At 38.2% G+C, this 115,224-nt stretch overlaps 4 protein-coding genes across 5 annotated transcripts; 2 read left to right on the plus strand and 2 right to left on the minus strand.

Annotated features, from left to right (window-relative positions):
* Positions 1-767: 767 nt before the first annotated feature.
* LOC119890041 (CD151 antigen-like) lies at positions 768-22,964 on the minus strand. Its single transcript, XM_038701052.1, has 8 exons — positions 22,783-22,964; positions 18,692-18,776; positions 13,593-13,784; positions 6,414-6,488; positions 3,953-4,057; positions 2,643-2,801; positions 2,314-2,400; positions 768-2,187 (listed from the first exon to the last, which is right to left on the minus strand). The coding sequence occupies exons 2-8, from the start codon at positions 18,773-18,775 to the stop codon at positions 2,128-2,130; spliced, it is 762 nt and encodes a 253-aa protein (XP_038556980.1). The 5' UTR covers position 18,776; positions 22,783-22,964; the 3' UTR covers positions 768-2,127.
* A 4,737-nt stretch (positions 22,965-27,701) lies between these two features.
* Positions 27,702-31,069, plus strand: LOC119890615 (transmembrane protein 138-like). The gene is made up of 5 exons (XM_038701955.1): positions 27,702-27,717; positions 28,580-28,850; positions 29,077-29,248; positions 29,580-29,655; positions 30,934-31,069. The coding sequence occupies exons 1-5, from the start codon at positions 27,702-27,704 to the stop codon at positions 31,044-31,046; spliced, it is 648 nt and encodes a 215-aa protein (XP_038557883.1). The 3' UTR covers positions 31,047-31,069.
* A 454-nt stretch (positions 31,070-31,523) lies between these two features.
* Positions 31,524-50,593, minus strand: cfap70 (cilia and flagella associated protein 70). Of its 2 annotated transcripts, XM_038701050.1 has the most exons (27): positions 50,430-50,593; positions 48,668-48,854; positions 47,882-47,977; positions 47,649-47,725; positions 46,923-47,003; positions 45,113-45,298; positions 44,707-44,889; positions 44,203-44,297; positions 43,083-43,167; positions 42,625-42,762; positions 42,123-42,275; positions 41,875-41,967; positions 41,542-41,633; positions 41,164-41,224; positions 40,868-41,050; positions 40,539-40,670; positions 40,323-40,451; positions 39,140-39,273; positions 37,882-37,997; positions 37,140-37,358; positions 36,392-36,534; positions 36,003-36,155; positions 34,036-34,197; positions 33,454-33,543; positions 32,935-33,036; positions 32,462-32,509; positions 31,524-31,949 (listed from the first exon to the last, which is right to left on the minus strand). In XM_038701050.1, exons 1-27 carry the CDS (start codon positions 50,499-50,501, stop codon positions 31,839-31,841), a joined length of 3,321 nt encoding a protein of 1,106 aa, XP_038556978.1. In that variant the 5' UTR covers positions 50,502-50,593; the 3' UTR covers positions 31,524-31,838. The 2 variants fall into 2 exon arrangements, with proteins under 2 accessions (XP_038556978.1, XP_038556979.1); XM_038701051.1 differs by lacking the exon at positions 46,923-47,003.
* Positions 50,594-51,520: 927 nt separating this feature from the next.
* Positions 51,521-97,735, plus strand: ddb1 (damage-specific DNA binding protein 1). Its single transcript, XM_038701119.1, has 27 exons — positions 51,521-51,676; positions 53,398-53,546; positions 54,255-54,371; positions 54,851-55,072; positions 56,422-56,536; positions 57,105-57,202; positions 61,261-61,419; positions 62,778-62,861; positions 63,066-63,182; positions 65,858-65,960; positions 66,616-66,691; positions 66,780-66,888; positions 69,950-70,128; positions 73,094-73,257; positions 75,558-75,665; positions 77,669-77,876; positions 78,135-78,230; positions 78,636-78,747; positions 79,871-79,994; positions 82,056-82,220; positions 82,742-82,836; positions 87,783-87,953; positions 89,467-89,576; positions 90,322-90,491; positions 94,080-94,182; positions 94,736-94,859; positions 97,084-97,735. Exons 1-27 carry the CDS (start codon positions 51,616-51,618, stop codon positions 97,165-97,167), a joined length of 3,423 nt encoding a protein of 1,140 aa, XP_038557047.1. The 5' UTR covers positions 51,521-51,615; the 3' UTR covers positions 97,168-97,735.
* Positions 97,736-115,224: the final 17,489 nt, after the last annotated feature.

Below are 115,224 nucleotides of genomic sequence, written 5' to 3' on the forward strand. Positions count from 1 at the left end.
GCCATTGTGCGCACATTTCACCCCCCCCCCCCCCCGAACACTTTGGGAAAGCATATTAAAGCTTTTCTGCCATTCTGAATTAGGAAAGAGTGTGAATGTGTTTGGGGAGGGGGTAATCCTCAACAGCCTCTGGGTGTTATGCACACACTCACCAGCTGTTTTCATCTATGTGGTGTTGTGGTGGTGAAAGCCTGGCAGGTGCTGCCTCCCTGTGTTTTCACACAGCAACTGCTGCGCTTCGTGGTAATGACACTGATGATGCACAGTCACTCAACAATACAAGAGGTCAAATAAGCTGGCTTTACACCGAACAGCAGAATAACTCGCATTACAGGCCATATAGCAGTCACTGTAAAGGTAATGCACTCCAGCAGCAGCTGTCAGAAATATGGCTCACATCCCAAATCTACATGACCACAGTACAGTAACATTAGGTGAATTGACTTTGGGTTAATACACTAATGCACCTATAAGCTGGTGCCAATTGTTTAAGGGCCACTGGTTACATGCATGTGGGTTGGGGTGCTTTTCTGTTTGTTTTTTTTCCACAATAAATCTTTTTTAGCAGTTTTTGGAATGACATGACCTGGGAACTGTGAGGTAAAGGACATTGTTCAGCATTTGTGCAGTACTGCTGTTTATAGTTATTCAAACATTTGTTTTGTCAGTTGGTGTTTTTACAAATCATAATCTTCAACACTGAATACAAAATGCTCCTTATCATAGCTATCTGACCTTTGATTAGACATCAAATAAATAAAAAAGTGTTTCTGTTGGTCAATGTTTATTCAAACTAAATAAATTCCTGGATTATCACAAAGACAGAAATACAGCAGATTCATTTAATATTGTCTTTGGAGGCACACAGGAAAAGATCATTGCTAACACTGAGTGAATATATATATATTTATGGTCAATAGAAAAGTAAACAAAATCTTCATTTATGAAAACAATCTAAGAAGAGAAACATCAGTAGATAAGTGAATAAGGCTGGAAGAGATACAATAGGTCCTTACAGAAAGTTACAGTTACAGACAACTTTGGCTTCAGTGGATCAATCCCTTGTATAAAAAAAGGAGACAGTAAAATCGCACTTATGAGCACTATTAGCGGCGCTGCTTGTATGTTTTAACACAAAACAAAACCATTTCTTTAATGTCACACTTTAGAGAAGTCTTAACAGGTTAAAATGCTGGCATTGCTGTGTCAAATGACAGTTATGCTGTTGAGCAAGGCACTAACTTGTGCACCTTCTCTCTGGCATATGCTGTGTCTTACCGTTTTTCCTCAATGGAGTCTGGTGGGCCGTGGCGTAGGCTTGATTTGGTCAGAGATGCGACATTTAGTGGCAATGAATGTTGCTTACAACTCGTTTAAAAACACGATCCAACATGTCACTAAGAAGACACATCTGGCAAATAAAGGCTCATAGCGCAAAAGAAAAAGCCCCTCTAGTGTTACAGAAAATAATCATTTACAAAATATGAAAACTAACAGCCCAAAAGTTTAAAAGGCCACAATTGAACAATATTTAAAATGCATGACTGGCTAGTTAGCGTGGAAACAAAATTGCAAAGTTGTAGTTGATAAGGGCCCCAGAGGTTGGCTTGTTAAACCATGCTGCTGGGAAAGGGAAGCTGCTGGGAAAGGGAAGCTGCTGCAACCAGGATTAACATTTTCTGCAAAGTGCCAGTTTTACTCCACTGATCTTTACACCACTCTTGGGTGTAGCACCTGGTCGGCAAACATAAATGTACATCGAGGGAATCATCGAGGGAATCAAAGTGGAAAAAAACTACAATATTTTAGTCCCGAGGAGACTGTCTCACACTAATTTACACAATCTGTGTTAAAATTCCCATCAGTTGCTCTCAGAGGCTTTTTCTCACAGCGCTGTGATCTTGAAGATGTTGCTGAGACTGCAATTTGAGTGCCTAATTACTTCAAGATACCTTGTAGTGTTTTTCCACCCTTTGTTTACCAAAATGAGATGCTCAGATGTGCAATTTGATCCCTTGCCAACATTTCCTTCCCCTATGTGCAAGGCAAAGAAAAGAACCTATGGGCTATTTGAGTATGGCATGTGATGATGAAGTTCATCCCCACACTTTTCTTCCTCTGCTTCTCTTAGTACGGCTCTGCCTTTAGACTTCGATATAGGCAGCACGTAAACACCATCCCTATGATCTGGGGATTGGATGGAGGGGAAAGTAAACATAATTTCAGCAAAACTGCAACCTCCATGGATATACATTTATTTAATCTCTGTTCATGTGGAAGCAAATTGTTGAAAAAGTAGAGCTCTTTGCTCACCTGTACACAGGCAATCCCAACTCCCACCGCTCCAATGATCTTCAGATGTTCCAGGATGAATCTCTCTAGTTTGGTGATACAGCCACCCTAAATGAAAAACAAAGAAGTGTGTCTTTATGTTGCATCAGCTGATGTGGGAGTATTGCTGTAGTCTCAGTGCAAACAAACGTTATGTATACGGTTCGGATGTGACAGCTCTTCTTTCTCTGCTATTCTTACAGCAGACAATCTCAACATTCACATACTGAGACATGACAGAAATACTGATCTAGCCACCCGTACTGAAAAGTCAACTCCACTGCCACCCCCAGCACCCTTCATCCTCTCACCTCCACCTTGTAGATGTTGGATGGGTGGTCCCTGCGGCCGCAGAGGTCAGTGATAGTCTTACAGCAGCTGTCAGGCACCATTCTACTATTTCCTTCTCTGGAGCGAATCCAAACGCTCTCAGCCCAGTCGGATGAACTGTTGCTGCCACAGCACTTGAACTGACAAGAGACAGAGGAAAACACATCATAAGGCAAAGAAGTATATAAAAAAACTGAAATATGAAAGAAGTTGTTCACTAAAGCAAAAACGAGCACAACTCAAAATAATTTGCTGAAGGAATAGTTCAACTTTTTAAGGCAGAGGCTTATTTGTTTCTTATCAATAGTTATATGAGAAGATCGACACTACTCTGATAACTGTATGGTAAATATGAAGCTATAGTGAATGGCCAGTTAGCTTAGCATAAAGTCTAGAAACAGTGGGAAACAGTTAGCCTGGCTTTGTCCAAAGGTAACAAAGTATGGTCTTGGGCACAAGCAGTAAACTTCCAGGAGTCTCCATTGGCTGTTGTTTACAAACTTGTGAGCTTCAGAGATGCTGGTAGGTGGATGTTGCTACTTTTGGACAGAGCCAGGCTAGTTATTTCCCCCTGGTTCCAGTCTTTATGCTAAGATGAGCTAAGCGGTTGCTGGCTGTAGCATCATATGTAACAGAAATGAGAGTGTTAGAAGTCTTCTCATCTAAGTCTTTCTAAGAAAGCGAATAAGGTGTATATCCAAGAATGTGAAAATGCACAGAGCCCAAACAAATGATTGGAAAAGATACAAAATAAAAAGTTTAGAATAAAGAACAAAAAATAAATGTTGACACCTGACAGCACAGCAACTCATACTTAAAAAACTGAGCATAAAAAAATGAACCAACTGCTGAACTGCTGCTCAGATTTATCCATTCCTTCATGTGCTGTCAACTGGTATAAGCAAAAGAGAGGGTAAATTACAGCAGAGAGTGCAGACAAGTCCATCATCCTTAGCTGAAGTCAGAGGGACTGGAATCGGATTTGTTTTGACTCGCCCTCATCACCAAAATCTCTAGTCTGATGGGATGATGGGTTACCAAACACTGTCCAATCAACATGTGAGTCCATGTGACTTTTGCATAGAAGGCCCTACTTCACTTCTAATATGGTGTGACTGCAAACAACTACCTAAATACATCCAGTTTTCTAGTGTATTTTTGTTCAAAGAAAAACTGAGTGTACTTAAAAGTAAATATGAGTCGTCACTTCAATGTTTGAGTTAAAAAGGGAGAAAGAGGTCAATAACCTTCATCTTGTAAAATTGGTAGTTGTATCCATTGTGTCCCTTACCTCCTGCTGCAGCTTGTTCACAGCACTAGTGATGTGTTCATAGCTGCTCTGTTCATACTTTTGGGTCATGGTCTCCCTCAGGTTCTGCTTCAGCTCCTCATTTAACTGTTCAGACACAAAGAGAGAAGACATATGAACTAGCAGTCACACAAAACACTTTCAGACCAACACAGAGCATGGCCAAGTGATAAACTAGTTGCAATTGTTGACTCTGCTACTGATGAGATTTATAGCACACTGGATTTAACCGCTCTCTTGATGATACATGTCATGGACAGCAGTTGTAACAACAGAGGAGCAGACGAAGACAGGTCGAAGGCAGAGGAAGTCGGTGTTGTTTTTGTTCTCTAGACCAGTGGCAGAAAATGCACACCGGAGGAGCGGGAGGTCTTTGGGGCTCAGTTTCTATGGCAACAAGCCAGCTGGGAAACCACTGTAAATCAAAGCGTGAAGGAGATATCAAGGGAATGAATGATGAAGAGAGGAAGGGAGGATGGAAAGAGATGAGAGACGGGAGGTGAAGACAAAGAGAAAGAGGAAGAGGAAAGGGGAGGGATGTGGGGAGGGGTTTAGCTTTTCATTTCACCTGTTGACAGTTTGGGAAATGCTGCGTGAGGTGAAGTTAAAACAGCACTTTAAACAATAATAATATATTCAGGGGATGACTGTGAAACCAGGCCAAACCAATATCATTCACCTGCAGAGAAACCTGTCTGAAGTTCCAGTCCAGCGTTGTTGACGTGGAAATATGCACCATCTACAAGCAAGGAAGCTAAAGCATCTGCTGTTTGACAACGGTGTCACCTGAAGGCAATATTTTTCTTTTTCATGGCTGGTGTTTGACATCTTTTACATTTTAAACAATTACACAATTAGTTTTGTTAATGAGCAAGTTTTGTGCTGAATGCTGTAAGAGCATGGAGTTCACATTGTTCAGAGCGTCTTCAGTTCATCACAACTGTCCTTTTCATTACATTAGAGAGGGAAAGACTTTAAACCCCCCCCAAAAAAGTCATGTAATATGAAGTTCCTCGTTTATTATTCAGATATTTAGCAATAAACAAAGATCTAATTTAAAGCATTCACATTTCTGCTGTTAACCAGTAGAATAGCTTGCTTTGGATAAGTGACTATTTGTATAGAAACATTTAGCTTCACAGTTAATGGAAACGCACCTAATTCGCAGTTCGTTTTCTTTTTTGCGACATTTCAAAAGTCTGCTTAAAATTCGCTTGACATTTAAATGGAAACATGGCTAATGACTGAAATTGTTTGCCTCCTATGGAGAATCTGCAGCTAGCTAAATGTGAATAAACATGTTACAAGCAAGTTCCATGTGGTGTTTTGCATGAAATAAAAAGCAAATGTTCAGTTCTCACAACTAATTTAGCAGAGAGAAAAGAAAAGGAGGAAAACCAGAGGGAGAGAAGGATGGCTTTAGAGATTTAGGCAAAACTTAATTCATACAAGAATCTTTTGAAGCAAGTAAAGAGCTTTAGGAAGCAGGAGAGAGCTACTGAGCTCAGTGACTGCTCATGTTCAGAGAAGTTGTGTATTATGAATGAGGCTGTTATAATGATAGCAGTGCACCTCTAGACTGAGAAAAGTCCTGTTGCTGAGCTACAAGCCACCAGGCTTAAAGACTAGGGTGGGACTGATTCTGGTGGAGAGCAATGTCATGTTAACATTACACGAGGAAAAAAAAAAAAGTGTACTGGTTGCAGTACTGTCAGTATTATTCTACACAGAGCTGAAATGTGCCGAAGCAGGCAGTCAGTTTTAGTTTATTTTACTATAACTACAGCGCAAGATGAGAAAATAACCACTTGGAAGCAGAACTGTGCACATTTAATACACATTTTGTATTTCTTCTCTCTTTAGTCATTAACCTGTGTCAGTAGAGCTCTTCACTTTCAAAGCACAGCTCTGTTTGAATTTCTCTCAGTTCAAAATCATAACAAAATGCTCTTAAATGATTCTGACACAGTGCATTCAGCCTTGTTATGTTTACTACTGGAGGCATTTTTCATTCCATTTTGACTAAATGTACCATGAGAAATATGGTCAGTCTGATATTTGTATTTTTTAATGGGCCATCTTATATTTCCTCACTGCAATTTCATTTATCATACTGGTTTAAAATTAGTTAAAATTACAGCACAGTGCATGCCTTGTGGCAACAGAAAGATTTCCCTGTTTTTTTTAAGCTTTTGACTAGGTGCTCTGATCTACAGACTGTCTAAAGATTCTTCATTCATATGCGGATATCTCTATTTAGAGATCAGTAATCGTAACATCTGTGGCTAACTTTAAATCTCTTTCGTCAGTTGAACTTAATATCTAGTTTCCCATATCTGTCAGCAGGTCCTCTGTCATTTCACACATACTACCTAACATTCAAATCCTAGGGTGCATTGTAAAATGTAATTGAAAGGACTTTTTTGGCCCAAGCGGGGATTACCTGCTGGTAGTAGATATAAGCCAGGATGCCTGCCAGGATCTCCAACAGGAAGATACACAGCAACAGGACAAAGTACTGGGGAGGAGGAGAAGAAAATACAGTTAGTGGATGGTAATGTGATGAAGTGACAGGTTGCATAAATATCTGATGTGGGAGCATTTAAAGACATATAGCACTGAAAGAAAGGTAGTTTAAACAAAATAGAAACACATAGTGGTTAAAGTCTGCTCACATTCTGCGGAGCTGTTAATTAGAAACAAAAATATTGGGAAAGTCTGTCTACTGCAGGTTTGTTCAGTCAGTCGATAAAAGAACAACTGAGAACAAACATTGCTCATAAATACATTCTGACTGCCTTGAAATACGAGCAGCAGGTTTCCTGCTGATGGCAGGAGTGTGACACTGTCCCAAATCTATGCTACAAACTAATTCTAAGTAGGTTTGAGTATATAGTTTAACATAGAAAAGTGACATGAAAGTGAGATAAAGTATCCTTAACAGTGTTTCCTCTATATGCATTCAGGAGCAGCGGTGCTGTTTGTCCTGCCCACGCTGCTGAAAAAGATCCTACAGGAAGCACTGCTTAAAACAGATGATATGCATGAAAAATGCTTCATTTTATTGTAAATATGTAAGCTACTATCCCAAGATGCAATGCAAAGATGAAATGGTTCCAGCTGCTCACCGCTGGAACAAATTTCAGCTAACACTGGATGGTTGTGAAACAGCTCCAGGAACATCTCAAAACATTTTGCTGTCTCTTTATTAAGTTTCATTAGGAGTCTCAGTACTGACTGTACTGCTTTTCATTCCAAGTTTCATGTCAGCATTAATAAGAAGAGATATTATCAGACTAAAACTGTGACCCACATTCCTTAGGCCTGCTACTATCAGAGAGAAAGTCCACCCGGTAAAGTGGACTTTGGTCTTAGATTTGATAGTTTAGGCTGATTAAGTCTATGAGTGGCTCTGAGCCTGAATGCTGTGCAGACTCTAAGCTGCATTTTGATGTCGTGTTGATGGTTTCACGACGAACATATAGATACTGAAGAGTTTAACAGAGATTAAAAAATTAAGCCTATGACTGTCAACAAGGTGTGTGATGACTTGATCCAACAGCAATTTAATATCAGATGCTTTTCGATCTGTTATTGGGTGCATTAGAAAAATCTCACGCTTATCCTATGATTTGATTAAATATTAATTAATAGATATCAATAAATAAACTTTATCGCATGTCTATAATTATTGTTAATTAAAGACATGCGATAACCTCACATTAAGCACTGCCTCTGCCCCAAATGAAGTGCTCCATACTGGCTAATCTCAGATATACTGTGTATTTATGGCAAGCACATACATTTGCTGACATATAAACATTTTTGTCTGTTTTTATCTATAATTATTCATAATTACATTTCCAGTAAATGAAATTGTATGTTTTCTTCATTTTATTCATTATTCTGCTTTTTCATGTTAATAATTTAACTGCAAAATATTCTGTCACAGGAAATGTCTTTATCACAACTTTTTGGTAACAATATTTAAAGTATACTCAGCAGAATCAGTATCAGTTCACTATCAGTTAATATGGTTATCAGATGTTTACTTTTTTCCTCCAAAATTGGTATCTATAGCCTTAATTGTTCGAATGTGTCAGGCAAAAAAATGATAGTGATTTTATTTCAGTCTCAACATTCAAAATGACTGAAATTAACACATTTATCTTTTAATAATTTATTTTTAACACCCATACAAAGTGAGATAACAACTCTTTTAACTGAGCTAATGTCTTGGAAATCTCTGCAGTTGTAGCTGAAAACAAGCACAACTGACTTAGTGGAAGGAGAGTATTTCTGACTCTGCCATTCTTGTGGTTTGTGTCGTTGCCTACGCTTTCCCTTTCACACACAAAAAAGCATGCTTCTCAGACTGATCCCACACGGACAGTGATGTGTACAGGGTGTGACAGAGAACCTGTTATTGGATGCAGAGACTGGCGTGGCTGAATTACTGACTGCAGTGACTCCAGAGGTCTCCTTGTGATCTCAGGCACTGTCTCTCACTGACTCATTTTACGTCTGAGTTGGCATTCTTCTCCCGCGCGACTTAAGGGCACGGTGTAATTACTGCCAAAATGACTCTCAGCAGGTTCATATGCACAAAACCGTTTTTAAAGCTCTGCATTGGCTTCAGACACAACGGCATGCTGCGTGTAGGCTTCCTGGCTTCTAACTACAAAATATCTCAACATCTCATGGTAAACTCAGACTCATCTGGCTAGAGTTATAATAACATATTATAACAGTTTCTTTGCTCTTTTGTGTCCCTTCTTTTTCATGCACCTCCACCTGTACTTAAAGGAACAACATGTAACAGCAGCGAGGAACATCTGTATGCAGCTCTGTGTCTGACTGTGGTTCTGTTTCAGACTTCATTAGATGTGTACCGCTGCCTTTACTGAGGGAGTAGGTGTTCAGAGTCACACTGAAGGTGACTTTAATCACACTGATATGTTTTTTGAAACAACTTGATGCAAACTCTTTTAAACAGTGTTCAGCAGCTGTTGATTATCAAACTAACTTCAGCCTGGTGTCTGACTGGCAGTGAAGCGTGTTCCCACCCCCTCACAGTGCTCTGTACTTCAGGCGAGGAGCTTTCTATTTATTATGAATAATTCTGCAGATTATTTTCTTGAATAATCAATTAATTAATCGGTCTATAGAACGTCACAAAGTCAAAGGCGTAGACTTCAAATTGTTTAGTCCAAACCCAAATTATTTTCAATATACATACACAAGCAGGAAATCCTTACAGTGGAACAAATCACTTTTGGCATTTTTACTTGAATAATCACAAATTATTATCAAACAATCTATTGATTCATTTTCTGTACATCTACTAATCGATTAATTTCAGCTCTACATCAATTCCTATAAACAGGAGCTGAAGACACACATCAGTTAGATTCATTATAGAATAAAAGCAGGAGATGTCAGCTGCAGTTATACGGACGATTTGTAAATCATAAATAAAAGATCTTCGATGAAGATGAAGCATTGGAAGAGTTCTAACAAGTTAAAAATGCAAATGCTTCCAAGATGTAGTGACAAGATGTCATTCCATGAATTAGCTTCTTTTGATGCACGACATAATCAGCAGAGCACACAGGCGAGCGCCTGCGCACACGCACACACACACTTTCATTATGTTCTCCATCTTTGGCAATCTCTTGCGATCCCCCCTCCCTCCTGACAAGTTCATTCCTTCTCTGTGATTCATGGCTGTGATCTCAACTCCTCAAGATGCACCGTGCATTCAAAAAACACACAAAGACAGTGTGCACAGATTTCAAACTAAGCATGAACACTTTGTTGTAGACCACATAACCTAGACCACCTTTTAAAACAAGGATGCACTATTTTCTTCACACACTTATTTACACATTCAAAGACAACAAACCCACACACAGTCTGGCTATATTTATGTTATTCAACACCACATTGAAATTAATTTAAATTAGCAGGAATTTGTTTTATTATCCATTTTCAACACAACATTGTATCCAGGACTTTTCATCTAGCTCTTCTGCCCTTGTTGAAACCCAAACCACTGTCCCATACCACTGAATAAATGCTTGCCGTTCATGAGTGATCATAACTAAGTCATGAAAGACTCAGATTCCAGAATAGCCTGACTGCGAGCCAAGCAGCCAGACTGAAATGAACTATGAAGAAGCGATCTCTTTAACCTTTGCTTCTGCTTGCAGCTCTGCCAGCCTGTTGCCTCATAAACATAAAATCCAATAAAAAAACAAATAGTTAGATAAGAAAAATAAAATACAAAGTGAAATGGGGGAGAAAATAGAGAAGCTGAGAGACACAGAAAGACAGACAGTAAGACAGAAAGTGGGCCAAGTGCTCCAGTTTAACATTTGTTGTTCAATAGCCCTGATCAATAATAAAACTGGAGTCATAATTTAATAATTTCCATTTTTCTAATTTTGACACCAAAATCCTTCAAACTATTATCATTCATGTGTCCCTGCCAACTCATTTAAACCCTGTTTTTGACAATACTGTGTAGTATAAATAAAGTCCTAAAACTGAAACGATTACTTGATAGATAGAAAATTAAAAACCCCAGATATTGATGCTTTTCTATTTATATATAAATTTACAATTAATACTAATACTTTCTGGTTTGGACTGCTGGTCTGACAAAACAAGCAACTGAACACGTCACCTTGGGCTCGGGGAAATTAATTTTTTTTTGACATTTCACAGACTAAATGATTAATCAATTAAATGAGCAGCCATACTCCACATAAAAAGCAAAAGTAAATATATTTAATCTTTAATGTTAATGCAGATAAATCTTTTTTTGATAAAATGGGAGAGACAGACACACAAAGAGAGAGACGAGCATAGAGAAAAGACAAAAAGAGAAGATAAAGACAGAAAAGAAACAGATAAAGGGAGAGAAATATGTGGAGAAAGAGAGAGAGAATGAAACAGAACTAAAGAGAAAAGGCAGAGAGGAGTAATATGTCCAGTCAAACTGCATGAAGTCAGTTTCTCCACAGGTGGATCCAGCCTCCGTTAGGACTGCTTTCCATTTGGCTCAGTCACTTGGAAGGAAAAAGTTTCTCCCTCCTCCCCCACGAGCCATTACACTGTTATGTCGCTTTTTTCCAACAAAACAATGAAGCTGTGTGTTTGCAGACACACCGCACCCTCTTCCCGTGGGACAGTTTTCCTCTTTTTCTCTTAATCTTACTGACCTCCCTCATACTTTGCAAAAACATTACTAACAACCTTAAAGAAAGCCTGATATGGCCTTCCCTTTAATCAAAAGGCAACTGCAGCAAGATGATTTAAGCCTTACAGCTGCAGTATCCTGGTGATGCTATGACTGGATCAGCTTTTTTGTGGTAAGAACTTTAACCGACCTTTAGATTACAGGACAGCGTAGCCAATCACTGTTGCTCTTGTGTACTCTCAACAGGTACCAGGCACTCTCCACATACAGGAAAACAATTACTTTACCTCTCTCCTCACCACCACTTCGCCCTTACGTTCGCCCTCTTTAACAATCTCGATAGCATCTGTCCTTGCCGACAAGTTCATTTCTTTCCTTTGATTCATCGCCCTAATCTCAACTCTTCAGGATGCACCAAGCATTTCAAAACTACACACAGGATTAGAGGTGGTGCACACGTCTCGATTTACGCACAACTGCAGAGTTATAAATCAAATAATTTGGACATAGTAGGGACTTCATTTATTGTGTGCATATCTATAGACTTTTCAATTATGTTTTAAAGACTAAAAAAAACCAAATAAAACCTCCCCACAATGGCTGCCCTCGGAACCTGCTGTCAACACTGAAATCTCAAGGGTTGAATATTCCTTCAATATTCAATGTGGGGACAATTCTTTAAAAAAATTCTATCAAACACAAAATAAATCAATTACGCGAAATGCAATCACAAGTATGTCTTTTTTTGTTAGATGTTTCAGTTGTTGCAAGTAATGAAATGGGTAGTGACCCATGAGACAGTTGTTGCATAACTTAAATGAAAATTACAAATAAAAAAACAAAAACAAAAAAAGCATTGTTATGTGAAAAGGTAATTAGTTACATGTGCCATAACTTGTAGATGCTATCCTTGCCCTCTACTTGCTACTTCATGAATGCTACATATAAATATACCTGGAGGGAACTGGCTCTAATATCTGTGCGGAGTTCTTGACTCGTCTCCAGTGAAAAGTGGATAATGCCAAAGATGACGCATGTTCCTGCAAAGCTTATACGACACAAACATTTGCGCTGTGCCCACAGCGGTGTGCGTGCATAAATTCACCATGTTGAAATGTGTGGAGGGCCTGAGCAGTGTGTGAATAGTACAGTGTTTCTGTGTGTTTGTATTTTGAGCAGGTTCTAGTGCCACGCAGGTGTCTCTGTTGGCAAAAACATGGCGCTGTGTAGAGAGCCAAATCAAATATGGGCACACACACCCCTCTGTATGAAATTTGGTTTTGTTTGAAGTGAATACAAATCAATGATGACACCCTGGCATTGGTTGTTTCTCAGCACATGTGTGGCACCAGAATGTCCTTCTAACTAACTATTACATCTGAAAGTTGTTTACGGTGTCCACATTTACTTTTTGGCTTATTCTAGCAGCGTCTCTATGAGTATGTCATTTACATCTACAATGGATGTTCATTTGGAAATCTTTTGTGGCTTCACAGCTGCTTAGTATCAACACATGTAAAAAAAGTTTTTGTTTCTTTCAACAATGCACAAGTTAGCCATCTGGCTGGAAACCGGACAGGAGGTTCGTCAGTCTACACGTTACTGCTTCATCTCGAACAAAACCACAGGCCGCAAGTACAATAGGAAGCCTGTGTGATAGAGAACAATCAGTCTTTTCCTTTGGTTTGTACCTTGAGCAGGTGGTGGCCAGCAGGAACAGTTTGAGAAAAGCACATTCCCACTTGTAAATATTTGCCACTGTATTATATTATACTATATTTTGTTTCCAGTTTAACTTGGTATTTGGTGTTTTTAAATGCCTTATTAATATAAGGATATTAGCAGTATGAGGTCTTGAATGTTGTCCTCCCTGTCTGCTCATCATGGCAAGTTCCTGGCCATATTTGTTGTAATGGGAAAAAAAATGAATTCAAAAACTAAAGACAGGCATTCATTTTAAAAGAGATAAGAAAAACCTTTATTTGTCCCACAGTGGGGAAATTGCAGTTTGCAACAGCAAAGACAAGAGCAGAGATAGATGGTTGGGCTTGATATATCTTCTTTTTTATCTTATGAGAAATATGTGCAGAATTTGAGTTGATTTCCAAATCACTGACAAACCATTTCTTGCTCTCCCCATTTTTGGTGTTTTTTCCCCTTCACGTCTCCAAGGGCATTTAGAGAAACTACTGATCATGAAAATAAAGTTGTCCTCTAATGATGGGGGTGGAGGTAGGAAAGAAAATCACTAACTGGTTGTGTGTGCATATATAGAAAATACTTACAATCCTACTGTTTGGTTATGCTTTGTTTAGGTACGGTATGAGTGATTTCTGTCTCATACACGTTAATATTTTGTGCACATAAGTGTGCTGTGTGCAGCTTCTATTATCCCTTTACCGTGACATGATCTCTTACCACTCGAAGTAGCCTCCTCTGCTCCTTGAAGGTGGCACAGCAGCCGAGCACGCCTGTTACCATGACAATGGCTCCCGCCAGGACCAGTATGTAGGCGGAGGCAGCGTAGGTCTTGGAGGAGAGAAGGCTTATGTAGTCGCTCTTCTTAACCAAGGTCCAAACACCCACCGCCATCACAACACCTCCTGCCAACTGGGAGAAGAGCACATGATAAGAGTCCGATCTAGCAACACTGAGACAAAAAACTGAGAGTGACAAAAAGGTTTAAATTATTTATCACCAAAGTCGGCTTCAGAAGGAGCCTGAAATTAATGTCTGTCAATGTGAACAACCCAGCCCTGCCACACAAAATAATCTTATCAAATCAGTTTATGCTGCAAGATATTTGTGATCTGCTCAGGTCAAGTAATCCAGGGATGTCACTGCTGCTGTGACAGGTTTGATAAAAATATAAACTTAGTTACTGCCAATCGATAATTAATCTGCAACAATTTTGATAACTGATTAATTGTTTCAGTTATTTTTCATGCAAAAAAAATGCCAAACATTCTTTGTTTTCCGCTTTGCTGCTTTTCCTTGTCATACGACAGAAGATTTTATATCTTGAGACAGTTGGTCGGACAAAACAAGCAAATTGAAGACATCAGTGTGGGCTTTGAGACATTGTGAATAGCATTTTCTTGCAGTTTTTTCCAAACTTAAAAAAAAAACACCTTAGTATAATCTGTAGTTTGTGTTGGTAATGCAGGTCTGGGTGTTGGTTTGTTGTTGGTCTGATCAATGAATTTCCAAAAGGACTAATAAATATCTATGATTAATCGAGAAAATAACTTCAGATTAATCAATAAATAAAATAATCTAAATATCTAAACTCTTTTTCTCACGATTTTTGGTTGGGAAATATGCATTTTACGAGGATTTGAGATGCAGGACTTAAACTCTACAGAGCAATCATACGGTTTAAAGTCTGAGGAATTAAGAGCATCACTTGAGTGCTTAAGACCACAGGACAGACCATCTGTAATCACATACCAGCAATAACATCAGTGCTTCAATCCAGCATATAAATGTCATAGTCCGACATCTCCAGCATTATCTAAGTTAACAGTTAAAGAGGATATGAGGAAAATTAAATTAATAAAGACAGCACAATGAAGAGTCAGCAGATGGTGCAGCACTGCAACAGAAATCTGTCATCATGCCAAAGCCATCAATCTAACAGCCTGCCTAATTTAGATTTAATTTAAAAGGGAAGATAATGGCTACAGAAGCTCGACATTGAGTCAGACTGTACCACACCCAGAGACAGTGTGGCAGGAAAACACACAGAACAACAGTGTTGAGGTAAATATTTCAACCTTGTTTACTGACTATTGCTATTTTAAAGAGTAACCAAGTGCTTTACTAATTACTCAACAGGAGCAACAATTGGCAACATTACCTTCTGTTGCAATACTGTACACATTCATTATTTAGCAAATTCATAGAAGCAGTTCAGAACACAACCTGATAACTCAGATGTCCACACATGCCGAATAACTCAATGTTTTTTCTCATGACACCTAAATCAATAGCTATATGTTGTAAAGGGCAATCTTGTGAGCTAGTCAACTCTTATTGATGAAAGTTTCAGGAAACTCGGGATGTCTTTAGCAGCAAGATTTATTGAAGCTCGGGCCGGGGAGACTGGCAGAAGCAGTACAGAGTAAGAACACAATGAAATGCCAAACCAAATCTGGCAGGGAGTATTTATCCTTCCTAGACCTACAGAGATTCACTAAGTGTCCAAATAAGGTTATTCTTCACCCATCTTTACACGTGTGAAGATTCTATTGGTTCAAAACAAGACGCTATGCTTACCAAAGTTAACCTAAGTCACATGTGTCATTAAAGTCACATGCAACACTTTCTAAGGAGAGACAGTCAGTATGTCTGTAATGAAACAAAATAAAGATAATACTGACCTTGGGTTACCTAGGAAATCCACCACAGAATTTGGTCTTATCAAGGCAGCTGCTTTAGACAGTCAACCCAACAGACCAACAGTTAAGAGTCTGACTTATTGTTTGAGAGTCACAGGCTGTCAACTAAATGATCCTCCTGTGACTATCATTTTACACAACATATAAAAGTGACAATATTTAACATTTTTTGTCACAATAAATTGTTTTTCCTTTACACTACAGATGTAAAATAGTCTTTGGGCTATCTCTGGCATATTTACAAAAGCTAAGATGTCCATATGCACTCTCCCTTTTAAATAAATTTGAAAGAAGTACACAAAGCTTCTCATAAGTTTCCTACCCACAGAGTGATCACAGCCCTGACAATAACAGAATTAAGAAGCAGAATGTGGTTCAGTCTTTGCAGTAATTACTCCTTGTGGTGAACATGATGCTTGATGTATCTGCTGTTAAAACTCAAATGAACCACAGGAATTAGTTAATCTTTTTTCCAAGAATAATTGAAAGCTGCAGAGAGGGACTTTGGCGACCTCCAGTGGCTGCAAGAAGAACAACCTGGAGCTGGAACAAAAAGTCTAAAGTCAGTGCATTTGCGTATTCATAGAGACCTACAGGTGTATTTTGTGTATATATCTGATTACTGAAATAAATTAAAGGCATGTACATTCAATATGTCACGTGTTTGCTGGAAGACACTATTTTCGTCAGTGCCTTCATGCACTAATGCATTTTATTTTCATCAGTGTCAGTGCAAGTTATTACTGGTGCCACAATAAAATCCAATATTAAGCTGCCACAGTAAACACTTTGTTTAAATGGCACTTCACTGTTAACTCAAAGTCATCCCCTTGGCCTTCAAGATTAAAAGATGTGTTTAATGTTCACTAGCACAGCAAATACATTATGTATTTGAAGGTCTGATAGCCATTTTAAGGTCAAACCTATCTAAAATGTTTCATATATGCCAACATTGAAAATGAATCAATCTATAATCTTAAAAGAGGAACATGTCATAACCTGTTTCAAATGAAAACACCTAAACTAAATTTTACAGTCCCAAAGTCAACATGAACAAATTGACTGTACCTTTAAATACTTCAGCAGGTCTACTAATATTATTTATCAAATGACCAGAAGTTTCCTCTGAATTTAATAAACACACACTTTTACTCAATTTGGGGTTGAATCCTCCTCAAAAGAAACCCACAGCACATCAATAGAAAACACAACATTATGACCACATGTTACTCCTGAGGTAAATGGACGGCTGCCATTCAGAAAAATATTTTAGTGTTGCAGTGTGTTCATGTTGTTTTCTGAAGCTCAGTCCAGAAATACTTCATACTTGCAACAGCTGTGATGCATGTAGTTAAACTAAGTATTTGAAAAATAAAACTAATTTATAGGGGTGTGACGATTCACTCAATAGACAATATTGAAATCAATGACGAAATATATGACTGGAAAAACAGTCTTTTCTTCGACTGAATGTCACAAAATGCAAAACAATGCCGTTGCATTTTGAAATCTTGCTTATATATTGTTTGTGTCTTGTCTATCATTGTGTTGCCGTTTCCACCAGGTAACCAAAAGGCTGCCACACACCTCACCCTCACACTCAGTCATGCTGAAATCACGAGAAAGCTTTTCACCTCGACAAGAGATCTCGTCATGTTTTAATATTGAGAGATCTCGTCACACCCGTACTAATTTAGTCAAAAGATTTGGTCTTGGAATATCCATATGGTTGTGAACTCTGGCATCTGGCAGTGAAAATAAATAGTTTGACTGTTAATTTAAGAAAGATCTGTTTCTTTGGCAAATATGATTATCACATATGGGGCAGAGCTGTAAGTGTGATTTCACACTGAGAACGAGTGAGACAGATACCCTTCTTTCGCTGACAGAGAGGCTACTGCACTGATGTTTGACACTTATTCTACACAACACATCCAAATTATGAAATCAGTTATTTGCAATCCGTTCCTCCTGGAACACCACATGTTCTTGACACTGGAAAGTTTTGTGAAATTAGGCTGTAAATGCATCTTTTGTCTGTAAAAGAATTTGGCTGATTCCATCAACTGGAGAAGCAGCCAGCATTTATCTGATGTCTGAATAAAAAGGCTTTGTTGAAGGAGTTTTTCAGCTAATTCTTTCTATTTATGTCATGTAAAAAGCAAATTATTCATGTCAATAGGATAGCATAGTATGTGACTGTGTATTACTGTCCTTGTGAAAACACTGTATATTATAGCTTTTATTTGTTGAAACTTGAAATGATGGATGTGTTTTGAAATTGTTTCTAATTCAATCAATATCACAACTTGGGCTTTTTAGGGCTCTGAGAAATGATCAAGAGTTAGACCGATTTGTTTTCATTGGATTTAACTCAGTGTCAGGGCTCAAGTGTGAACCATTCACATGAATGAAATATGACTGATTGTGTGTTCATTATTTTAAACCAATCAAATAAGGGGCTTATTACATTTTCATTGGTTTATAAATAAGGGCCTTGTTCTCCCCTGTACCAATGTCAATGGTTGAAAGCTTAAAGGAAAATTCTGTTTTATTGCCAAAACAATCTGGGAAGACAACAAAATAACTATGATGAAGTATTAGCAGTCAGACTATCAGACAGGTTGTGAACAAGAATTAAACACAGTTTTTGTAAACTATTTTGCTTGATTATCTAAACCACTTCATTTAGAGGTAAAACTTGAAGCCAGTGCAGCCGAACTGTTTCAGGAAATCTGTGTGAGCGCGAAACTACAGCAACTACAGAAGGTCATATTTGAACCAGGTATGTTAACTGTGATGCTTGCTTACAATGGAGAGTTTGGTAAATTATTTTACCGTTGGACCTTTACTTTCTCTTCAAAGTACAGAACGTTTGGCTAACCTAGGGGTTTGTTTAAAAACTTGGACTGCCTGTGTTTCTTGCTTCTTTTTGTGTTCCAAAATTTCAGCAATTATCTTGGTAAGAGAAAAAATTTATTATAACTAATAAATATGATGGCCAAACAAACAGACAAAATAGATTGTATTATAAAAAGTATATAAATATCCAGACTATTTATGTCTACATTTTTTTAAAAGTTGTGCAGGCTCAAGAATGGCAGAATGGAAACTTACCCAAAAGAGAAAGTTGAAAGTAAACAGGAGGTATTTCAGGCAGACGGTTCCACACTTTTCCTTTTTCTCTTCATTGACCCCCATGCTGCAAAACACCGCAGATTTTAGGTCAGATATGACGATATCAAACAGTGGAAGTCATTTTTAGTTCCTTATAAACAGTCAATACACTAAACTTGTGACCAAGAACAAAAATCTTGAGCTTTCACATGAGGAAAAGTGCTGGTAAAAAAATAAATATGACAAACATGACTCTTCCGGTACTTTGTTTGTTCAGCATATAAAATCTTCTTTCTGTCAGCATTAGGTTTAAAATTTATTTGATCCTAGTAGTGCCAATATGATGCCCAGGTTTTGGTGTCAGTACAGAAATGAACATTTCTTGTAATACCTTTGATAAGATTTTAAATAGTTTTCAAAACAGAATCCTTTTTTTGTTCAACACAAGGAGTCAAAAGTATTGACTAAACACAACCAGCTACATTTTCCATTCAGTGTCTATGTACAGATGAACTACGAACTACAGATGAAAGTAAACACCACGGATTTAAGAGATAAGAGGGTTTTCTTAAAGTTACTAGTTGGTTTAAGGCTGTCACTGCTGATTAATCTGCTGATTATTTTCTCAACTAATCCGACTATTAAAAAAAAAAAAAAAAAAAAAAAAAAAAACTGCATTCACAATTTCTCAGAGCCCAACTATGATTTCTTCAATTTGCTTTATTTGTCCGGCCAACAATCTAAAACAAAAATATATTCACTTTGCTGTTATATATGACAATGGTAAGCAGCAAAACCTCAAATGAGAGAAGCTGAAACCAGATAATATTCAGCATTTTTGCACTAAAAAAATAACAAAATAATTAATCAACTACCAAAGCGGTTGCAGATTAATTTTCTGTTTATCAACTAATCGTTGCAGCTCTGAATTAAATGAAGCCCCAATGACTTTATGGCCATATAAAACAACTCTTGACACAAATAATCCAGAACATAGTCAATTCATTATTTACAACCCATTATGTACCGTGTGCCTAGTTAGCTCAGTGATTAGTGTACAGGACTCCCATTTGTGGGGTTGTGTGTTCAGTCCCAGCATGCTACTGGTATTTTTTTCTACTTTTTCAACAAATTGATTATGAAGAGGTCGTATCATATCTAGCACAATTAAGCATGTGCCTCCCGGCGATTGGTCCACATCAACCTATAGAGCTTATTTTTATTTCCCCAGTATCTATGGGCAGAGGAAATTCCTGGTTTTCTCATTCAGGGGAATCCGATCTCACGTTTGCTGAGGGCTTTTTCAGAAGTGTGTCAAGCACGTCAGAGACTCTTTTGAATTTCCTTCAGAACTTTTCAAAGCAAAATCTCTCAATTAAACAGGACATAAAGTACTGCTGCAAAAACAATCCTGCGCTTTTATTTTGTAGGTGCAATCACTTAAAAGGATGAAGAAGTGATTATGTGAGTAACTTTTGCTGTAATTCTGAAATATGTTCCAGTACCAGCCACTACCTTTATTTTATTTTTTTTGCCGCTATCAAAGTAATCTGGCCACAGGCCAGATATTATTGCTGGCGGACCAGCTTTGGCCCGCGGGCCGCCTATTGCCAACCACTGGCATAGAGGACACAGAATGAGCTTGAAATAAAAGCTAACATTCCTTCCACTGTGAGGTGCCTTTAACAAATGAGATGTTACAGGGCTAATGCAGAGCATGGGGGAGTAAGCATCAGATCAGCAGTGTAGGCAGAATCAGTGAGCTGAGTTATTACATGTGTATCCAGAGAGATCCATGACTAAGCACTGAGTAGGAGCTGAGAGGTGGCCAAAGGCTGGAAATTATAACTAGTGCCTGGTGCCAACATTCAACGCTTCTAGAAGCAAAATCTTCTTCTTTTAACAGCAAGTTTGCATTTTCAGAAGGTTTTATAAATCAAGTGAATGACAGCTTAAGTTAAAAACAATTACTTGTACTTACACCTAGTTAAAATGTCACTCATAAAATATATACAGTAATGAAAACCGACGATGAAGCTTATTCTAACAATCTCTGTATTTAAACTGCAGTAAATTACACTGTATTAAAAATTGGCAGTGTTTTAACCATAACAATGCAAGATTTATGGAACCCATCACTGAACAACACTTGCTACTCGCTGCCTTCATGTAACTTTTCTTCCCCAAGTCTCACGTCCTATTTGTTTTTTACCTCACAATTTTCTTGGCTCACTTGCCAGTCAAGCCCAGACTCGCCTTCCTCCGACTGCCTGCTCCCAAACCCCCACATACACTGCTGTCAATTTAGATGGGAGCACTGCATGAATGGGTGAGTGTGTCTGGGCCTCTGTCTGTTGACCATCTGTTCTGGTGGGTCCTCTTAGCATGATCTTGTTAATTAAATTCAAACAAGACTTAACTGACAGCTCCTTAATTTACTTTTCAGAGCTGGATAGGAAACACAGTTGAGTAAAGAAAGGTGGTTAACTGTTTAAGTTTTCTTTTAAGAAGGAGAGGGCGAGGTTCTCCAGAAGAAATCCCTTCTGCATGGATGCAATTATGAATCTTATTTGATTTAGTTTATTACAGATCGTGATGTCTTTACTCAAGGGTAAATTAAACAAGATGTTAAATAAAGCCAAGATGTCTGACACACTCATCTCAGATTGCATTTAGTGAGCTAATGGCTGTCTCATCGACCCTGGAGATTAAAGTGCTGAAATACTGGAACAGGTCCCAAAAAGTTTTTAGAATCTGCATAAGCAAACTCACTTATTTACATGTTATAGACTTCCACATTAGTGAAGGTAGATGAGGTGTTTTCGGGCACGTTTGAACAAAAAAAAAAAACCAAGCCAAGTTTTAGGCTACTATATTATCAAACATACCTTTAAACAAAACTACAAGTTGTTATTGTTAGTTTTACAAGTTATTATGTGATCATCAAAGGGTAATAACTTTGATATTCTTTTCTCTGTGAACCAGTAACTACAATATCAACTACTGTGCAATGCCATACCTTAGATTTATCAATACTTCAATAAAGAAGAAACAAATGTTGCACTTTGCAATAAATTCTTTTCAGGGTTTCCCCAAGGAAATTGTTTAGTTTGATGGTAGGTGGTGAGCCACAGAGATCCAGATTCAAATCTCCTTCTTATCAATTTAGTTAGTAGGAAAAGGCCTAAACAAAAGTCACATTAATAAATTAACAACATTTTCTGTGTGAAATAGTTATTCTCTTTTTTTTTTAAAAGGTCGTTGTCGTTTTTTTTACAACATTGCTGGTGGTTGGACTTTATTTCAGGCGAGGTGACCCACCTCTGCTGTAAAATCCTACTTTTGTTAGTCCAGACAAGTCATCTGATCAGGATGTGAGTAAATTATGTGCTGCCAGTCTGAACACAACCCTTCATCTGGCATGATTAACCAAGCTCTGATGCAGGTGAGTCACGTCTGAAGTCATATGCATCACACCTTTGACCTCTCTCTGACTGGATAAACACCAGTGGCATGGAAACAAGGTTGTTTGATTGGCTGTAATGTAAAAACTATGCTAAAATATAATACAATTTGGTAATTATTAGCGAGGGTGTTACCTAGCTACAAGGGAAAGTTATGCTAGCTAAACATTTCCATTAACGTTATAAATCACAGCGACCCCTTTTTCAACAAATAAAAAAAACATTGTAAAGTAACACCTAGGGTTTGAGTTCACAATAACCATCCACACAGTGTAACCACATCTTGTATACATTTACAGGACTAGCCATCCAGATAAAAATCACAGTTTTCTATTTCTTCGATGATTTACCACTAACGTTACAGCGCATCTCTTCGCTGTAAGCTAACGCTAAAGTTGTCTTCGTGTGCCCTCTCTGTGCTGCCGCTGAGACAACTATGGAGAAAACGACCTATTTTATCAAAACCACCTACTTTTAGAGAGGACGATAACATGATTAAAACTTATATGGCAACCGAACTTTCATAGAAAGCTATAAAATGAGTCGGCTGTATCGCAGAAGACGACAATGCTGCCGCAGTATGAGCTAACACAGATAACTCAAAGACCACTTCCTGCTTTCACTCACCTGCCGTTTGTTTTATCTTCTGTCGATATAAAGCGATGAAATGTGTTTAAAAATCCTACTGGTCGTCTGTTTTCATTCCACTTTCCCTGGATAAAGGCCTCTCCGATAGCCAAGTGTAGCTGGAGGCTACAAAATCAAACTGCCGAGGCCACGTACTGACTGAGTGAGGCTGAGCTGACTCCACCCCGGGCCACCTTGCTTCTTTCTTGGGTTTTTTTTCTCTGTCCTGGGGCAATGCTTATGTGATGCTAGCAGATAAGGATGTTTTATGTGTATATTTAGAATATTTAAATCCAACAGTTTACATTAATACTTATTGGCAATCCAGTAGTTGAATACGTAGATTTACTCGAGGACTGTACTTAAATACAATTTATAGGTATTTCCATTTTATGCTATTTTATAATTTCACTTTTTACTCCACTACTACAATAATTTGACACATTTAGTTAATAGCTTCAGATCATCAATACAAAATGTGTTAAACAAAATTATTGTGTGGTGTATAATTTTAGATTAGGCCATCCGGCAGTATATAAAGTAGTTTTTATGCTGCATTCACGTGCTCCTCGGGTTGGTCCCATCTGCAGAGTTGTGGAGTCTGACTGTGGTGTGTTCATGTGCTTTTAAATCGGAATGTTGAAACAATATGGACGTTACGACAAAGGTGTGTTGAACTGTCATTGTCATCCAAGTATACCAAACAGTTTGAAGCTTTTTTTTACAAATTGATCATTTGTCCCAGAGCTGTTGCTGCGCCACTAAAATGTTGGTTTTACTGCAAATACTGCTAATAAATAAGTTTCCTAATGGACAGCAAACTAACAGTTATACCACATGAATGTACAGTTAGTCCCATATTTACCAGCTGCAACATTAAAATGATGACTACACACTAATGCATCAATTATTATAATGAAATTATATAATATATATTATTTTGACTGGGGTTATTCAGCAGGATGAGTAGTTTCACTTCTTGTACTTTTGATACGTGTATTTTTTTATTTTGCTAAATAGTTATTTGCTAGCTTAACTAATAAATGATAAATGTATCTGAAAATTTGAAAAACATCCCCAGAGCAGGGTATTATTGATTTAAGACACATTGTTGTTTGGCTCAACCAACTAATTAGAAATATATTCTCTCACTTGTTATCATTCACACCTAGCAGTCCAGGTAGTTTTTGTTTTATTTGTCCATGTTTTGAGATACCTGAGAGGACAAGAGAGGAGAGGACATTGTGGTACTGCTAGTTTTATATCTGAGTGCTTCGTCCACCTCTAGGATAATCGGATCAAGAGTACTTTGACATCAGAACATTTACAGGTTTTTTATTTAGTCCCTAACATTTTCAAAAGGTTGAGAAATGGATCATCCCTCTTTTATGGTTGCTGCTGGAATAGGCTTTTTCATTTTGGTTAATACTCAGTTTTCCCCCGAGGAAGCAAACAGAAGACTCAACAATGGGCTTATAATTGTTATATAGACTTAAAGGAGAACAGTTATGGTCCATTGTAATCTCTATATTGCAGATGACTGGTCAGAATTGTACTTTGAGAAATTAATGCAGAGCCAGTGGTTAGGACATTGCAGAATCCTGTGATTTTTCTGTCATAGGCAGTAGTATAGTAGTTTATATTTCATTATTCTTATTACTTGTGGTGTGACTTTACCCCTCTAAAATGTCACTCTTTATTTAACATTATTTGTTGTGTGTAAAAATCTTTGTAACACTGGATTTGTAAAATGCTATACAAATACTCGTTATTATATTAATGAATTATACATATGTCCAGGCAGAGAGCTCCAACTGCATAACCAAACACTGTCCTTTAGGCTTTCATAAATCAATTTGACACAAGCTTGAAGTCAATGAAAGTGGATCGTATGTTCAATATTCTGCATATCATTGATAATAAATTAATTTACGTCAGCAAGTGAAATTGCAAAAGCAGCACCCAGCAACACATTTAATCATAGAGTGGAAATGGTAGACTACTCAATTCTTAAAACTGATTATTATTAATTATTATTTATTATTCCAATAAAGGTACATATGTAACATTCAACAATTTAAAAGTGTTATATGTACTAAAGTATCAAAAGTTAGATTCATGCTGGTTCCAGAACCCTTAATAGCTGTCCAAATGTAATGTTTTTAACAGCAATTAAAAACCTTTACATTACAACAGAAGTAATAAAATAATTAAGTAGGTAATTACTAATAAAAGCCATATAAAATAAAGGCAACAGATGAAGTTAGATAATTGATGAAATTAAACAAAGTGGTATTAAGTGTGATTATCAGGATAATTCTCTATAATGTAAAAAGCAAAACATCTCTGTCATCTCTGTTTTATCCTGTAAAGGTAAGTATGTGTTGGTTAACTTGTTACTTCTTTCAGCTAAATCAAACTATAACAATACCCAAAGTAAGTAAGTGCTTTCTTTTTATACTAATTATGCAAATATTTCATTAAACACTTGGAACACACTAAATAAAAGAACCATTAAATGATACTATATTACTACTACACATGGCTAGCTTAACCTAGTGACCCCCATTGTGGACCCTTATAGACTGACCCAGAAGCCGCTGAGGGGCTTTTTCAATTGACATGGCAATTACACCATATATAGCAAACAACATTAGATTTAATCTAATTCCCCAAAACCACTGACTATTCTGGCCCCCGATGGTCCCAGGGCAGTTGTTCATTTTACCCAGTTGTTAATACAGCCTTGTGAGTACTTGACTAGTCAGTAGTTGAGGAAATGTTTCTTTTTTGTTTTTGTTGTTTAAAAGTTAAACAGATTTTCCTGCAAATGTAAATGGAGCAGCATTGGTTTGTGTGTAATAATTCAGATTCACCACTAGATGACAGTGGTTTTCTTTTGGCCCGACTCCAGAAATCCTTCCTGGAAGCATTAACTTAATCTTGAATGGAAATGTGTGAAAAAGCTCAGACAGCATCTTTTTATAACCCAGCATCATTTGTTCATACGTAGTATGTACTACATAGTAGTATGTACAGTTTTAACCTGTTAAATAAAAACTGGACAAAACCCAAATAAATGGATTTTACATAATCATTTTTTGCCATTGAGTTTTATTGTTTTGTTTTGTTTTTAAGATAAAGAAAGGGTTGGTACATGGCAGCAAGAGAATCTTCATATCACCTCAGGGTTATGGTAGTAGACACTATTACAAGATATGGCGTAGGAAATAATAAACAAGTTACATATATAAAAAGAAAAAGAAAATGAAAAGAAAACATGTCACAGCAAATGTTTGGCTATGCTTGAAATTTAAACAGACACTCCATCAATCTCTATACAGGTACAAACAGGTCCCAGTAGGATGTCCCACAGTCCAAACTACCTTTTAATCAATTAAGGATGGGATCTCTACTATTGCATCTTTTTAAATCAGGAGCGTACAACATTATTTTCTAATACTACATTCAGTCAGAGCAGGACAGAAAGAAAAAAATTTATGCCTGTCTATTAGAGAGTTGGGGGGATAAAACCTGTTACCTAGGGGCTGCTGTGGCTCAGGAAGTAGATCGGGTTAATCGGAAGGTCGGCGGTTCAATCCCTGGCTCCTCCAGGCTGCATGTCGGGCATGATGCTGAACCCCGAATTTCCCCTGGTGGCTGTTCTACCGGTGTATGAATGTTAATATACTCAGAATGCGATGTATTGTAAAAGCGCTTTGAGTGGTCGAACAGCTGTCAATCTGCATCATTCGGACAGGTACATGCTACTTCAGCCTCTGACATCAACCTTCATTTACAGGTACTGTCAGTTTGATGGTAACAGTTGAAATTGTAAAATAGTGAAACGGGGGAGATATAAACAAACAGGTGGGGCATTTCCTGAGAAGATTAAATGGTGCAGTACTAAGAACTACAAGTTGAATTCACCTTAACAACAACAATATTCTTGTCAAAGGAAAACTAAATTTCTGACAAACTGATTTATTTGTGATTACATCTGATCATAAGAGAGAGTGGAAATTGCCGACTCATTGTCCCTTATGTGTATTCACAACCCTGGAAAACCTTGAACAAGATGTTTTGCCTTCAACTATTATGTCTTATATTATTTTCTCTTTGTTTATTTACACTGGTTATCCCATTTTTGCCCAGGAGCCAGTAGGGCTGCTAACCCAGAATCTCAGTGGGACAGCTTTCAAGAATAAGCAGTCTTCTTGTCGACGCTCCACTGTTTAGAAGTAGTCCTAATCTTCATCACACCTGCCACGGCAGTGCCAAGCTATAAATACAGGGTTCATAAGAGGATCCACCTGGTGTCAGTGCGAAGGAGTCTGTTTCATAGTGATCCTGACTCACAAGAGGGTGGAGGAGCCAAGGCAAAGATTTACAATACCGACTTAACTAATACTGCCAGTGGCAGAACAGTAGTGAAAGGAGGACCTGTTTTGTCAATCCACACCAATCGATTACAGAAATAGTCTGATTTAACGTGATGGATGAGAAGTAACCTGAAAGAATACCTGAGGACCTTTTTTTGTATTTCTGGGATGCCATTAAATATCATCAGGAAAGGACGCCCTTTTCAGAGAGAAGCTGCTTGTCTACTTAACGGTAACCTGTAATTTAATATCCTGGGGTAACCTGGAGGTTTGGCAAGCTATATTTGGAAATTTGCAACAAATCCCCAATGTATTATTGATTTAAGGTACATTTTTGTTTGGCTCACCCGACGGATTGCAAATATATTCTCTCACTTGCCATAGTTTTGGTTTTATTTGTCCAGGCCAAGATCCATGCCAGTACAATGGGGTAAAGGGAATTTCATTACTCGTGCTCGTTCAGAGGGACCATTTCTTTTGGTAGAAAGTAGGTCCAACAAAAACTAATGACTAATGAGAGCGAGGCAGAAATCTCAGATGGCTATCTGTGAAGGTAAAAAAAACAAACTATCTGCATGGATAGATACTACTGAGCCTAAAATAATCAAACAGACCAGTCCTAATCATCTGGCAGGCACAACCTCTCCTAAGTAGTTTATAGACTTATTTTGACACTGTTTAAACTGTTGCTCTGAGGCAGGCCAGGTTACTCATACTTCAGTCACTGTTGCACGAGTTGCTGGCAGAAGCATGGGGTCCCTCCCTTTCAAACTTTAAAAAGATTGACTCACCAGGTGAAGGTTTATTTGGTTCCTCTTAATTCTTTAGCTGGTGATCAAATATTTGATGCCTTTCAGCATTAAAAAAAAAAGCTCCTGTGTGTTAATAAGGTCAAAAAGGTTGAAAGTTTACTAATAAATGAGGACTAGCCCTCTTAGAGATGTATCATTAAGTAACATTAGGCAGTCCAATAGACACGCCATTGACAATTTGTTTAATGTGTCTGGTTACTTTTGGTAGGAAAATACCAAACTTTGCACCTAAATATGCAACAGAATGAGAGTTGCAATGTACAGTAAATACAGGTTTTCAGTGTCATGTGTCTCTCCTGTCTCCTTTCACAGAGTCTACTGGATTTACTTTTGTGCTGATGTTTCACCAGTTTTGAGATGAACGTTCAAGAAAACAGCTTGCCAGTTCTGGAGGCTTTTACTACACCATAGACTGGCTGCAAACATCAACAGTTGTGACATGTTGACATCTGTGATTTCCAGGCAGCTCATCCCAAAACTGGACTGTGTTTCCCATTTTGAAAGGACTTCAGTTTTTCTCAAGTAAACAGGACTCATTTTGACAACAGAAAATGGAGCCATCATGTTCTATCGATCACACTTAACCTGTATTTGGGCAATCAGAGTGGAGCCTCACTAAGTCCTCCAAACAGTCACGACTGTTGTGTGTGGATTCATGTTTCTATGTAGTGTGCGTGCGTTGCAGTGCAGCCTTGGATCCATCGTGGAACCATAGTCCGCCCGGGCGCCTAGCCTTCGGGCCGGAGACACTACAAACCAGCAACTACTCTCTGGTTTTACTGATTCAGCTCAGCCTGCTCTCCTTCGACCTGTTCGTCAACTCCTTCAGTGAGCTGCTGAGGGCTGAACCGGCTGTCCAGCTGATCCTTTTCATGTAAGTAAGAGTTCATCATGGTTTCAGCAGCCAAGCATTATCTTTAGCTTAAAAGGATAACAATTCAGACCTAAAAATAGGACGCTTTAGTAGTCTATCCTAAGTCACTGGGGATGCTGGAATGATATGAATTGGCACTGTACAAAGACAGTAACCTTTCTGTTCCTGTCCATTTTGTTTCTGCTGATCACACATCTTCTTCTCTTCTTCTGTTTTTCTTCAACAGTATCCAGGATATTGCCATCCTGTTTAACCTGATCATCATTCTGTTGATGCTATTTAACACATTTGTGTTCCGGGTTGGCCTGGTCGCCATATTGCTGGAGCGATTTAGAGCTCTGCTAATGCTCTCTGCTCTCTATTTGACCTTCAGTATCATACTGCATTCCTGGCTTATGGTACGTGCTGTGCGTGCAGCAATGGGCAGAGATATATTTAAATTTAAGTCCTTATGAGTGTTACTTATCAGTGTATGACCAAAATAAACTGCACATGTTTTTTGTATGTATGTATTTATGTTACATTTATATAATGTCATTATATTGTTGAAAAATAGACTTTGTGAGGGGGCAAAATCCTACAATTTCATTTGCACGCCCTGAAATGTTTGTTTAAAAAAAAGTTTACTGCATCAGTACACCCAGCCTTGTCCAATTTTTACATAGTCTATTTTTTATAAATGTTTATTAAAAGCTGTGACATCAAGGTTTTTCTGTATAATCATTTCAGAATCTGCGTTGGCTAAATACCAACAGATTTATTTGGACAGATGGCCTGCAGGTGTTGTTTCTGTTCCAAAGAGCAGGTAAGATGATATGTTAATACATTATTTTTAATGCCAACAAAAATGCATTTATTCTGAATATTTTTATCTTGTCCAAACACACAGACAAAAATTAAACATAATTATCATTTAAAGAAGTAAACTGTACCATCACTCTCCCCACCTTCTGAGTTTTCCCTTTACTTCCTACCCATCGGTTGTTGTAACTATGCCATGGAGCTGTTTTTATGTAGCCTGTTTCAGACCTGAGCTGTTGAGAACAGATATAATTTTGTCAACGATTCAAATAGAACATGATTATCAATTTAGTTTTAATGCTCTTTTATGCTTCTGTCACTGACAGAAAGTGTATAGTTCTCAGAGTTTCTTGTAAGTGTTAGTCCCTCCTCTCTTCCAACAGGCTCCAGGCAGTGATCTCACATCGCCTTGTGGGTGTGATTTTCATACACATATAAGCTCATAAGTGGATAAGAGGATTTATTGTCTAGTTGTTGTTGTTCTCTGCAAGTGATTAAGTATGAGAACGTACTGTCGCCATGTTTTATTTATCTCTCTGTTTTGTCTGCTACTTAAGACCCACCCAGACAGTTACTCACTGTGTGATGTTTCACCAGTTCACAAAATGTCTTTCATTATAATTCCACCTTAAGACGCTATAAACTTTGCTGGTTGTACTTTTATGATCCCACTCATACAGTTTTTGTAAATGTTTGTGGGTACTTTTCCATTTCTCTGTCTGTTTTTTTAAATGCTAACATACAGCAACGTACAATCACACATTACATCTCAAGTAACCTTGTGCAAAGTTATAACATAGGAGCTAATCACTTGGAAATGACTAATGCTTTATGCAAACTATAAAATGCTATTAAAGTATTTATTTAGCAATCATCAATAACATTTGTCATGTTTCTATGCATTTATCTTTAAAAAGTTGTAAGGGTTATAATTGGTGTGCTAATATAGATTAGTTTCAAAAAAGTGTGCACTTCATTACCACTCAACAGTAAGTGAAGTGAGTCAAAGTGACTGATTTACTAACTCTAGCAAGTCTCAAGTTTTTGCAAGTTAATGCCCAGTTGCATGAATTCCTCATTCTTCATTAGCAGTCATGTAAGCAAGGTGTGATTTGTAATAGTTGGGCTAGACAGATAAAACATTGGCATGGTCTCTTAATTGAAATTTTAAAATCTTGATTTCACAACAGAACAATTGAACTGACCTTCTAGAGACTGAAAAAACAGTTTCTGTATGTTTGGTGTTTTTGTATGTTAAAAGTTCCTCATTTCCCGTTCACAGCGTCTGTGTTGTACTACTACTTGTACAAGAGGACCTCAGAGTATCTGGGTGACCCTCGCCTTTATGAGGATTCACCGTGGCTGCGAGAAGTCTTTGCTCAGGTCAGACATTGATCAGTTTGTGCCACAAACCAGTGTAAAAATGGCACAATAAAAATGGTCATATGGAAAGCAAATATGTTCCAATACAATGGGAAATCACTGACCACTTCAAAACAGTGTATTTTAAAGGTATAGGAAATGTATATGAAATGCATATCCAGCCTCAATACGGATGACATTTTGGGGCACGAATTTTCAAATTTAATATAAGAAATACCTTCAGACCTAAAATGCATCTCTTCCAACACATGCATTACAAATCTGTTTGGCAGGAATTGTAGCCAAAAAAAATATATATTCGACATAACATTTCCTTCCAACGCAGGAAGGATTGTGCCAAAATCTGGTACGGCGTTTTAGAATAACACGGACAGAACTCGGGCTTGTTTTGTTGTTCAAATGGAAAAATAACATGAAAAGGGAGATAATGATTTTTTAAAACATTAATATCTTAATATTTAATATCACCACATGCCCTTTTTCATTTCTTTTGTTAATGCTGTACATTTTTTAAAAGACTATATTGCAGTTGTTTTATATACATTTGAGACTATTTGTGTTGCTTTGAGTTTGTTTGTAATGTTGATATTGAACAGGGTTTAACTTTTATGTTATGGCTTGGTCAATTACTGATAGCCACTGCCTGTAAAATTGGATCCATCATGTGCAGCTGAGCTGGGTGTGTTTCATTTTTACAAAAGGTGTTAATACATGTATGCTTACAATACAATAAAACATCTTTAAAAATGTTGGTCATTTAGATACTGCATGTGTATTTGTATGAAATGTACTTGGTCATATGATTTAAACCCCTGCTTCAGAGCTTGTTCCAAAGCAAGACTCCAGATGACTGATGCAGAGCTGATCCTTCAGCTCACTGAACTCTTTGATGAGTGACTCCTTCTGCAGGTTGAACTGTATACCAAGAAAAAAGAAAAGGTTTTCGTTAGATGTGAGTTTCTTTATGTAAAATAAAAACAGAGATATAACTTTTAAATAGGTCTTGGATGACAGGGACATAAGTAGTCAAATAAAAACATTTGGCAAAATGAATGATAAATACAGAGGCCTAGATGTGTTTGTGTGACAACAAAAGAAACTAGGAGATCTGTTTGAAACTATCTATTATATAGCACAATATCACAAATCATAAATATGCTTCAAAAGGCTTTACAATCTTTATAGTATACAACACCCTCCTCAGTAAAAAAATATCTACAGGAAAAAGTCCTGTATTTTACTGACTTTTGGAGAAATCAAAAAGCCTTGGTTTGCTGTGTTTTATGTTGAACATAGAAACAAATGAACTTGTAGATTTATTTGTTTTTAATGTAAAGTTTGCAGCGTTATCAATAATTAACAATAAATCCATAACTGGTCCCAGTCCTACTTTAAAATCACTATGACTGAACACCAGTCTAACTCACCTTTGTTGCATATTTATAAAACTGCTCTGCTTCCTCCTGTCTGCCAGACTGAAAACAAAAGGTTGGTGACATGGTTAGTTCAGGTATCTTCAGACTGCGTCGAAAAATATCCAGTTGCAGACAGTGAAAAAGGGAATGTGTGATTAACGGTGTCCCAAAGCAGGGGCTGCATTCCTTAAGGGACGTAGACCACAAAGGTGTATTCTTCACTGGACCTGCATTTCCTCTCTAAAACGGAGTGGTCAAATCTCACTGAAGAATATGACAGGGTCATGTGAGTTGTGGGACCAAAGGACTGTGTGATACTAAAGAGCAAATGATACATCAGCTGTTTGGGTGAAGAAAGGCTACATTTCTTGGGATCCTTATCGGGGAAAGTTTCGGCCCATTGTGTCATGTCCTGTATTAATAAAATATAGACTAAAAGGGAGGCAGAGAGGCTTGTGTGTTTTCAGAGCATCATCATCACCCACCCTGAGGCAGATCAGAGACAGGTAAGCCCACACCTCTGCATTCTGGTTGTTTAAATGGTTGGCCTCAGTCAAAGCTTCCTCGGCTACACACAGCTCCTCCAGCTACACAGACACACAAACATGACCAAGGCTCACTTCCTTCCAAAGTACATGATCACATATGGCTCCCAACAACTCCACAGCTGTCTTGTTTACATTTACACTTGTTTACTTTTACATATACACTTTTTGGCTAACTATGCAGTACATCCAAGAGTAAAATAGGCTTTTTTCACAGTAGAATTAGGGTACTACTTAAAACTTGCAACCCCACTGTGAGAAGAGGATTTTTTAGATGCTGAGTGAAATCACTAAGCCTAGGTTCTCGTGAAGAAATAATCCCAATACTAACAGCCTCAAACATCATAATTTCACAAGATACCACATGTAAATAAGACTGCTGCTTTTGGAGTCTTTCAAAACCAGAATTAAACTGGATTTGCAAATGTTTCCATCATTATTCTGGAGGTGGAGTTTTACCCGGTAACAAGCGGCGCCCAGGCCCAGCCAGGTCAGGCAGGACGGAGACTGCTCACAAGCCTGCACGTAGACAACTTTGGCTTGCTCAAACTGAAAGTTTAAAACACAAAAATGACTGATTTAGTTTCACTGTAGTTAGTGACTTTGTACAAGGTGTTTTACAATCATTTGCTTTAACTTAAATTAAATGAAACTAACTGTGATTTCTGCCTACTTTCTACAGCATAATGGTCTTTTTAGGACACACTCACACAGTTACATTTACAGTACACATTCACATAGAGCAATAGCCAATTTGTCATAATCGTGCTGTAAAATTAAAAAACAATTGTTCTTCGTGACTTTTTAGCCAAGAGTGCCAATTTAGAAATACGTATCATGACTAAAATGGGCAGGTTCATTTTAGTATTTCAGAGTCTCTACTTTTTCCTGTGGCTACTAGGTTTGAACAATGATTGAAATAATAGTCTTTCCTGGAAATGCACCAGGTAATCTCCTCCACTGACTCATCAGCAGACAAAGTACACATGAGTAAACGGTCTGACTGATCAGACAGCAGTGAAGCTTGTCTAAATTTCTGACCTTCCCCTGCTGGAGGTAGATGGATCCCAGGCGAAGGAGGACAAGGTGAAAGTCTGATGGCTGCTGCAGGGAGTTCAGGCTCCGCTCATAGCTCTCCTGGGCTTCATTGAATGCCCCCCACAAGTAGTGACAGTGACCATTCAGAGCCCACACATCTGCATCCTGCTCACAGGGTGGACAACACTTGTCAAGTCAGGGTTCAGTAGAGATGCTGGTTTAATCAGGCTTATTGGTGCTCACCTTGCCACTGCTGTGTGGTTACATCATATTAATATTTGTTGAGAATATTTCTTAGGTGTCTTAATTGATGTAACAGGGAAAGGTAAGACAGGTCTAGCTTAGAGTAATATAGCTGACCCCATAACTGTTAGCTTTAGGTATTTCTCACACGTATTTGTCCTCGTCAAGAAGACAACAATAGACTGATTAGCTAGAGACAGTAGCTCAGACATCAGGCTAGCAGATATCAGTGTTCTCTGGGAATCTTACAAGGTTGAGCCATCAAGAATGTTTACAAGAACCAACTGGCTCCACAGATTAGAGTACAACTCTTGGATAGTGAGAGATTCCAATATGATGAAGCATTGGAATCTAAACATCAGATAGATTAGGTGTTCTAGGTGAAGGTGACCTAATAGAGAAACCTACAGGCACGAGGGGGAAGACAGAAACATAAAAGGGACCACAAGATGTTCTCCTTCAGATTTGGTGTTGGCATTTGACGTGTTCACATGTTGTATGCTAGCACTGTATCTCCTCGGCCGGGCTCAATAAACCATGCTATGTTAAGTCTTCATCAGTCTCCGAAACTTCTTCACACCTGACAGCGGGCTTACAATAATTCTCAACAATATTAACAGACAAAAAAAGATTGTAAATTTAAAAAACCGGTTCCCTACATCCACTGAAGATAATTATTCAAAAAGAGTTGTTCATTCATGAACATACTACTACCAATAAAGACAACATTTCTGACTTCACCAACAGGCATTTCAGAAGGACACAGTGACACAGGTAAACTCGCGTTTGCTGTCATTGTTGATGGTTTCAACAAATCTTATTCAGCCTGTCTTCTGACTGGGGTTTAACATTGCTCTGACACACAAGTTTCTCTAAAAATTATATAATGCCTACTGAGCTCAGTGGAACTTTGTAAAACTTCTGTATTGTATTTATAATTATAATAATTCATTTGCTTTTGAATTGTGGATTAATTTGAAAGACTTTACCAACTACATGCTTTGCTCCTGATTTTACCAACAAAGTGTTCTAAATATGTAAGAACTCTCATTCATGGCTTTGGTTGGGATCAAATCAGCAGGAACTGAGGCTCTTGGTTGCTATAGTATTTAGTGCTTTTCCACAAACTAAACTGTGGGACAAAAAATATTTGTCATTTGCCAGTGAAGGTGTAACATTTATGTGCAATGACAATAACTTTGTCCTATAATATTATTGAAAACCTTCCAGTTTTTTTTCTTTGAAGAACACGAGGACACTTTACAATGGAAGTTTACAGCTGCAAAAAAAATGCTTCCTGGACCAGCTTCACCACATTGCCTTGTGAAACATCGTCCCTTACATCTTACATCTCAGTTGCCACCTCTCCAGCTGATGGGACATCCTTGTAAAAGAGATTAAAAATCTCAATGGATTTTTTTTTTCTTTCCTGGTAAAATAAAGGTAAAATAAAAATAAAATGATGATGCCAATGCTGATTAACTTAATAATTTCAGTAGATACCATATTCAAAGTCATGTTATCTGGTGAGTCAATTATATTTTTGCTGATCACAAACATCGTTTAGGTGAAAGAAACCAAACCAAAACTAAATGTTAATCTTTTCTGCTTTTTAAATGTGATGGATTAGACAGCTCCAACAGAGCAGTACAGAAGCAGCGAACCAACATGTCACATTTTCCACCCAGTCCTTACTCAGTGTTGCTGTCAGTAGTCAGAGTGAGTACCTGGTTGCTGTGAAGTAGTGCCTCCTTGAGGTTGGCGGCAGCACTGCAGTAGTCAGCTCTGAGCAGCTGCAACTCAGCCAGATGAAGAAGATATGAGACACAGCGACCACTGCCTGACCACAGCAGCTCCTGGGACAGAGCATGCTCTGCCATCTGACAACAGGAAAACAGTGTTGTTGTTGTTATGGTTGTTTTTTGTTGAAACTTAACTGCTGACAATTTCAGTTTCTAGATTTAGACATTCATCGTAGCCATTGTTTGACAAACCAAACCAAATGACATTTTCCATATGATGGAACATCAATAATAATAAATCATTTTTGTCCCATAACACACAAAATGACTCTGAGTCCAACTGGCAAACCTCCAGCCAATATGTGTGCTTTTACCTGCAGGGCAGTGTTCTGCAGCAGAAACTGAACCGTCTCTGTGTAAATAGTGGAGGAGAGTTTAACTGGAGCTGATATGGATCTGACACTCTGTGCTGGAGGCTCTCCTTGTGCCTCTGAGTCCTGGTCTCCACGCTCTGGGTCTAGAATAAAATTACCGTAAAACTGTCAAGTAACATTGGCTGCTCCAGGAACCCACAGTCACTGCCACAGGCCTTCAGGCTGAAGTGCACTGAAAGCGTCAATGAGCGTATGACAGACAGAGGAGATAAGACAAGTCTTATATTTAGGTGATTTGTGCTAACAGAGAGCATCTAAACTGTATTTAGATGGATAGATGGACATTACAGGTGTTTCGTCCTAATAGATTAAAGTAAAGGCAGGATGAATAGACATTAAACAAAAACTATAAACCATTTCTAATTAAGAATTCTCCTTCTCACATTGGAAATGCACCATTTCAACATTTGAGATTGTATATATCAATAATAAAAAAAATTTTTGGATGTGAATGCCACAGTGTGTTTCACCATTTACTCTACATAGTGTTGAAGACACAAGCAGAGTTTCACATTGCAGATCTATTAGAACAAATTAGAGCTGGAAGTGGGTAGAAACCGAAACCCAAATTACCCTTTCTCAGTCACCACTGGCACAGATATAACACCAGAGTCACAACACAGCATTACATTCAGATGAAACAGTGCACTCCTCTTCGCAGGCTGCATTCACTCTCACTGTACCTCACCTTGCTTAACAGTGGGAGACTGACATGCAGGTGTGACCATTTCGCCGTCCTCCTGCTGATCTTTCTCCTTCTCATTTTTCTCCTCGTCTTTCTCACCATGTATCCTCTCCTCCTCCCCCTGCGTTTGCTTCTTTGCTTCATTTTCCCTCAGCTGCCTTCTGGCCTCCAGAAAAGCCCTCTCAGCCAGGAAGGATTTGTTCTGGCTCTCATGGAGCAAACCTGGACAGCAGACCCAGAAACGTGAAATGAGACTAGACAATTCTCAGCATGCACCTTTCTAGCATTACTGCTCAATGTCATTTAGGATACGAGTTTGTGAGGGCTGATATGAATGTCAGTCAAGGTTTCTAGATGTTGATGATCTTTGATATTTACATTTTTAGTGTATTTCCCTCTTTTAGCTTAAACAAAGCTTAAGAATTGTATACTGAAACCAGACTAATGAATTTAAAGTTATCAGCGTTTAAAGATATTTTACCCACCTTACTGTCTTTAAAGTAAGAATAAAAGAAAAAGTGGATCAAATAATTCAACTAATAGAAGATACACATAGACCACAAAGTGTCTTGTGTAGCTGTAGCCTCACAGGAGCCTAGTCATATTCGGGGTAGACAACACTTGCTGATATCTGATATTTGACAAAAGAGTGTCAGTAGTAGCAGTCTGTATGTGTTCTGAGTTGGCAGCAGGTTCGCAGGTTAAACAGCAGTGAGTAGGAACATGGACAGGACTTTCGTCTCACCCAGCAGGGTCCAGGCCACCACGCTAGGTGGATCTAAGCTTGTTGCTTGCTCCAGGAAGGTCTGAGCCTCCTCATAATGCTCAAACATTGCTGCCAAAACTCCACACATCATCAAGCTGGGGAAATAAGAGGATACAGACAACAGGTCTTGACTCCCCAGTTCAAATGTTTTGCTTACATCATATTATTTGGCTGCATGTTTAAACAGAGGCACTAAGGCACCTTCCAGTAAAAAGGTATGGTGGGCTGCCCCCAATTCTACCTGTTCCTTTCGTATTGATTGTGAAGCAAAGCTTTATTGTCATACAGTTTCAAATGTGCAAAATGAAAAGTGATTTTACATCTCTAGTTTTAGACTATAAGTGATGAGGTGGAGGTGAAGAACAGTGAAGTTTATGAGTATTTATCCATAAAGGCCTTTGCACACAAAGTCCATATTTTTCGTCCAAAATTGTTTGAAAATAAATATGGCCTCACGTTGTGTCAATCACAATTACACAATGAGTCAGAGCTCTGAACAATGACTCACAAGTTTTCAAAACAGTTTAGATTTTCTTTGCTTTTTTGCATCCGTCAAAAGCACAGTATCATTTGATAACTCAGACAGCCTACCTTCAACAGGTCAGATGCTAATGCTCAGGTGGATGATGATGTAGAGGAGTAGGATGAAATAGAGGATGAGAACAGCACACAGACAGAAAGGGAGAGCGACAGTGTGGAGACCGACAGGGAAGACAGCTCAGCCCCTTCAGGTAGCTGCAGTCAGGACTAACAGACAGGCGAAGTGTCCACAAAATTACCCTCACTGCTTGATGAGTCCATTTAGTCTCATGTTGAGAATAGAATAATAAAACACATCAGACTCACTGTACAAGGTTTCTGTGCATAATGATTTTTATTGGATGACAGATAAAAAAACTCAAACACAAAATACAGACTTTGTGTGCAAAGCCCTTTAATCCAAGGAAAACCAACTTGTTTACTGGTTAGGAGTAGAGAACTGGAGAACTGGAACTATGTTTACGATGTCCTGTTACACAATGCCAATAGACACATGATAACTGTTTTATTCTCAATTTTGGATAAATAATCCAATAATGGATTTCAGTGTAGAACTGGTTTAGATCCCTCCCTTGAGACATAAGCATAATCAGAAATCCCTTGTTTCTCTTCTCTAATAAATCAATGATTTGTTTGATGTAATGTTTGATATTCTGTAGCTACTTCATGTTTTTAACATAACTGGAACATTTCTAACCTGGGTTGGTGTGCCTGCTGGATGGACACGGCGTCATGGAAACACTCTTTAGCCTTCATGTAGTCTCCGGTCAGCATGTAGAGGCTTCCCCACTCAAATTTGTAAGAGGGCTCACCAGGATGCCTTACCACCAGCTGCGCGAAAACAAATACCTAATTCAAGGGCCATTTAAGTTTTTTTCCTAACCACTGTCATTATCTGCATAGTGATCATTTGAAATATAGCTTGCAGTTAAATAACAAATGAAAATACCTTTAGAAAGGTTTATTTGCACATTAAGAAAACATGCAATGCAAATAAAATATAGAAGAAACAAATGTGTTTTTTCCCCCAAAAAAAACTTAAGCTAAAAAAAAACAAGCTTCTGATTATGAAATGACCCAAACACGTGCATGCAGCAATCTGTAACTTTAGCAACTTCTTGACACTTTTTGGCCAAGTTTTCCATGCTCTCCCTGTGACCACAACAAAAGAGGAGGGAAGACTAAATAATTTTTGCGTTGCCTCAGCAGTGATGATATTACATGAAAAAAGTTGATCTACAGGAGAAACAGACCTGAAAGCAACACAGAATGTCTGTGATTATATTTATATATTTTGAAATGCCACATGTTACCTAAAATTTGTATTTCCTTTTACATAAATAAAAATATTCCACCATAAATTGGTGCAGAAACTTTCACCAGAATGCAGGAAATTAAGTTATTAATTATCAAAATTTCCTGGGGGAGGTCCCCACAGACCCCCCACTCGTATATCTCAGCATTCAGGACATCTTTAAAACACTGTTTAAGGATCTTTTCGTCTCATTCTCATGAACATAATATTACGTACTGTGATGTCTCGCGAGCTAAGTGTCTCTTCACACTCCTATTCTGAGCCCCTATGTCCCCACCACTTTTCACACAAAGTGACGCCCTTAATAGTGATTATCACTTGACTTATGGACACCTGATGCAAAAACACAGAAAACAATGATCTGCTCCATGGATAATAGATAAAAAGAACCCAGTATGTCCATTAAGTTGTTTTTGTGACAGCAAATCAATAGGCATATGTATGCATTTGAATGAATAAATGGGTGTCTGTGATTGGCTGTCTACCCTACTCCGTTTCATTTATATAAATCTATAAATCTTAGTGAAGAGAAAAAGTATTAGGGAAGGTGAGCATGTTATTGTACCTCTTGGTAGTACTGAACAGCCTGCTGATAATCCCCAGTAAGCTGAGCCTCTCTGGCAAAATGTCTGAGCTGAGAAGAATTCAACTGGATCTCATTTGGGGGGTCATCATCGACGTCAGCTGAATAAATCTGGTGAAGAGGAGATAAAAATTAACATAAACATACAGAACATAAATATACTGTATATATTTATATGCATGTGTGTGCGGCCATTGCCTTGTTGAGAGCTATGTGCATCTCGTCCACCAGGTAGACATAGAGCTTGCTGACAAAAGCCTTTAGCTCCTGAGGGTCAGTCAATGGCTCTGTATGCTGCATCTTGTCACGTACGATCCTCACCACTGCATGCTAGATGCCAGAAACAAACATACACACACACACACACACACATATATATATTCACTTATGTGGTGAAATAGTGACTTGTGTCAGAAGAGCCACCACCCCCAGGAAAAAAAATACTGCTACACATCAACTCTAAAAAATAGTTTCAGGGTTCCTGTGAGTTTTATCCATCCACCAGGGATGTGTGTGGTTGTTCTGACCTTCATCTGTTCCTTGAAGGTGAGGTATCGCGCAGAGATATTGAGCATTCCCATTAGCTGAATCTTCATTTGCTCCCGGCTGCAGTCCTCTGACGGCTTGCATCTTGCTTCAAACAATTCCTCATACTGGTCTGAAACATGGGTCACCACATTTCCTACCTGCCTATGGAAGTCCAGTACTGCCTGCAGAAGCACAAATCCATGGGAGAATTCAGCAAGTAAGCAACTCTCCACTGGTGTGTGTTTATCACAGTGTCTATGTATGCATATACTGCATAACTGTGAATGTGTTTTACTCTTTCTGCTCTGCTCGGACCGGCTGGAAGTGGAAGTCTGGGTGGGATCAACACCTTCACCCTGCAGTAAATAGAGACGCATCTCAGCACCTTCTCACTCCTTCTGTTCCACAGTCAGTCAGACACAAGGGGCAACAACCAGATATAATAGACCAGAGTGACATTGGCTGTAAATCTGTCACAATTCGAACCGGTGCCTTTAAATTAGTTAATTTTAATAACAAGTTGACTTCAGAGGTGAACATTTTCTGATAGCTCTCAAGTTCTGATAGCTCAGGGTCACAGTCTAGCAAGACAGTATAAACAACAGAACCAGGTCAAACTCAGTTACCACAGAACACTTTGAGGATTAATATAATCCTCAGGTTTAGGATTTACCTTCTGTCCAGCTCCTCTGGAGATGTTTTGGGTACCAGTGGTTTCTCCAAGGCTATCTCAATGATTATATAAGTTCTGGCCTCCACATACATCTGTCATTAACAGGAATGAGGTGTTAATATGCTGAAGGCTTTCCAAAACATTGCATAACAGCAAACATGGTAATAGGTATAATGATAATGGTATAGGTTCATAGTGTATTACAGTATTATGAACAATAGGAGTTCAAACGTATATGGCTGCTACAACCACAGTTTCCAGTAAATGATGCCTACTGTGTTTGTGACTGCACTGATATGTACACAGTAGTGTTGCTGTTTATTGGAAGCTTACGTTTCCCTCTGTATTGACTTGTGGCTCAGTTTCAGTGGTCAGGCTGTCGGCCGTGTTGTCGGCTGCTGCCATCCTGCTATGATTTCCAGAATGCTGACATAATGAAAACAGGTTACATTAGGGTCAAACCTTCACAAACCCAATTGGATTTACAGTATATGTCATTATGTATGATTTTCCAAGCCCTGTGAATTCTGTTAATTAAACTTTCATGTAAATTACTCTGTTCAGACCATCATCTTGCTGACCTTTTTAGCTGGCTCCTTGGCTCCCTTGTTGCTTCCATCCAAGTGCTTCCCTGACTTAGCCTTGTAAGAGCCTGCAGCTGAGCCAGCACGAGCTTTGACCAGGTTGGCTGCCGCTATGGCCTGCTCCTTTAACACACTGACTCTCTGCTTGCCCTTTGAGTACAAGTACAAACTCACTTTAACAAAGGCTAACAGTTCACACACCATGGAAACAGTACTAGGCTTATTTAGTAGACTATTTTAAGTCTTTATTTATGTAACACACAGTATACATCCTATGACCTACCTCTGCACTGGACACACATGATCATTTCATCAGACTCTGGTTAAGAAAGTCAATAAGCATCCAAAAAGCGTTCATTTCAAATTCAGATGGAATACCATTTGTGTATAGGTCATTCCTGGTAGACATTATAGGATGCTTGATCCAGTAAACACAGACCCAAATCTAGAACTATAAATAAACATTAAAGCAAACAAATTATACGTGAACTTGTGTGACCTTGTTCAGCAACTCGTCCGCAGAGAAGGGCTGAATACTGTATGCACCTCGGATGCGGCTGACACCAGGATACAGCAGACGCCCCATGTCCACAAACGCCACACCATGGAAGGGGATCTCTGGGTTCTCCTCAGCTAGCTACACACACACACACACACACACACACACACACACACACAGGATGAACTTGTTGGTCTGGCATTAATCTTTTCAGGTTTTCAAACCACAAAACATGGTAAGTGTTAGTATAAGTGAAAGTGTAAGTGGTAAGTTTGAAACTATCCACTAGAGATGCTACTAAAGCATTACATTACAATAGCTTTTGTTAAACCTAAAAGCAATTTTCTGAAACAATTGTGGATGTTGTCTCCCATTTGGTTACGTAAAGGTCAATACAGTACAGAGAGAAGGCTTGAAAATATTTCTGAACCTATCTTTTGAAAACAAAGCCGTCTCACCAGCTTCGTTTCGGCTGCCTTCCCCAGTGAAGACCTCATAATCTCCACGGGCCACAGTCTGCTCTCAGTGATCCTCTGCTGCAGCCTGAAGTAACAGTCAACACTGATACACATATTTTCATATCTTTTAACTTTGTTTCTGTATACATTATGTTACGACCCAGCTCGTTAAGGTAGGGCAGCAACAAGTGATTGGGATTGAAATTTGGTGGTTAGCACAAGAGAAATATTCCGGTTAAAGTCAAGGGTTTAATTAACGTGCTTGCACAAGAAAATACAACAAAAAGAGGCTATACAGGTGCTGACAAATACACAAAACGAAACAAAAGATGGTGTTGTTCAAAGACAGTTACTTAGCTCAAAAAACACACACTGAAGAACAAAACCTATATGCTTACAGAAACACAAAGTAAACGAACAAGCAATTATTCTGCAACTTAAAATTCTCAAACAAAAGAGTGCACAACGCTTGGTGCACTATATCACACTATGTGATTTACAACGATTCAAAACTACTGACTGAAGCCACTCAGACAGGCAACAGACAGACAATATCAAGAAATACAAACAAAGAAATACTCTCTAAACTAACAGGGTATGCAATCAACAGCCAGGCGAACTTGCTCCAGAGGAACCAATCCTCGACAGGGAATCACACAGCTGGGTTTGCATAACATCAGAATCTCACATTAGGAACACAACAATTATACATTAAGGCAGCGAGCAGCGGCCATAACAATTAGTAGAAGAGTTTCTTGTACATGTTTATTGTACTTTTATTCTAAGCAAAAACCTGATAAATTCAGAGTTACACATATCACAGAGGCCCAGGTTCATTGTGTGGCTCTGAGATAAAATCAGTAAAAAGATCAAATGACTGTTCCATGAGTTCCTGATTTCCTTTCCATTTGGCCTGAAATGCACTGAACAAGGGTACCAAGTTTTCAAGTACACTCTGCTATAATCCTGAAATATGTTTATTTTGTAGAAATTCTTAAAAGTCCAGACATATCTCCCAAAAACATATAACTGACTCCCCCTTTCTAGAATAATTTCTTAAAAGTCAGGTGGCATGATAGCCAGACAGGAAGAGGAGGAGTGAGTTGTGTGTGTAGCTGACCTGGTAGTTCCTCCTGCATCCAGGAAGCAGCACATCTCTGTGTCCCAGCTCACCCTGGGTTTTGTGGTCTCTGCCTCATTGCGAAACTCCCGGTCCTGTAGGAACATTTAGAGCCCTGTTACTGTACGGGTAACTGAGCCTGCCTCCATAGTACTTTTTAAAAACATATTCCAATCTTCTACACTGTAGAAGATACTGTAAAATCAATAGTATTAGAAAATGCTACTAAGGGCAATGTGCTTTTCCTTTTTAATGTTTTAAGGCACTTTTCATAGTCACTAGCTAAGCTTGTGTGTCAAATTGCTTGGTGTGTTGGTAAATAAAACTGCTGTTTATCTTGAAGTCTTGCCATGTCTATCAAATGAAAAACATTCATATGACATCTTGCAATTCCATATATTGACAGTTGGTGACAGTAATGTGCCATACTGCAAAATCCATCAATGCACCAAGGCATTTCAGCCAACACAGTTTGCAATATGTGTTGGCTGCATTGGCAGTTACCTCTAAGCCAGTCAGTTCGCCGTCCTCCTGTTCGATGGGCTCTGCCTGGAAAAAGGTAGCAGGCAGGAAGTGGTTCCCCGGGACCAGCAGGGCCTGATGGGGCCTCTTCCTCTGTCTGCCCGTTTCCTCCCTCTGACCCCCCACCTTCAGCTGCCCTTCACAGAAAACCAGCACCTGTTCTTTCTGGGAGTCGGAGGAATGGTACAGCCACAGTGTTAAAACCCTTCACCCTGAAAAAGATTCAGATCTGAAGTTGGTCTGATTTAGGCAGCATGGATTTTTTGTTTTATTTTGATTTAACACGGCTAGTACCATTGTGCAGCACGACTATCTAAGGTTAAAATTGCCCTTAATTTTTTTCTTAGAGGGCAACACTTGCCTACATGAAAGGCGGTGTAACACTCACCTCTGCAGTAAGTGGAACCTCCAGGGCAGCAGTGTATGTGCAAGGGGCAGGGCCAGACTGCAGCATCCATGACACAGGGATGGAGTAGGCTGTCTCCAGGGTTACCCTTAGCAGGTTGGAGGCTGAGAGTTCCGCCTCAGACAGCACTGGATCCGACACACTGACACATACATCCAGGGTCGGCTGCTAAAGGGGGTGACATGAGGCACATTCACGTTTTATATATAAACTGTTAAAGGCTGTAAAATGTGTCAGGTGTTTCCTACCTGAGGTGCTAAGTGCCTTTCTAAACACTGGTGGGAAAATATTGAGTCACTAAATTTTTTGGCTTAAATACTGGCTGTATTTAAAGACACTGGCCTCTAGATTGAGTGAAACAAATGTTCATTTTTAGCAGCAGCGTGAAAAGTTGAATTGCAGATTTGATACACAGTGGTGAAACATTTAGCATGAACAGTATAAATGACTAAAGTTCACCATAGTCTCTTCGTAAGTGTTTTGTTTCTAAAATGGCCCATTTAACAAGTAAAGTTTTCTTGTACACAAATTCTGTGAAACTGAGATTATAATGATTCTCATCTGCCTGTCTTGTGAAGGCAGCACAACATACTTGTAGTGTTCATTTGAACAAAGGCTGATGAGATGAGATGCAACTGATTTTAGCAAACAAAAACTGTGAGGACGTCTTTTCATAATATGGTTGAATAAAAAAGACGAGACAAAAACAGGGTTTGATTGATAGAACAACTCACAAAATCATATATTATTGTCTATTAGAAAAAATATACACCTCACTAATTAAACATTTTTTGTGAACAATCATGTTCATCCACACATTGTCATGCGATACTGGCTGCATTTTTCTCTTCCTGCTTTGGATTCAAATCCTCCTCTATGTAGCACTTGTGCTAGAGCAGTGTACACTATGCAGTTCTGGATAACATGAGAGGATGACGGATTAAATGAGTGCTGTGTAAAAAGCTGAAGCCTGCTTCACTATGTTGAACCAGTGATTTTTCTGGACAAAGCAGGGATTTTTGTTGATTAATTGATCTTGATTCTTTCACTACAGACACATGTCAGATATCACTTTGGTTAGCTACTCTTGCTTTCATTCACTATGCAGTGCCCGTGTTGTTGAGTTAGGAATGACCCATGGTGTTATGCACACATACTGTGGGGCTCCTATTTGTGCTTGAAATATTATCGATAGATTAGTACTTCTAATTATAAAAAAAATGTAACAGTCTTTGATTTTATCACAAAAACATCTGAGGTACCAAGAGTCACTGCCGTACTATGAATTGACATCAGTTAATCTGTACCTCCTGTTTCAGGAATGCCACACCTACAGTAACACCTCAAAGTCAAGGTGCAGTGACTTATGCTACTATCAAGCTCAACCTAGTGTCCAATAAGCATAAAAATACGGCAACCAGTTTTCAAAACCCCACACAGTGTATTTGTATAACAGAGATTCAGGACTGACAGACTGGCTGTTTTCTCTCACCACAGTGACAGAACAGTGCATCCCAATGGTCAACCATGATTTAAGTTCTGTAAATATTATTTTCCAACTCATCACATACACTGAGTGAATACTAAAACTGAGTGACTCTATTTTTTACTATTACTATTGGTAGTTTTTAACAATTTATTTCATAATGTGCACCCCTTACATGCCAAATGTCCATATGATTGAGATGCCTATACTGTGAGCAACTGTGATTAGAGACGCAGGAATGAGAATGTTCCAATATGATACTTTAACTGTAGTCTTTCGAGCCCTAGTGAGTTCAGATGGGATTACCTTCCTCTTCAATTTTAACATGGCCTGGTTGGTCACCAACTTCTGTCCTTCCCTAACTGCTGTCTCTGCATTCCGGCTGCTCTGTGATTGTAAAACATTCACTGATAGAGGAATATGGAATAAACAACTACCATCTATTTAAGGTCTAATCCACTAGCTCTCTGGATGAACTGTACCTATGCTAGGGGTTGGCAATATGTATAAAAACCTAAATCGCAGTATATGTAAGTATTATTTTTCTATAATAATACATATTGTGAAATAATATACTGTACATAATGTAAATGTCCTGGAAATTTAATAGAGAAAACATTTATAGATAAAATAACCAACCAACATAACCCGGCTTCACTAACTGCCTACCTGCGCACTGATTAAGTATGAAAATGTGTTTTGGGGAAAAGGCAACTCATCTCCCACCAACAACTCAGCAAACATGTTGGTGGGGAAACTAGGAACAAAGATTATTATATTTTAATTCAGAACAGATAACTAAAATTAATGTGGAATCCATTTCACTTTGTAAGAGCGGCATGAAAGCCATCAAAAATCTAGTACCAGCACATCTCATTAGTGAGTAATTTAGTACAATGATCTTTTGTCAACACATAGATGGAAATGTAAAGTAAGTATATGACATTGCTGTTACTCACTAATTACAGTAGGTTTGACCCTAGCCCCAACAATAACTGGGTGATATTAGTGTGTAGTCATTAACCAACCAACCTTTTCCTGTGAGGACTCTTTAGCTAGAGAGCTGGTAGCTGGATTCAGAGGGACAGTGGACAAGAAGCTGCACTGACCTGGAGACAGAAGAGAAAATGAAAGTCCTGCCCTGTAAGGAAAGCTCTTTGAAGTAAACTTATGCTGTTTGGAGCTCAATATCAAGCAACATTTGGGGAGATACACCAGCTCTGTTTTATTGCAAAGTAAAAACATATAATTTCTAACAGATATACCTTGCAGCAGCGGAAGCAGGTCAACCACAGCTTGGCCCAGCACAGCTGTCTTTGCCTCACCTTTCTTCTCCTCAGGCAGGACCTCTGTCACTGTCACTGACGGCAACAAAACAATTTACATTAACAATTACATTACATTGCTGTGAAAAGTGAGGGCTGTACAGACAGGTGCAAAACTCCAGGCCTTCCTGTGTTGACCAGTGAGCAAATTACCACCAGTATTATTACAATGATTAGTGATAATTACACTGCAGTGGACTTGTCACTCAGGTATTAGCAGTGATTCGTAGGGACTGACTGTAAAGGCAGGATATATCTTTAGAGAATAAGTCTTGGATGGTTGACAAACCTACCAATTGTGCCATCAACAGTCAGTATCGCCATCAACTGACAACAAAATCGCAGCAAGTGAAATCTGGTGATTTTAGAGGTTGAAGGCTATTTTTTGCAGTTAAGCCAACAATAAATGAAAATAGTTGGTCAATGTAACAATCACTTACAATAAGGTCACACATTGGAATTTACTTATAGCTTGCTTGTTTGTCAGTTGGCTATCAGTGTGCAAGTTACATCTACTGCTGGTATAAATATCAATTAACCACACTCCATGAACTAGTTTGTGTAGTCTACATCTGAACTTTCAAACTGGCTGGAATAGGTTGCAAGCCAGCAACAACAAGAATCTAAAAAATTAAAAGACACAGAGTAAAATTTAGGTTAAAAACCTCAGTGTCAGACGCTGGTTATCTCAACTGTCAGTTATGTCAGATGTCAAACTCAACTTACATATGATCGGTTTATGGGCGAAGTTACTGAAAGCCTCAGCATCACTGGGGCAGTGGAAGCTGCAGGTAAAGTCATAATCAACACGCTGCTCCACAGAGTCAGACTGCTTCTTGTCCGACTCTCCCAGAACTATCCCGTCCATTTCAACCTGCAGAAAACTCTGGAAGCTGTCTGACTTTTTTCCTAGCTGAAAAAACAAGAAACAAAACATGTAACATTAGATTAAAACTGCGAGCCAAACACCTTCTCAGCCTCAGCCAATCTTCCGTTGTCAGGGTTTTTGTTTATTTGCCCCTGATCCAGATACCAGTCATTTCATTTCTGATCCGATGTTCATATCTAACTACACAATAAAGTGTCTATTACATGAAAGTGAGTAAAACCACACTAAAGTTTAGATGGTTAGTAAGACCAACTAAAACAGATCTCCCACCTCTACTTGACATTATGTAAAAATCCTATCCCATGAGTCTCAGCCATTGGTGTGCTGGCAAACCCTCCTGAGAGCCCCCAGCAAAAAGGGGAATCATTTATATAGAATTTCATCCATAAGTAGCACAATGACTGTGCGACTAGAATGTTTGACTATTTTGGTCATGGTTTTTATATATTTTCTGTAATAAAACATCTAAAAGCAAAAGTCCTATCAGATGGGGGAACCCTCTGACAAATTCTTATCAAAAGGGGATCCATGATCTAATTTGTGTCAGTTTGGGGGTCCTTGACATGAAAAGGTTTGACAACCATCGATTTACATGACCCTTCCCTCACTGGATAATTGAGACACATTAATTAACAACAAACCCAAAACACAAGCAGCCTACTAAGTATCCCTCTCACATACATAAAAACAAATCAAAGCCTAACACACATGTATGCCCCACTGCATGTCAGTTCAGTTCATGAATGAATAATATCTATAATCCATTTAGGAGAAATTATAAGGAGGGCATTTATTTTAAAAGAAGTACTAGGGCTGGGTGATCTGGCCAAAAATGTTATCACGATAAAAAAAAAAATCTCACATCATTCCATGTCATTATTTATCAGATAAATGTCTAATCTTTATTTCTTTCAAGTTTAAAGGCTGACTTTTGCTAATGAGGGAAAGTTGAAGACATCAGATGGTTAATTGTTATTTCAAACAATTCTTTATGGTGAGAATATGACAAACACTTGCCAAACAGTGAATCACTTAAAATATCTGAGGTAGAACTTTCAAAACAACAATGATTAAATCTTTTTTCAACAAATGTGTCTAAGTAAAATGAAGTTGTTTGAGATTTATTTTTCAGTCCCTTTTACTCAACAAAATAAATATCTTAATAGAAAAATTAAGCACTGATTCGTTCCTGATTCAAATGAATTAAATCAAACATTTATTGAACATTTGTTATCTTGCTATATTATTATTATTATTAATGATTATTATTATCATTTTTACAGCTCTAATCATAAGTGACGTTAACTAAATTACCTAGATTAATGTTACTTTATAATCAATAGCTCAAAACTACCATGATATCAAGTTAAGCTAACTGTTCATTTTAATTGTGGATCAACAATATTTGCTAACCAAAGCTAAACAGAGCGAATTTTTCGTTAATTTAGCTAACAACAATGTAAGACACACATTCATAAACACACCTCTGTTGCTTTAACCGTTGGTTAGTTACAGTCATTTAAGGTAATGCTAAGTCACTTAGCTAGTTAGCATGTGTAAAGTTAATTCGTTACACTAACTGACGTTGAACTATCTTACCAGGTTATTTCCACTGATGACATTTATTTGTATTGTCAGGTTTGTTCCTGCCGTGTTTTCAGGTGTCTCCATTGTGTAGAGCCGACAAATGATAGACTAATATTAGCTAGGTTTGCTACCGATGGATCCGCGTCCCGTTTCCACGGTAATAATGATACACTTGGTGGTGAGTTCAAGACAGTCTGACATATCAGAGGTTGGACTGACGGGCCAGCAATAACTGTAAAACAATTTACAAAAGGCTTTTCAGGACACACAAAAAAAAAAAGTTAAAACAAACAATAAGAACACCAGACTCCTAGGAATAAAACACAACAATAACAACAAACAAAATAACATGATATATCATTTCTGCTTTGATTGTTGTTGAACGTATATAACATGACATAGTCTAACAGAGATTGATGTGGGGACCCTTTATAGATTCTAGTTTTAGTTTTATTTAAAATGTATTCAACAGTAAAAGCTATTCACAAACAACTAAACATTACAGCAGGGAAATATAATTCTTGCTTTTAATGTTGGATCAAAATAAGAAACAGAGGTCTGTCTGACTAGTTTCACTTTTTCCCCCAAAATGCACAGCAGCATTTGTCCTGCTGTATTCAGGAAAATTACAGGTGCACATAAAAAAAATTATATTGTGAAAAAGTCTATTCTTTCTCGTAATTTAAGTCAAAAAGTGATACTTTAATATATTCTAGATTCATTACTTATAAAGTAATATATTTCAGGCGTTTAGTTGTTTTAATCTTGATGTCAAGTCAGAAGTCTTCTACATGATTGTGGTTGTGTGTCCTGACAGAGAGATTAAAGGCTCTTCTGAGGTCAACATTTAATTCTTTATTCTAATATATTGAGATATGGATTTTTGATTACCGTGAGCTGTAAGCTGTAATCATCAAGATGAAAACAAAAAAAAGGCCTTAAAAATTTCACTTTTTGGCTTGAATCTAATTTTTTGAGATGTACCTATGCTTACTTTCTGCCACAGCCTCTTCCAAGCATCGAGAGCAACAGGCCTCCGCGACACGCGGGGGCGCTCCTCCCGCCGCCGCCGTTACCTTGCTATGCTCCATACCTAAACGGCTCAGCTAACTACTTCCGGGAGTTTTATTATCAATGATTTTGGCACTTTTGGGAGATTAAAACACTACTCTGGTGTTTGTCTTTTGTTGTTGTCAAAATGTCGTACAACTACGTGGTAACAGCCCAGAAACCTACGGCAGTCAACGCCTGCATCACAGGTTTGTTGTGTGTGTTATTTTTTGCAGTTGTGCGTTTGTCACCTGCGTGCTAGCCGAGCTCCCGCGCTGCGAGGAAAGTGCTCCAGACGGGCCTGTAGTAGCTGCTAGCTTTTGTTTTGCTAAGTCAAATGTTTACATGCTACACCAGTAATACTTATATGTATGCGAGTCACGGCACACACGTCTCTTATGTGTTTATGTCATACATCTGTTCTAACGCAGATATGATCCGGTGAACCTTTTCGTCGGTCCTTCTTTCGGATCTAACGTTAGCTGTTGTCGTGCTTAGTTTGGTTAAGGTTACCCCTGATCTTAATGCATTTCCTCATGCTGACAAACATTATAAATCATGTCACCCCTATTGCAAATTGCCTGAAACATGCTGAGCATATTGGCAATTTACGTTTTCTGACAAGTAGTCCCTCTGGGCCCCCCTTGTTAAAATGATCAGGAAACGGTTGTCGTCGTTTGATCTAACGTACATTGGCCACAAAATATGGAATCATCTCATAGCCCATGGATTATGTGCAACTCAGGATTTGACATACATGCACATATGAAATGTCTTGTCTTAACATCAGTGTCTACCATCCTTCTCCTTTTAACAATAACGTTATTACGTTTAAAAGTAGGAACACAATTGTAAAAGAGTCCATGGGTTGCGTTCTCAAGATATCTCACATCAGATTCTCATATCTCTGTATGAAAATATACTGCTATAAACATAGTGTAGTGATGTTGATTTAAAAATGAAATGCTTGGAGATCGTGTTGCAGTACTCGAGTACTCTTAAAATTATTACTATAACTATAACTTTTTATCAATAAATTGCTTTTGCATAGTCTGATTTATTTGTGTAACTTTGATTGGGTGTAAAACGTACTGCTTCAAATGCAACCAGTAACTCTAATTAAAAATGTGTTGTTACCATTAACGACTGTCCCCCCTCCCCGAGATGGTAAGCATGGAAAAGGAGTGTTGAATAAAGATGCTTGCGTTGATTTCAGCTCTTAGTGTTTGTATGTGGGGTTTTTTACGGGAATGTGGATCTTTCAGATCAATTTAAGAAGAAGTAAATGTTTTAGTAGTTTGTGTAATTTACTCATTAGCTGGAAAGTCAATAAAATTATAAGTATGCATTAGTCAAAGCCCAAAGTCTTAAATTAACTTTTTTGTTTCTAAAGTTAAGTTTCTAAACTTTTCTGATTGTTGTGGGTGAGTGAAATGAGTCTGCTTGGCAATGATTGTTTTGGGTATTTATGAACCCCAAAAAATTGCTGGTTAGTTTCAAGTGTGAATATTTTCTTGCTTTTCTCTGTTTCACATTATTATAGAATATTATAGAAAATTGAATACTTTTGTTGATGTTTTTCTGCCAATAAACATTATTTTAATACTTTACAAGTAGAGCTCAAGTGATTTGTGATAGGAATTTATCTTTATATTATTTTATACTTTTGACTGTTCATAGACCTAACGAGTAAATAATTGTTAGTTGCCACCCTAGTCTAAATATCTTTTAGAAGCACCAATAATCATGCCTCAGATATCACCACACTATCGGTACAAATATTTGGTCAAGAAAACAGGGATTTTGGAAGATGTCAGACTTGCTTTTCATCCCTATAGCTGATGTTTGTCCACCTTTCTCAGTCATCTTTTCCTCTGTTACTCTCATGTACAGTGTAGTTGACATGTTACAAATGTTGGTGTGTCTACAGGTCACTTCACCTCTGCGGAAGACCTCAATCTGCTCATAGCAAAAAACACACGGTTAGAGATCTATGTGGTCACAGCAGAGGGGCTGAGGCCCGTCAAGGAAGTGGGAATGTATGGAAAGATTGCTGTCATGGAGCTCTTCAGGCCAAAGGTAAGTGTTGTGTGTGTGTGCGCGCGCGCGCGTGTGTGTGTGTGTGCCATTGGTAGCAGTGTGTTAAAGTTTATTAAAATGAAGTAGTTGGTGGGCTGTTGGAACAACTGGTCAACAAACTAGTTGGGCTCAGTGAAGATCTATATGTTTCTTGGCTTACCCTTTTATAAACATAGTTATTCTAGACAGAATACATGGAAACAAGCCAACGAAGTGTAAAATGTAATAATTATTTATATTATCTAGTTTGTTATCAGTCATCTAATCATCTATGTTTTATTTATTCAAGTCGAAATTTAACATGTTAGAAAATTCAAAACTTTGTTGATTCTCCTCAAAAGAAGTGAATCCACACAAATTCTGTGTTGAACCCTGAACCTGGCAGATGTATGTGCCACATAGCAGTGTTTCCCACAGAATGACGGACAACTTGGGCAGCAGCGAATTTACTTGGTCCGTGCTTATAAAATATCCACTGTGTCCACATCTTGTAACGTAATACATAAAAACTCTCTCTGCGTTTCTTTGCCAAATATACTTGGGTGGCCACTAATATACCTGGGCAGCTCAATCAAGACGCATCCCAAATATTAGGCGTTATTATAAATCTGAAAAAAAGACAGATAATTCTTGCACAATAGTTGCTTTTGGATGCTTCTGCATGTTTGATCTGTGATGGCTTTGATGACTTTGTCTGTTTTTTTTCAGGGTGAGAGCAAAGACCTGCTGTTCATTCTCACATCCAAGTACAATGCCTGCATCCTAGAATACAAACAGAATGGGGAGAGCATTGACATCATCACCCGTGCCCATGGCAATGTCCAGGTGGGTGAGACAGCAGTACGATTATGATTCTCAAAATTCACTGTATAGTAATATTTATTTATGGTTTGTTAAAATGAAGAGCAGTTTGTATTTTGACCTTCTCTCATTAACCTTGGTTAAATGCATCATTTCACTCTTAATATTTATACTGAGCCCTCATTAATGAAACTTCAGTTAGACTTTGTAAATTCAGCCAAATGTCGTGCACAATTGCAATGTGCACAAATATTAATAACATTTGCTGTAATTTAAAATGGCAAGAATATATGAACACATAATATTTATCTAACATTTCATTATTTTCTTTAGGCTTTATATCAGCAATGCTGTGAATTTTTAGGTCTCATTTTAAAGTATAAAAGCTGACAAAGTTTCACTAGCTATACTGATATCAACAGCGGTCTGAGTACACAAAATGTGATATTTGTCTGTATGTACTGTGGGCCTTAAACCTTTCCAAAACAAATGCTCTTTCGCAGGATCGTATTGGACGTCCATCAGAGACGGGTATTATCGGAATTGTTGATCCAGAATGCCGTATGATTGGCCTACGGCTGTATGACGGGTTGTTCAAGGTAATCCCATTGGACCGGGACAACCGTGAGCTCAAGGCCTTCAACATCAGACTGGAGGAGCTGCAGGTCATCGATGTTCACTTCCTGTATGGCTGCCAGGCTCCAACTGTCTGCTTCATCTATCAGGTACTGTAGGAGTTGTGTTTAAGGGAATAGGAAAGACTATGTAGGTAAAAGGACGTGATGTTTTTATCCTTCAGATCTAACAAATGTGTCAAGTGCATTTTGTTCCCCATAAAGCATTTGCCAAGCTGATTTTTAAAATATTTTAATGGGAAAAATTCTGCACCTTTTATGTGGCTGTCCCAGTCAGTGTTGATTGTAAGTGTAGTCAATTGAAATAATTTCTTCAGTTCATGCTATATAGACCGAGAAAGATGCCAGCAGTGCCTACATGTACTAGGATACATGCAAGCTTTGATGCCCATACCAGCCCAGCAGGCTTCTGTATAAAAGAAAAGCTGTATAAAAGATATCCTAGCTAGCGCTGCAGTATTGCCCCCGCCTTTGGGAGTGACATTACCACTATAGCCTAAAGTTTTTCTTTTCTGGCCAAAACACAGCCTAAGGTGACAAGAATACTCACTCAATGGTCATCTGGTATCTGTCCTGCTGGTCGTGGATGTTTTTTCCAATTTATCTTCAAGTTTGGTTTAAAACTTGCATTCACAATAACGCACATTCAGGCTCTCTCGTGGTTGGCATCAGTGACAGCATCTAACAAACACTATGCAGAAAGATTCAGTTTCTCTTGGCATCGGAGGGCAATTAGTAAATGCGCCATTAGTGTTCGCTCTCAGTAATTCAAGTTGTGCTGGTCCCCGCCAACCATATCCTTTTGTACTGCTAATGTAGCCACGGCCTCTCCTTGCAGAATTTCTTCAGCTGCATACTTTGGCTCGAATAAACACGACTGAATACGATAATATCCTCTATCTCTTGCCCCCATGTTTTGAGATGCCGTTGTACGCTGTTGTAACCGTAGCTAGTTTGCATTACAGACTCCAACTATGTCACTGTCATGTCAAACTCCGCTTTCTTGGTCTAAATAACACGCACTAAGGATTTATTCCCTCAATCGACCGCATTTACATTAACACTGATTAAACATCTGCACAAAAGGTGCCAAAATTATTGGATTTAAATCCAGCAATGTTTACATTCAGTCTGCTTCTTCCCTGTCTTTGCTGGGCATTTTTGTATATTTTGGCTACCACGACCTGTTGATCAGTGGCATAGTGTGACACATTGGTAGGACTGTATTGTGTCTGTGCATGTGTGTCCTCATGAGCGTGCACAGGATAAACAAAACAGGGGACTCACTAATAGAAAAACAGCTCCACAGCACTACTAGTGTTCAAAAGATTCACAGAGGGAACCTTTTAGTTTGTTTATTCTTCTGACTTAATGTCGTATTGTCATCATTCAAGACATGTTTTTGAAAATGTAACATGGTGTCCTGTTGTGTATCATAGGACCCGCAGGGACGCCATGTGAAAACCTATGAGGTTTCTCTGAGGGAGAAGGAGTTCAACAAGGGTCCTTGGAAACAGGAGAATGTTGAGGCTGAGGCATCTATGGTCATCCCAGGTAATCAGAGCTAATACTGTATACATTACTGAAAGTCAATAATCAATTAGTAAATCAACATAAAATAAAGCACTGCAAATTATATTTTTATAATCTGATTTTTACCTGGAATTTAGTACGATACTTGTGTTATATTCAAACATTATCAATTAAAAAAACTTGCATGAAGACCTGACAATAATAAGTCCTACCTGTTTGTCAAATTAGTCAAAAATGAACACTGAGAAATAGATTCTGTTATTAAAAACATTTTAAAGCGCAGCAGTCATCCACAATAGAAAACCTCTTGAAGGTATATGTGATCTTTGATTCTCCTCTCCGAACCCTCTGTATTTTTGAACTATTCGACATATATAATCGTGGGTCAATAGTAAAAAGATGCCTGAGGGAGACAATTTAATGATTGAATTGATGAACTGAAAAAGAATGGTAATTGATAATGAGCATAGTATTAGTTACAGTCCTACTTAAATGTATACCTGTTTGGAACATACAAATTGTATCTTATGTCTGAAATTGTACAAATTTAGCACCGACTCTCTTGACTATGTGCTTTCATGTGTTATAGTGCCTGAGCCATTTGGTGGAGCTATAATCATAGGACAAGAGTCCATCACCTACCACAATGGAGACAAATACTTGGCCATTGCACCACCTACCATCAAGGTAAAGGCATAAATTAATAGTATTGATTGCATTTTTGTTATGTCTCATTAAAAAGCAGAATTATTTCTAAAGCCTTAAACTTTAGAAATTTTCTTTCATCTTGTGTCCAAAGGAAGGATAATTTAACATTTCATTTCAATATATTCCAGTGTTAATTTACTCTAAGAATGTTATTGTTACAATATAATAAAATTATGTCAGCAATGATTATTTTCCTTTTGTAATTTGGAGGTATACCAAATGGCAGATGCATCATAATAGTCATTAAGATCGGACTGTTTAATGTAAAGCAAAGTTCAGTTAATATTTAGAGGGTAGGAGAGAATCCAACAACACTGTGTGAAGTTAAATGGAGGTTTTGTGGGAAATTAAGTCCCAGATGAGTAGCTCTTTGATAGGACTGGACAATTAAACAATAATTATCACAATATATATTTTTTCAATAACAATATTAGAAATATTCAATACATATTGAATAACTTATTCACGAATTAGAACTTGATTTTTTTTATTAAGATGTTTATTTTGTTGAGGAAAAAGGACTGAAAAAACTTTACTTTAAATTTTATTGATAAAGATTTTAATTGTTTTGAATTTTCTACCTCATATTTGTGAAGTGATCCGCTGTTTGGCCTCAAGTGTTGACCATAAAGAAGAGTTTAAACCACAATTAACAAAATCAGGTTTCTTCAACTTTCCCTCAGAAGAAAAAAATCAGCCTTTAAACTCAATTAAGCTTTTTATTGTTATAACATTGTTAGCCATATTGTCCAGCCCTACTCTTTGATATGATATGAAAGTAACACAAAATGGTATTAATAAAACTGTCAAGCATTAGAGTTAAGTTTTTGAATCTTGTGATCGATGTTGAAGTTGCATTTAAAGGCAGGTTGGTAACGCCTGTGATGACAACTTTAGCTCCCTGTACACCATTGCTTTTAGTGTGATCTTATCGAGATTAAGTTGCAGTCTGTGCTGCTCTGCTCATATTTAACACAGCTCAAGGCCCAAAGGAGCTCCTCAACAGCATCTTGCTTCTATAATTAGAGAATGTTCTCTCACTGTCTCGCTGCTGTTTTGGTACCGTGGCCTCACACATTATGGAAAGAACATTTCTTTCAAGTATAGCCATATAGTAGCTCCTAATTCAGAGTCGTGTTGTCCTTTGTTTTTCAAAATTCATTGAACATAGTAATTTCTGATGAACTTGGGGCTGGAAGCAATGTCAATTCTTTAAATTTAAAGCTATTGAGGTTTTTGAATGATGCCTCAAATATCTGTTGTTGTATGAAATGACGTCCTCACCCAAAAAAATAAAAATCCTCAGTTTGAATAAAGGGGTTCTACAGTTCAAGTGAGGTAGTAATTTTTTGTTAAATCAATTTTCTTGAATGAATATAGCTTGTCAGTTCTGTCAACACAAATACATGTTGGCAAGAGTCCGGTGCAGAAGTTCGGAGTGACCAGCACTCACTCGTACCTCGCGCAAAGGGAGGTAACAATGTCACAAACTATTGGAGCTGAAATAGATTTTTTGTGTGGTTATATAAATGTAATTTATGGTACGAATAGTATAATATTAATCTTCAACTGTACAGGAATACTGGGTTTAAACAGAATGACATGCAAAAAAAAATGCTGCCCAGCATTCGAATGTTGATTTTAGAATTTGCATGTCGATGTTATGAATGAAGCTTTTATATTATTTGGTACAGCCCTATTTGAAATGCTATATCAAAGTTTCTTTGTATTTAACCTGTTTGATATTTAAAAAAACTACTTTTCCATTGTAATTTTATTGTTTTTATTTGTTGGTCCAAAACCCAAATATTTATCACAGATGGGGCAAGTTTTTAATTAACAAAAAATGTCTTGAATGTAGAGGGCTGGAACAGGACATTCTAGTTTTGGATAGTTTTAAGTAACAGGATCTCATAGAGTATTGTTTTTTTATTGCCATACAGGTAATCTCCACTAGTGAAAACTAGATGCTCTGTTGTCTTTCTATAATAAAAAAAAAAAGGAATGTATCATTACCACTTCAGAATAATTAGAATTAATATTGATGCAAGTTAGTAGGAAAGTAAGCATCCATACAAGTTCCATTATTTGTGGCTGTGTGTTGTTTAGCTGCACCACAAAGTTGTTCTTACTGTGACACTATCATATCAAATAAAAATGCAACACATCGCTTCAAATGGTTCCAAGCTCTCTGTTGTCTCACTGATGTCTCATCATGGGCTGCCGTTCATATCTGTGTCCTGCTGATTGGTTTTATCTTTAAAAGCCTCAAACATCTCAAGCTGTCATATTCTGTTAGAACTCTGGTTCCGCAGTAGTATTGCCCAACACCGCTCAGCAGATGTTTGAGGGAAGAGGTAGTTGAGTGTCTGTTGTTGCTGTAATGAAATCTCATTCTAAATGAAGCTGAAGTTTTTACTCTGGACTTTTTTCACACCGAATGCAACATTAGTGTTCAGCTAATACACACGCTCCTTTCAGTAGTGTCAAGAAAACACAGAAGCATAACCTTTGATGAATAACAACACCTTTGGCAGCTAATTAATAAATTGTCACTCTTGAGCATAGAAGTGAAAAAATAATGTGAGACACCAGAGGTTCTGCCATCACGGAGATCTGCTGAATGTGTCAGCTCATAAAACATTTTTTGTAGACTAGTCTATGTCGGGCCATCAGACTGGTTTCACTGGTAGAATCTAACAAGCTAATTACCTTCCTACCTTCAGTCAAGATGGATGCAAGAGGATCCATGGTTTGACAGAAGATTTAAGCAATATGAGGACTGTGAAAACACGTTTTCTAAAGGTTTGATCAAGTGAGAAATTAACTCAGCCTGTACAGTAGACAACGACAATAGCAATACCCTCTGATGAAGGAAAGATCAGTCACACTATGTCATTTTAATGGCGGTTCCAATCGTGACTACTTTTCTAGCCAGCTTACCCTGTAATTATAGTGGAGACAGGATACTCTTTCCTGCAACTCCAGTTCAAAGCTCCTAAGATGTTTTTTTTGCACGTTGCGTGAATCAGCCCAAGTCTAACTAGGACTGAAAGCTGAGAGTGACTCCGACAATATCCAAAGGGAGTTTTGTTCAAGTGCAAAGTAAAAGAAGACATGTGATGTGTTACTCCTGTTCTAGTTTGCATCAGTAGAGGTTTCTAACTTCCCATAGCTTCATTCTGTTTAAAGTGGCTCTGCAGTTTTATTTGGGGAATAAATTTTTCATAATATTGTATAGTATGTCAAGATGCATTGATCCGACCACAAAAGTCTAAAATCTTAATTACAAGCAGACCTCGTAAATCCCAGGCAAATTGATCAGCCAAAGCAGATATCAGCCAATATTAGCTGGTCTTAGATGTATTGTTATCGGCGTATATGTCAGTTGATCATTGATAAGTCACAATATATTGCAGGACAGCAATACTAAAGATGTTTCAGGTCATTTAGAAGCAGTGTTACAGCTTAGTTTGTTCTCCAGATTGGACTGATATTTTGTTTTTCTGGTAATTTAAGGATCCATATCAAAATAATTGTTTGTAATATGCTTATGGAAAACAATAGACATATGCTAATGTATCATCTGAGTTTTTAAAACTCAAATATCAAAATAGGTATCGGCCAGGTCAGGCACTAATTGTTTGTATTCACAGTTCTTTAATAATAATACCCCAGTGAGTCACATTATATTTGTAATGCACTTTTAAAAAAAAAAAATATTTCTCAAACATTGACAGCATGGAATCCTTTTTCTCTTGGATGAACCTTTGTATTATTCCTGTTCTAGTTTGCACAGGTTCCTGGCAGGCAGGCTTGTTTAATATGTACTTTTTTTGAAGACAGTTCTCTGTGGTTGTACTTGAAATGTGCAAATATAAATTGTACAACTATCTATCTATCCATCCATCCATCCATCCATCCATCTATCCATCCAGACTTTTTTGTACTGGTGAAATTCAAGGTGCTCTTTCAGGCTTTACCTCTGCTGTCAGTGTTATTTTAATGATTTGTTTGTGTTCCACTCTCATTTGTAGCAAAGCACCATCGTCTGCCACAATCGGGTGGACCCCAATGGCTCGCGCTACCTGCTGGGGGACATGGAGGGACGTCTGTTTATGCTGCTGTTGGAGAAGGAGGAGCTAATGGACGGCACGGTGGCGCTCAAAGACCTGCATGTGGAGCTGCTCGGAGAGGTACTTCATTTACCTTATTTGCTATGTTTCGTTATCTCTGTCTGTTTTCACTGTGTTTATCCACCGCCTTTCTTCTGGCATGTCTCCCGTCTCTTTCTCTCTACCTTGCTCGACCATTTCCTTTCAGTACCCCCTTTGTTACAATTGACTATTTAATGGTTTACGGCCATGACTGGAGCTAATGGATCAGTCGACACTTGTCAGAAGATGAGAAAAAATGATCGTACGGCTTTGTTGCTTGCTTGCCAGGGTGTCACTTATTGTGTTTTAAGTTGATTTAGACAATGACTGTGTCAATACTGTGCTCAAAGCTAAATCTCATTTTAAAGACACAGCTTTTGGCTTGTGGCACCTTTCTCTAATATCTTGCCAAAGAGTTTGGAAAGGTAAAATCAATTCATCTGTTCAATCGACAGGCAGCCACAGTTCTACATTAAGAATCTCAGACAGAAAAACCTCTTTGTGTTACAATAATAAGTCAGTGTAAGACCATGTTCACAGCAACGAGGGAAGATTTATTTGTCAGATTTCTGTCTGTTTTTAGATCACTTTAAAAAAAGTGAACTGCCTAGAAGTACAATTGTTAAGCAATAGGAAACTTACATTTGTTCATCTTCCTTCTCTTCCATTTAGCAAACAACCAGCTTGTGCATTAATGCAATGTGCCGTCGTTGTTATGACTATATTTGTGTTTCCATATAGGTGAAAAAAGTTGTTCTCAATGGCATTTCTGTCAGATGATGGCACAATTTGGGCTCTAAATACTCATTATTTTCTCAAGTATTCTGCCAATTATTTTTTTCAACTAATGGTTTATTTAGTGTGTAAAAGGTCAGAAATAATAATGAGTTGACATCTGAAATTACCAGAACCTAAAGTGATGCCTCATAATTGCTCATTTTATTTGGCTAACAATAAAAACTAAAGAATTCAGTGAACAATTTTATGACATGTCATTGATTAATTTTTTTGTCGATTCATTGAGTACAATGCATAAGTATAAACTTGTGGCTCATAAATGCTACTTGTTGTTTTGGGATCACTGTTTTATGCTTGTGTGTGTTCAGCCACGTTAACTTCAGAGAGTTCTAGCCAAACACTGTGTAAATGTTGATTTAATGTGAAGGTCATAGTGGAGAGAAAATACGTATTTCCAGCTATTTGGAGCATTTTTTTTCCCAAGCAAAAATACTGAATATTTGGGCTTTAAAGTGGTGGACCGTCTGACAGATCGACATTGTCATCCCACGCAGCTAGTATTGCCAAAAATTGCTAATAATTAAGTAATCGTTAGTTAAAACCCTAGTGTGGATGTGCCCTCCGAGACTGACGTGTTTTGTCTCTCTCTCCAATGACAGACATCCATTGCTGAGTGTTTGACCTACTTGGATAACGGTGTGGTCTTTGTGGGCTCCAGACTTGGCGACTCCCAGCTGGTGAAGGTAAGCAACAAGAAACATTTTTTATTTTGTCTTTAGTTTGTTTGTGTGTGCATGTTTCCTTTTTTTTTTTTTTAACATACTGTCTGAAAACTTTGTAAGTGTTCCATAAACCTGCTATGTCATGAAATAAGTGTTAACTCTTCACAATGTAGACTGATACTTTCCCATTGATTTGTGAAGAGGGTTCTGTTTGTTTCTCTGCAGCTCAATGTGGACAGCAACGACCAGGGCTCATATGTGGGGGTGATGGAGACGTTCACCAATCTGGGGCCCATTGTGGACATGTGTGTGGTAGACCTGGAGAGGCAAGGCCAGGGCCAGGTAATGACCAAAAGCTGATTCCTTTTTATATTTTTGCAACTCGCAAAAACAGGAAGACACGACACATTTTACATTACAGTTATGTATTGTAAGCAGATCATTCCGAATGAAAGTTTTCCATGGGCATCCGCCAGAGGATGTAGACATGACATGTTGATTACCGAAACCCTCTAAATAGTCACTGGATACACTTTATACCTTATGGCGAGTTGCCATCTGCGTTTTCCTCTTTATCATCTTTTTTTGTCACAGCCTTCGGGGAGTCTGGGCTTATGCGGCTGATGCAGCCTGGGCTCTTGAGTCGTGTTAACTGTGTTTTTGTCAGCAGAATTAAGCATGCAACATACTACGGTACAAACCTGCCACTGGCCAGACTAGCTAGGTACAATGTGTTAAGGAGATTCTTGCTGAAATTAAATACACGGCTTCCTGCGTCCTTTAACAGGCAGTCTGGATGTTCTTCTTTTGTCTTGTCTATTTTTTTTGTTGTTGCCTGTGGTCCCTATGCCTGGAATTAACATGCGCCTGGTATCCTAGTTGTGTCTAGATATGATTTAACTGGACTGAAGTTACATTGATGTTAAAATGCATCTCTGGTACACAAACTTAAATTGGCTTTCTTGTTACACTGCAAAATGCAGATTGCTGAACATATAATTTTCTCTAATAATATTTACACCATTTAAAAGTGACAGCAAAGACCTCGTCTCGTCGTTCCCTGTCTGGATGTATCCTAACAATCCATCATCTAAAGTTCCAAAAGTTAGTTTAACGGTCAAACCATTTGTGTTCAGAATATAATGTAAATTACGTAATATTACCCATATCGCATGTTTGTCAAGTTTTAAAGGCAACAATTTCATGTTTCTACTTCCTGTATTTTTTAAAAATATATATTTCTTTATGTTAAATGAAATCAGACGCTAAATGAATCTGTCTAAGACATATTACTGCATAAAATATAATAGTTTGGCAAAAACATTTTTTTTAGTTGAACATTTGTCTTCCTTCATTAGTAAAGCAGAGGGAGATGAAACAATGAAGTAATGAGAGAAATCCAGTACAGAAGGGTTTTTTTGGCAAGATTTGACACCAGGCCTCAGGATACTTGATATGGTTCCAAAGGCAGCGGTCCACTAGAGCAGTGAGCCACTCTCTGGGTACAGACCAGCACACAATCAGCCACTGACTGTATTCATTCACACACTGGAGCTCATTTTAGTCTGTTGAGGCCCAGAAGTAAATCCAATCACAATTGTTTAATTTGCCATTTGCTGTAAATCCACAGAGCATTTGACCTGGTTAATTGGTGCGTACACATTCCAAGACAGTTAAGACAGTAGAGGATTGATGCACAAGCTGCGGGACAAAATATAACCGGACTTCTCTCAGAAAAAGCTGAAAAATTATTGTATTGACAGATGTACAAACAACATTGGAGTTTATAAATGCTAGAAATAATAAATACACAACTGACATAAGTGCAGATTATCAGGATTCAGTCAGTACCATGAAAGTGTGACTGAGTGTGTGAGGGCATTTAAGAACATGCTCTGGGGAGTTAGGTGGGTTTCCAGGTTCACAATAGTTATTTCTATTAGGATGAAGCCGTTTGGTGACAGGTGGTAGGGCCTGAGATTAAATGGGCTCTGGTGTTAATCCTGTTAGTGTACCATGACTAAATAACATTATGATTCTCTCCCATCAGACTGTACACGCACCAGAATTATTTACCTCCAGGATGTTGCCATGTTTGAACCTGCAATCTCAGAGAAGCTCAGCTATAAAGTGATTTACAAATCCTTCCCTACTTCACTGTTGGTGGTACTGCTTTGCTATTGACTTTTGTCACTAATTCTACCATAACTTGTACTTTGGATGACATTTACAATTACAAGAACTGGGAACAGTGAGAACTGTGAGCATTAGGTGCCAGTACAATGATTTATCCTCAGAGCTGAAACTATTATGCCCTCAATAGAAAATCAAAGTCAACCAAGTCCAATTGCCCTTGACTTTAACCTTCGTTGGATAACCATGACCTGGGTGACAGAGAATCTTCACAGACAGAAAATCAAAGGCAACTATTTTGATAATCGATTAATCGATGTCCTTTTTTAAGACAAAATTCCAAACATTCCCCTTTTTCTGGTGTCTGAAATGTATTTCTATGTCATATAGGATAGTTAACTGGATATCTGTGGATTTTAGACTGTCAGACTTAACAAGACTTTCTAAGAAGTCACCTCAGTCTTTTTTTTTTTTAATAGATCAGTAATGGAGAAACAAATCGCCACATGAATTGATAATGAAAATTAAGTTGCAGTTTGGCTAACCTGGGAGTGTATTTTAATCGTCAGGTACTGTATGACTGTTCAAATCTAAGCAATCAATACTCGCTAATTAGTAATTAGTGAGTACAGTGTACCATGTTATTATTTTTAATGATGTTTAAAAATACAAAATAAGACCAAGGTTGTATAAGACTACAGTCACCTGTTAAGCAAACATGATAGTCAGGAAGTAGAAATGAAAGGGTATCACAAGATTACAAAGATATTTAAGTGAAAATAGTAAAAATAACAGGATTAACTTCATAACGACCCTATAACAAAGGAAATAAAAATCACACCTCATATCTCAGTCCCTGTCTTTGTCATTTTTGCTGCTTTCAGCTGGTAACATGCTCAGGTGCATTCAAGGAAGGCTCTCTCCGGATTATTCGCAATGGCATTGGGATTCATGAGCATGCCAGCATTGACCTCCCAGGAATCAAAGGTTTGTGTGTTCTTTGTCTGTATCTATCTCATACTGACTTGACAGCAGAGCCACTTCAACCAGCACATCTGTTTACTCAGTCTTGCCAAGACGCCAGCTGTTGCTCGTCTAAGCTCAGGATGTGAGTGTCAGCAGATGGCACAGATGTCATAGGTCTTGGCTCTGTACTTTCAAAAAAACAGGAACATTTCCAAGCTTAGGTTTGGAACCATTTGTTTTCATTTAGTAAGCCAACAAGCACTGCGATGTCTGCAACAGTAAACTGTCAAGATGAAGAATCCCATCAAGTTTAATAGTGGCTGACACCTCTTAATCCCAGAACATTAAGTTCCTCTCCCAAGACTGTTCTCTGATGCTTAAACGAGACACACAGGCCAGGTGAGGTCTGCTTGCACTTGTTAGGCTTCAGCTGTTTATTGACTATCTCTGCCCTGCTGGCTCTTGCCCCTGGCCTCTTGATGGGAGACAATGATTCACTTAGCCAATCAATGGCTCTCTGAGAGGGATCTGCAGCCTGTACATCTCCCAAAATTTGACAGATGTGATTGTTAAAGATCGGCTTGGATACTGGCTAGATACTGTATTTCTCCTGCTCTGCAGAATGGTGCAGACCGTAACCTTTCCTTCTAACACCCTCTTTTGAATTCCCTTCAAGGTTTGTGGCCGCTCCGCTCTGAGGCAGGCAGAGAGACAGATGACATGCTGGTTCTGTCTTTTGTGGGTCAAACACGGTGAGTGCTTGCCGTGCAGCATGCCAGATAAGTGTCGAATCAATTGTAAATGCCCTTATCTTTATCTTAAGAGTGTGTTTTCTCCCAGAGTTTTGATGCTGAGTGGTGAGGAAGTTGAGGAGACTGAACTTCCAGGCTTTGTGGACAACCAGCAGACATTTTACTGTGGCAACGTGGCACACCAACAACTCATTCAAGTTCGTATAAACACACTTGCACACACTGTTATATGTATAAAGAACATGTGCTGTAAGTGTGCTTCGCCAGAACATGCTTCTTCTTTTGATATTGACACTTGTTTTGATGTCTGAGTGTGCACTCCTAGAATTAGCTGACTTGCAGTTTTTGTACATCCCAGTTCAAAGAAGGCATAGCATCTAACTACAAATTCAAAATTAATTATACGAAATTAATTATTCAACTATGGCCTTTCTCCATTTAATAAGATACACTTTGCTGGAGCTGAATCACACATGATTGAAAGGAGCATTTGTGAAAATGAAGAGTGCATAAGGATTTCATGTATTTTACACTTGGTTGAGATGAATATTGCACTTCATTTAAATTCAAGTTTTAGCCTGCCATTTGAAAACGAGGATGAAACCTGCTGGGAATTGCCAACTGTTAGACCTTCAACCATAAATCTTTAGGTTGTTATGACAACACTGCTTTTGTTTTAAAGGCTGAAAGATATTGCTTCCTCTCATAGTTGGTATATGTACACCGAATGCATTGAAAAATTATAATTTTAATAATTTATTTGCACAGAAAAAACAAAGCAAGACAATAAACATGAAACAACATTCACTAAATACATTTTTACATTTTTGCTAATTTAACCCTAACCCTGTTGTTAAATAACTCTTGCTTTCTGGCCTGAGACAAAGTCACTTCAGATAAGAAAAGCAGATAGTTTTGCTTAAACTTAAACTCAGGGCACTAGAAATAATGGAGTGAAAGCAAAACAGAGACTGCGCAAAGTTTCAGCAACATTGTCCCATTGTTATGGTTTTTTATCATTTTAAATGTAAAAAAAACACATGCAAATTGTAAATGCAGCAATATTTTTGATACTGAATCTATGTAACATGAAAGTGTTGCTTAAAGTGCTAAACCCAATAAGAATGAATGCCTGACTCTGCAGCTCTTTGCAGCTTTGAGCCTTGTTTTACCTCATTATTTTGGTCCTCCGTCCCGCAACATAGACTGTGTGCTTGAGCTTTGCTGTTCTAATTAACTGCAATAAAAACAAAACTGTAGGCAGCAGTTTCCAGCGAAGAAACTCAGACAAGCCGACTGTGCACTACCTGCCCAGCACGACATTGCAGTAATCTAAAAAAGCGCCTGGTAAACACAGCTGAACATCTTGAAAAGACCCACATATTATTCTCAAGGGGAGTTATGGACTTAACAGTTGGCCATAAACACAACTCTTAAGCAATGCTTATGTTGCCAATGCGCCGAGATTATCTTACCACAATTTAGCCATTTGGTCACAAATTACTTAAAGCACCTTGTTGGTTGGTTGGTTCACTGCTTTGATCCAGAAACGTCCACAACTCTTGGAGGGATTGCCATAAAATTTTATACAGACATCCCTGGTCCACAGAGGTTGAATCCTAACAACTTAAATCCCCTGGCTTTTCCTCTAGAGTCACCATGAGGGTTGTAGTTTATTTTTATTATTGAAATGTCTTGACAACTGTTACATGCATTGCCGTGGAATGTGGTTCAGACATTCAGTATCGCCACAGAGTAAACTGTTATTACTTTGGTGATCCTTGCACTCGTTTTCTAGCACCAGCATCAGGTCAAAATTTCAAAATGTCCTATTGTTTGTCTCGCCAAATACCTGCAAAAAATATATAATAATAAAAATAATATGAAGACTTTCCCATTAACCTCAGCTGTACTTTGTGTTTGGTGCTAATTAGCAAATGTGAACCTTCTAACATGATAAACTAACTATGTAGTAACATTAAAAACTATAACACTACGTGGTATACATTGTAACAGGGTGTGAGCTTTTTCATTGAAAGCATGTCAGCACACTGATGTTTGCATTCAGCTCAAAGCACCGCTGAGTGCAGCCTCTGGACACCACCTTTGTGCTGTGATTTGCACTACCCTGCAAAAGAAACTGACTGCATAAACTCGACAATATAATTTTCAGTTACTTCTAAGGACTCAATTAAGGATCCTATATTGAATATATGCACTGTTGACTGTTGTTTGTACCTTCTGCACCTGCTGCAGTCATTTAATGAGGCGTCGTTAGCTATTTCTGATCTTTGTCTTCCCTCTTCAATGCTGTATGGCTCTCCCCATCACATGAATAAATTTTCAATATTAAATTTGTATTTCTCCATATCCTGAGGGCTTTCACCAGGTATGTACAAGCCCCTTTGGTACATGGAATGCAAATTCACTGTTATAACAGTATTAATTGGTATTTAAAACATAAGTACCTTGTTTTGATGTTTTATGGAAGGGATTTCTGGGATCAAATTAATGCTGGGCATTTATCCTTAATTTTTTCAATCAAGGACTCAACTTTTATTCCATAATTTAAGAGGTTCTTTTGCTTGGCAAACTAAATTATAGAAATAATTTCTATCAAATTACTCTTTTATTCTTAATTTTTAGAGTAACTGTAACAGCACAAAATGACAATTGAATAAAATTTGGCCTTCCAAAAATATTTAGTGGCCAATATAGCCAGCCTTCTTTTCTTTAACTGCCATGAGCCTTTCATAAAGGCTCCATGCGCTTTTTTGCACTCCAGTTGACTATTCACAACAAAATGTTGATTGTGAAATGATTGTGTGGTCATGCCTCAAAAGTTTGTTGCATCTGTCTAAAAGGCATTTTACCATTTTTGACTTTTCGGTGTCAGTTTTTTTTGGGGGGGGACCATTTTACTTGAAGTAATGAAGCTGCCAAACGATCTGGTACCTGCACTAAATGTGAAATAACTGGAGTGGATTAAATCGAAAGTAATTCATCTTCTTTCCACCATCAAAAACATAGTCTCATCACATTTTTATTTACAAAAATACAAATTTTTGCTTTGTAATTAATCATAATTTCTTTTCAGTCATTCAAAAAAGTGCAACAACAACCCTGGCACAGCACCGCATATAAACAAATATTTGCCTTAAAATGGCTTTATATTTGAGCTCCCAGTATCCGCATCATCCTTTCTATCACTTCCCCTGTGCAAAATAGTATTTTAAAAAGGACAAACTCTGCCTCCAGATCACATCGGGCTCTGTGCGCCTGGTGCTCCAAGAGAGCAAAGCCTTAGTGAGTGAATGGAAGGAGCCACAGGGCAGGAACATCAGTGTGGCTGCCTGCAACCACACTCAGGTGGTGCTTGCCGTGGGACGTGCCCTCTACTACCTGCAGATCCTGGCTGGAGAGCTGAAACAGATCAGGTAGGACATAGAGACAGACATACACACAGGTATAGATCTATTGTTATCTTACAAATTGTTTTAGGCAATATTTGACCAGCACAAATTACTTGGGGATTTACCTGCAGTTTACCTCAAATATACTTGTACTTTCTTGGTGAGAGTTGGGTAAGAAGATTGAGACCACTCACGTTCGTTCGTGTGGTAAATATGAAGCTGCCACCAGCAGGCGGTTTGCTTAGATTAGCATTAAGACTGGAAACCGGAAGAAACTGCTAGCCTATATCTGTCTAGATTTAACAAACAAGATGTAATTTGTTAATTAGTGATCTTCAGGTGTGCTGTAGGCAGATTTTGTTACCTCTGGACAGAGCCATGCTATCTGTTTCCCCCTGTTTTCCTGTCTTTATGCTAAGCTGTTAGGTGGTAGCTACATATTTACTATACAGACATGAGTGGAGTTAACCTTTGTTTCTAGCTCTCAGGAAGAAAGTGATTTCCCAAGCCTATTTCCTAAAATGCCAAAAAATTGCTTTAACGTCCCCCATGTTTGTCTGGGTTTGATGGCGAGACTACAAACTGGGGCAGCTTGCAAGGTCAGAGAAGCTTAAGAGTAAAAAAATGTCTGATCTCATCCCTTCAGTTTTCCCCTGGCTGTGATCTGTATAAAGATTTCCTTTAGCATGAAAGCTACATAGCTATTGCAGTAATTGCAGACTGGCTCATGTCTTCATGCCTAGTAAGGAAACAAAAACAATCAAGATATTTTACATTTGTTAAATCATTAGTCTAACTATTGGCATTTCAGCTTAATTTAATAGTTTATGATAAAACAGCAGGGACCAATCAAAAAGAACAGTTGTAATAAAGTTTAATTAATCAAACATTAATTTAATGTATTCCCAATAGTTCAACAACGTTGTCTCTGACTCACAGTTATGTGTTATTATTGCACTACTTACTGCAGTAGTTTAAAAAAAAGTTGAGGATACACAAAAATGTTTGAGGTTTTTTTTTTTGAGAAAGACACACAGCTTATAAAAATGGCCACCAGGGCCACTTGAAGAACAGAGTGTTTGTTTGCAGCCCTAAAAGTATATGTAGATAATAAAACAACGAAGCGGACAGAGTGTCTCAGCAGAGCTGTGAAATAATGTTTGGCCTGTATCAATAAGATGCCAGTTTGCTGTGTGAGTCAAATAATTCTGTAAATATTGGATAATTATGGTTGGATTAAAGATGTTTACATGGCTGAAATACTCTTCTGTTATGCAATTAAAGTTTAAGCACGCCATACATTGATTATCTGAGTGGCTTTGTTCTATTACAATGCAGGAGTTCTGGCTTTTATTTAAATTAACAAGTAAGATTGTCTTTTTCCTTTCTTTTCCTTTTTCAACTTCATTTTAATTATAAAATCTTTATCAAATTCAAGATATGGTCAATATGGATGAAATCGCTTATTACAGTATATGTAATTTTATATTGCGATACGGATATGTCATGATTTTGTAGAAATTCAATCCACAACCTGTTTGTGAATACAATAAACAGACACGAATGTCTGCTTTCAATTAAATACCTGACAAATCAAGATACATAATCATTGTAATATTGTAAATAAATTATTCCTAGTTCATCATTTGCAACATTGTCCATGATGGCCTTATACTACTAGATAGGGCTGCAGCTAATGATGATTTTAGTATTCAAAGCTTTTAGAGAGTATTCCATCATTTAAGAGGTTCTTTTGCTTGGCAAACTAAATTATAGAAATAATTTCTATCAAATTACTCTTTTATTCTTAATTTTTAGAGTAACTGTAACAACACAAAATGACAATTGAATAAAATTTGGCCTTCCAAAAATATTTAGTGGCCAATATAGCCAGCCTTCTTTTCTTTAACTGCCATGAGCCTTTCATAAAGGCTCCATGCGCTTTTTTGCACCCCAGTTGACTATTCACAACAAAATGTTGATTGTGAAATGATTGTGTGGTCATGCCTCAAAGGTTTGTTGCATCTGTCTAAAAGGCATTTTACCATTTTTGACTTTTCGGTGTCAGTTAAACCTCTTTTTTTGGGGGGGGGTCCATTTTACTTGAAGTAATGAAGCTGCCAAATAATCATGCACACCTTGATATAAGGTGTGATTCACTTTCCCCACACCCTCCCTCATTACACAAATACATATCACCTGATAATTATTAGCTCCAAAGAGCATTCAAGTTTTTATGGTTTGGAGTTGGAAATTGTGCATAGAAATAATCAATCAATATCTTTTGTGACATTGTCAACAGAATTCATATTGATCTATCCCAAACAGGCATATGTGTTTGATTCATATGTTAACACATTTGGAAAAATGCTTTTGCTGATTTTTGTGCTGCAGACAAATGGCCAGAATGTTCAAAATACGATTGCTATGATCAAAATTTCACAGAATACCACTGACCTATTGATTGATGCAAACAAGTTATTCCTAAGACTTAAAATTCCTGCAGCGCTAGAATACTGGTATTGGGGAATTGACTGATCAACTGCTAATCATTGTAGCATTTGTCAAGTAGAGCTGTGAATTTATATGTTAAGGAAATAAATTCACAACAGAGCTTAAACAAGGAAGAGAAAAAATCTGATTGGTTGTTAATAGATAATAACCAAAAAGTCCAGCTGTGGCCATCTTATTTTAGAGACAAAAATCGTATTGCCTGTCTACAGATTGGTTGAGCTCCCACTGCAGTTTTATAGGAAATGAATGGTCGTCTTACAACTTAAGCCAGTGGAAACTTACATCTTAGCTCACCAAAGGCCTCTGCAACATTTTTCAATTTGTATTTCACATGAGAAAAGAAATCATTCAGAACTCTGTGTCACTAACACATTTATGCCAGGACCTACTATGCCTTTGAAGTATACAGTCCACATTCACACAATTTGCAAGGTAGAGTGCTACTTTTTTCTCACGTCCTCTGTATCTTCCTTAGTACCACTGAGATGGAGCATGAGGTGGCCTGCCTGGACATCACACCTCTGGGGGAGGGTGGCGGTGAGTCTCCCCTCTGCGCTGTGGGACTCTGGACCGACATCTCAGCCCGTGTGCTCAAACTACCTTGCTTCACAACCCTGCACAAGGAAATGCTGGGCGGAGGTGAGAGAAAAGAAAGAAAGGCTGTTACTGGCTTGTGGAAGAGATAGTGTCAAGATAATGTAATGTCAACTTTATTTCTATAACCCAGTAGCACATGCAGTGTCTCTATGGACTTCTCCATTCCACAAAAGTGATTCCTAACCGAACCTAGGCTCTGTCAGAAAGCAAGAATAAACTCCTCCAAAATCTTCACACATAAAGTGGGAAAATGGAAGAAGAAAACAATCTAGGAAGGATAAATGTTTTTGTCATTCAAAGCTTACATAAGCCACAGGCCAGGAGAGAGGTTTGTTACCTTATTTGAGTGTGCAGTTAACTCCTTGTTCAGTCTTGACAAACTATATGTTGTTTGAAAGCAATGCTGTCTGCATTGTCACAACTCCATCTATGTAAATAATTTTAATATCAGTGTCACTGTGACAAGGTGCTTATCTGATAATAGTAGTGCAAAAATAACAGTAAAATTTCAAAATGGTACAAAAAAGGCCATTAAAAAAACAAATCTTTTTGGTATGTTTTTGCCTCTGCATTTTTTTCAATATCCCCTACACAAATTTTGTTAATTAATTCCTAAGAACTATCTCTTAAACCAGAGGTGAGGTGTGAGGCGATCAAAAGGAGATCACATAGAATAGCCTACATGTGTGAGAGGTCAGAGATACAGTAGTTTTTGGGAACTGCCCCCTCATCAGAGTCAGAAACTAATAAATGCCTTAGGACAGATCTTTTTTAAAACTATATGGTGTAGTCAGAAATTATATTATGCTATTTTGGCTCAGATGTTGAGTGTCTATGGGATCAAATAATATAATCACGGTCCCATAGGCATCCAGTAATTGAGCAAAAGTTACCAAGTAAACTAACACGGTGGTGCGGTAGTTAGCACTGTCGCCTCACAGCAAGAAGGTCGTGGGTTCAAACCCCGGTTGCCCCGGCCTTTCTGTGTGGAGCTTGCATGTTCTCCCCGTGTCTGCGTGGGTTCTCTCCGGGTGCTCCTGCTTCCTCCCACCATTCAAAGACATGCAGGCTTGGTTAACCTAAATTGTCCTTAGGTGTGAGTGGTTGTTTGTCTGTGTGGCCCTGTATAGTATAATAGTCCTGCACATAACCCCTGTAAAATAGTGAATTATTGTTGAAACAAGGTTGTTGTTTAACATGCAACATGTTAATTAATGAGCTTTAGAGGTGTTGATAGGTGGATTTTGCAGCCTGCTTGAGGACATGTTAGGATTTTTTACCTTTTGAATCCAATAATAAAGTCGAAGGAGTGTGTCGAAGGAGTGTGTCTATAATAGCATATTAGTAGCTAAAATGGATAGCATCTCCAGTTTTATTAACAGATGTAAATGACATCTCCCATTAATTACTGTGTTTTTTTTGTATGTTCTTAATGAGTACTTGGACATTAAGTATGCTTGCCAACCCAAATACATTTAGTAAACCATTTAGATACTTGAAAAGTTTTTAAACTTAGAATGTTAAAATATACAAGGAAGAGTTTTTGGTTTGGTTACTTATGAAAAAGTCAGCAGTCACTGGAGACGAAGTTTTATAACATGGTGACCCAGCTCAGGCAGGACTCTTACTTTCCAATTAGAAGGCTTCATCCATGAAGAATATTCCCACACTCTTCCCCACAGTGTCACACATTATTTTCCAAGTGCATTTGATTGACACCTGCTAAAACTCTGCAAACTTTACCTTCTTGCACACTCCTCTAACTCCTTCAAATTAAAGGCTAATATGCTGTTTTAATTGTTTATATGTTGAGCTCCGTCATTGGAAGCAGATACTTTTGACACTGCAACATTGCCCAGTTGCACTTAAGCTGTGTTAGTTTTGTTGACATATTTAATTAAATGATCTTCTGTATGTATTTTTCAATAGACCAGAGTCCCATGTTCATGTTTTAACATTAAACAACTTAAAATAATTAATGTATATTCCATGGAACATGCAACCTTTCAAGTAGCCACATTTTGCAGACTTTTTTAATGCTGCTGCTTTATGGAGAGTCAGCCAGCAAGCACTTAATTAGTGCCAATGTTGTTTTGATTTAATTGGCCAGGAGTCAGAGAAACTGTGGTTTGGGAAACGGAAAAGACAGAAGACTTTATATTTATCCTGCAGCATTCAAATGTTTTTTTTCCAAAAGTTACCAGGCAGTCTGGCTGATGACCCTTATTGATTTTTCTGATAGAGACATTTTTTGCCGACATTTATCACTTTGGTGTTTATACATGAATCTGTGGCTCCAGTACAGTAAAAAATAAATAATTGTACTGTGTGTGTCTCCTCAGAGATCATCCCTCGCTCAATCCTGATGACCACCTTTGAAGGCAGCTACTACCTGCTGTGTGCGCTGGGAGATGGAGCACTCTTCTACTTTGGTTTGGACCTGCAGACTGGTAGGTCCCTCACACCGCCATCACAGCAGTATTTAGTTGAGAGCTTCTTGAAGCAGGAGGGGAAGGGGGCAAGGCCACAGGCAGCTGTCTGAGAGCATTTTCAGAATATTATTTCATGGGGAGTTGCATAACTGCCAGCACTATATTTGAATGTAATGGTGGAGAAACTTTGCAGCCTGAAGAATCTAATGTTAATGTTTATTGCGCTTTTGTATGTGTTTTTAATTTGCCAATTAACTTAGGTAGTGCTGGTGCGTTTGTTTATGTTTTTCTTTTTGGTGGATCTAAACATGCAGTGTGCCACCACATAGAAGTGATTAAGTTTCAACTAACAGAGGATTCTGTAACAATTTAAACATCTGAGAAACAGGATTTGAAGATGCAGCTTCACAACAGACAAGTTACAGTTATAAAGCAACATTATCATTCATTTGGAGTTGTATTTCTGGCTGCCTGGCAAACCAAAGTCCAATAGTCACTTTCTTTTTTAGCTCAGTTGTTGGTCACTACCAGCTCCTGAGGGAAATATGTGGCTCTTCAGCTGTTAAATTCTCTACTTTGTTCACCAGCTAGTCTCTAACTGTGTTTGTCTGCAGTTTGGTGCTGAGCAGGTAGTGCACAGAGGGTTTTGAGGGTTTTTTCTCTGAAAGCAACTGCCTGCTACAGGTGAAAACCATTCTACGAGTGGTGTGAGAGTGAACCAATAACCTCCACTTCCTTCAGGTTGCTGTATATAAAATTCTCAGCAGATTGAATATATTCATTGGAGTACAGCGGTTTAGAATTGCTTGCCGAAATGTAGTGTTTTTAGTATTGTTGGTAAAAATGGAAGCTGCAGAGGCTGATGTATCCATACATTTAATACTGTAAAAAAAAAAAAGTATGGATCAAGCTCCAAAAACCCTTGATCCGATGCTTTCTGTAATATAGCTTTCTGTAATATAATATAGCCTTTTGTTAGATGCTCGCTGGCTGCTGAATGCTGACAAGTGTTTTAATCTTATTTGTGATGAGGGTTTAATAATGTATAGTCTGCAAGCCCAAGACTCGGTGATATCACTGAACTGACGCCATCTGGTCAAGATACCCTGGTGATGTAATTTCAAGCAATAAATAAGTAGGTTAAGAGCCACAGGCTGTATAGTACTCCCTGTGGAGAGCAAATTTACTTAGACATGTAAAAGCTTTAGCCCTTTAGTTACTGCTTTATTGACTGTCTGTTCCAGCAATCTCTGCATTTCTGAATTCTTATTTTTCTATTACTTGTGTGTTTTGAAGAATAAAAAGGAAATTAGACTCTAGTAGGATTATCTCATACTGGGTTCATTATCCATGGAATTCCCTCTCATTACTCAACAGGACAGCTAACACCATTAACATTTTAAATTAAGACTAAAGAAGCACCATTTTTGCCCTGAACTATGGTCTCACCTTTACATAATAAAAGATAAAAATTCATTTTTTCTTGAGTAACTTTCTGGTCTTTAAAATGTCAGAAAATTGCCAGAAAATGCTCATCACAATTCTCTAATTTGCAGGCGGATGTATTCGGAATTCATGTTTTGTCTGACCAACTGCCACAAACTCCAAAATAATTAAGTCACTATCAATAACAAAAGGAAAAGCAGCATATTCTCATTTTTGGGAAGCTGGATCCTAGAACGTTTTCCATTTGTGCTTAAAATAAAAGCAATACAATAAATTGATTTTCAAAATTGTATCACCTCTAGAGTCTAGGCAGTCAAAGAAACTCCTGCACAATGATCAGAAACCTGGATGTTATAATGATGTACACAGGGATCTGAATATAATCCGGTTATGCCATGTTTCCTGTAAACATCTTGTTCTGAATTGACTCAAAAACAGGGCTCACAACCAGGATATCGTGTGCATTTAAATGTAAAGGCGTTTAAGAAGTGGTTCTTTTGACCCAAACAATGATTGGTACCCACTCTTCAAACTGTTAAACTTGTTTGTGTTTCACTCTTGTTTCCTTCCCCCAGGTGCCCTGAGCGAGCGTAAGAAAGTCACACTTGGCACCCAGCCCACTGTGCTGAGGACCTTCAGATCCCTGTCCACTTCCAACGTCTTCGCCTGCTCCGACCGACCCACCGTCATTTATTCCTCCAACCACAAGCTGGTCTTCTCCAACGTCAACCTCAAGGAGGTCAATTACATGTGCCCACTGAACTCTGAGGGCTACCCCGACAGGTTGGCAGTAGAACATTTACCACTCGTGCATTTTATCAGTGTGCCGCTTCATTTGAAGCTGCTGTTGTTTTCTTCCTTTGTGCTTTGAAGAGTTCATAAACATGTAAACTTCACTTTCTTTTGTTTTGATCCTTGGATCTGACACCGTTTGCTCAGATGTGTTCTCTCACAGATCAATCAAACTTTGTTTTGTTTTGGAGGAAGTGGGTGTATTTCTTATTTTCCCCCTCCCTAATGCTGCATCTTGTATTCTTACAGTCTGGCTCTGGCAAACAACAGCACTCTGACCATCGGTACCATCGACGAGATACAGAAACTCCACATTCGCACTGTTCCCCTCTATGAGTCTCCCAGGTCAGTCCCCTTGCAAAAAATTGAATTAGAATTGACCTTCAAATGAACATTTCAGACCTGTCATCTGTACAAACATGCTGTATGTTCTTCATGTTTGCAGTGACTTTGCCTGTTTGCTCTGATTCAAGTGACTTTCTCCTGTTGATTTTGTTTATTCATCAGCTGAATATGCTTTTGTTCCCTCTTTTTGTCCCCAAAAGTGACAAGTAAGACTCAGCTTTGTTAAATAAGTTATTAAAAGGTTGACTGCTGTGTTATCCAGTCAGAAAATAGAAAGCAGTCTCCCAGGGCACCTTGTTTTGTTCAGCTTACCCCTGTTTGCTCTTTTCATGTTTACCAACGTCTTCTCTTTGCTTTTTCTCACTTCCCTTGTCTCTCTCTCTCTCTCTGTTAACACCCTACCAGGCGGATCTGTTACCAGGAGGTTTCCCAGTGTTTTGGGGTTTTGTCCAGCAGGGTGGAGATTCAGGATGTGAGTGGCACCACATCTGCCGTACGCCCCAGCGCGAGCACTCAGGTAATGTAGCTCCATGTTGTGTTTGGATAATGGATACCCAGGGGCTTGTTTGTTTTGCACCTTATCTAACAGGCGTGCTGACTAAGAACATTATTTATAACATTAACTGGGAGCTTGTGACTACAACAAATGTCTTGTCCTGTTAGGCCCTCAGCAGATGTACTGGAACTAGATTTCCAAAACCAGGATTTAAATTTTGATGCTGTTATGTTCAGTTTGATCATTTACTTATATAGTCTGAGAATTGTAATCTTAGCATAACTGAAGTTACCAGATGTGTTTTTCTATTTTTACTTGATAATTGACCTCCACAAAATATGATAAAATCAGGGTGCGATTTCCCGGGGGGGATTCGTAGGATTTCACCCTTTTGGTTTATTTATCCATGCCTCTGCTGAATAATTTTTATCCCCCTCCCCCTCAGAGTGATTAATGCTTCTTCGCTAGTGATGCAACTGATCACAAAACTCACAGTTTGCGTTGATATGTAGTTTTGTTGGGGTTCATTTTCAAGGAGGGAGAAAAAAATCTTCCCCTGTTTTTTACACAAATCCACCCTGGATATAATTAATTATAATCAAAATTCTGCAATATAGTTTCTTGTTTCCTCAGTTTCAGAGCTAGTGTAGACATGTAGTTAGTAAGAGTGCAACTTCAGCTAAATTTAGCTGCTGCGAGAGCTCAAATCAAGTTCAAATTACATTTAACATAATCATCTTTTGTTTGATTTGTTGTCAATGAATAATGACAATGTTTCGGCTGCCAAGAAAGGATACAAAAGGGATTTGTACTTGGAGAGCTAATCAGAACGTCCTTTCAGCCAGATTTACAGTGACAGCATGTGTTGTGTCCCCTCAGCTCGGCTCTATAGCTTCCCCAAGGTGTGTGCTTTATTTGTGTTTGTATTTATTGCTGCAGAGCACATCTTTTTGGAACCGAGGCAGAGCCTCTCCCACATTATGACCAGAAAGATGTTTACCTGACTTTTAATTGCTGCACATCTGGTGCTACAGATGGGGCTGACTGTGCTGTTGAGCTCACACAGAAATAGAGATTTGAAATACTCTTTCTCTTTGTCTCGACCTCTCTTCCTCTTCTGTCTCATGATTCTGCATCCTTCCAGGCTCTGTCCAGCAGCGTGAGCTCCAGCAAGCTCTTCCCCAGCAGCACTTCTCCCCACGAGACGTCCTTCGGTGAAGAGGTGGAGGTTCACAGTCTACTAGTTGTGGATCAGCACACCTTTGAAGGTGAGACAGCCGGATCTACATTTCTATTTCATCTCACAGATCTGGAGCTTTCTTATGGAGCTGGTAGTAAGATATTGTGTTCAGCTTGCAGAGTAACCAGGGCAGTATAGAAAACTCCTTTCCACAGCTTGGTACCAACACCCATTCATCAAACTGTTGTTTTCTCATATCTGAATGATTGAACACGTTGGGCGTCATGCAGGACATTTCCGTGACGAAGCTCACTGAATGTGGCAGGTTTTTGCACCTCTCTGTTTTGCAATGCAGATTTCACTGCGCCAAGCCTTCCTTTTAAGAAACCAAGAGTTACCAAACCCGCATAAATTAGGGTATGTTATGTTAATAATATGGTAATAAAGGACGGGTTCAGGACGGTGTCCACAGCTGACTCCAATTTATCAATGTGCGATCAGAAAACTGCTCATTTAGTTTGTCATCAATCAGACCTGGAGACATTCTCATGCAGTAGTGTAGATCCTTTGTTTTTCAGTAAATATTGAGTTCATTACTGCATATAACTTCATTGGTACCTTGTTTCTAAGAGGAAAGTAGGTTTCTATACAAACAGAAATATAAGCAGTTATTCAGTTACTTAAACCATCTGAAATCTGCAGTTTGTTCTAATAATAATGTTTGTCTAAAATGAGAGCTACTGTTTCAGTCACACACCACTGTATAGTCAACATCAGCTTTGTCAATTATGTTTAAATGTATGCATAATTTTCTGCAAGTATCTATGTTATGAAACGCGATTGCACATCCTTGGTTAAGCCCAGGTGGGATAAAAAGTGAGCAAAACCAATGATAGAAATGAAAGGTTTCCTCGACAGGAGGGTGGAGGGAGGTAAGTAAGTGATGACTCTGTGCAGACCTAATTAGGCAAAATACAGTAACTGAAAACACCTGTGTCAATGTAACATGGATGTGGTACATGGATAATAACTGATAGTTTATTACATAATCTTCATGATCTTGAAATCCTTGATTTCGAAAAAAGGTTTTTACACTCGCTTGAGGTGGTTTTTGCCTTCGTCGAAAAACAGTTAATGCACTAAATGGAAGATGGAAACACTCTTGCCAAATAGGTTCTGACATAGCGAACTTGTAACTCACGTCTGATCAGCTGTTTCTGCTGTTGGCGTCTTGCTGGATATTCCCATAACGTGCGGAGACATGGCTGGTAGCAACTTGCCCGCTTGAAACACATTCCTGAGGACCTCTCAACATTTTTTTAAGATCAGTGGCCCTCAGGTCCATGCTAGGGTTGGGAATCACCAGAGTCCCCACGATACGATATTATCACGATACTTATGTTAAGAAAACTCTTTTTCTCGTGGGCTGAAAAAGCTATTTATTTATTATTATAGTACCAAAAAGTAAAATTCTCATTAGATTAAGATTGATACTTGACCTCCATGTATCGATACAATATTGCCACAGAAAATATTGCAATACCATGCTGTATCGATTTCCCCACCCCACCCCACCCCTAGTACATGCGACAGGTTTTGTTTCTGGTTTGGAACACACAAGTCTTGTTTATTACAGCCATGTGTAACGTCAACTACTGACATAACTACTCTTGCCTGGTTTATTCGCTCCAAACAAGCTGATAGAAATGCACTTACTGTTTTATTTTTTATTTCTTTTTTGCAACATTACAAAAATCCGCTTAATATCTGCATGACAATTAGATGGAATCATGGCTATTGTCAAATTATTTCCCAATTAAGCTATTGTAAATGAGTTCCTAACACTAATTCAACTTTCACATGCCATACTTGACAGAGTTGTGAATGCACAGTTTTCCTTTGTTACAGACATTTCAAGTGTGCTTGGGTTTTACCTCCCAAATAAAGTGGTTTAGATAATCTGCCTAAACTGTTGTATTCTTTAAAAAACTGTCTGTGTTTCAGACCAGTCATGAAAATGAGGCTCAATTTATAACAAACCTTTAAAATGTCCATGAAACTGAACACAAGACAGTAATGTAAAATCTTAATATCAGAGATGCATTGTGCTACTCTCACCTTATTTATTATTTTTTTTTATCTCTGTCAGTCCTGCATGCCCATCAGTTCCTCCCCAGTGAGTACGCCCTCAGCATGGTGTCATGTCGTCTGGGAAAAGACCCGTCAGTGTATTTTATTGTCGGCACTGCCATGGTGTACCCAGAGGAGGCTGAGCCCAAGCAGGGACGCATCGTGGTCTTCCACTACACCGACGGTCAGTAGCCAGGCTTTTCTTTAGCCATATCTGTTTTTAACAAACACAAACTTGAATGCACTTCCTTGTCTTGTTCCTCAACCTTATCCTGTTTGTTTTCTCATCCAGCTCATTTTGCTTTGCTTTCTTTATCCTTCACCCTGTTTCATTTTCTCCTCCCCAGCTTCTGTCCTGTTTTTTTTTAATTTTGTCGGACATTTTGTCCTACCATGCTCTTGCTTCACTCCTCACTTCATAATTTTCTTTTCACTCCCTATCAGATTTTTCTCTTCTCACCTGTACTGGTTCCCGTCACTTTCCTTCATACTCTGTCACTGTGCATTTACTTCATCCTCTTCAGCTTTTCATTCCTTTTTCTGAATGCCTCATCTTCTTTTTTTCAATTTTTCCCAGATCATTCTCCAGTAGTCGAGCAGTATACCTCGCTAAGATCTTGTGTGTGGTTGTTTAGGTTGACATTGAGTGGATAACACTTTGAATGTTAACAGACAGTCTGACAGACACTATGCTCTTTCCTGCAGGTAAGCTGCAAACCGTGGCTGAGAAGGAGGTTAAAGGAGCTGTCTATTCTATGGTGGAGTTCAATGGCAAACTGCTGGCCAGCATCAATAGCACAGTAAGTGGTGCTTGATGGTGTAGAGCTTTCAGCTTTCATACATACAAAGTACTTGACTCTTTCCTTGCCGAACTGCAGTTATGTTGTACAATATGTTTAAAGGCTTGTAGAAAAATGTTGCTTGAATGTTAAATTTACTTAAAGGTACATTTTGAACCATGTTAATTTGTCAGATTTCTTTTACCTCAGACTCACTGTCAAAAAGTCTTCAGACTTGTTAGTACAATACAAATCTTCATGGTTACTCCCAGCACTTGGGAAGGTGCCAACCAAGTGCCTCTTTCAAGTGCACACCCTATAGTCATTGCTTATTTACTTTCCACACTCATCATAATTCACCATCTGGTGCTGAGATTAAAAACAGCATCTCTCAGTTCAGCTTCTGTTTTCAGAACCGTCAGTTGTCATATGATTGTGTTTACACTGGAGGTTGATGCAAATAACTAGGGAGACTTTACAGTTGCTAAATTCCAGTTTCTCTATTGGAAAACTATCACGTTCCTTTTTTAACGCTGACATATTCCCTCATGTACAATGTGAGAATATGTTAATGCTACATGTAATCACTAGGACTGGGTAACCTTTAAATAACTGTTGACCAATACAGTACCTAAGTTTGGTACTATATATTTACAAAGTTTTTATTTAATGAAATACACCAAACTCAAATTCATCAGTGTTTTTCACATAGTTTTGACTCAATCAGCCGTACAAGAACTTAGCAAAAATAGAAGTATGAAGGTTATGATGAAAATACAAATATAACTAGAACTGCAAGCAGCTGGCACGGCGGAGGTCGCGCGAGTCGGCCCGGGCGCCCCGCCGTCGTGCCGGATAAGGTCCTGAAGTTTGATCTTGATCGGCCATTCGAAACCGTGGCAAAATGTCCTGCGTTTGAAAATGCCATTGGAATGAATGGGATTTAATGAGAGATTTCAGCTTCGATTTTAGCGCCACCTGTAAGCGGAATTGCACCAATTTTTTAAGGTGTCATCAGGCGCCCGTGGGGAAGAATTGACCCAAATTTGGTATGAATCGGACTTGTGGTTATGGAAATATAAAATGAATGTATGTGAATGGGAGTGTTTTTTGATAATAGTGGCACCTTTTGGCCGATTGACACCAAATTTCACACAGCCCCTCAGGAGGGCGGGCCAGCCAGCTAAGATCCCCGAGTTTGGAGTAGATCGGCCATTGCAAATGTAAGATCTTAGATGACATCCTAGTTTTTGGGGTTTGCGCAAAAACGTGTTATAATTGGGCGTTTTTTTTGTCTGATCAAAATTCCCTCTACAAAGTCTTCTTCAGACTTGCGGCTTCGGAAGAGTTAATTAAAAAAGGTTTTCCAGTTTTTGCGATTTCGCGAAATGAAAATGTCATCGCACAGAGGCGTGTCCTATACCATAGGAATCGGCAGCATCCCCCAAACACGTAGACCTAAGGTTTAAGAATGCGCGATGTAGTGGGCCGTAGTTACGAGGCAAAATGTCCTTTGTTTGAAAATCCCATTGAAATGAATGGGATTGTGCGACGGTATTTGAGCTTCGATCATCACGCCACCTTTTGGCCGAATTGCGAGTCAGTACAATTGCAAGTGGCCCAAATTTGGTATCAATCGGAGTTGAGGTTTTGGAGATATAAAATGCATGTAAGTCAATGGGATTTTTTTGGGCGTCTTTAATCTGCAATAACAGCGCCACCTATGGGTATATTTGGGTGAACGTTGGTGCCTGTAGTAAGGGGACCATGCTGAATAATTGGGCACTGGTTTCATGTCAAAGTGACTTGTGGTTATAGAGGAAGAATTATTTCGGCTTAAATAGTGCCACCTAGGGGCCAAATTTTGCACAGGCCCTCAGGAGGGCGTTCCACATTAATGCTCCAAATTTGGTGTCGATCGGCCATTCCAAACCGAAGATATGACATCATTTCCTGTTTATAGCGTTTTTTGCGACATTTTTAGTCGGATAAAAATTTCCTCTACAAACTTTCATCAGCTTGGTCCAGAGATTATCCATGCCAAGTTTGAAAAAATAAAAATCTGAGTGAAAACAATAGGGCCTTGCATTTGCGGGTTCCCAGCCCACTCGGGCTTGGTCCCCTAACTAAACAAGACCAAGAGTCTGACCAAGCATTTGATTCCATGTTTTGACTGAAGTAATGAGGTTTAACACCTAGCCATAATAGTCAGACCCTCTGACAACAAACTGTTCAGATTACTTAATTGTTACCAGAATACAGAAGGTTTATTTTTATTTTCTGACATTTATAGCATCTTCTATATTAGGAAACCTTTTGGTCCAGAAGACCTTCACTGTGTTCAGTTGAATACCTCAATACTTAATTGACTCAAATGTTTCACCAGTAAGTCAACCTCTGGATGACTTGTGCAGTTTGACTTTACTTTCTTTGATTGTTTAAGAAGCATGTGATCTATTCAGGAAGAAAAGTGCCCCCTTTGTCATTTTAAAGTCCAATGTGTAAATAGATTTATCCCATATGGATTTCTCTGTGAAATCACTCGACAAACAGTAGGAAAGAAACGGCTACCCTCCTACTGTCCTGTAATGCCACGCTCATCCACACTGAGCTATAGATAGATTAAAAGGATTAAAAGCTTGAAAAGGCAGCTTCATCTTAAGATATCCAGAATCAAATTGTCATGGGTAGCAGATATCTGGAACTTGTTACACAGTTCAAGGACAAACTTCCTACCACTTTCTTTCTTTAACATTTTCTTCACTGAATTACTCATTTCACTCTAATATAACTGGAGTGACACTTCAAAATGACTGATTTAACCCTGAGTTTAATCTGCTACATGCATACATATCTGAAAACATCAGAAACCAAACAGGTGAAATTTTATGAAGGCTTCACAATTTACTTGTTTGGTGTGACTTGGATGTTATACGGCAGTACAGGTAATGTTACTGTTCACGTCAGTGTTTAGCTTTACGCTCTGGACTGTGGAGTGTTCGCTGTGCACAAGCTCTGGCATCCAAGCTCTACACGTGTCAGTCAGTTGTTAGGAACGGGAAAAAAGCGTCTCTGAAGTGCTACTAACAAGCTAACGTTAGCTGGTTGAATCAGAATGGGCAAGTGTCTGAAGTTCAGACGGCCAGAGATTTGGAAAAGTTGGGGCGTAAAGAGCAGTGCGCTGCCGTTTGCCCAACAAGCGGATAGGAGTGCACTATGGAGAGCACTAATGAATAAGCAGAGCAGGAAGACCCAGTGAATGCAACGGAGAGACATTTGTGTATAAGACGAGGACCGTGTTTCTCACCGTCTGTGTGTCGGAGTTGCGTCACCGTTGTAGGGTAACGTTATGTGAATGGAAGTATCCAACATGCTAACGCACATTGAACTTACATCACCCAGATGCGCCGATCACCCTGATGAGAAAAAAAACTAACCGGAGCCCAACTTTTTATCCCTGCTGCTTTCAAGACAGTTCTGTAACTATTTCAACCAGATTTTATTTGCAAAAACAGAACAACATGAATAATCACTGAAGCAACTGGCATTTTATATTACATTACTTTATCTAGCTAAGGTGTAACAACTTAAACTTCACAATTTATTTTGTATTTTTGGTTTCACACCGTAAGAGTTCTCAAATATTGTATTCATTTCATAGGTATCATTTACACTGAGGACATGTTTCCATCACTGTTTTTTTTTTTAAAGCATTTGTTAAATATGTTCTGAAAAATGGCTTGCAACAAGAAATGTTAAAAAAGAAAATGCTTTAGAAAGGTTTATTTACACAATGAGAAACCATGCAATGTAACTATAGAAGAAACAAATGTGCATTGTCCAAAAAAGTAACTTAAGCTAAAAAACAAGCTGCTGATTACTGCATTATATTCTGTTTGAATTGAAATCTGAATTTTCTGTTTCACTTTATTTAAATAAAGACAATTCTACCACAAATTGGTGCACAATGCACGCAATTAAGTGTTTAATGCTCTAAATTTTCTAGGGGACGACCCCCAGACCTCCCATTTATATATTTCAGAATTGAATATTTTATCAAAATACTTCTAAAATATTGTGAACCCAATATTGTGAATCGTACATGTGTGCTAAATATATCGTCACACCCCTATTGTGAACCCCTGTGTCCTCACCACTCATTCAACACAAAGTGACATCCTTGATTCATTTTATGTTATCAGAGTATAAACGCACCCCAAAGAGCTTTCGTGTATTAAATATGAATGTGAGTATTATAATAAAATGTTTTACAATATTCAGGTAACTTTGTAAATAGTAATTTTCTCAGGCTTAAAATTCATACAGATTTCCATTATACAGCAGTGAAGTCACTGCATTAAATTTCATCCTAGGTGGTATTAAAAAGGTCTTTAAAAAATCTTTTCTTTAAAAATCTTTAATTTTGAAAATCCAGGGGTACCCTGCTTTACTATATCCGTCCAGGTAAATGTTAGACCCACTTTATGCAGATAAATGAAGAGGAACACTTGTGGCATTTCAACAAAGACCTCTTTTCTTCCGTTTTAATAACACAATCCTAATTACAGTACAATTAAAAAATCATTGACCTCAATTTTGAATACAAAAAAAACATGCCACAGTTTTTTTTGACATCTCATTGGCATCATGTGAAAGGCAGTTATATCCAGAGACAAATCTCTACCAATCACTCAACCCAAAACCATTTTTAAACATTGTTAGAAAGGTGGCGACAGTGTGAAACGGTGAGTGTAATTAGCCGTTCATGTAATGTGGCGGCTGATAGCTCAGACTTTTAATCAACACTTCATCCTCTCACTCACTGAGGCACATCTTATCCAAAGTGATGGCAATGTGGAACAAAGTGTCAGCCAGTTCAGCAAATACTGCTGGAGCTAATTGCTGATCCTCTACCTTTTGGCAGCCTGTGACAACAAACGATTACTCACCTTGACTGTTTGTTTCAGGTCCGTCTGTACGAGTGGACAGCTGAGAAGGAGCTGAGGACAGAGTGTAACCACTACAACAACATTATGGCCCTTTACCTGAAGACCAAAGGAGATTTCATCCTGGTGGGAGACCTGATGAGGTCCGTCCTCCTGCTGGCATACAAACCCATGGAGGGCAACTTTGAAGAGGTGAGATGTGAAGAGAGTTTGCTTTTTAACAGTGCGTAGGCGTAGACAGGCATTGGCGACGCAAACAGCATTGTTCACATACTTGCCTGCATACTTTGCGTAGTGGAGGATTAAACGTGAATCCACTAGGGGGCAGAACGGGGCCGGATCATCCCTCGCCGACACCGGATCATCTTCCTTGACAACCTCCGAATTTGCATAATGTAAACAAACCAAACATAGCAAACCTCGAGGTGGTTATGATTTTAATGAGACATCATAACAATCTCGGTAATTGTGGAATAGCTCCAGGAGTTTTATTGTAAACATCCCACCATAAATCTACTTTTTTAAGTCTGCTGCCCACCACCTTCTTCTTCTTCTTTTGTGTTTAATGGCGGTTAGCAAACCAGCTGCATACCGCCACCACTTGGGCTGGTGTGTGCTGACTTGCCTGTCAGGTCGAAATACCGCCGCCACGTTCATGTGCTGAATTGCATCTCACGGACACGTAGCATTAATTTCTAGAGACGTGCACAACCTATGCTCCAAAGGAACACAGGATATGCATGACAGCCATCTTAACATATGCGAATGTGGAGTTAAAAGCGAATCTATCCAGGGCTTAAAGGGCAAACCCGTTTGTATGAGGTTGCTTTATACCAAAGATGTCTATGAAAACACAAATCAGGGTCATTTTCAGCCAAGGCTGCTGGTTTTGAAAGTAGGTGGTAGCTTTTATTTTTTTACTATGACACATCAATCTAATATTTGGTTGCTGTCTGTTTATCCAGACTTGCTTGTTTTAACTTCTCTTTGGTGTATACAGTTTCTTTTTTCTATCAAGCCTTGTAGCTGACATAAAACTCCCAGCCTTTTGAGAAGCAATGTTGAAACTGATTTGTGGTAGAAAGATGAAGAGATTTGACACCGAGTCACGCACACTGTTAAACGCATGCTGTGGTGCTGGGCTCAGTGTATTAAGTGTGAGAGACTTGGGAAAAGGAAACAGAACATACCTGAGAATGCCTCAGCATTTTAGATTACAAGTAGGACTTTGTAACTATTAAACATGTTACAAATGTTACTTTATGCTAAGATTATTATCCTCTGGCTCCAGCTCCATAGATAACGCTCAGATATGAGAGTGGTATCGATCCTAAAAGCAAAAATGTGGATATTGTGTACATCCAACCTCAGCTAGGTACAGGTGCCAGGTTCCCGTAAGGTCTCCGTCGGGCAAACATCCATGTAAACAAAATCAGGCTATGTGTACAGACAATATATACAGTATACAGCTGGAGCTGTGATTATCTGTTTACATGGATGTTATGTCTGACGAAGACCTTGCAAATCAAAATGTTGCAATAATAAAAACTCAGCACTGAATTTCAGCACTTGTTTGGAGTCAACACTTCCCTGCTCATAGATAATACAGTATTTACTTGGAGAGTTTTGACACAACAGCTCTTTTATGCAGTGCATCTCATGTTTTTTTTTTTTTGTTGTTGTTGTTGTTTTTTTTTCTGGTCAGATTGCACGTGACTTCAATCCTAACTGGATGAGTGCAGTGGAAATCCTGGACGACGACAACTTCCTGGGGGCAGAAAACGCCTTTAATCTGTTTGTCTGCCAGAAGGACAGGTGAGGGAAACATAAAATCGTATTGTAAATAAATGGTGAAGTGCAGTGAGATTTTATGCATATGAATTTCAGCCTTTTCCTGAAATCATTGAGCTGCTCCTCTGTAGCCCAACTGCCAACAAGTATCTAAATCACCTCTAATATTCATCCTCTAAAGTCAATGTTATGTCATTAGCAGGCTGCTCTTTCAACATGAGTCTCATGATACTTTTTACTGCAGCATCATCGCTACAAATGTCAGCTAACAGCATTGTCCTTGCATTTGTTTCGGGAATTATGAGTCGCCACTGAGCTTTTAGCCGCTCGGCTGCATTTCCCACTTTAGTCATTTTATATTAGACAAGTGTGGATTTCATGGGAAAGGAAGAAAGATGTGGTCTGAAATAGAGTGTGTTACATTTATGCCACCACTTATTATCCATCTAATACATCAGGTCGGACCATTTAATGCTTTTCACCTTTATTTTTATATCACATCTCTCTTTATTGTTGGTTTCTTCACTTTTCCTCACCCTTTTTATTTTTAATTCATTACCTCTCCATCACTCTGACCTTTTCCAATGCTTCTGATGTCTCTGCCCCTCTTGTTTTCCTTTTGCTTAATCTATCACTCTGGCCCCCCAAAATTTCGTTTTATTTTAATATCTCCTCTTTGTATTTGCTCCTGTCTTGACCCCTCTACACCCCAAATGTTCCCCAATGTTTGTAATCCACCCCCCCTTTTGTATTTCTCTCCCACCGTCAGTGCGGCCACCACAGACGAGGAGAGGCAGCACCTGCAGGAGGTGGGGGTCTTCCACCTCGGCGAGTTTGTCAATGTCTTCTGCCACGGCTCACTGGTGCTGCAGAACTTGGGCGAGAGCTCCACGCCTACTCAGGGCTCTGTGCTCTTTGGCACCGTTAACGGCATGATTGGTAAGCACACGGACAATTACACACTCACAGAAGCATTCATACACACGCACACACACACACAAATATTGCTGTAGGAAAAACCCCTGCTGTATTAAATATTTAATTTATTTTTACCATGCCTTTTTAAGTTTTGAAATTGTTTATTTTTTAACCATTAACCATAAGTTTCAAATTAACCTCCTAAAGAAATATTTTTTAACATTTTGCAAATACAATTGTATGCTTTGTTAGAGGAGAAGATCATTTACCTCACAATACATTTACATTTATTCATTTAGCTGTAGCGTTCATCCAAAGCGACTTACAATTGCTATATATGTCGGGTCGCATGCCTAGGGGTTAAGTGTCTTGCTCAGGGACACATTGGTGGATGTGTCACAATGGGGAGTTGAACCCAGGTCTCTCACACCAAAGGCAGGTGTCGTATCCACTGTCCCATCACCATCCCACAATACTCTCATGTCTGTACAATAAATATTCAGTAAGGCTACTGCAGGTTAGGTTAGCTTAGTTTAGTACAAAGACTGGAGCAGATGGTGCAGCTAGCCTGGGTTTGTCCAAAGGTAATAAATTCAACATCTAAAGCTCACTGATATGTTATTTCTTGCTTGTTTAAAATATACAAAACCAAAGGTGTAAAAATGAGAATTCTGGGTTTTTCTTGGCTAGAAGCAATAACATCTTCTGGTTGCCTGGTAACTAACTTAAATAAAACAGCAAACTGATGTTTTTTACTTCTGTTTTTGTACAGGTTACACCAACATGTAATGTGTTTATTAGTGAGCTTTAGAGGTGTTGGTAGGCTTTTGTACATTCTGCCAGGCTAGCTGTCTCCCCCTGTTTACAGCCTTTGTGCTAAGCTAAGCTAACTGAGAAATGAAGAAGCTTCAATCTTCTGATCAGTCAGCAAGACAGTGAAAGCATATTTCTCAAAATGTCAAACTATGAAATGCTTTATTTTTTTTCACCCTTGAATTTTCCCCTGAAGTGTTTGTTCACTAAAACATTTTCACCACTTATCTCTAGTGTCCAACCACACTGACAGTTGTGGATTTATTTTATAAAATTGTGCGATATTCATTGCTCAGATTTCTGCCTCCATCTTGATTCACTGGAAAGGAAAAGATAAACGGCCATATAGGTCAATTGCCATGCAGCATATTACGACCCATATTTACGTTTATATTCATGAAGCCTCTAGGGGCTTGATTGGAGCTGAGAAGGAGGTCAGGTGACATAGTATAAAGAGCGAGAACCCCGATGGGGTGGCGTTATATTTATAATAAAACCCTGTGAAATCTCTCAGTAAAGTAAACAATAAGCATGAGCATTAGGTTTTAATCCACTAACTGACAAATCAGTAAATAGTTCACCACCAGTTGTCCGTTTGAGGCTGTACCATTGCACACAGAGATCGTTCTCATTTCCAGTATTTCCACTAATCAGCCAACTGCAGTAAGGAGAACAAATTAGGGAGTAGCCTACACCAACTTTTGTCAAAACCATTTATTCACAACTAATGTTTCCCTTTCAGAATGGGAGAGAAATCATAGTTTTACACGTCATTACTCAGATTTAAACTAGTAACTTTCAACATGGCAATTATGATGGCAGAGATGAAAAATAGGGAGTGCACATCATTTGGACACAGCAGTAATTTACACCATGCACTCCACCGCACCAACAACACACAGCACTTTATTTCACCTTCTGTGATTCCTCTAAAAAGACTCTGTGGAAAGTTTAGCAGGAAATAAGAACCATTGTACAGTCCAGTAAAAACACATTGGCCTTTAAACCAAAAGGCCCTCCGTGTGTAATGAAGAAAAATGCCCCTGCTAGTCTTATCGCTCCTCGAGATGGTGTGATATAGATCTTTCTGGCGAGAAGCTGCAGGCCACAAGCTTATTCTACCCAAACACCAACCAACAAGTAGATAAACTTCTAATGCACTTGTTTTGGTCACATTCTCGAAAACCCAGACATGTTGTGATTGAAAGATTATCACACCGATATTGTAGGTGAAGGGGACGAAGACAAATGTCATTTAATGTCAAAGGATTTTATCCAAACTCAAAGCTTTATTAAAAATGTATTGCTGCTCATAAATGATGGTCAGTTTTGTTCTCAAGACTTTATAGGTGTACATTCACATTTCTCTGTGAAATCCAAAACAAAAAAGCAAAAATGACAAGTATTCTTTGGTTTCTGTTTTATATCACTTTTTGAATACCTTCGAATTGATAATCTCTCTGCGTTGGTCAGACAACAAGTATTTATTTAAAATGTTATAAAAAAAATCTCTTTATTTGGATAAATAAGTCAGTATACAAATATTGCAGTAATTAGTCAGGTTTCCATCAAAATTTAAACCAATTTTCAGAGAGGCAGCAAAAGAAAATGCAAATGAATGTGTGTTTCCATCCGCTACTGAGGAAGAGTGCATGACGAGGTGGCATCATTAAGAGCTCCAGTCCAAACTCATGAAAGAAAACATGTTGGAATTTATTTTTCTGTTTCATATATTGATTTGATGAAGGTTACAGTCTTTATCGTTCCACAGAGATCTGATGTTTCTGCAAATCAGCAAAATGCAACAATGCAATGTTTCCATTCCATTTAGTCTAATTTTGCTTTAATAGATACACTAACTTATCTACACTTTTTTGTTCATTTATTTTGAGGTTTTCCACTGACACAGGCTAGTTTATTTATTTTCAGATTAAAAATGCACATAGAAACACTTGGATGGAGAAACACTTTTTGTAATAAGACTAAATAATAAAATTAGTACAAAGAAATTAATAAAATAAAATAAAAATAGTTATAAAAATGTAAGAGCACAATAAAAGTGTGTAAAAGAGTGTACCTTGATGGCATTCCCTTAAAAATAAACAAAGGAATTCATATAAAACAACACATGGAATGGAAAAGTGCAATTAAATACATGAATCAAGAAAACTGTCTGCTGATTAATTGATAATGAAAATCATTAGATGTATCCTCCTGTTGTCCTCTAAACTGTTCCTGGCAGCTTGTCCCAGAACTCTTTCATGGCTTCACATGCAGAGAAACGGGCTCTGCATTAAAATCAATGAAGCCCTTTGTTCTTTTTTGTGTGTACTGTCAATTTCAGTGCAGATTATTTCCCCAGAGCATTACAATAACGCACCCACTGTCACAGAATGTTTTAGGGTAGAGGAAAGCATGCTACTCCCTCAAAGCTCAGTGATTTACACGGAAATCACTCTCGAAGTAAAACACTTAGGAATGGTCTTGAATTATTGAAATAGTGAAATCATACTACTTTACTCCTAACATATTCCCAGCATACAAGCACAAAACTTGCATTAGGAGGATTGCAGTCACACTAGTGAGCTTTTAATTTATTTATTTTAAAGCTTTTATGAGTTTTATTATGAATCCAGCCCTAAAATGTCTTCCTTCCGTCTTGCTGATGAGAAATGAAAAGTAATTGCCATCTGCTGCAGTGAGGTGCAAATCTGTTAGAATATTACATCTTCAACAAAAAAAATGTTGTGTTTGTTGACTGACATACGCGTGTGTCTGTGTGTGTGTGTGTGTTAGGTCTTGTGACATCCCTGTCTGAGGGCTGGTACAGCCTCCTCCTGGACCTGCAGAACCGCCTCAACAAGGTCATCAAGAGCGTGGGCAAGATCGAGCACAGCTTATATCCTTCTTATATTCAAATTTGCACTCACCATCTGTCACTGGGACAGAGACAACCTGCACTGACAGGTGTGTTTGTCTTGGCGGTTAATCTAGAGAGCGACAAAATGATTATAGTAACTTTAATTGGCTTCGTTGGTGTTTGATTGACATCTCATGCTTGAATAGAATTTGATTATACGATTCATATATAGAGTTGAAACCATTAGCCAATGCGTCAGTTAACTGATTGACAATTTTGATGTTCAGTCGTTTAAGTCTCATTTGCTTTTTTCAGTTGCTCTTCAAATGATTTTTAAAAAATGTGTTCTTTATGCTTCTAGTGAAGCTGCAGTTTAAACACCAGTTCTCTCTACTGGTTCAATAGTACCAATAATGGAACCTGATTGTCTGACAACACTGGGTGTCTGCTCTTCTGAAAAAGGTTGTTTTTATTGGACACATTATGCTGAACATTTGTCGACTCTGCCTGAGATAAAATATGTGACATTGTACCTAACGTGCGATCCTCAGCAGAGATAGCCTTGTATAGATTTTCCTTGACTCCGCTGCACCTGGAGATCCTTCCACACAGAGCGTAAGACAGAACTGGCCACGGGATTTATCGACGGGGATCTGATTGAGAGCTTCCTGGATCTCGGCCGAGCCAAGATGCAGGAAGTCGTCAGTACTCTACAGGTAGGAGCTCATCTTCATCCACACTTGTATACTGTGTGTTGAACCAGGTGAAATGTGATTGTTTCATCCTACATTCATGGAAAAAAAGTCTGGACTGGAGAGTTACTTTAATACTGGGAACACTGGATTGTTTCATACTTAAAAAGTTCATTAAGCTTACTCAGCAGTTCTGTCTTTGCCAGCTTGTGGCCTATAATAGACTTGGAAAGTTAGCTTAATAACAGGAAGACATATGTTTGTTATTAGAGCCTGGACCTCTGCTCTGATAACAACTTCAGTTTTCCCAGAAGCATCAGGTGAAGAAGCAAACTAATACCGTGATTTGCCTTCAAGCAATGTTGAACTTTTAAAGTCCCTTCAGACTTATTATTAATTGCTCCTGTGCTGTGTGAGTGGGAGCTGGGAATGTCTTTCATGGCAGAACAGGTGGCAAAATCACTTTTGGAAAATAAACAAATAAGCATAGTCTGCTTTGTGTCTCTCTTTACACTCATTTTATTTGAAAAATTTACACTTTTAACTCATAAACAAAGCTTTTCCCTGTTTGCCTCTCAAGGCCAGCTGATAAAGACAGTTCAACAATGTTTAACAATTTATTTGCCAGGAATATCATGTTTAAAGCCAAAATTTTAATAAAGTTGGAACATTGGTTTAAAAATAAAATATGTTGAAGCATCAGTTGCTCACTTTCATCCCTGTGCAACTAAAAAAAAAAATATGCACCTTTTGAAATAATTCATTATTGACTTTTTTCCAGGTCATTAGATTTTTTTCCAGGTCATTAGATAGTGGGCTGTTTGTGCAATTTGCTCAGTCAGAAGTGCACAGGACTCCCGTTTGGAGGGTTGAGTGTTCAATCCTCACTTCCTGCTAGTATTTTTTTATTTTTTTAACAATTAAGCATGTGCAGGAGTGTGTGCCTCCCAGCGATTGATCCGCATCAGCCTATGGAGCTTATTTTCATTTCCCCAGTATCTCCAGGCAGAGGAAATTCCTGCTTTTCTCATTCATGGGAATCCGATCTCACGTTTTCTGACTGTTTCTGAAATGTTTCTGCTGATACATGTTCAGAAAAAACAACAAGAAAACACATTTATATATGTTAACCTGTTGCTCAGAAGGTGCCTGTTATGAAGTTATCATCGTGGTTCTTGTTTTAATAAGCTAGATAAAAGGTAATGCCCTGGCAGTGGTAATTAGCTTTGGTTTTATATTTGATTTGATTACAATTAATGTTTAAGTTGAGATTTACAAGAAATATTTTATTGCTATTGTGTAAAGGGAATACTGCTGGTAAAAAGCGCCTTATTGTTTGCAAACCACATGTGATTGCACTTTTGTATATATAGCAGTACATTTAAATTAAAAGTGCGCAATACACTACTTTTACTAGAATTCATTATTCAGTTCTGTGCGTAACGATTAATCGCAGAAAATCATGCGATTAAAATTTTTTTTGTCATTGCACAGCACTACTTAATAAATTATCAAAATAGCTGAGTAATAAAATTTGTTGATAACTAATTGATTAATTGACTGATCTTTGCAGGCTTTATTTAAGCCTTTAAACAATACTGGGAACAATCATGGTGTACAGCAGAAAAAGCCTAAGAACAGCTAGATGATGGTTAGGTTTGTAGCTTAGTTTCCCAGACCTCCCTCTCTCTCCCTGCTTCAAAACAGCTGACTAAAATGATCAACTAGTTATGAACTGTGAAGCTGCTTGAAAACAGCAGGGAGAGATCTTCTCTTTATGTACATGTTTTATTTCACTTTTGCTTTGGCAATGTAGATGCCTGTTTCCCATGCCAATAAAGCCCTTTGAATTTATTCTGGAATCTAAAACAGAACCAGGACAAAGGGGGTACTCAAGGATAGAGTGAGGAAACACTTCATTAACATCACTTTGAGATAAAGTAGAAAACTGATGCAAAAATACACTGATAAAATGCAGTCATTGGAAAAAATAGGTTAAAATGATGCAATCGGTACAGGCGAGATAAAAGATTCCCAGGAGCTTATAAAATAATTTTATCTTACAACAACTGAAATGAAAATGGAAAACAGTGAGTAATATCATTGCAGACAGACTGCGTAAAATGCTTTTGAAAACACATGCCTCCCTCTTTTTTGCATTTAGCTGTTTATTTGTTCTAAAGCAAGTGGCACCGGTGAGGTTTGTCTAAGTAGTGGAGTCTCACTGTTTAGTGTCGTTCAATTTCAGATCGATGACGGCAGCGGCATGAAGCGTGAAGCCACAGTGGACGAGGTCATTAAGATTGTGGAGGAGCTGACGAGGATCCACTAACCTCAACCGTCATCCGAACCCCCACTTTGTGAGAGGAGGAAATGATGGGCAAAATGACGAGGAAGCGAACAGATTTGTAAATAATTATAAATAAACAGTGAGTGCATGTTCGTCCTTCGGACTTCAGTGATTTGTCAACCGTTGAGGCCCTGAAAGTGCTACGTGATGAGTGTAGCACTCTTCATGTAGACAAGAGTCTCTGGGCAAAGTGTGTGGCACCCTGTTAGGACAACAAAAAGACCAAAGTAAAGACATTGGTCTGAGAGTGTGTGTGTGCGCGCATGTGTGATTGCGTCCGTGTGGAATAATGTGTGACTATAAATAGGAAAAACCCAGAAATTTTCTTCACCAAAAACATCCTCTGGGATATTTGTGACAGTTTAAAGGTTGAAGGTTAGCAGATCCTCTACACCCACAGTTTAAATCTAAATGATCTACACATTGAAGTCTGGAGTTAACACACTGTACACGCTGAGAAACAAAATGAGGAAATGATAGATTTATAGCTATTTTGTCTTTGTGATGTTTTCTTTGTTTATTCTAATAAACTTTGCTTTAGTACTGTTAATATCTGTGTCTCAGTTTGTCTCCATCTCAACATTTATTATCCTTAAAATCAGGCTCCTGTGCTTACTCAAAATTGGCAACTATTTTGACTAATCTATGAATTTTCAGCCAGGCTAGTGGCGCGACTCTAGGGATAAAAATGTCTGTCAGTTAGTTGGCCCACTACTTCGGTACAGACTGAAATATCTCAACAACTAATGAATCGACTGCCAAGAAGCTTTGCTACAGATATCCAGGGTCCCTGGAGGATAAATTCTAATGACTTTGGTGATCCTCTGACTTTTCCTCTAGTGCCACCAGCAGGTAAAGGTTTTCACTTGATGTGAAGTATGTAAGCATTCACTTGATGGATTGGTACAAAGTTTTGCCATGAAATTTTCTGTGGTGGGCAAAATAGTCAGATATTTTATTTTTCTTTTCTTTTTTTTTTTTAACTTAAGAAAAACTAGCAAAACCACAGAGTAGAAATACTGTAAAGTCAGACATTCAAAATGTCACTTAAATAAAAGTACATGAGTATTTATGTAACTAAAGGATTAAATAAATGTAGTTTTGTAAAAAAAAAATATATATATATATATGCACACACAATATTTCTGTCTGAAATGTAGTGGAGTAGAGGTATAAAGTAACATAAAATGGAAAGTACCTCAAAATTGTATTTAAGTACAGTACTTTGTCAGTGTACTTGTCATAATGAACCACTGGAAATTTGGCACATTCCTGTTGTTGTTAAACCCACTGCTAATCACTAGTATGTAAGCATTGTCCTTGTGAGAGTGCTCCCATGCTGTTATGAGCATTTAGCTCAAAACTTCACCGTGCCTGAGTACGGTTTCAGCTTATTGATGTGGATATTTGCTGATTTTCTTAGTCTTCTAAACTAATGAACTAAATATATTTGGGTTTTGTACTGCAAGCAAGCAATTTAGATATCTAATCTTGGGCTTTGAGAAATCTTGATTGTCATACTGTGTAGTGACATTTTATGGACCAAATGAGAAATGAAGAAAAAAAATTGATAATTATTTGATGGTAAATATAATTTTTTTGCAGCCCTAACTTTATGTAAACTGCTCCAGGTATTTTGACCAACTATAAATGATTGGCCAAAGTTCAAGTCATTCTTTATAGAACAAACCGAATGTAAAGCCTCTCTTCAGACTGAACTGTTTGTATGTAGACAACTGATGTTCTTTTATATGCACATGTTTTAATACACTTAAACAAGGTGCCCTCCACAATCGATGTGTTTGATCTTGTTTATCAAATCAAGACTGCATCTCACGTCTGGTTTACAGTTGATGCAGCCTCTTGCCCAAGCAGCCATAATGAATTTTATGCATCCATAGAGAAATTGGAAGGAAATGAAAAGTCTCCATCTCTTTATGTCAGTGAATCAATTTGTGTGAATACTAAACACAGGGTTTTCTTCTTATTACTTTGTCAGACCTGCTGAAAATGCTGAATACTACAGTACATTGTTTTCTCAAGCGTCTCAATAATTTCTGTTGTGCGCAATTTCTATTCATCAGTAAACGGTGTCAAATTGGAAGATACAAGCTCTTTCAGTCGAAGATATCAAAGGTCTTACAGACTGGAAAACTGGCAAGCTGCAGTAATAATTCTCCATACCCTTGCATTTTTTAGCTGAGGGTTTGAAGCAAACTGGTCAGAAACTGGCAATGGGTGTGCTCTGCCACTTCTCCTGAGCTATTTTTGTCCTCCTGTCACCATCCTGAGGCATATAGGCCTTTGTTTTGCTCTGGTGTTTCGTCACCCGATTCCCCATTCATACTAGATTGTTTGCATCCTCATCCTTCCTCATATTTACATTTGTTTTCTCAATTTAAATAACTAAAACAGCCACACATTGAACATTCTGTTCAGTAAATGCTCAAAGACTGAAAAGAGGTTTAATGGAAACAGTGTGTGACTGAGAATAAATTAATATGAAATTAATTAATTTTCCTAAAATATGAAAACTTTTTATTAGTGTAAGATTCGATTTGAGATATTCTATTACTGAAACTCAAGGAGAAGCAAGCTACTGCAGTTTTTAAATTTTTTATTAAGGATTTATGTGAACTAAATGTGGTAACTTCCTTGTGTTTATGTGCACTCTGCAGTGATGCTTTATCAAGGACGTGCCAGGAAAGAGGACACAGTGAAAGGACTGTGTGCATCCATATTTACAACAGCATTCGCTAATTTTGACACAGCAAGATTAAAAATAATAATAATTAACCACTTGTGCTTCCAGGCAATGTTTCTGTGAGACACGAATGAGCTTTAAAATAAAAGAGATCTTTAATAAACAGTGAATGTTGAGTTTTAGGTTTATATATCTGGAGCCATTGACCCATTATTTCCCCCCCAATGTTCAATAATCATAAGGCCATCCATAATCCAAACATAAACCCAAAACTTAAATTGTAAACACGCCATTACATTCTGCTGTAGCTCCCTAATTTATTGTTAGGCCTTTTTTATAATTAGACTAACATTAGATAACAAAATCTAAGCTATTGTGATTTCTAGTGCTCTTTATTTATATAGCACATTTAAAAACAACAGAAGTTGACCCAAAGTGCTCCAAATACACAATATACACAAATACATGTATACATTAATAAAAGGAATAAGGAGTACAAGGTAAAAATCTAAATCAGAAGAAGTAAAATTAGAAACTAAAAAGGAAAATAAGACTAACAACAGATTAAAATGCTGTGAGAAGACGTAAAAATAAATGAGTGGCCTTGACAAAAACATTAAGTCAAATTAGTCAAATGAACTAAAACCCAGAGAAAAAAAGGTAGGTGTTTAGATTAGATTTAAAAAACTGAAATTCTCAATGCTGGGAGAGGACTTAATGTCGGACAGGAGAATATTCCAGAGCCATGAGGCAGCAACAGAAAAGGCTCGGCCACCTTTTGTTGTGAGGCGTGAGTGGCGTACTGAGAGGAGTTGTGAAGATGACCTAAGAAACCTAAGAGCAGAACATGTGATCAGCATATCAGCAATACATTGTAGAGCTAATCCATTAAGGACTTTAAAAACGTAAAGTAAAAAACGTTAGTAAAATTTTAAACCATTTGAAGTTGAGAAATTGTGGAATGGGTCGAGTGAATTACAGTAATCCAGCCGAGAGGTGATGAAATCCATGTACAGTATAACTGGCTATGGTTCTAAGATGATAAATGCTGGCCTTCACAACACTACCGACTTGTTTTTTAAAATTCAAAGAAATGTCCAAAAAAGAAACAGGACATGATTATTTTTAACTACATCTTGCAAATTTGTTTCCACATGAAGCAGGGAATGACGAAGAGGTTCCTATTCTGACTGTAAAGGTTATTTTTCTCAGGTAGGAGGTAAATGTTTACACTGTGCCCCGCAGACCAACTTTGTCCTCCAAGCATTTTAAAGAATTCCATGATCAATTCTGTCAAAACCTTGTTCAAGGAGACCTGAGAGAAGGCAACTTTCTCCAAAATCTTAGCAATAAATGGTAGCTTGGAGATGGGCCTTTATGGTCAATGTCTAGACAAGGTTTCTTTAATAGGGCCTGCATAATTGCATGTTTAAAACTGGAAGGGACAACACCATTCGTTAAACAGCTATTAATTATAACCAAAAGTAGAGGGCATATTGTGACAAAAGCTTTCTTGAATAGGCCTGACGGTATAATGTCTAAGGGACAGTAGGTGGGATTAATACGCAAGACCACCTCAAATAGCTGGGAGGTAGGCATAGGTTGAATCTGCTGGAGGGAGCTGACTGGATGATTTGCCTCTGAGAGTCTTAAGGTGAGATGTGAAATCTTATGTTGTCAGTTTTGTTGATGAAGAAATTCATAAACTTATCACAGGTTTCAGAAGTGGGAGCAGAGGTAGCAACCACAGCAGCAGAGTTAAGTTAAGTTTAAGAAAGAGTTAGAGCTTTGGTAAAGCTTTTAAGCAATCTCCTGGAGTTTGTCTTTTTTCCAATAATACTATGTCCTTCTACAAGGACAAAGTCGTCTAAGAGCACGAGTGGAGTCATTTTGCCTGGGGTGCTACACATTCCAGGGTGTCAGTGCAGGAAGGAAGGGCATCTGAGATAAATGTGTTGGAGGAACGTGTGGCTGCATGTTAATAATAATTAGTGCTGGGCAACGAATAAAATTTTTAATCGCGATTAAATATAATCACTTGTAATCACGCACTTTTAATTTAAATGTACTGCTATATGCACAAAAGTGCAATCACATGTGGTTTGTAAACACTTTAAACAAATAATGTGCTTTTTACCAGCAGTATTCCCTTTACACAGTAGCAATAAAATATTTAAGGTAAATCTCAACTTTAACATTAATGTAATCAAATTAAAATATTAAACCAAAGCTATTTGCCACTGCCAGGGAATTACCTTTTATTTAGCTTGTTAAAACAAGTTACCATCATCATTTTTTTTTCTTTTCTGAACAGGTATCAGCAGAAGCATTTTTCTTTTATCAGGGAGCAGCATAAACAGTCTATGTTCAATCAGTAGCAAGTGTCCCTGTTACAGTGAGGTGAAGTGGTTGAGCAAGATCCAACAAGCCCGCCTGCTGCCGAAGTTGATTTGTCTTGAACTTTTTGTACGCAACGCGCAGCACAAATCAATGGAAGAGAGACTGATCCTCGCTGTTTGTGAGTTTCCAGAATCTATTACTGTTTAGAGCATCCCCGCAAAACTAGATGAAGGCCTATCAGGTAAAGTTATGTAGCCTATAATTTTAACTTAACTTAAATAGGCTACAGCTGTGTAGCGCACAGAACCCGTTGCCATGGTTACTCTCAGTAGGGCACCTGCTGTTTACTCGCTGCATCCAGCGTAGCCTGCCGAAGCCTCCCTCCGCTGCTTGTTTGGGTGGGTGATTTGCAGGCTGATATCCACCCCTCCTATGTGTATTCAGAGCCAGTGAGCAAAAGCCTTTCAAAATAATTTATCATTTTCAAAAAAACTGCGTTAACGTACGATAAAATAATTGTTGGCGTTAATTAATTAATGCGATAATGCGTTAATGTGCCCAGTCCTAATAATAATATATATATAAAATATATTTTTTTAAAAAAGCTCTGTATAACTAAATAGCCACTGAGATTTAAGGCCGGGGTCAAGCTGCCAAGTAGCTGCTCTTTTTCTTCGGGGAGGGTAGGATTCAAAGACGATTTAAAGGTGCATTAGTGTTTTGAAAGGTTTTCTGATTTAAAGGTTCAGTGTGTAATATTTCGGGGGATCTATTGACAGAAATGTAATATAATGTAACTATGTTTTTAGTGGTGTATAAAGATCATACATAATGAACCGTTATGTTTTTATTACCTTAGAATGAGCCATTTCTATCTACATACACCACGTGTCTCCTTACATGGACGTGCATGTTTCTACAGTAGCTTGAACAGACAAACGGCACGATAGAGTGCGTTTCATCACTACGTTGAATATGTACTAAGTAGACGAAGAACAACAACAAGAAATAGCGTTAGTAGTAGTAGTCGACTGGTTTATCAGAAGTAAAAAAAGAAGAGAAATGTAGACAAAAGGAGCACCACAGGTATTATTTAGCACAACAGCCAACAGAGTGCGTCAAACACCGTAGCTTCTCCTGCGCACTTGGAAAGGGAGTTTTTTAATAATCAGAATCTTTTTTTCCTTCTTAAATCTTTATTGCAAAAAGAGAAATGATGTGTGTAATACGTAGTTTGTAATATGATTAGTTTGCTGTCCAAGTAGAGTCAGCTAGATGTCTGCGTGTTGTTTATGTGCTCTGATAATGCTAATCCAACACATCTTTGTAGTAGCGTCCACGTTGATTCCTCATTCTGACTTAAGAGCACATGAACACACTGAAGTCGGATGAACAACTTCACATCTCAGGAAATAGGACCATCCGAGGAGCACGAGAATGCACCGAGAGCTGCTGGTTGCAATTCGCAACCCTCACCACTAGATGCCACTAACCTTACCTTTGTTTGCTTGTTTTTTGTGTAAGTTAAAGTATTAACTGATTATGTTTAATCAACTTAAAAGCCAGAGTGGACAGCCACAGCAGTTCAGCTTAAAAAGATAAAACGTAGATATATGACCGGGTTCAAGCCACCAAGTGTCCTTTCTTGGGTGAGGGTAGAATTTTAATCTAAGTTTGGTCAGGGCTGGAGAAGGGTGTCACTGGTCAGAGGGCCCAGTAGATTTATGATGGCACAGCCTGGTACCTACTGCTGGGCCTAATGATGGGTCAGAACATAATTTTATATTAATACTGGGCTTCCATAGGAATGCCCACCCAACCTTTTACTGTGCATATTTCACTGTGCATTGATTACTAACTTAATGCGTTGTAACATACACAAACAACCCCAAATGTTACTAAATTCTGATCAATAAACCACTCCGAAGAACTCAGATAAAACAGCACAGACAGAAATCTCTGCACAGTGTTTTAAGTTTGGCAGAACATTCTGCGGCCATGTAGAGTCTATTACAGGTTGTCAGGGCCTTTTAAAGATTTGTTTACAACAGAATTTTGTCATAATTCCTGACTGAGAGAAAAAGACCCAAACGCAAATCTTGGCATGGTTAGATGGTTATTCAACAAAGGTATTGTGCAGGAGAGTTGGGCTAGAGTGGGTGGGTTCCTCCTTTGGTTCTGGGCTGGGGAAACGGAGAGGCTGCTGGCGGGCTTACGGAGCAGGGGTGTTTGTTGCTAACTACGGTAGCAACTTCCTTGGTCGGAACTATGCAGTGTTAGGTGGTGGATTTAATGGGTTTTAAGCAGGGAATGTTAGATAATCCTGCTGTACAAACATATTTAAGGTGAAGATTTTTTTAAATGTTGTAAAAGTATTTTTAAATGTATTTGTCGCGTCATGGGGAGGGTTGCATTGATTCAGTACTGTATCTGTAGACCATCTACAAACAACAGGTGTTTTACTCACAGATTACCAGTCTGTTCACAATAACCCAGTACAAAGGTTAAAGGACAAAATGGAAAAGGTAAAGACAAGACTTTTAATATTAGTTTCATGTGTACATTTGTAGGCCTCTGAGGAAGATGGGTGTTCTCTAGTCTTCATTATAAACATAAATATAAAAAGAAACAACATAAAATTCATGAAATTACTGTAAGGAATAAATCCCTGAGAGCTTTCGTTGCCATTATAACAAAGATAAATAGAGAACTTACAGGAGTTGAACTCATGTCTGTCTCAGTGGGAAACATTCACAAGCTCAGCCACTTATTGCACTGAGCTATTCTCAAGACCTAGGTATTGGTTGCAGCCAAGGGATTCATAATAGTGTTAAAGTGTTGACACGAAGATACTTGCAGATTAAACCTATTTTACTAAATGTCTTGTAATCACTAATAGTTCTTAATTTTTTCTTCTACGTTTTAGGCTAACTAAAATGATTAGGTTATATATTATTTATATTGTTGATTTCATTAATACTATTGTTGATTTTCTTGTTATTGCAAGTACATCTTTAATATAAAAAGCCTAAATAATAATAATAACTAGAATAATAATGTCACTTAATATCGGCGACTGGATGTTTGAGCCTAACCTAAAAAGCAGATTACCAGTCAGGTGTGCTGATGAGGATAATGTTCAGGTGTGTGACAAAACAGAAAACACGCCAAGCTCCCAGCACACAGTCGTAACAAAAACAGTCAAACACCCACACACACAGGAGTCACAGCCGTGACAAATTGTAAGCAAGGATTAAAGCAGCCTGTATATTCATGATCAGTTGAGAAACCCAAAATGCTTTTTTTTAAATTTATAACTCTTAATAATGGAAAAGCTATGCACTTGTTCAAGACCAATTAAGATTACTGGACATATGATGATGATTATGTTTTTACAATAGCCTTTTTCACAGTTACTCTGACAGTAAAAAAGGACAGGAGGAGCTAATAACATGGTCGCCTTCCAATGAGTGTCCCCGGAAGCCATGCGAGTGAGCCATAATCCACAATACCAGGGTCCTGGAAGTGGCAATTAAATGAATTACAGCTATAATTAATTTTATTACTTTCACCTATGCTTTTTGTGCTATAACATTTTTGCAGTAAAAAAGGGCACCCAAGACACAGAAGGTGTCTGCCAGACAGCATGAATGAAGTCAAGCATTCAGAGGTTTAGTCCTGCACAACCATTGTTTGTGTGTTTCCTGTAGCTGTGTGGGGTCTGAATGAATACAGCACAGAATGATTCCATGTTGAAGACCTGTGTGTAAAATCAAAGTATAATTACTCAGATAATGCACCACGTATGGCACACCACAATTCTCACCTAATAGAAACGGCATGTGGATCGAGCAGTGTGACTTATTGTTGCTGTTTCCACCTACACATACTGTGTACATAACCCACAGCTGGATACAAGTTCAGGTATCTTCTAGTTGCTTTTGAAACATTGTAAATTATTCAGGGTAGTAGAAGTCAATTTTAACAAGTAGGCGTTGATTCTAGCTGGAAACACCAACAAATGATTTAAAACACCTCTCAAAATAACTCCTGCAAGGCACCAAACATCACAGATGGGTGATTCCTTTGGATTTTACTTTAAAGGGAGAAAGGAAGGTCAACCATGTAGAACCACCTCTGGGAAATGTCCAGTACAACCACAGCTCTCTACTGATTAAACCTAACAGCTTGACTGGAGCAGCTGGGAGGCTGAAGCAAATCATTTCACTTCAGATTGTTTGACGAGCGGTTATCTACTGACTCTAAACAGGTGTCAGGGAGTCATGCTAGCTCTTTTTTGCTTGGTTGGATGAGATTTTTTTTTCTCCCAGCTACATCTCACATCTTTTAATCCCACTGAGCCGGAGCCAGAGGGCCCTCCTGGCCGTTACCAGCGCCAAAAGTGATGGTGTCTTTGATGTTGGGACCCCAAAGCTTTAAAACACCCCAACCCCAAGAGATTCATCAGCCACAGCCAGTGTCGTATTTTGATAATATTTCTTGAGCCCGTGTATTTTTACAATCTTTATTTTATTATCTGTGTCTGTTTAATCAGTTTCTGACAGCTTTACTGTTTATGTTGAGTGTTAAGCACTATGCTGCATGGTTTTGTAAAGTGATATTAAGATAACAGCTCATTAATAAAAGTGTCTGTCTCAAGGCCTCATTATCTAAAGCTAACACTGAGATTCAGGTTTCCTAAATATTGTATGGGGTTTTTTCTGATGGTGTACATATACACTATTACTGAAGTTTTTCCAGGTGAATGAACAACCTATAAGCTTGACACACCTCAAATTTCTCCTGCCTTTCCAGGAGATTAAAAGATAAGGCAAAATAATTCTATATGTTACTTGTTTTCAACAAATCACAAATTCACAGTACTTTTCAACTTTCCCACCCTCTCTGTGGCACTGATTCCTAAATCTGTTTGTTCATACTGAAGATGGAAATCATTAAAATGGGTCACAAATAGTCAAGTTGAGTGAATTTGATTTATATAGCCCAAAATCACAAATTTGACTCTAATGGCTTTACAATCTGCACATCACATAACAACCTCCATCCTTAGACTTTTTTATAAAAGCTGTAGTCACTGTAGTTTTTAGCAAATGTTACTCAAACAGGAGTAAATAATGCATTTGTTATGGACTATTTTTCGGTGTGGATTGATACGCATTTGGTGCATTAGCAAGTGTGCAAGTGCAGTAGAAGGAGAGTTTGTGTGGGACTGATTCAAAATAAACTACAGCGGCTTTGTTCATGGTAGTGAAATAATATATGCCAGTGTAACAACAATGTATCTCTATGGCACATAAGCTACATCAGGTTATAAATACACAGAAAAGTCTGTATGATACTTTATCATTATTAGATTAATTAAAAGTTGGTTTTGGTATTTTTGTGGAATTTGTTGACAATAAGAAAAATATAGAATATTATCAGACTTATCCTTTCAATGCTATTTTGGTGGTTTCCAACCGTTTGGCTTGTGACTCTGAAGCAAATTAATATCAACCTACACTGATTCTCATAGGTCTCTAACACCAGATTTGGAACAACTGCAGTAGACCAAGTCCAAGTGGAGCACTTACTTTAATGTGTTGGAGTGTTTCGTTGGACTTGCTCGCTCATTGTCACCGACTCAAGCGACTGAAACTCCATTGTCCCTGGATGAACCTTATATTTTTCCCGAGGACAGAAGTGGACTATTTTATGCAGTCTAAACAGCATGGTTAATGCATTCGGCCCTGGCAGGGGGCCCCCACTTTCTGGCACGTAATTTGTTACTGCCAGTCCCATCCTGCAGCAGCTGAGGGGGAGTCTTACTCTGCACCCTGCTGCATGTCTATGATCTAGCCAGAGTAAATCTGGTCCTGGGTGTTTGGTTTTTGTCTTTTTTTCAGTTTGTTCTGCTTGAAAGTGTTTTCCCAGTCTTGCCAGGATGAGACTACATCCTCTCTGGTTTTGGTATAGTGTTGTTTTGTTTGCAGGATTTTATGTCTTGTCATGAATTGGATTCCTTCCAATTCTGAGTTTGAGAGATTTTGACTAGAAATATTAAGATGATTTTTCATTTGCAGATGAAAAAATATCAGCAGTAATGTATTTAGAGTAGACTTTAACACCCTGCAGAACTGCTGTAGAATTGGATTACAAGAAGATTGCAGTGCTACTATATTTTAAAGATTGTCTTCTATGGCCTTCCCAATCCCACAATTCAGTTCATAAAAGCACAAGAGGAGGAAGATGTATGTGAGCGCTGACACAGTGATGTGGAGATTTCAGGGTTTACTCAAATGCATGAAACACAAGATGGGCTGACTAAAAAAGAAGCGGAGGGCTCGTCTGTGTGCTACTGATAAGAAGAGCAGCCATCTCTCTTTAAAATTAGAGACAGACATGACCAGAGCTTACTCCATGAAATCATACTTTATTATAAAGATAAGAAAATTTGATGGAAAACTGTTCTTGAGATCACTTACGCATACTCTCTGGAATCATTTCCACCCAATTGTGTTAATAATGTAGAGCCTCTAATCACATTAGCTAGACGTAAAACGGGTTTTGGTTTTGATGCTCGGGCATACTGCATGAAATATTCAAATTGAGGTGCCCTACATTAGGTGGTGAATCTTTTTTTTTTTTTTTAGCACACTGGAGGCAATGATCTGAAAACACACTCTTTCTCTAATAGCCATGTTAAGATGCTAATCTGGTGGTCCAAACATATAATTATGCTGCAGTTGGAGATACTAGACATTTTCTGGCATTGTTTAGAGGTAAAAGTGCACTTGCTAACAACAAAGAGACAAAACACTGTGCTCGGGATGTAGCATCTTTATGTGTGGGCAGCGAAAGTGCCCAGCTGTCTGTGGTCTTGGGTTTGTAATTATGATAATGGTAAAACTACCCTCTAAATGTATTTTGTCTTAAATTTATAGAAAATGTAAAGACTACAGGACTCTACAGCCACGCTAGTGTCTCTGTGAGGCTGCTTAAGATACGGTGACCAGATGTGCAAGATTGTCCCAGTTTCAAGCAGGATGTCGTGAGTCCAACCAAATAAATGTAAAACACTAAATTGTCCCAGTTATAAAACATTCACGTTGCATCATTAGCACATACATGTGATGTAAAATATGGTCACCCTAGCTTAGGCACAGTGTTGCTTTGACCTAAATGCTAACATCAGTATGCTAACATACTCATGCTGATGTTTAGCAGGTATTATGTTTAAAGGTGGGGGAGACTGGGTATGGTTGTAACTCTTTTTGCTTCAGCAACTATTACTCGCAATTTTTTTTAGCTAAAGTTCATTTATACAAAGTACCTGCATTTGTTTCCTACAAATGGCACCATTCAGTCCTCAACTGGAATTCTTCAAATTCTGCTTTCAGAACTTTAAGAAATAAATGTACAAACAAGACTAGAAAAGCCAAATCAGATTATTATCAAAAAAAAATCTTAATAATAACCCCTCTAAATTTTGGAAGCAAATTAAGTCTCTGTCTGGTTCCAATTCCTCTTCAGGTCTCCCAGAACATGTTTTTGTAAATTCTGTTGAAATTAAAAACAAAATTGATATAAATGGACATTTTAACAATCACTTTGTATCAGCTGGCTGCATTTTCAATGAGTCCAAATAAAGTCCTCATTCACTCTAACTCCGGCACTAAAACACTACCAGAAACTTTTGTTTTCAGAACCTTTTTAAAAGAGGATATCTGTATTGCTCTTAAAACTATTGACCCAAAAAGAAAAATCATCAGGACCAGACAACTTAGAACCTTTCTTATTAAAGGTTGCAGCAAATTCAATTCCCAAATTACGGAACGCAACCTATGTGCTTCCCTTGCTAAAGGGTGGATTCCCTTCAGCTCTTCATAATTATTGGCCAATTTCCAAACTCTCTATTCTAGCTAAAATTTTGGAAGCTCGTGTTAACTGTCAATTAAAATACTGAGAGCACAACATTCTAACTGATGCACAGTCAGGTTTTAGAGCTGGGAACAGCACTGTTACAGCAACTTTGTTGCTATTAAATCACATTACAAATGCCTTGGACCAAAAGCAACACTGTGTTCCTTATTTGTTGATCTGTCCAAAGCATTTGACTCGGTTGATCAGGAGCTACTACTGAATAGATTAAGTAATATTGGAATAGGAACACAGCAATCAGTTGGTTATACAGTGAACACAATGTATCTCTATAGACGGTCTTAAATCAGACTTTTTAGAGATTTCCAAGGGTGTTCCAAGGTTCGATTTCAGCCACTATTACAAATAATATTGGAAAGGATGTGCAAACTGCTAAACTGCACCTTTATGCAGATGGCAGTGTAATATTCAGTTGCCCTTTCACTGAACCGAGCCTTAAATGACCTTCAATTAGCTTTTCATCAGCTTCAAGTCTCAATTCATGGCCTCAAGTTAGTGCTAAAAAAAACTAATTTATGACGTTTTCGAGGGCTCGGTCCCAATCCCCAGATAATACAACTGTACACTAAATGGGGACTTAATTGAAAATGTTTCATCATATAAATATTTAGGTTTTTTCTTGGATGACAAACTTTCTTTCAAAGTTCTTTTAGAAAACCTTTTGAATAAGCTGAAAAAAGGGTTGGGTTTTTATTATTAGAAATAAGGCTCATTTTAACATCATAGCCAGAAAAAAACTTGTGCAGGCTACCACGCGCATAGACATTGTCTACTATTAAACTCACTACAAACTTATTGTAGTAGTAAAAAGTACTTCAATGTACCTAAATTTGGAAAATCTTTGTACATCTAACAAAAAAAACATCTGTGTGTGTCAATGTGTGTTTATTCTTAATCAGAGTCTTCAGTGCTTGAACTGGGCCAGTACTCACCAGTATGCAGAACTTACTCCTTAGCATAACAGGACTTTCTCACAAGCTGCTGGTACTCTTTTCTGCCTTCTTCACTAGCGGAGGCTAAGTAAGGGTGCCGAAACACATGCCTCCTTGTGAACAACATGTGAATAGGGAGTGCTGGTCAAAGTGCTGACAAATTAATGCTTTCTTACCTCAAAATCATTTTTTTCTCTATATATTCTGAATGTGCCTGTTTCTAGCCTTGACAACCACCATGCCTGTAAATACTGAAATGCTCTCATGAGTCCTACCTTATCTCTAATTGGTGGAATTAGTGTTGTTACAACTTTCCCCATGTTCCAGCTATACCCGGTCTCCCTTACAATGTGTAAGAATTGGGACTACTCTCCACCTGTCAAATTCATACTCCAAAAAACATAGGGGGCAGCCAGTATAAGCCCTGTAACGCTCTCTCTACTGTTTCCACCTGAACAACAATACAGTTACACCTAATGTTGTTTCCTAGCCTACACTTGAGGCAGAAGAGGTCTTAAGGTTGACAAGTATGGAACAGTACAGAGGTGATTTACAGCGGCTCAGACCAGGACTCTGACTGGATATCTGTACACAATTTAATCTTGATCCATCCAATAGCTGAGATATTTCAGTCTGGACCTAGAGCCATGATGACACTTGTATGACCAAAAACAATTAAAAAACACAATTTTGACCATGTAATATGATTTATTTATTGGGACAAAGGCCATGACAGTCAAGCTCAAGAATATATAAAAAATTTAAAATGTGATCTTAAATTGTTCATGTGAACCTGTCATGGCTACAGGCCTTCAACTCAGGATATTTCTTTCTTATTAATGTCTTTGAAACATTAATATTAGACGCAAGGTGGTACTCTCCTCCAACCTGACATGAACCTGCAGGTCATTTACATCCTGCTGGTGTCTCTAAAGTGATAATTTAAATCATTCAACACTAATGATGTTGAAGCATGGTCATTAGCTGAGTCTACCAGTCCTGTACATGTAATATCTCCAAGCCAGCCTCACAAAAATACACCAGCAAACAGGGCTGTGATAACAGTAACATTTTAAGCCACAAAGCAATTTGAGAAAAAAAGGTTTTAACCACCCACGACAAGAGAAAACATCTATAGTTTATTTCTGATGTTTATTCTGTAGTCTAGATCACGCTGCAGGATTCATTTTTGTCTGGCAAACCATTGGGTGGTTGGGAGATCTCCAATTTACAGGACTTCTTGCTGACAACCAAGCTTTGGTCTCATGTTACTTAGTGAATAAATATTTAAGTTCTCAGTGTTTCAACAAGGAAGGCTGGCAACTACTTCAGGTGATATGGTTCTCATCCTCAAGCAGGGATCTGAGCGAAGGGGCAAACAGGAAGTTACAAAGTGTGGAGTCATTTATAGGGGTGAAGACCTGGAATGGTCCAAGTGTGAGCCAGTACAGAGGGGTGTACTGGAGTACCTTAAGTTGCTGTTTTGAGAAGTTTTGTTTAGCATGTAACATTTCATTTATGGTTTTATAGTTGATGTGTTGTGTATTGATGTAGCCAGAGATGTTTTGGACTGTTGAGATAACATAATGGTGTTTAATTGATTTTCAGTTAACTTTGATTTGACTTGTAGGAAGGGCCTCTGGTATAAAGGAAGGAGGCAGAGGCTCCTCTCAGGAGAACAGCTTTGGCCTGGAAGGGCACATGTTCTAGAGCCTGTGGTGTCCGAACAATAATGTTGCGATGATGTGTTGAGAAGAAATCCGCTTGACACTGAAAAGTTTATTACATCAAGGAGTTCAGCATCAATTACAAGCTCTGCAGCAGCTTGGAGAATGACCCAGCCCGATGGCCACTCTGTCTCTCTGTACATCCAACATAGCTTATATAGGATATGTGTAGGTATCTGTTAGGTACCATAGCAGGGTTTGAGTCTGCAAAATAAAGCTCCAACCCATAGAAGGGTACAGTACTATTCTGAGGTAACAAAACAAGGGGTTAGAGGTCAAATTCTATAGAAGGATTCAGTCCCTACATAACCACCAATCACTGCTCTCCCCTTAGGAGGTCACTGACCCTCTGTCCTGCTGCCTCAGTGCTATTTTAAACTGTTATGAGTCAAATGCACATATATTGTACACTACAAGCCCAATAGTCATAGAGTACGGTCTAGACCTGCTCTTTTATGAAAAGCACTGTGAGATAACTGTTGTTGTGATTTGGCGCTATATAAATAAAATTGAATTGAATTGAATTGAATAGTCAGGGCCTGATATAGTTTTTTGTGTTGTTTAATATCAGTTTGTACCTATAATTTGAATAGTTTATACTTAGTTTATACTTAGTGTTTGTTTTTGTTAATTTTTGATATATTTTTGCAGTAATTCACTTGCACAACTGCACTTTCCACGTATCTGGTGAAAAAATAAATTGAAGCACCAGGTGAAGAACTCTCTGTCTCCTCCTTCCGCCATGGGGCTAAACATTACAAGTATTATCAATGTTGGCATCACACTTAAACAAAGGGAGAATTAATGGTTTTAGTTCAAAGGTTTCACAAAGCCAACCTCGTGGAAAAGCAATTGGAGGAGTATTAAATGGTCAGTAGTTTGTCACTTGTGTTTTCTACCTCTCATCCTGAAAAATGTAAACATTTATTCAAGTAGAAGTTATTTTCTGCTGCTTACAAATTGTGCTGTAATTCGTTGTGTCAGTTGATTGGTGGAGATTTAAACAAACCCAGGCAGAGTTTGACGGATGGCCACATACAGGAGAGGCAGCCAAGTGCGACTTTTCAGTTTTACACGGTCAGTACAAAGTCAAACCAAGCAATCTCACACTTTGTGTTCACTGTAAAACCTTATGTTGAAACACATAGACAACCACGATCCCCATGAAACCTGGAAGTTGTGCTTTTCATTTAGTTGCCCACAGCCCAAATCTGTTAGGGTAAGGCCACAAATGATGTGTAAATGCAGGCGGGTGACCATCTTCTGCCAACGGCCAGTGCAACATGTGATGCACTGGCAGATAAGTTTTCTTTTTTGTAGTTCGTTTGAGTGGTTGTGGTTGTTAGACATTTTGCATCAAAGTCTCCTCCATCTTGGCTCACTAAGAAAACAACACGCAATGACGGCCAGGTGGGGTCAACCATTCACACTTCTTTGCTATTGCTTGAGGCTGCAACTTCACCGTTCAAAGTTCACCAAAGTTGAACTCCACGCAATGCGAAGATGCAAATTTGCTTTGCCAATGGAGGTGCTTGTGGAATGCTTTGCCATAGATTGGGAGTGAATGGGAGGTGAATATTTGCCAATGTTAAATTCTAGCATTTGTGACTGTGCCCTTATTCTGTTGTGTACCAATATACACTATATGGCCAGGCTACATGTTGACACTCCTTGTAATTAGTAGGTTCAGCTGCCTAAGCCACTACAATTGCTAACAGGTGCATAAACTTTATTCATGGCATTTATTCATGGACTTTATTCATGGCATTTTTTACTTGTCATAGCAGGGAAAGCAAAGGTGAAACTAATTTTGTTAAGTGAACCTGTAAGCTATGCCAGTGAGCCAGCAGGCACAATACCAGCACCCTGGAACTATCTCACAGAGATGTAATGCAGTCAGTTTTTAATGTTATCAATCACACCTGTGCTTTTCCTGCTATGACAAGCCAAAATATCTGCTATGAAAAAGGTCCATTTGCACACCTTTGCAGAAGAAATGGTTGAACTGTGGCAATATCATAAGTCGCCATCTTTCCAATGACTCAGTTAGATTTGCTGGATTTGTCCCGGTTAACTTTAAGTGATGTTGTTAAGAGGTGGAAATGTCTAGCAGCCACATGAGCTCACAAAACAGGGCCGCTGAAGTGGGTAGCGCATTAAAATAAAGATGGAACACTTAATTGTGAGTAGTTTCTAAGAAACGACTGAGGAACAAATAAGGGAAAGCCTGAGTCGATGAATTGTTAATAAATAGTTCCTCAATAACTTTGAGAACTATGTAGTAGATGATGATTAGTTACTTGATAAGATACATGTATATATTAATAAATCATTAGGTAATGATTAGTTCATAAGTATATGTGACTTGTCACACTTGTTCCTGATTAAGTAAACA

The sequence above is a fragment of the Micropterus salmoides genome, unplaced genomic scaffold (genome assembly GCF_014851395.1).
Source record: "Micropterus salmoides isolate LMB-PRFRI ecotype aquatic unplaced genomic scaffold, ASM1485139v1 Ms_hic_scaffold_6, whole genome shotgun sequence".
NCBI classification, from domain to species: Eukaryota; Metazoa; Chordata; class Actinopteri; order Centrarchiformes; family Centrarchidae; genus Micropterus; species Micropterus salmoides.

Bases quoted from the DNA above. Each gene is read 5' to 3' on its own strand.
- ddb1 (XM_038701119.1), top strand. From the start codon at position 51,616: ATGTCGTACAACTACGTGGTAACAGCCCAGAAACCTACGGCAGTCAAC. The intron at 51,677-53,397 runs GTTTGTTGTGTG...GTGTGTCTACAG, and splicing joins AGTCAACGCCTGCATCACAG to GTCACTTCACCTCTGCGGAA. The intron at 75,666-77,668 runs GTAGGTCCCTCA...TCCTTCCCCCAG, and splicing joins TGGTTTGGACCTGCAGACTG to GTGCCCTGAGCGAGCGTAAG.
- LOC119890041 (XM_038701052.1), bottom strand. From the start codon at position 18,775: ATGGGGGTCAATGAAGAGAAAAAGGAAAAGTGTGGAACCGTCTGCCTG. The intron at 13,785-18,691 runs GTAAGTTTCCAT...CTCTTCTCCCAG, and splicing joins CTTTCAACTTTCTCTTTTGG to TTGGCAGGAGGTGTTGTGAT. The intron at 2,401-2,642 runs GTGAGAGGATGA...TTTTTCATTTAG, and splicing joins CCAACATCTACAAGGTGGAG to GGTGGCTGTATCACCAAACT.
- cfap70 (XM_038701050.1), bottom strand. From the start codon at position 50,501: ATGGAGACACCTGAAAACACGGCAGGAACAAACCTGACAATACAAATA. The intron at 36,156-36,391 runs GTAAAAGCACAC...TCCTGTTGTCAG, and splicing joins TGCAGAACACTGCCCTGCAG to ATGGCAGAGCATGCTCTGTC. The intron at 31,950-32,461 runs GTGAGTTAGACT...CTTGGTATACAG, and splicing joins TTTATAAATATGCAACAAAG to TTCAACCTGCAGAAGGAGTC.
- LOC119890615 (XM_038701955.1), top strand. The intron at 28,851-29,076 runs GTAAGTAAGAGT...TTTCTTCAACAG, and splicing joins GTCCAGCTGATCCTTTTCAT to TATCCAGGATATTGCCATCC. The intron at 29,249-29,579 runs GTACGTGCTGTG...TAATCATTTCAG, and splicing joins TACTGCATTCCTGGCTTATG to AATCTGCGTTGGCTAAATAC.